The sequence below is a fragment of the Cornus florida genome, unplaced genomic scaffold, assembly GCF_030987335.1.
Source record: "Cornus florida cultivar Cherokee Brave unplaced genomic scaffold, ASM3098733v1 CherokeeBrave_3.0.0_Hap2_Chr01, whole genome shotgun sequence".
Taxonomy (NCBI): domain Eukaryota; kingdom Viridiplantae; phylum Streptophyta; class Magnoliopsida; order Cornales; family Cornaceae; genus Cornus; species Cornus florida.
In genome coordinates, this window is record NW_026775571.1 from 96,904,785 (window position 1) to 97,009,009 (window position 104,225).

The window sequence follows — 104,225 nt, forward strand, 5'->3', positions numbered from 1 at the left end:
GAAGATGTAAATGCTGATGTGGTTGAAGATGTAAATGTTGATGTAGATGAAGATGTGCATGGTGATGTGGATGAAGATGTGAATGATGGCATGGGTTAATACTCAGATATTGAATCCATATATTCACCAAGTGATGAGTTGGAAAGCTTATGCAGATCATCATCTAAAGAAGATGGCAGTGACAGTGAAGTGGATATGGTTCCAAGAAGACATAAATTTAGGAATAATGTCATAGAACTTGGCAACAAATTTACTTCACCCGAAGCATTTACAGTGGCCTTAAGGGATGATGCTATTAAAGAAAAATATGATATTAGGTTTGTGAAGAATGAAGGAAATAGAGTTACTGTTAGATGTTCAAAAAATTGTGGGTGGAGAATTCATGCCTCATTTAACTCAGATGATGACAGCTTCCAAATAAAGACTTTTAACTCCAAACATACTTTCAGTTATAATAAGCTTAATAGTCAAGCATCAACCAGTTATTTGGCAACCAAATACATGGACACAATTAGGAATAAACCCACATGGAAACCATCAGCAATGAAGAAGGCAGTTTTAAGAGAATTGGATGTTATTGTTTCCAAATACAAGGTTTATAAGGCAAGGAAGAAGGCTAGATCACACATTGATGGTGACCATGGACTGTAATTCTCAAAGGCTAGGGTTTTCTGCCACCTCATTCAGACCACCAACCCTAGTAGTATTGCAGTGACTACTGTTGATAGAGCAACACTTGATGACCCTGCTAGATTTGAAGGGCTATCTGTTTGTTTTGAAGCAATGAAGAGAGGTTTTTTGGAAGGATGTAGGCCATTTATTGGACTGGATGGTTGCTTCTCGAAGGGTCCTTACAAAGGGCAGTTGTTAAGTGCAATTGGGAAGGATAGAGACAATGGAATATTCCCTATAACCATAGGTGTGGTTAGGTCCGAAACAAAACAATCCTGTGAATGGTTTTTGAACCAACTAGAAAGTGTTTTAGGTCATTTAAACAGATTTACATTTATGTCCGCAGACAAAAGGTATAACTGTTTAAATAATTTATTTTATGTCATTTATTTTACATTTAGGAACTTTTTATATTAATATTTTCTTTATTGTTGGTTAATAAGGTTTAGTTGAAATCTTTGAAGACAAGTTGCATGGCACTTACCACAGATTTTGTGTGAAGCATATGTATGAGAATTTTAAGAAGAAGTTTAAATGTGCGAAACTAAGGGATAAGACGTGGAATGCAGCCGTGCTTTGACTGAAGATACATTTAAATATCACATGCATCTCATAAGTCAGATTAATAAGGAAGCCCATAAGTAGCTGTCAAATGTGCCAGCTAAGTTATGGTCAAGGTCTAGGTTCAATGATAATTCAAGATGTGATTTGCTTGTTAACAACCTTTGTGAGACTTGGAATGACAACATTGGTGATGCTAGGGATAAATCACTAATTACTGTGTTGGAGTGGATTAGAGGGTACTTGATGTATCGATTTCAGTCGAAAAGGGAATAGATTCTAACCAAGAAGGGGTTGTTGTGCCCTACAATTGTTGACAAATTGACCAAGCTAATGGATGATTCAAGGCATTGCACTACAAAGAAAGCATGTGATGATATATATGAAGTTTGCTATAAAGGGGTTAGTGATGCTGTTAATTTGGTAAGTAGAACATGTAGTTGTAGGGGATGTAAGGGGTATACCATGTATGCATGTCATTGCATATATAATTGACCAAAGGGGTAATCCTGAAGACTTTGTTGATAGTTGTTATCATAGGGAAACATCCTTGAGGACATATACAACTGTTATTTTCCCTACGCCTCTTAGGCAAATGACACGTGAAGTTGGCACTGATCCCATACACCCACCTATAGTTAAGCCCTCATCTGGCAGACTTAAAAAGGTAAGAAAAAAGGCTGTTGGTGAAGTGAACAAGAAAAGTGGTACAATTAGCAGAAAAAAAACAACCACTCAACTACAGAAAGTGTGGGGCAAAAGGACACAATATCAGAACTTGCAAAACTACTAAAATAACACCTCAAGCTGCCAAAAAAGGTACACCGGGTAGACCTAGACTACCAGTTACTTCTGGGCTACCTCGTAGATTACCAGACATTGATGGAGTTGCATCAACAATGGCAAGAGGTATTATAACTGTAAGAAAAACTATAAGAAGAAGAGGCATTGGAAAGGGAAGAGGGGCTGCAAGTGGTATTGGAGAGGTTGACACTACAAGTGGAGGGACTCCAAGTGATATGAGAGAGGTTGGCACTGCAAGTGGAGGGACTACAAGTGGTATGGGAGAGGTTGGCACTGCAAGAGTAAGAGGCATTAGAAGGGAAAGAGGGGCTGGAAGAACAAATATAAGGCAACTGCAAGAGGTTATTGTTTAAACCATCATAATCAATTAATTTAAATGTTTACTGTCATATTACTATTTTTAATATTTTATCATTTTGTTTCATAGGTGATGACAATACAATCAAGATATAGGAATTTGTTGAATAATTTATCTCACCATCATCATCAATAAATTTCAATATCTTGTGGAGCAGTCAAGCATCCTTATTATCTAGGTATGTGAGAGTTTTTTAAAAAAAAAAAAAATTCTGGAACAGTCAAGAATAGTTTATAAATGACTTTGATCATTTTACTTCTTTATTTTTTTTTTTTATTTTTTTTTTAATTTTTTTTTTTCATTCACAAGCCCACTGTAATTGACCTAGGAGTTTAAGGAAATTTGGTGGTTTTGTGCTTTTTGAAGCTCATGGTACAGCTTTTTGTAAGTTTTGGGTGCACAGATATTGGTTTTCATCTTTTGGTATATTGGTGGTGCACAGATATGGTTTAGATTTTTTTGGTATATTGGTGTACAGATATGATTTAGATTTTTTTGGTATGTTGGTGGTGCACAGATGTTTGGTTTTTAAAAATATTGGTGCACATATGTTGTTTGGTTGTTTGGAATGTTGGTGCAAAACTTATGATTTCGTATGGTTGCGGTTATAGTTGTGGCTGATACTACTATAATTTGTATGGCTATGGTTATGGTTATGGCTATGGCTATGTATTTTGGTATGTTGGTGGTGCATAGATATTGTTTTTGTATGGTTATGGTTATGTATTTTCCTATGTTGTGGTGTACAGCTTTTGTTTTTGTATGTTTTTTGTTATGTTTGTGCAACTGGTATGTTAGTGGTGCAAAGATTACCAGTGATTATAACTTTTTGTATTGTCATCACCTATTTTGCTTTGTTGGTGCAACACAATATATTATATAAAAAAATAATACATTAATTAATTATAAAGTCCATTATAGTTATATTCTACTAAATAACCATACAATAACCATTACAATAGCATATGTTATAAATCCCAACATGAAAACAACCAAATTTGTGATTACATGATTCCCAATATTGCTTGGTACAGGTTGTGCACCCACAAAGTTGATACTTCCATCAATAGGCAGTGCTTCATCTTCCAAATGGTTCTTATACCCAGTTCTCATAGCAATTTGGCCTCTTAAAGATGATATGGTTCTCCTAGCCAGTTCTCTTTCCATATTGTTCTAGTTCTCAGGATCCACCCATCTATGGAACCCACAAGACATCATGGGATACCTTCCACATCCATAGAACCTCCGACCTAGATTATTTTGTGTAGTGGCTCTTCTCAAAGGAGATTTTACTTCACAATAGCAATATAATCCTTCATACATTGTATGCCGATTTGATGAATTGCTTGATGGCTCCATATTAGTACTACAATAAATATTGCAAGCACGTAAATTAAAATATATATATATATACTCCTAACTACTAAATACTACTATGCATATGAAGAAAAAAAACTAACACAAAAAAAATAATTATATATATATATATATATATATATATATATATATATATATATATTAGTTTTTAGCTTGGATCCACATTCAGTTTTAGCTTTATATATATATATATATTCAAATCTAATATATATGTATTATAATTAAATTTAATTGGATAAGAAATCTCACATTTGTCCAAAGCCCCTTCCAGTTAGTTGCAGAGAGAGAATGACTACAGAATTTGCAGAATAACATACAAATGGGTTATATAGGCCACAAGGCTATAACGGTCACAAAAGGGCATTTTCAGCATTATGATACTTTGAAAAGGCGCGTGACATTACACACGCCCGGAAAGCTGATCCGGTGACTCCCAGGGGGTATTTGCACACTTTGGTACTTTAGGGAGGTATTTGTAATAAATTGGATAGTTCAGGGGTTTTTTGCACTTTTGCTTTCTTTTTAAGTTATATTTCATAAATATAAAAAAATTAAATATTATTTTAAAAATACAGTATAAGTTTTTTTAATAAACAAGGTGAGTCTAATTTATCTCATCTTCCTCTCCCAACTTGATCTCTGGTATTTTATTTAGGGTTCCAGTGAACACTACAACAGTTTTGGCTTTTACCAGCACTGGTAAAAGTCTTAAAAAAAGCGCTGGTAAATCCAGTGTCAGTAGGCCTTTACCAGTGCTTTTGCAAGAACGCTGGTAAAGTCCTTTTACCAGTGCTTTTCCAGAAAGCGTTGGGATATAGTATTTACCAGCGCTTTCTGGAAAAGCGCTGGTAGAGTGTATTTACCAGCGCTTTTTTGTAAAGCGCTGGTAAAGGGTAATTTTAATTTTTTTTTTTCCTCCCCTCCCTATGCCAGCACTTCTTAAAAGAGCGCTAGTAAGGGATTTTTTTTTTTCCTTATAGTTTTTGGAAAAAACATATCAATAGAACTACCAACAGTAAACATTGATCCAAATTGTTTTTAAGTTAATCCTGCCAATATGAAAATTACCATTAAAATTGGCTACTAATACAACCACAAGTTAACCCTACCAATATGAAAATTACCATCAAAATTGGCTACTAATACAACCACAAGTTAACCCTGGTAAATGTCAACCAAAAAGCAAAAATGTATACTAATACAACCACAAGTTAACCTGCCAATATACCATCCAAATTGTCTAAATAAAGCTACTAAATGTCAGACAAAAAGAATTAACAATATTTGACAAATGTAGTACAAGTTTTTCAAAAAGAACCCATCCAAGGCGAAGGAAATTCAGAAAGCACAGCCACGACCCCATCTTTAACTTCAACTTCAACTTCAACAAGTCTTCTTGCCTATTTGATTTGAATTACCTTACATTTTTTATAAATTCATTACGCACACATTATAATAAATGAAAATTTAACATATATATAAGAGAAATTAAAAGTTCATAACCTTAACTGAATTGGCATCACGACTAGATAATGAATTTGGGGATACTCTAGGAGGAGCATTTAACGAATCCGAACCCTTCAAAATAAGAAAACAAAATACATGAAATCTTGGCATAAGTAAACATATATTTAGTAAAGAATAAAACTAGTAATAAATATACCTGTCCACTACAATTTTGTTGTTGCATCTGCATTAGCATAGCCACCTGACGAGGTCGCTTGTAAACGCCAAACTAAATGTAGTGAATGTGTGGTTCAAGAAAAGCCTTTTATGTCAAATTTAAATTTATAAAAAACCACTACTAACGTAGCAAGAGTGAGTAGGGATCGTCCCAAGGGATTATACGTTTTGGAATTTCAACTTCGACTCTAGCGTACCAAATGATTGCAAAAGAGAATTGGGTTGGTTGATTATACTAAATGAGCTAAACTATAATAAAGCAATGCAATAAGATAAAGAGTAAGTAAGAAGGAAAGGTCTTGGGGTGTAGAGATCACCACCAAACAATACTATTCCAAACCATAATCAAGTAACTAATGAGGGAAATGAATGTGTTGCAACAATGTTGTGTGTATAAAAGACATTCAATTGGTAAGGGTGACTCAACAAGTGCAAATTGTCTCAATCAACATGTGTAAGGCCACAATACATCTATTGGTAGAGGAATATATTGTCTAAACATCATGTGAAGATAACAAAATAACAATTCAAGTCATTGAACCTTTCATTAAGCTCATAGTCCAAGCAATCCATAAGGATGATTTAGTTAAACATGCATTATCTAAACATCATGTGAGAGGTACAAAATATCTATTGGGAGAGGAATAAATTGTCTAAACACATGTGAAAGATACAACATATCATAACTAGTCATTAATCCTTCATTAAGCTCACAATCCACATACAACACAATATTAGAGGAATATGCCATTTGGACTCACAAGCATGGAGCATCAAATATCAAGAGTAGATTGTCCTCCCATTTAACATTACACTACCACTACACTAAATCTACACTACTAGCATGAAAATAAAGCTATCTAGACTAGGGGAGAGGCACAAACCATCAAGAATAGGCATAAACCATCAAATGAACCAAAATAGCATTCATTAAGCATATCATCTTGATAATCTCTAGATCTATAACATCAATACACATAGACATGCATCAAAAATACTAAATCTAGGGATAAGCACATGAATATCCTACTCTAGCATACATAGACATATGGATAGAATAAAATAGTCAATTGAAAGTATTAAACCATACAAACCATGAAATAATCAAGATTTATATATACATGAATATCAAGATGTATCATACAACACCAATCCCTCAATAATACACAAGATTAGAGTATAGAAAACATGCTTGGGGCTAACTCTAGCCCCAAGAGGATGTCTAGCCACTCATGGTAGTGATGATCCAACCCTCAAGGGCTAACTCCATGGCTATTCCTTGTTGGTGAAGATCTCCTCCAAAGGTTGCTCTAGCTTCCTCCTTTCTTCCTCTCCAAGAATAGCCTCCAAGATGATTTTCAATGTGTGACAAGAGACTTACTCAAAAAGTGTGATACCCCTCGGATCTGAGACACGGGTTGATCAGGCCCAGGCCCGAACCCGAGGGAATATCAAACAATTAAAGTATTTTAAAACGAACACAGATGACAAAAAGAACAATAAAGATAGAATAAAACTGAAAGAAACATTAATTATAAAATCCTCCATGTACAACTGAAAATTGAAACTCCAATCCTCCAAAACCTCAAAGTTACAACTTGGGAATCCACTGATGGACCCCTAACTAAAAGTTCAACTGAGAATGAAACTGAAAATAGATAATACTAGAAACATCAAGAGAAGTCCTACGTAATCAGATGAAAGTGAGACTGTCCTTGACAAGCACGATCAAGCTCTAAGGCTGGAACCGTCCTGTACCTGAAAAGAATAATAAAGGAGTGGGTCAGACCCACGAGCAAGTTCTAATCTAACTGCAATTCATACAGTGACCCGATACGCAGATACACCGTAGACACCTCACAATATCTATCTAATCCATACGTATAAATATATCCACACTAAAGGACATTTACTAGTCTATAATAGGGGTCTCAACCTGAATAGAAGGCAACATGCGAATACGCACCCAAAGGTGGGCATGAGTACTTAGACCTAACAGGGTACACCTCAACCTATTATAACCAGCTACGCATCCACTGCATATACGCACCCTAACCAACGAGTCTGAGACTCAAGCTCAACTCGTGGCACCATAAACATATATATAAAGTCCGTCCAAATCCAGGGTAGGCAGTTCAACTATTTATTAAACTGACCTACAATAAACCAACTAGTTAGTCACTCAACTTATTCAGTTGATATGACTTAACTACCATCCGTTAATCCAGGAAGTCATCCAACTTGGTTGCAGCTGATCTGACTTAGCCACAATTAGGATTCGATATCTTTCAATTCATTCCATTAATCCATTAGGTTAGGTTTATGTGTTTTGAGCTAAACCGTCCCTAGTATGTCACCGTCCCATACCGGTACATACAATCCTCCATATCTATGTAAATTACAACATATATAACAGTTCAATAATTTACAGTCCAAAAACCACCATCCAATACTTGCAGAAGGAATCTTAACAATCTAGCAAATAAAATCCAGTAATAATCCATGTAATTGCATCAAAGAATAAACTATTCTAACAATTTACATCCAACACATGCATAGCGCAAATTTAATAAAACAATGACCCTATCATGTATTTAAAATTAGTTCTATAATAATATTATAGTCCAATAAATCGCTAAATTAAACTAAGCGATCTAGTTCCCTCCATCCGGTAACAGAATACTAAGTCATATATTTATACTGTATTGTAACCTTTAGCACAGAGCCCCCACTATGCCACAAGTCCAATATATTACTTTAAAAGACTTCATCGTGCATCAAAAATAAATTTAAAATCATTTTATAGCACCCTAAACCATCAGATTAAAATTAATCGACAAATCTCCTTCCAGCCGTTAACTGTACGCAAAGTTGTCAAATAGCGTACTGTTAATTCCATTTAAACTAAGGGGTAAATTTATGCAATTCAAGACCTTAGTTACAAGTTAAAATTATTATTTTACACCCAACTAAAATTTAAAACTGATTAATAACCCAGATTGCCCAAACAGTGAACATAGTACGTAGAAAAACTTAAAAAAAAATTAAAATAAACCAAAAAGAACAAGGGAGCCTGCTCCAGAATTTGGAGTAGGCTCTTTTCCAGCCTAGAGCCGGCTCTAGGACTTCTTAGAGCCAGCTCTACTTTGTTGTAGGAGCCGGCTCCCACTTCCATGGAGCCGGCTCTTACCTCCTCTGAGAGCCTTCGTCCCCGGTGCGTCGTTTCAGCTCTTGTGCTCCTTCTCCGGCTTATTCCTAACCCTCTGTTAGTTTTTAAAACCAAACTTAGGTGTCATATTAATACCCAGTAGCATCCCAATGGCTTGATAACAACAAATAACAAAACAATTACAGAGATTAAATTTGCTACCGAACTAACTCGCGTTAGGAACAAAACTGAAACTATAATTCTATTCCAACCTCTCTGTTTCTCTTCACAAACTGATCTTAGGAGTCTTATATCAACCTATTAATATCCCCAGGGTTTGTTTACAGAAGATAGAGGCAAGAATCGTAACTAAAATCTCAAAGACTTTAATATGCTTTAATAAACAGAACTGGGAGCAATAATACACGAACTGTAAACAGATTTGAATTCAATGGAAACGAATCATCAACAAACATACATTAAACACATAAGTTTCATTTACTAATTAGTTAATCCCTAGAGACTATCTAGGTGCACAGAACACGAGCCAACGGGAAGGAGAAAGAGAAGAACTTGCCTGTACAGTTTTATAAACAGAACCTTGTCGCCGTTGTTCTAAGCTTTCCGGCAACCACTGACTACCTTCTAGCCTCCTCTGGTTCTGATCTAATCCACCAAACACCTCCCTTGGTCCTCTCTGTTATTCTCCTTGACAGACCGTTACGATGCTCTGTTCTCTCAACTTCTCTCTTTACTGTATACGGGAATATGGTGAATAGGGTTTTAGAAACCCTCGGCAGACGTATACCCATATATTTATAGAGTTATACCAAAACCCTAAATTAATTAAAGCCCTAACTAAATCCTAACCGGCCCATAGAACTTAATTAAATCCTGTGTCGGCTAAAGAAACTAAACCCTCAATTATGAAAAATAGTTAATTAAAATACTTCCTAAATTACTTCCTAAATTAAAACCTTTAATAATCAATTAAATAAAATAAAATGCAATTTAAACAAATAAATAGATACAAATTAAATACACGTCACACAGGTAAACAATTAAATAAAATAATTAAACCAAATAATCATGCAAAAATATAACAAAAATAATAAATAAATGCCGAGACTATCCTTTTAAATTAGGGGTATTACAAAAAGTGTATCATATTCCTTATATAGGTAGGTCAAATACACCCCATGATGAGCTGTGGTCGTGCAAGGCATATTCTCCAATGATTGGATGAAGGACGGAATAAATGAGCCGGACTTTAACTTTTTCTCGCTGGAGGAAGTTCGATCGATTGAACCTTAACTTGGATCGATCGAAAATGGGTTCGATCAATCGAACTGCATCTTGGATCGATCGAAGTGGTCTGACTCCTCCGGATAATGACAAGGCTGGGATATTTTCAAGATATTTATGGGGAAAAAGACAAAAGTGGTTGGTAGGCGTACAGCTGTGGATAAGATCAATCATTTGAATAGGACAAAATAGGGTTCGATCGATCGAAGGTGATGTTCGATCGATCAAACTTGGAATTTCAGCAAAGGCCAAGGTTGGATCTATCGAGAGGTACTGTGATCGATCATAGATGTTCGATCGATCGAACTCTAAGTTGGATTGATCGAACTTTTCAGCTGCACAACTTGATTCCTTTTTACTCCTTTCTTTCTCCACTTTGCTCCCTCCTTTGGTTTATCTCAGGATTGCTTCAATTAAGCTTTTATTTGGCTGAGTTAGCTCAATTTTGGGATTAGTGCCTGAAAATATAAATAACACATAATAAGTCTAAAACGGTAAAGTAAGATAGATAAAGGTACTAAAATGTTTAAGCTTAACGGGTTTAAATGTGCACTTTTCAGTGCTCATCACACCCCCAAACTTAAATATTGCTAGTCCCTAGCAATGAACTTAGAAGTAAAGGAATGAAATAAACAACTATACAAGTATAAACTGGAAAGCAAGTAAAATGATAACACCATTTTCGTAGGGAACACGATTGCATTTAGCATATGCAACAAGCCTTTTAAACCCCTAGGTTACCCTTAGTGGACGAGTAAAGTCTCGTGAGGGTTTCCAGAAATGGTACCCACAAACATTAAGCTCATTCTTTCAAAAGAGGCACCAATATTGCAAACAAGCATTGGGAGAAAACTACCTCAAGTATGCAATTTTTCAACCGTTTCTAAGCAATCTCCCAAAATTTCAATATCAAGCAAGCAAGTATGGTCCTTCACATATCAAGAAAATAATCATGAAAATCGAAACAAGTCTAGAATCCATGTGAGAGGTCCGGCATCAAGTGTGTTGCTATCTTAGCCAACTAGAGAAGTAATCACATCCTTACCCTCAAACTAGCACACAAATATAGTACTGATCATCAAAATAAGAGAGTGGACCTTTTATTAAAGCTTTATTCTTCTAGGTGCGCTTATTCTTTTCACTCTATTTTTTTTTATTTTTTTTTATTTTTTTTTATTGAGGATCAAAGATGGAAATATTGTGCAATGTTTTGATCTCTTAAGCTTTTTAGAAGATTCATGTAGCGCGCGTTAGGTCAATGACTCCCAAACCAGATGGCTTTAGGGCATTAGGTGTTAAGACACCCCAACGGACTTACAAACTCAAATCAACTAGGCTACAAATCAAGACAACAACCATCTAATCATTTCCCACTTCTCGCCTTTTGGGAGAAGTCCTCACTTTTATTACTTTTGCAACTTCTTTTTTTTTTTTTTTTTAATCAATTATTAACCTAGAGTTTGGGCCCTCCACCTTTCGGCGCGAGAAGTTCACTGCTTAATGAGGCAAGAATCCCGGCTACTCAATGAAAAAGGGTTGTTATCCACCTTTATCAAGAATGAAAGCTTTCAATACACTACTAGCCCAATTGGGATATAACCAATTCAATAATCAACAAAGCATGTACCCCACAAATGAATGCTAGTGTGCACCGGTGTTAGTGTAGAATCCTAGAATGAATCTCAAAACAATCACAAATTCAGGATGATGTGGACCACAAATGCAAACAAGATATCAATCTTTTGAAAAATTTACTCCTAAATGGCATCCTCAAGGCATACAAGGAGTATTGAACTCTCAAGTCAAGCAATTTTTAAATTTTAAGCAATATAATCCTCAAAAGATCAAAATCATAGCTAACATCAATCTCAAATCTCAATCATGCATTTAAAGCTCAAATCTTAAGTAGAATGCAACAAGACACCTTACCCCCAAACTTAAACCGCACATTGTCCTCAATGTGTAATGAGAACAATGGAAAAGAAGGAAAGAGTATACCGTGGTGGTATAGACATGAAACCCGGTCATGATCCAATTCGAAAGACGTCTCCCCTAAACTTGGAATCAACAACCTACTTGAATAACCACACTAGCAAACTCACATCAAATATCAAATGGGATAAGAATAATCAAATCATGCATTCTAAAGCAATATAACACAAGATGTAAGAGATATGAGATCAAACCCAAAATAAAGCATAAAGTATGCATGACTACACATAAGGGCACAATGATGAATCTTTTTATATTTTTCATTTAATAAAAGCAAGTATATACAAAATGCAAGAAAAACAAAGAATAAAATGCATGAACAAAATATAAAAAGAAAATTAAATAAGGCAAAATGTAATGAAAGAATATGTTTAATGCAAGAAATGAAAAACAATATGTGCAATGCAAGAAATGAAAAGAAACAATATGTAAGATTTTTTTTTTTTTTTTTTGATAAGTTAGAAGAATTAAAAATTAAAGTTAGACAAAATATTTTTGGATTTTTGGAAATAAGATAAAAGGAAATAAAATAAAATAAAAGAAAAATGTTTTTTTGGGATTTGATTTTTTTTTTTAATTTTAAATATTTGAAATAAAAATAAAAATAAAGCTTGGAAATAAAAGTAAAATGAAAATAAAATAAAAATCTTTTTGGAATTTTTGAAAATAAAATAAAATTAACAAAAATATTTTTGTGTTTTTAACAAATTTCCAAAAACTAGTTTTTTTTTTTTTTTTTTAGTCAAGAGAGAGAGGTAACTAAATGAAATGAAATAAAATAAAAATAAAATAAAATAAAATAAAAATAGAAATAGGAAAAAGTCAAAAAGTGAAAGGGTCAAAGAGGCAAAGTTGTGATTGATCGAAGATGAAGTTCGATCGATCGAACATAGCTGTGATTGATCCGAGATGAAATTTGATCGATCGAACATGTAAAATTTTGGAGATCCCGAGAGTATGCATTTTGGAATTTGGATGCAGGTCCAAAATTTTTCTAAGTGTTGGGACTCATGATCGATCGAGTCCATAGTTGGATCGATCGAAGAACAATTTGATCTATCGAAGGTGCTCTTGTGATCGATCGAACTGGCACCAAATGCCTAATTTTGAACTGAAAGTGCAGAAAATCCTATGCTAAGCCCTAATGATGGTAACAAGAATGAAAATTTGAAAAATAGATGGAAGAATGTACACAAGAATGAAAAATAAAAAGAAATGAGGGAGGAATAGAGTTGTGAAACTCTACGAATACTAGTGTTTAACGTCTCTAGCAAGACGTTAAGTCAACTCACTAATCAAATGAATCAAAAACTGGATATGAAACATCCTTATTGACCCTCTTTTCACTTTTCTCATTTAATGTCTCACTTATGACAATAAAATCATCCTCCAAAAGAATGACTTGAAAAGAAATAAAAGAGATGATATTGTTCCTTTCATCCACGGTCTTGAAAACAAAATCAATCATGGTTAGGCTTGCCTCTTTGTTGTATTCTTGAAACACATTCAAATGATCATCCATATTGATAATTGGTGAGGCATTGTCTTTCAAAGACTCATTTGGATTAATAAGAAACACCCTCTCTTCATCCCTCTTCTCCTCCTCATAAATTACCATTTCCTCACCTTCTAAGTAAGTTAAGTAGTCCATTAGAGAGTTTATTTCATTTTTAGAGCTTTTAAAGTCAAAACCATAATTTTTATACATTTCCAAAAGACATTCCTCAAGAGGGTCATTAGAGATAATAGAAGGAAGGCCCTCTTCAACAAGTTCCTCCTCCTTCTCTCCTACCTCAAGTGTGGTCAACATCTCCTCACTCTCTAGAGTAGCCATCTCCGAGATAAAATCATAATCAAAACAAGGAAAGTCCTCATTAATCATGTTATGTTCTATTGGATTAGCCACTAACTCACTTGCCACTTCCTCCTCTATACAAGATAGAGTGTTAGGCATTAGCTCACTTGTTTCATTCTCCTCACTCTCATCATCCTCATCTATATACATTGAAGTTCTTGCCATTTTTTCATTTGCCTCTTCTTCCTCCTCTTGATGAGAAAGAGTATTTGTAATTTGCTCAACTTGAGCTTCTAAGTTGGCTAAAGTTTGAGAATGAGAATTAATAAGTGAAGTGTGTGAAATATGCACATCAAGTAAAGTTAACACTTTTTCTTCAAATCCGGGTGAGTACTTAGAAGGTGGTGGAATTGATTCATCATAAAATGGTGGTGGAGGGCAATAGTCATAAGAAGGATTAAATGAGTGATCAAGTCCATAATAAGATGATGCATGAAATGAATTGGACTCAATCTCATAAGGATTAAAATGTGATGGAGGAGCATAAGGTGAAGGGATGTAATTCCCCCCCAAACTTGGATCAAACAATTCCTCCATTTACAATTAAAACCCAAATGCAAGAAAAAATTAGCCTCAACAAGGGCCTATGCTTGGATAAAAATTTAGCAATAAAATGAGCCTCAACAAGGGCTATCACAAGCATACAAAGAAGTGAAACAATTAAAATACAAGAGTGCCAAGAATTGCTCACAATGGTCATATAGCACTTCAACTCCAAATTTAGCTTTTAAGCTCCAATGATTGCTTTAAGTTCCAAAGTTCGCCTTCCTTGTAGTCAAGTACCTAATTGAACAAATAATAATGAGAATCAAGAGAAAAGAATATACAATGGAAAATAAAATAAAAATAGAAGCAATCTAATGAACACTATTGTCTAGTTTAATTCCAACAAAACCGTTAATCCCCGGCAACGGTGCCAAAATCTGACGAGGTCGCTTGTAAACGTCAAACTAAATGTAGTGAATGTGTGGTTCAAGAAAAGCCTTTTATGTCAAATTTAAATTTATAAAAACCACTACCAACACCACTACTAACGTAGCAAGAGTGAGTAGGGATCGTCCCAAGGGATTATACGTGTTGGAATTTCAACTTCGACTTTAGCGTACCAAATGATTGCAAAAGAGAATTGGGTTGGTTGATTATACTAAATGAGCTAAACTATAATAAAGCAATGCAATAAGATAAAGAGTAAGTAAGAAGGAAAGGTCTTGGGGTGTAGAGATCACCACCAAACAATACTATTCCAAACCATAATTAAGTGACTAATGAAGGAAATGAATGTGTTGCAACAATGTTGTGTGTGTAAAAGACATTCAATTGGTAAGGGTGACTCAACAAGTGCAAATTGTCTCAATTAACATGTGTGAGGCCACAATACATCTATTGGTAGAGGAATATATTGTCTAAACATCATGTGAAGATAACAAAATAACAATTCAAGTCATTAAACCTTTCATTAAGCTCATAGTCCAAGCAATCCATAAGGATGATTTAGTTAAACATGCATTGTCTAAACACATGTGAAAGATACAACATATCATAACTAGTCATTAATCCTTCATTAAGCTCATAATCCACATACAACACAATATTAGAGGAATATGCCATTTGGACTCACAAGCATGGAACATCAAACATCAAGAGTAGATTATCCTCCCATCTAACATTACACTACCACTACACTAAATCTACACTACTAGCATGAAAATAAAGCTATCTAGACTAGGGGAGAGGCACAAACCATCAAGAATAGGCATAAACCATCAAATGAACCAAAATAGCATTCATTAAGCATATCATCTTGATAATCTCTAAATCTATAGCATCAATACACATAGACATGCATCAAAAACACTAAATCTAGGGATAAGCACATGAATATCCTACTCTAACATACATAGACATATGGATAGAATAGAATAGTCAATTGGAAGCATTAAACCATACAAACCATGAAATAATCAAGATTTATATATACATGAATATCAAAATGTATCATACAACACTAATCCCTCAATAATACACAAGATTAGAGTATAGAAAGCATGCTTGGGGCTAACTCTAGCCCCAAGAGGATGTTTAGCCACTCATGGTAGTGATGATCCAACCCTCAAGGGCTAACTCCATGGCTGCTCCTTGTTAGTGAAGATCTCCTCTAAAGGTTGCTCTAGCTTCCTCCCTTCTTCCTCTCCAAGAATAGCCTCAAAGATGATTTTTAATGTGTGACAAGAGACTTACTCAAAAAGTGTATCATATTCCTTATATAGGTAGGTCAAATACACCCCATGATGAGCTGTGGTCGTGCAAGGCATATTCTCCAATGATTGGATGAAGGATGGAATAAATGAGCTGGACTTTAACTTTTTCTCGCTGGAGGAAGTTCGATCGATCGAACCTTAACTTGGATCGATCAAAAATGGGTTCGATCGATCGAATTGCATCTTGGATCGATCGAAGTGGTCTGACTCCTCTGGATAATGACAAGGCTGGGATATTTTCAAGATATTTATGGGGAAAAAGACAAAAGTGGTTGGTAGGCGTACAGCTGTGGATAAGATCAATCATTTGAATAGGACAAAATAGGGTTCGATCGATCGAAGGTGATGTTCGATCGATCGAACTTGGAATTTCAGCAAAGGCTAAGGTTGGATCTATCGAGAGGTACTGTGATCGATCATAGATGTTCGATCGATCGAACTCTAAGTTGAATCGATCAAACTTTTCAGCTACACAACTTGATTCCTTTTTGCTCCTTTCTTTCTCCACTTTGCTCCCTCCTTTGGTTTATCTCAGGATTGCTTCAATTAAGCTCTTATTTGGCTGAGTTAGCTCAATTTTGGGATTAGTGCCTGAAAATATAAATAACACGTAATAAGTCTAAAACGGCAAAGTAAGATAGATAAATGTACTAGAATGTTTAAACTTAACGGGTTTAAATGCGCACTTTTCAGTGCTCATCACCACTTGTTGTTGTAAATTTTCTAACTTGTCATCATAGTTGACTCGTAAATTTTCCAACTTGTTGTCATAGTCGGCTTACATTTTTTATATGGTCTCCTGCAACTCTACGCGTGCAGCACGTGCCTCCTCATCAGATTTTTTCCCATTGTTAATCAATTCAGCTTTACTAGGAGAGGGCAATAGTTTAGGGCCTAAATCAACGGAGGGAAAAAAGGAAGGTAAGGTAAAATAAAAAATAAAAAATAAAAAAAGGAGGGAAGGGAAAAAGTGGGATGGGGCTACCATATACTAGCGTTCCTAAAATAAGCGCTGGTAATAAAAACCATATACCAGCGTTCTTACAAAGAGCGCTGGTATTACACACCCTATACCAGCGCTCCTAAAACGAGCGCTGGTAATTAAAACCCTATACCAGTGCTCCTACAAAGAGCGCTAGTACCGCTGCAACTTAAGACCATATACCAGCGCTTCTATAAAGAGCGCTGGTAATAGTTACCTATACCAGCGCTCATTATAAAAGCGCTGGTAAAACCCTAATATGGTGTAGTGGAAAGTCATTTGATTATCGTCAAATTTGTTCCATTTGTCTGAAAAATTGTTAGCTCATTCCAAATTCATGTTGATTACGTGTTTTAACTTGAATTACTGTGATAACAAGTGGGTCTGGTTTGTTTCGTCTTTCTCTCTCTACTTGGTCTTTTTTTTTAGGAGGGGGGGTTCTAATGAAATTCATTTGATTATCGTCAAATTTGTTCTCTTGTCTTAACAATTGTTGGCTCATTCCAAATTCACGTTGATTACGTGGTTCAACTTGAATTCATGTGATAAAAATTAATTTTATTCACTTTATCTGAAAATTATTGGTTCATTGATTCATAATTCATGTGTTGGTGTTCCTCTTTATATCTCATTCGTGTTTGTTCATGATTCTTCTCCTACTCAATCACGTACTGCAATTACTCTATTCAATAGGATTTTGTTAGGATTATACTTATAACATAAGTAAGAAACAAACTACATACTACTTGGGATTTTGTTGGGATTTTATGTGTAACATGAAACAAACTACATACTACTTAGGATGTTAAGTAGATTATAATTTGAACTATTATTTCTTCGATTAGAGTCAATAATTATCATCTAGTAGGATTATGTTGAGATGTCATGTATAATTTATATCGACTTAAATTATAAACTCTTTGGGATATTATATACAAACGTATTTGCATAACAAATAAACTTAAAAATATACAAATAATTAAACAAAAAAACTATGCAAATCCAGAATATATTCGAAATTGCTCTGTAAATCTTTGTATCTACTTTAAACCCAAACTATTTATGCAAGAAGCAAACAAATAAACGTAAGATTAAACCAAAACAATTTACTTATGAACCAAACAAATAAACGTAAGATGTTGCTCTATTAATTTGGAATAAAATGACCTAGTATTTGAAGAAAGGGAAGGATAATTTTATGAAAACAAAGGAATGGCGAAATAAAGTTGTGATTCACCCCGAGGACACCCACCCCGTTTAACTTTTTCACCCCGCGGGCACCCGTCCTATTTAGTTCCAGAATATCTCTTACATTTTATTTTTATTTTTTTTCCTTAAATTCAATTACATATCTATTGAAAATATTTATAGAAAATAGGCAATCAATAATTTAACATAAAATTCAAGGGTACAAGCGTTCTTAGTTCATAGGGCTCTGCCGCTCTCTAAAACGAGTGAGAAAGTGAATGAATGTGACCTAGGGTTTCAAGAAGTAACTATATATACTAATAAAATAAGGGTAATTTAGTAATTTACCAACCTAAACGGGCGGGGCGGGGTGACCTACCCCGCCCTTGCCTCGAACCCGCGAGAATTTTCATTAATAAAAATCATCTTCATCCAAATAAGTTAAATGGTCCTGCAAAACAGCTATAAACGGACAGGGGTGGGGCGGGTATCCGTCCCCGTGGGACAGATTGCCATCCTTACACATACACAACAAAGCTAATAAATGGGGGTGAAACATTCCAACCCAATTTACGCTATTTAATAAATTGAACAATTGGAATACATCGAACCATCTGCATTAACCTCATATAGATTAAAAATAAACTATAAACCCATTATGCAAGTTCCGACAACACTAAACCGTTAATTACAAGTTATAGTACCAAATTCTACTACAATAATTACATCTTGTACAAAAAACTTTCTGTTATGCCTTTCCCATTCACACCCAAGACTCTAGATTTGGTAGTGGCAACCAAACCTTGTACCTGAAAAACATATATATGGAAAGAGTAAGCTTAAAGCCCATTGAATGCAATACTACTACATCAAAGTAATATAAACAAACATTGTATGATAACTCAATTAAACTTTGTTAACATATGACTTCCAACTTTACATACATTAAAATATAGTACTCTCCTTCTAGGCCAGAGTATGATCCTTATATGATATAGTACTCTCCTTTTAGGCCAGAGTATGGACCTTATATATATATATATTACTCTCCTTCCTGGCTAGAGTATGGACCTTATATAATATATTACTCTCTTTTCAAACCAGAGTATGAACCTCTTATATATATATATATATATATTACTCTCCTTCTAGGCCAGAATACGGACCTTATATATATATTACTCTCCTTCTAGGCCAAAGTATGAACCTTATATATATATTATTCTCCTTCCAGGTGAGTATGAACCTTATATATATATTTAACTCTCCTTCTAAGCCAGAGTGTGGACCTTATAATATATATATATGTGTGTGCGCGTGTGTGTATATATAAACATCATTAGATCAAATAAACATCTTCGATACCTCAATATACACATTCAAGTATAAATTTCTAGTGAGTACACTCACCTTGACTACTTCTCAAATTATTTATTTGTCATTCTCTATTGCCGTAACTTCCGTATCCTTCTCTTTGCCTATATAATATTATAATCAGGTGATATTTGTTTCTATAGAGCTACAAATAATAATCGTTAATTTAATAATAACTCTCAACTTAATATACAATTGTAATTAAAGTTTTGATCACAAGCTTTTACATCAGTTTCCAACTTAAAAATTCAAATGAAATAACCATGATATCAATTCACCCAAGACAACCTTTGAAATAATTCAGAAATAAGTAAATAAATGATATCTACGCAAAAATAAACAGTTTTTAATTGATTACTCAAAGATTAATTAATGAACTTCTAATATACAATCTGACTTATACACTTCCTTACCTCACTTCCTTACCTCACTGTTATTGTACAAAGAGTGACCAATACTTCTTCTCCTTATCTTGTCCCTTTCTCTCTTTTCTAGTCCGAGCCCTTTAATCTCATTATTCTTGGTTGATTTTGTGTGTAATCAATACAATAGCTAAACAGCTCCTTTTACCCCTCCAGCCAACTCGTAAGGCTTCCAATAGAAGCTTTTCAATTTAATACTGTTGAATTCCTGATTTAGAACCCTATTTTATAGGGAAGATATTTTTATTTTAGTTAAGTTGAATTTGTGAATATAGAAAGTAGGAGATTTGGTTACTTAAATTTTTTTATTTTCAAATTTGTTAGTTATTAGATTTGATCTTCTTTCCTGTAATTAACTGCTAGAATTAAGGTGATTTAATTATAGGTTAGTTGTATTTTTTTTCCAATAAATTCTTTGTACCCAACGGTTTCCAGAATCAATGAAATAAGGGATTACTTTACTATCTTTTCTTCACGGTATCAGAGTACCCTCTAAACCGATAGAAAAAAATAATAATAAAAAAATAAAAAATAAAAATTTGGGTTAAATACGGTATAGCCAGCGAGAAAAATAGTACTATCTCAGATGGTAACTCTCAACCATGGATGGTCCTTCCCAGCAATGAAGGTGGTCAGAAAGTTCTATTGTTTGGCATAAACTGAACGGACTGAACTATTTTCAACGGTCTCAGTCCGTTATGATGTTTATCTATAGAAAAGGGAAAGACGATTATCTCACAAGCGCTGCAAAGGCTCCACCGAAGAAAAATGCAAAGTTCAAGGTGTGGAAATCTAAAAACAATATTGTGATACCCCCTGAATTTTCACGTGTAGGTTGGCCAGGCCCATACCCGAAATGTAATGACCCGGATTTTCACGGGTATTTTTTTTCCGTTGTCTTTCCTTTCTGAGTTCAGTTCCTCTTCGCTTAGTGTCGTCTCGAGTGCTCTGGAGTGATTTCCAAGACTCTTTTATGTGGATTGACAACTTCCTTTGAGGACCGAGTCGTTTCCACATTTTTCGTTTTTCGACACTATTCATTTTTCGTCATTTTCCCTATTTCGTCATTTTTCCTATTTTGTCTTTTCCCCGTTTGACACTTTGTTGGCATAACCACACTTTTTGTGTTCGAAGTTGGTTTTTGACTTCATGTATCTCCATCTTGAATGGTTTCCACGAAATATGTATCTTTACTTTTGCAAGAAAGTACTCTAGTTGCTCCCGATGTCCACAGGGGTATGGATGTAAAGTTCTTTGAAATTATTTTCTTTTCTTGGTGTGTTTTTCGTAAATATCTTTTGAAGATATTTTATTTAAGGGGTTTTTAAGAAAATATTTTTGGAAGATATTTTTATTCTGGACCATAAGTGCAGTTTTCACTTTTTGGAGGGGCCATTGTGCAATTAATGAAAGTTATTACAAAATATCTTGTTTTGAGCCTGGATCCTCGTACGGGATTCATTTTCACATTTCGTTGAGTTGTGTACTCTTGGAATTTCCTCCTGGTCGATGTTTTCTAGTTTTAGGGTTTCTGGCCACAGTTTGCGCTAAACTTGTTTTGGGCATAACTTTCTACTCGGGACTCAATTTTTGACGCCATTTCTTCCGTTATTCATATTTTATCATTTTGAATCTTTTTTGTTCACAAAGTTTTGCCATTTGAGCGTGTCTGCTTAAATTTTACTTTTTCGGACCCGGCGGGGCCCGTTCGGGGCACTTTTTGAGATTTCTATAAAAGGGGGGTGAGATATTTCTTTTTTCATCTTCTCCCCTCTTCATGCACGACCTGGAGCTCCCATGGCAGCCCAAGGGGTGCTGCCATCTTCTCTCTCCTCTTTTGGTTCACTTTTCCTTGACGTTTGTTGTTCCCCTCGCCGTGCTCTGCCTTTCCCCCTTATTAGAATTCAGTTTTGACCATTTCTTGAGTTTGATTTTGAGGTCAAGTTATGATTTTGATGGGGCTTTCATGGGGGTTATGTTCATGGCGTTGTCCCCGATAAAACCTAGTAGTTTCGTCGGATTCGGAGCCATTCCATTTTGATGGCTTTTGAGATTTTCATCTCAAATTGAGGTAGGGAATGTTTTAAGCTTTTGTGTGTGTTGTATTAAGTGTTTAACATGATTATACAACTTATATATATACCTTGTATCAAATCTTGAAAGTTATTAATTTTTATTTCTTTGTATAAGATTTAAAATTCATGATGATATATAACTTTGATTTGAATTGTAGTATGTTAGAAAATCTAGTTTTAATATATTTGTTAACATATATTAAATTGGGATTAATTGAATAAGAATTACTCTTTTTAATTAATATTTATCTTTTGTGAAAGATTAAAGTGCATGGTCGTACCTTGCATGAAATTAAGTTGTAGTATGCTTCTAAACTAGGTTTTGGCATGTTGTTTAACATACTTTAATTTGAGAGCATTTGGACAAGTATGAAAATCTAGAAATTTTAATTTAAATGATTAATTAAAATCTAATTAAGGGTTCCGTTGGCCTAATTGAGTGTTTAGCTTGATATTTGTGATAACTATGACTTATGTACTAGCATATGTTAATTTGGGACCATTTAGAGTTATTTTAGAATTGAGAGATTTAATTATCATGATGTAATTAAATTCTACCTTGTTGCACCGTTGATTGAATCATGTAATTGACATTGATAATATGTTTAAGGCATGATTTTAGGCTTATAATGAAATTATGAGTTTATGTTCCAATATTGAATTATATTGTTATAGCGTGTAACGAATCGCACACTGAAGATTCGACATGTGATGTTATTATAGTGCGTAAAGAATCGCTCTCTGAAGATTCGACATTGTCATCCTATAGTAGTTGTGGATTTAGAGCATGTGTTGTGTGGTTACAACCTACTTGTGCATGAAGGTAGTTTCGTGTACTGTTTAATACGTATATAAGTTGTTAACTTATTTATTTTGGAGTCACTTGGGACATGGTTACTATGATATGGCTAAAGTTCGGCTTTAGTGCGGGAGGTATGAGTTCTCTCCAATTGAGATAGTGCGTACTTAGGGTGGTTTTCCCTACGGGTTAGTACCCGGAACAACCATTGATCTCGGCAGAATTCCGAGTCTAGATGTCCAAGTCTTCCATTATTTATTCTTGCATTCAATTCCAAGTTAACAATCATGTTTATATTGTGACTTATGGTTTTGGCTATCGGCGATTTTGATGTTGTTAAGTACATTTATGCTTTATGATCCTTGTAGATTTTGATGTTGCCAAGTACATCCATGTTTTATGATTTTAATAAATCATTTTAATGTTGTTAAGTACATTCATGTTTATGATTTTCAATAAATCATTGTGAGCTTTTAAATGTTGTTAAGTACATTCTTGTTTTATGATTTTTAATGAATCATTATAAGCTTTTGATGCTGATAAGTACATCCATGCTATATTGTTCAAATGTAATTTAGGAATGATCCTATAGATTCATTTGGAACACAGACATTAGGTGATATGATCACTTTTGTCGTTTTCGTATTTTAGATTTCAAATTGATGGCTTGAGAATCTATATTTTGTTGCTTTGAATAGCATGCTCCTATGTTGTTTGAATTGCATGAATGAGGTGATTGATGCTAGAAATGATCTTAGGTAGCTAGGATATTCCTTGAGTCTCACCTTTGACATAAACGTAGGTGGAATGAACCACAATAATTAATCATGCAAACTTGTAAAACGTAGGTCGATGCATGCTCATTTCCTACGAGTAGCTTTATGTTACTCACCCCTACGATACTGGGGCATATTTCAGGTACAGGATACAAGATTGGAGATTGCAATTGTTTGGGTGATTTGCTGAGTTGAGCTCCTTTAGAAGCATTCTTGTTCACATGCAAGTGTTAGCATGTTCATGATTTGTCCATGAAATGTAATTTTTCTAACTTGGAGGTTAGACATGTCAAATGTTGTAAATGTATTGTAATGAGGCCATAGGCCATTGTAGCACATCTATTTTATCATACTTCATACACTTGCATGCTCACTTTGGCAAACAATACCTTCATTGATGAAACAAAAACCTAAAGTTGCATATTTTTTTGTTTGACCCTATTCTATTACAGGGGCATTTCGGGTATTTCAAAATGAGTTTTTTTCATTTTTCTTCACGAGTTACGTAGAAAACTTGATTTTGAGGGGGGTTTCTTTTTTGTGTTTTTCTAGAAAACATTATCTTCGCCCTCAAAAATCTATATTTTTTCATAAAATCATTGCTGCCAGGTTTTGCAAATTTTTAGTACAAATGTAGTTTGTACTATTCATCGACTTTTTTTTGAAAATTGTCACGACCGATCCGAAACTTCCGAAGGTCTTGTGGGTCCATTTTAAGATTGCATTTTCAATTTAGGCAGTTTAAAAACCTCCCGAAGCCCTATTTCCAAAACTTGGGCAGTAGCTCGGATTAGTTTTTTTTTCCTCTTGACCTGATTTTCTTGGGGGCATTCTGGGTATTTTACAATGCATTTTTTTTGTTTCCATTCTCAATCGGGATAAGAAACTTGATTTTAGGGGGGGTTTCTTTTTTGAGTTTTTCCAAAAAAGTCCGTTTAGATGCCCGTTTTTACTTTCAGTTGCAACAGTGGTGGGTTGTCCTCGTTGGGCCGCCACGACATCATTTTTGTTTTTGACCTTTCTCCCCCGTCCGGACTCCAAATTGAGTAAAAAAATTTTTGAACTTAACTAATTTTTTATTGTATTTCCATCGGTGTGCTCGATAGCACCTGAATCCACTTTTTGCAAAATGACCATTTTGCCCCTAGGTTCTTTTTGTCCGTTTTTGAAACGACACTTCTGAATTTGTTTCCTTTGGGTTTCGTGACCTCATTGAGGGTCACATTGGTGTCTTAGAGATGCATTGTATCTCTAGAGACCGTTGTTTCACCTTTCGCTTCCGCATTTCGGGTCCATTATCGGGTCATCTTTTGGTCATCACTCACGTACTAGGTTTACAAAACTTGGGCCGTCACATGAAAATACAAGAATATCAAAACAATTTAGTATTTAAACGAACATAGAATATAAGAAGAATAAAAAGAATGAATAAATCACTGAATGAAATTCTATTAATAAAAACAAAACCTCCTTTACAAAAATAAATTCTATGAATTTATAATTCTAAAATACAACTCGGGAATCCTATAAGTCAAGGACCCCTAAACCATAAACTATTAATTCACCAGACATCTAATAATAAATAACAATACTAAAAAGTAAACATGCTGAGAAGGTAAATGACAGTCTCCCAACTGCGGATCCTCAACCTCGAGACTGGAACTTCTAATAACCTAAAAAATAAATCGTGGGTTAGACCCACGAGTAAGTTCCTTCTACCAAGCCTTTGAAAACCAATAAATAAAACATCTCTAATCAAAACCATCCTAATTAAAGTTTTAACCTTTAATATAAGATGATACATATATATTATATATATATATATATAAATATATAAAGAATATGTTCATTAATATATTCCTTAAAATCCAAGACCATAAATAATGATAAGACTACCTCCATATTTAAACAACTATCAAGTACATTCACTTTTAAGAGAACCCTTTTAAACCTAAATTCCATATTTAAATAGTTATTTAACCATTTAAATAATAAATAATAATCCAAGAAATATTTTCCTTCAATCCAAATCCCAATATCCACCAATGTATGATTTTATTTATAAATATCACCTAACAAAGATTTATATTTTAGCAACTCATCCATGCCTTCACTAATATTATTTTATCAATACTATAAAATAATATATTATCTTTTAAACATTAGTTTATTATAATATAAGAATATTTATCACTTCCAATTTATAAACACAATATCCATAAATGTATATTTAATCATCTAACTTACCTAACAATTTATTTATAATTTGACAAATCATCTATGCCTCCACAGATATTTATTTATGTTTTGGCAAATCAACCATGCCTCTAAAAGTATATTTATTTATACGATAGCAAGTCAACCATGCCTCTACAAGTAATACATTTATACTTTGACAAATCAACCATGTCTATTAAATGACAATCTGTTTATGTCTTGGCAACTCATCCATGCCTCTAAAACTAGGTTTTTTATTCATACTATTGACTAGCAATTCATTCATGCTTCCCATGTATGTATTTTATTCATACAATTAATAAGACAATTTATTTCCTTTAGCAACTCATCCATACCTCCAATTTAACTATATACCAAACTTTACAATTAACTATGAAATAAATCATATATAAGCACTCCATGCAAGTTATAAGCATATAATTAATTTAAATAAACAACATATTATGATTTTATCAACACAACCATCACATATATAAACATGATAAATATCAATGAATAACTTATTAGTTGATTAGGTTATATTTATTTATTTATGTGTGACAATATAACACGTAGGTTACACAATTTAGCAATGTCCAAATAACATGTTACACGTTAAATATAAATATTAAGAATTATTTGGTCAACACCTAACCAATACAAATTATCCAAATTGGTTAAAACAATTATGGGATAAGATATATATATATATATATATATATATATATATATATATATAATCCGTATTATCTTCCAACCCAGTTTTGATAAGATAAACATCCGTTTCACGAAATTTTCGTGAAATACAAAATTTTAGATAATCGAATTTCCATTCAACCACATAGAAATTGAGCCATTTTGGCACTTGAGAAAAGAGATACAGACAAAATACTAAAACGGGAATTGGAGAAAGTTTCCTAGTTGAAGAAGGATTCTTCATTTTCTTCTAATAAATTTCTTCACATGCATTTATCCTATGTCTAGGTGATTAACATGTCAATTTAATTTATAGATTTTGATACCCAATGTGATAAACTTATGGGTTCTAAGAGGAAAGTTAGAAAAGAACTTGTCTGAAGATTTCGAAACGAACCAACACTTCAACCTTGGTTGTCTCTTTCAAATAAGACGTCCTCTTTCTTTGATCCAGCCTTCTCGTTGTCAACCTTCCCTTCTTCTTTTTCTTTACTTCTCTTATTTTTTTTTAACATGAAAAACATTTTAACAATATAACCTTATGTGTATATTTATACACATTAATATCCTAATCATATTCCTATTATGATTACCCAAATAAAAATAATAATAACCGTAAATAAAATATATACACATATATTATATTATATATATATATATATATATATATATATATATATATATATATATATATATTCCTCACACAATAAAAATAAATAATATATATTACCAATTCAAATCCTCCCCCATGTAGGACTCCAACTATATTAATATACATAAAACATATAAATATAAATATATATATTGTGTAATATATATTTATAAATCATTTTTAACTATACTTACCATATATATGCATATAATACTATACATATATACTTACTATAAATATATAATTCTCTATATAATTATATATATATATATATATATATATATATATTTATATAATTCATTTAATATGCATAATATATATTAATATATATGCTCATGCATAAATCCATAGGCATTTAAACCATCCCAAATTCCTTTAAGACTTCCTTCTCGACCCAAATCCTTTGGTCCAAATAATCCAAACCCAGTCCATTAAATTTAAATAAATAATTAAATAAATAAACACTTAATATTAAAATAACTAAATACATGTAACACATAATCAAACAATAATTAATAATTAAGTCATACCATATAAATAAAAATCAACACACCAACAAATCAATCAACAATCAAGCACATCATTATATCAAAAAATCAAATAAACAAGTAAACAAATAATTAATTTAAAATAAATAAATTCAATAAATTCATTTAAAGGTAATTAATTTAATTAAATAATTTCTCTAAAATATATGGGTATTACAAATATGGTGATGTCATGCTCCACCGAAGAAAGATGCAAAGTTCAAGGTGTGGAAATCTGAAAAAAATATAGTGATGTCATGGTTAATCAATTCCATGAAAAATGAGATTGGTAAGGATTTCTTATTCTACGGGACAACGAAAGAAATATGGGATGCAGCAAGAGAGACCTACTCTGACAATGAAAATACTGCAGAACTCTTTGAGATAAAGAGTCTTCTTCATGATCTTCGACAATGGGAAATGTTGGTCACTTAATACTTCAACACTTTCACTCGTTATTGGCAACAACTGAATATGTTTGAAGCACTATAATGGGACTGCCCTGGAGATAACATCAAATACAAGAAGATTGTTGAGAAATAAAGAATTTTTAAGTTTTTGTTGGTCTTCACAAAAACTTAGATGAAGTGAAAGGAAGAATTCTCGCACTGAAGCCTCTGTCATCCATCCGTGGAGCCTTCTCTAAGGTTCGAAGATAAGAGAGCTGTAAAAGTGATGATGGGAAATCAAAACATCACTGCCCCAACTGAGAGTTCAGCACTTGTTTCTCATGGAGTGAACTCTACTGGTAATGACAACCGGAATAACAAGAACAGACCACGGTGAGACCACTGTTATAAAACAAGATACACCAGAGATTCCTGCTGGTAGATACATGGCAAGCCCGTTGATTAGAAACCAAAGAACAAATGGTAGCCACCTCCTGAACGTGAAGGCCGCAACTTTACAGCCACTACCGACGAGCAATCGCCTACAGAAACAACTTTTTTTAGCAAATAGCAAATGGACTTTCTTCAAAAGATATTCAGCCAATCTCAATCAAATTCTATCATTAGAACTAGTTCTATAGCACGGAAAGATAATTTTTTAAGTGCTTTAAATGTCAAAAGTAAGAAACCACGTTCCTGGATAATGGACTCATGTGCTTTAGACCATATGACTAGCGATGCCTCTTTATTTCTCATTTACAACCCTTATTCTGAGAACCATAAGGTCCATATTGCTGATGGGTCCTTATCCACGGCGGTTGGTACAGGTTCTATTGTTATTTCAAAGAATCTAATGTTAAAATCTATTCTGTTGGTCCCAAATTATACTTGTAACCTGTTGTCTATTAGTGAAATTATTAAGGATCTTAACTATATTACTAAATTTTCCTCTACACACTGAATTTCAGGACTTGGATTCGGGGAAGACGATTGGCAATGCTAAGGAGTGTGCTAGACTCTACCTTCTTAGAATTGATGACTCTTTTGAAGAACAAACTCAAAGTGCAAATTGGGTATCCTCTCTTCCAGGTGTTAGCTCTTGTAATGATAGTGTAATTTGGTTATGGCGCTATCGATTAGGATATCCTAGTTTCTTTTATCTTGAAAAACTATTTCCTTGTCAATTATCTAAACATGTTCGAAATGTTTACCCAACTCAACCTTATAAAACATCTCATCCATTTTCAACCATTCACAGTGATATATGAGGGCCTTCTAGGGTCAATAGTGTTTCAGGGGCTAGATGGTTTATATCCTTTGTTGATGACCGCACTCGAACTACTTGGATATTTCTTATGAAACAAAAATCAGAAGTTGGTCTAATCATCAAAAACTTCAACACCATGATTAAAACACAATTTCAAGCCAATATCCAACTCTTTCGAACAAACAATGGTAGAGAATATTTTCATTATATTCTCGGGGATTACCTAATAAGTAATGTCATTATTAACCAAAGTTTTCATGTGGACACCCCACAACAAAATGGAGTCGCTGAAAGAAAAAATAGACACCTTCTATAAGTTGTCAGGTCCCTCATGTTCAAAACTCATGTTCCAAAACATCTCTAGGAAGAACCAGTTCTTATAGCTGCCTTCTCATCAATAGGATTCCATATAAAGTTCTAAAATTCTGAACACCTTGCCAAACCCCCACCCAAATCTCCTTAAACTAGAACCATTTCTTCTTTACCATTAAAAGTGTTTGGTTGTTCAACATTTGTTCATGTTCACCAACATCACAAAAGCAAGCTTGATCCTAGGGTCATAAAGTGTGTATTTCTAAGTTATTCTCCCAATCAGAAAGGTTATAAATGTTATTCACCTGCCATTAGGAAATTTTATCATTCTATGGATGTAACCTTTTTTGAAAATCTACATTTCTACCCCAAAACTCATTTTTAGGGGGAGAACTCAAACACACAAGAATATCTATCAGTTTTTGTTTTATGAGGATATTGTCAAACCTAATTAACCAGTTACATTGTCCATTTCACCCTTTACTCCTTCACACAATACCCATCCAGAGTCCACTCAAATCCCAGATTCCTAGAATACACAATTTCAACCCACACAAAACACTAACTCTTAAATTGACACACAGTGTGCAAATAATAAAGAGTTACATGTTTATTCAAGGAGACAGAAAATTCAAAAGGAGATAGAGCATCATATACTTCCCGAGTAGAACCAAGATTCCAACCCGAGTTCAGACAATCCTGAGTCACTTTCTGGTAATACAATTAATGATACTTGTCCTGTTACTTCCCCTTGTTCTCCTATTACCCTGAGAAAATGTGTTAGATCATGTACTCAACACCTAATTTCTAATTTTGTGTCTTATGAAGGATTATCCCCAAGTTACCATGCATTTGTTAGTAATCTTTCCAATATAGAAATTCCAATTAGTATCCAAGAAGCTATTAAAAAACCAGAATGTAGAGTAACTATTGGAGATGAAATTCATGCCGTGAAAAAGAATGGTACTTGTGAGCTCTCAGATTTACCAAAAGGGAAACAGCTTGTGGGATGCAAATGGATCTTTAATGTCAAATATAAGGCTAATGGAAGTGTAGATCAGTATAAAGCAAGGCTGGTTACTAAAGGGTTCACTCAGACATATAGGATTTACCATCAGGAGACGTTTGTTCCTGTAGCTAAACTTAATACAGTCCGAGTTCTATTGTCACTGGCAGCCAATTTAGATTGGTCTCTTCACTAATTAGATGTCAAAATGCATTCCTCATTGGTGTGACTTAGAAGATGAAGTCGACATGGAAATTCCTCCGGGGTTTGAAACGAAGAACAATGCCAACAAAGTCTAAAAACAACGAAATTCATTGTATGGTCTCAAGCTATAATATTTCCCATTTTCCTATTTTTCATTTTTTGGTGATTTTTTAATTTTTCGGGATTATTTCCTTTTCGAATCGTTTTACGTGCTGGACACCGTGGGGTGTGCTGGGTGAGTCCCAAAAGGTGATTGGGGCATTTCTTCGAGTTCAAGACTCTTAGAAATGCACGTTGGTCGTTTTGGCTTTTTTTAGTTTTTCGGGCTGAAATGTCCAAGGCAGGACCCACAACCGTTTTTGTTGTGAACGGGGATTATTTTTCTGGGCCGTTACATTTCATACATTATTATTTGATACCTATTTATGTGGTTATGTGTTTAGACATGTGTTGTGGTGTGTTTAGTGTATGTACATGTATATAACGATAAAAGGAGATATTTTTGAGCCGCGGGACCCGCCATTTATTTTTGGTCATTACCTGACCATTCTTTTCCTCCTTTTTTCGCATGTCACTTGCTCTCTCCCTCTATATCATTATTTCTTCTTTTTTTATTATTATTATTTTTCTTTTTTTCCTTTTCAATCTTCAAAGCAAGATATCTACACCATTCTACTTAGAATTTGGCTTTGCCACTGAAGGCAAACTCAACGAGCATGATGAGAGCTTCGATTTGATTGGAGCAAAGTCCCGTTTGAAACACCTTTGGATTTTCAAATTTTGGGGCTTTTTTTCTATTTTGAGGCAGGGGGTATCTAATATTCATTTTCTTTGGCTTTTGTGAATTATTTCTTTTGTAATAGTACATTTACATGTTAAATTGAAAGTAACTCATGTGTTTATGTGTGAGAAGCATGACAAAGTAACTTATGTGTTAAATGTATTAAATTGCATGCTTGAGTGAATTGTTAATGTGAGCTTAGTTGATTAAATTATTTGCACTACTTATTTATGAAGTCATGATTGATAAATTGAAAATTTGGTGTTTGTGTATTAATTTACTTCCGAAATCATGCAAGTATGTTATAATTGAAATGGTGAAATTTTATATATGACTTGGCATTGGAAGGCATGAAGCATTCATGCATGGCATTGGGCAAGAAATGGATAAAATGATTTGAAGAAAAAATGAAATTTGTTTTGGGAAAAAGTTTTGAGAATGTGGTTTGCGAAAACCAGGGCACCTAGAAGTTGCCAGTGGTCTGTGGCGTTAATGTGATCTGGAGGGAATTAAGGAGGAATCCTAGCGTGGTTGAGCTACCTGGCCCCAAATGACACCCTAGAGTAACCTTGTGGTCAGGGATAGTTAATCAATCATTCTTTCGTGGCACCATAGAGCTGCTATGGGCAAGGTTGCAATAACGGTTTAGAATGAAAAAAGGGAAAAGTTTTAGAAATGGGGAGCGGCATTGGCATATCATTGCATCCCATTGACATCCTTTCTAAACTAGCATGTTCTCGTACTCTCATTCTCTATGCTTTGTTTATATTCACGAGGTCATTAAGAGGTGTGTTTTATATACCTCCTACTGAGTCATTATGCTCACCCCTTTATTATTACCATTTCCAGGTCATAAGAAGGAGGTGGTAGACGACGCTCCTCTACAGGCTTAGGCAAGATTAATGGATTATTTTAACATATAAGCTTTGTATATTTTGTGGACTTGTAATTTCAATTAGGTTCCTTCGGCATGTATAAATGTACTTTAAGAAATTTTTATGATATGGCGTAATATTAACCTTGGGATGATGTATATATTATGTATTGACAATGGATATGACTATTATGCCCCTAGATGACCTCGGGTTTGGGTAAGGACCCGGATAGCGATTTGGACCCCCGGGTTCAGGTCGTTACACAAGCAGTTTCCTTGTGTGTGGTTTAATAGATTCACGAAGGCAATCAATAAGCACGGATATTCTCAATGGCAATCAGATCATACTTTGTTTACCAAACATTCACCTTAAGGGAAAACTATCATTCTTATTGTGTATGTGGATGACATCATCCTAACTAGAGATTATGAAGAGGAGATAAACAGGTTAAAGATAATTCTTGCTAAGGAATTCGAAATAAAGGATTGGGAACACTCAAATACTTCATTGGCATAGAAGTAGCTTGATAAGCGCCGAATATTACATATTCAAGCGCCCTTTCTTGCATTAGTTAAGTCCATTATTAGAGGATAATGTACAATTTTAATTCAGTTGTGTATTTCTTTCTGATTTCAGGTATTTTCCCAAGAATGATCAAAGAAGCGGTTTTGACAACTTTTTGTTGAAATACGTGCGCCGTGTTGGGGAGTCATCTTCGGGACCTAACCTTTTTAGTCGCCGTTTTTGTGAAGTTCATGGTTTAGTGTTCATAGTGGAAGCCGCATCAGTGCGCCGGCTCGGAAAGGCTTACGAGAAACCTTGGTTTGAAATGCAAGTGCAAGGCCTCGCGGGCGCCCGCCAAGCCACCGCGGGCGCCCGCCGAACCCCTCATCTCACTGCCCCATTTCGCAAGGCCTTGCGAGCCCCCGCGAGCCACCGCGGGCACCCGTGGCGCCATCGCGGGCCCCCACCAAACACTCCAGTCCCTCGCGCGCCACCGCGGGCGCTGGCCACCGCCTCGCAGGCGCCCGTCGACCTGCTGCAGGCAGCTCAACTGCCCCTGAATTTCAGCATTTTTTGTCTCCTTATTTTCATTTTGTGTGGCTTAGCTTGATGCAGAGGGGGGAGCTCGGGATTTGGGGGGTATGGTGAGTAGGTTTTGGTTGGAATAAAGAGAAGACACACATCTCATATCTCATATCTCAAAATTTTAGAAAAGGTTAAGTGCTAGAGAGGGAAATAAGTGTTATTAAGCTTAAGGTGTGGAAATGGAGAGGGATTCTTCATCTTCTCCTTCATTCTTAGTCTTCATGGGTAACTAACTCCCTATCTAGGGAGGTGATGAAGCCCCATTTTGTAAGCATTGCTTTGTTTTGATTTCTATTTGGGGTATAATATATATATGTGATTTTTCCATGAACTAGAGCCCTTCATTTGATGTAATGAATTTCATTATCTATAAATGGTCATTTTGAGTTAAATATCTTGTCTTGGATTTTTTTCTCTCATGATTATATTGGTACATTTTCATAGTGACAATGGAGATGAGTTCATGGAAGTGATTTTATTGGCATGACATTTAGGAATTTTGATAATCTATTGTTTAGGGCTTTCCTTTGATAGATTCTTCTTGATTTCTAATTCATGTGCTCTTATTATGAGATTAAGGGCTTGATAATCTATGGCTTGGTGATCATGTCTAAGTTGCATCCTAGTTTAGGTAACCAAAACATGTAAGCTTTGATAGATTATTCTTGTATCTTATTTTCATATATTTCTTGAAGATAATGTATCAATACTATGTTGTTGCATTCCGTGGTTATATATATATATTTCTCCAAGTAAATCATGTCCTAGTATGCTTATGGATGGGTAGTGGATTCACTTCCCTAGTTCCCATTTTAATTGTCTTTGCTTCTTTACTTCTTAGTATTAATGTTTTATGAACTTTTCAATTCATAATCTTAGTGACAATCCAACAAATCCTCTATAACCCCCCCTTATCAATCTAAAAATGACTCTAGACACCTAAGTTGCCATAAACTAGTAGTCCCAGTGGTTCGACTTACCCGACCAATAACCCTATTTTACAATGATTTGTGTTATTGCAAAGGTTGATGTATAATTGACAACCGATCATAGCTCGAACCAGAAAGGGTATTTCTATTTCTCAGTGTAAGTATACTCTTGACTTAATAAAGGAAACAGGAATGCTAGGATGCAAACATGTTGATACTCCCTTGGATTCAACTTGTAAAGTGGGAATGAAAGAAATAAGCTCTACAGTGGAAAAAGAAAGGTATCAAAGACTTGTTAGGAAACTCATATATCTTTCTCATATAAGACCTAACACTGGATTCTCGGTTAGTGTGGTAAGTCAATTCACAAATAATCCTACTGATGAACGTCTTAATGCTATATATCGGATCCTCAAGTACCAAAAATTGACATCGAGCAAAGGCTTATACTTTCAAAAAGGAACAAATAAGGCAGTTAAGATTTTCTCAAATGCTGATTGGGTAGGTTCTTTAACTGACCGAAGGTCTACTTCTAGTTATTGCACTTATGTTAGGGGAAATCTTGTTACACGGCGAAGTAAAAAGCAATATTGATCCATATGAAAATCGTTCTTCTCCAATGCCATATAATCCTTTTCATTTGAGACAGCTCAGATTCAAGAACAAGCGAAAATGTGCATTTTGACTTGGTATTAGTGTTTAGGGGGATAACTGAGGTATGCCCAAGTCTATGTAAGCAACCAAGTATTTTGCCATGTGGATTTTGGGGATTGTTGCGACATATGTGGGTGGGTGTGAAACACTAGACAAGTTACCACATTGAGCGAGTTACAAGTTGCACAATCCTACATAAGGTAAAAGTGAAGTGCTCATATGTGTTGGTGCCATCTCCAAATAGCATGAGGCCTTTTGGGCTAAATCTCAATAGCAAAACTGTGCGGGCTCAGGCATAAAATAGATAATATTAAACAAATGGTCAATGCGTTTGCAATTGATGAATAATTGGGGGCGCCATTTGTATTCAATGTCCAGATTACACTCTTCACCATATACACACATAATGAGTGATTCTGGAAGCTCATCCTGTATGTCAACTTGTGATACCCCCGGATTTCCGGATGCGGGTTGGCCAGGCCCACGCCCGATTACCCGAGGATATCAAACCAATTAGCAATAAACGAACACAGAATACAATTAAGGAAACAAGAATAAATAAAAATTTGCTGAAAAGAAACTAGAATGATAATCCAAATACTGAAACCTCAGAATAAAATTAAATTAATAATGAATTATTCTGATACATCCAAATTCTCCATTTCTAATACAACTCGGGAATCCATCTGGTGGATCCTTAAAAACTCCAACACTTAAATCATCAACTGAAAAACTCCACTGCTAAAACATGAAGAAGCTCCTACGTCGTCGGAAGAATGAGAAGCCGCCTCTGCTCAGCACGAACAAGATCTAAGACCTGGAACTGTCCGTTACCTGAAAAATAATAGTGGGTCAGGCCCACGAACAAGTTCTATCCTAACTACAATCCAAACAGAGACCCGATACGCAGATACATCCTAGATGTCTCAACCATATCCATATAGTCCGTAACAGATAAATATATATCCACACTACAGGACTCTCACTAAACTATGCTGAGGGTCTCAACCTGAATAGAAGGTAACATGCAATACGCACCTGAGTGGGCATGACTACCTAAGCCTAACAGGGTATACCTCAACCAACATAGTTAGTTACGCATCCTACTGCATATACGCACCCTAACCGTCGACTATGAGACTCAAGCTCAGATCGCGGTATCATAATTTATTTATATAAATTCCCATCCAAACCAATGTAGTGCCGCTCAACTGTTCGTTGCCATGACACAACATAAAATTAGGATTTAAATGTTTTAATCAAATCCCTATCCCAATTATATATATAAGTTCCCTCCAAGTACAATGTTGTGCCGATCAACAGTTCATTGCTCAAGACACAACATGTAATCAGGATTTAAACGTTTTAGTTAAAACCCTATCCTTCCTAATACAGAAATATAAACAATCATCCAGTATGTCGTTCTACTGTTTTAGTTGACAGGACATGAAACCATGTAGGATTTAACTGTTTCAGTTAATCCATTCCGTATGTATGAATGGGTAGGAATTAGCATTATGACCTAATCCATCCCTCCGTATGACACCGTCCCATACCGGTGCATACATGCAAATAATCCATAAATGATGCAACATTATAAGCAGTACATCAAATAAAGTCCACATTATCCATATAGTTGATAAATACAGAATTTAAACAAGTCATCAACTAAAAATCCAGCATCCATCCATGTAATTAAACAAGACAAAGTTTACTAATTCGTCAAGTTATATTCCATCATCCATCCAGGTAATTGACAGAAAATATATATTTAATTCTTCAATTAATTCCAAGCCAACGTCCAATTAGATTGACAGAACCTAAGTACTAGTTCAGCAATTTAATTCCAAACTCTAATCTAAATAGTTGCAGTGTAGGGCTTAAAATTACTACAACTAAAGTTCCAAGCTTAAATCCATGCATTGCAGAAAAGTATTATATATTTCAACAATTAACATCTAGGATATGCATAGATCACACTTGTTAATTAAATGATACTAGCATGCACCTATAACCAGATTTATAAATATATACATACTCCATTAAATTGCTAAAACTAAATTAAGCAATTAAACCTCTTCCATCCGTTAACAAACCGCACTCTTGTATACCTTCCTACGGTTAAATCCCTGAGTACAAAAACATTAATTTATTAAAAATGGCTCTAGTATAGCATGATATAATGTTTGGAATCCATGTTCTAACTTTTTTTAATTTATAGACCCAGTTTGTACAATTGAATCCTTCCGGTCCGCTAAGTCCGTAAACTGCCTACGACTTGTTTCAGATTTTCCCACGGTTTAAACCATTAGCAAATAAATAAATTAATACACCCTAGGCCTTTAACACTCCATGAATTAATGTTAAAAACCATCACATTAACCCAAACACAGTGGAGCATAACACAGTTTGAAATAACAACGCACAAATAAGCTTCAGTACACACTTAGGATTACAGAGCCTGCTCTTAGAAACCTGGAGCAGGCTCTAAAACTACTTAGAGCCGGATCTCCCACAAGGGGAGCCGTCTCTTCTTGCCTAGAGCCGGCTCTCTCCATGGGAGAACCAGCTCTCTCTCCTTTGAGAGCCTCTGTTTCGTTCCTTTGCCGTTTCCGATGATCTGCTTCATCTACGCCCCTTTCCTACCCTTCTGTTCCTTCTTAAACCTGGTCTTAAGAGTCCTAGAAACACCCAGTAGCTTTCTAGGGGTTTGATTATACCAGTTGGACTCAATTACAGAGGTTAAAAGTCCTACCGATTTAACTTGCTTAATGAACAACTTGAAACCCAGTTATGCACAAACCATTATAAAACGTATTGAACACTTACAGATCATCAATAAAGCATGTAATAAACATGTAAAGTTCAGTTAATAATCATTTTAACCCTAGAGACTATCTAGGTGCACTAAACACATGCCAAAGGGAAAGAGGAAGGAAAGAACTTGCCTTAACCGTCTCTGAATTTTTCGATGAAATCTCCGACGACCGTTCCACCTCTGTTGCTCTTGGTTTTACCCACAAGCCAACCTCTGCTCCTCCTCCTCCTTGGTTCAGCCCTAGCCTAAGGTAAAACCCTAGACTTTCTCCCTTTATCTCTCTCTGTAATTCCCTCTGTAACTCTATCTGTTTTACAACCATTATGCTCACGTCTCTAAAACCCTAAACCACTGAAGTGCTTATATTTATAAGCTTATTACCGTAACCCTAGTTTATATCCAATTAGAGACTAAGCCCTAATTCCAATCCCAGTCGGCCCATAGAAACAAAACCGCAGTTATCATCTACGACACCTACATACATGACTTCCAAAAGACTGTAAATAATTAATGTAATAAAAACACTTATTTAACTTAATTACCCAATTATAAAAAAAAATAAAAATTATAAAAAACACTTAAGGACACACCATCACACAAGTTAAATCCACTAATGTAATAAATGCAACTAATTCAAATAATGACAATTAAGTCCTTAAACACTAAGTCCATAAACACAATTAATGTAACTACAGAAAAGCAAAATCAAATTTAAACAAATTAATTAATTCAAATAAAGACAATAAAAAAAAAAAAAATAATTCATTTAAATAAAACAAAATAAACCACTATTCAATAAACAATTTGACACATAGAATCAAATTTAAATTCCAATCTTATCCTTTTGAAAACTAGGGGTATTACACAACTTCACCCATAACCCTTACAAACTGGCCACAGTCACTTGTTGCTTCATCCAAAAAAATGGTTTACGAGTAAGCCAAGTATATTTTAGAGAGAACTATTCTAATCCTACAATGAATTGGAAGACCATGGACTTTGAGCCATATTGGTGTTGATTGTAACAGGTCCCCTCAAAAGTATGAACTCTTTGCAGCATCTTCTCCATATCTTCAGAAGATTTCAAATCTCACCAGAAAAAAGCCTTCCTTTTGATATGTTAATTGGAAATCATTTGTCCACGTCTTTTGTATGAATCGTTTGAAGAATGGATGGTAGGGCTTGACATACCCAATTATCGAGTTAGACCAATATTCAGCATTGTCTGCAATATCTTCATCTTCTATGTAGATCTTGTGTTGGTTTTTGCTTATAGCATGGAAATTCAAATTGATGAAAGATGTGATTGGTGGTTTTTCCTAAGAGACTCCGCTAAGGCTGTCGTGGAGGAGTTCTCTATTGGGGATTGGAAAAGGAAGGCAAGTGCCTCCATCTGCCTTCCAAAAATTGAGTTTTGTGTAGGCCAAGTCCCATATATAAGAGTGTTTGAGGTTTGGAATGGGATAGAGCGACACACTAAAAATTGCAAGAAATAAAGTGAAAGCTAGAGCTATTGGTTAGATCATGCATGTTATTATTCTTTTACTTTATCTTTGACGTGCTTATTTTCATATTGGGTCTTTCCACTGTATTATCCCTTCTTTAATGTGTGAACCGATTGAGGTTACTTCACAAACAAGCGATTGCAAGCCCACCATTCTTTAATGTGCGGTAATAAAATTATATATATATATATATATATATATATATATATATATATTAAGGAAAAGTGCAAAAAACACCGTCGCTATACATGGGATGTGTAAGAAACCCCCTCTTATTTCAATTTGTGTAAATAAAGACATTATGTCAATTTAGCAATTGAAGTGTCTAAAATACCCCCATAAAAAGAATAATAAATAAATAAAACGTTTTCTCTTCTCTATTTTTCTTCTGTTTCATATTTTTATGATCTAGGGACATTTTTTTCCATTAAATCTTATATAAGCCTCAATTTACTCTCTCTATGACATATATATATATATATACACACATACACCATTAGTCTTCTCTGCGACTCTCTCTCTCTCTCTTGTCCAAGTATTGTTGTAACCTCCCCCATCACTTCCACAACGGCTGCAAACCACCGCCCAACTCTACCCCACTGCCCATTGTTACACATTTGTAACCCAACCACCTCTGTTACACCTTATTGACTCCATATGTTATACAAATACAAGGCTTCCTTTGGATGGGAAGATTTAGGAGGATTTTGAAAGAAAATAAAGGAAAGGATAAGGAGTGCTATGTTTGGATGGGAGGGTTTGAAGATAAAAGAAAGGATTTGGACGGATTTTGAGGGATAGTTATCCCTCCAAATATTAGAAGATTTGGAAAGAAAGGAAAGTAAGTTTAGTGGCATTTTCAATATACCAAAACTAGCCTTCAAAATTAGATATAAAAATTTGTTATTCCTTGTAAGTCCTTATAACATTAGGGTTCATCCAATGGTTTGGTCTCAGCACACAGATATAGAAACTTCCGATTGGTTTGGTTTCAGCACACATAGATATAGAAACTTCCAATCGGTTTGGTCTTTCAAGTTTATGGGAATTGATGGATGCCACTGCTCAAACTTTGGTCACTAAAAATTCACCGGCAAACTTTCATTTGTTGGAGTGAAGATGAAGATATATACAAATATATACATACATATATATGTATATATATTTATATGTGTGCGCGCACTGAGTGTATCATGTTCGGGGATAAGAGATTCGCTAGGAGAGTGAGACTGGAAACCGACAAGATGAGGAAGAGATGGAGAATTGTTATAACGAGAACATCAGAGAAAGAGACTGGGGAAGAGGAAGGGATAAGACCAAAATCTTATCATGTTTCATCCCTGGTTTGGTTATAAGAATAAGGAATCATATTAGGGGGTTGTGTATGTATATGGTATAATTTATATAGAATATTTGTTAATGAAATTTTTAATTAAATAAGCTATAAAAAAACCAAGAAACACAAAGAAAATGGAGTCAAAGAAATCACACAAATATAAAAAGATAGGATGATAATTTTGTTATTATCCTTTCTTTTCTTTTTTCTCCTTCCTATCCAAACAAAAATCCTATAATTTTCTTTCTTTTTTCTCCTTTCTATCCAAACATGAATATAAAGTATTGTTATATTTTCCTTTCTTTTCTTTTTCCTTCTCTTCGCTCATAACTAATATTATTTTTTTTTTTTATTGTGTATCCAAACGAAGTTAAAATATTATAATATATATATATATATATATATATATATATTTATCGCAGATCTCATCTACATGTTCCGTCACCACCGCCACTACCCATCTGTTTCTCTAACATCCAAATACCCATCAATATCAATTAATTAATTAACAGACCAAAAAAATAAGAAGAAAGAAAATAGAAAATGAATCAGAAGCCAAAAAACTCTTTCCCTAGCTTCTGTGTGAACCGAAGCCGATCCGTAGTTCCAATCTTGGCCCCATTATTAATTTTCCATGTCAATTTGCAATGCCAATGGTGTTCACACGGTAAACCCAATTCTTTATAAAACTTCTTATTTAATAATTCTTCTCAAAATTCCTCGTCAAATTCTCAAACTTGGATTGGAGTGCTGTTGTAGAGAGAGAGAGTGTGGAGAGATACAGAGAGAGAAATACAATGTGTGTATATATATAAATATATATATATATAATTGTTGCTTAGAAGGGTATTTTAGGATTTTTATAATAAAAAAATTAGTCAAAATTGATGATTCGGGGAAATTTGTTGGAAAGATGAATAATAGAGGAACTTATATGCACAGGAGTTTCTTGCACATTCTCTATATGGTGAGGGTTTTTTTTTTTTTTTTTGCACTTAATCCTATTTATTATACATAAATTTTTAATTTTTACTTAAATAAGAATTTATAAATTTTTAGTTTAACTCGATTTTTAAAAATTGAGTAAAAAACAGACCCAATTAAATTAGGTCCACCAAAAGCTTGTACTTTTTCCAAAAGCCTAAACGTCCATGTAACACTTTTTCTTTTTTTCCCGGAAAATTTATGAATGTAAGCACATTAATTTGGCAGGAATTCACCTTTGTTTTTAAATTTTATTTTATGAATGCCAAGTGATAGATTTCTGCTGAAACGTACATGTTTCCCTTTAGATTGATACATATGCTTATTCAACAGAACACTATATACATATATATATATATATATATATATATATATATATAGTACATTCCCTCCCTAATTCCATTTTCTGTCACAGCAGATGGAACCTACATCGATTTAGATTTCTTCTCTTCAATATGGATTGGCAGCCCCTTGTTGAAAACTGGCAATGGATCTCTGCTGAAGGAATCATCTTTGCATGAGAGCTTCCATGTGAATTTGGTAACCAAGTGATCAGAGTTTCCATTCTTGCAAACTCATATCCAGGACAGTTCCTGGCGCCTCCTCCAAATGCCACAAAACTGTTAGGACGGGGAGTTCCTTGTTTCTCCGAGCGCATTGGATCGAACTTTTCTGGTTCTGGGAAGATATTTTCATCCGTATGTCATATGAGTCATGCTTCAGACCAAACCACCTAATTATTATAATCCACAAATGCATGTCAGTCAGTCCTATATATATAGATCATATATATATATATATATATATATATATATATATATATATATATGTATGTATGTATAATGGCACATATATTATAGTAGTACTGATGATTAAAAGCTAACTGCAATAATATTGAAGATTTTTCACATACTTGCCACCCTTTTGGAATTATATAACCTCCTTATTCAACATCTTTGAGAGCCCTCCTGAAGATAAAAAATATAAGGAGGGGTCACTCTTAGTGTCTCCGTTGCTGCTCTCCATGTGTACTTCATGTTCGTAAGGTCTTCTCCATATCTTCAGAAGATTTCAAATCTCACCACAAAGAAACCTTCCTTTTGATATGTTAATTGGAAATCATTTGTCCACGTCTTTTGTATGAATCCTTTGAAGAATGGATGGTAGGGCCTAACATACCCAATTATCGAGTTCGACCAATATTCAGCATTGTCTGCAATATCTTCAACTTCTATGTAAATCTTGGGCTGGTTTTTGCTTATAGCGTGGAAATTCAAATTGATGAAAGATGTCTATGGTGGTTTTTTCTAGCTAAGAGACTCCGCCAAGACTGCCGTGGAGGAGTTCTCTATTGGGGATTGGAAAAGGAAGCCAAGAGCCTCCCATCTGCCTCTCAAAGAGTGAGCTTTGTGTGCGCCCAAACCCCACATATAAGGTCGTTTGGATTTGGAATGGAATAGAGCGACACACAAGCAAAAAAGTGATAGTGATAACGAGAGCAAGAGTTATGGGTTGGGTAACTTGGGTCATGCATTTTATTATTCTTTTATTCTCTCTGACGGGCTTATTTTCACTTTGGGTGTTTCCATTGTATTATCCCTTCTTTAATGCGCGAACCGGTTTGAGGTCACTTCACACACAAAGCTATTGCTAGCCCACCATTCTTTAATGTGCCGGAATTAAAATAATAATATATATTTATTATACATAAATTTTTAATTTTTACTTAAATAAGAATTTATAATTTTTTTGTTTAACTCAATTTTTAAAAATTGAGTAAAAAACAGACCCAATTAAATTAGGTCCACCAAAAGCTCATACTTCTTTGAGTTTTATTGACATCTTTTTAAGTTTTGTCAAATATCAATTTTAAATATCTTTCAAAAATAATTATTACTTAGATTCATTACGATTTTCGATAAATAAATAAAAAATGACAACTTTATCTTTAATTTTTTAATCACATTTATTTCAAAATATCAAATAACCTAAATGACTACTGTAGCCCTAATAATACCCACACTATTTCTCTCTCATCAATCTCTATTGGAAGTTTTAATGATAATTTAGCCTTTTTTAGTGAATATGGAACAGGGTGGCCACACTGAGCCCGGGAAGGAATGACGAAGGTGTCAAAACAGATTGGACAGCAGTCATCGGAAGGAGGTTCGTTGAGGTCTCTCGCGCTAGGGTTTGAATCGGAACCTATCTTTCTCTCTTGGTGGTTGTTTCTCTCACTAGATCCCTCCCCCAACTCGCTCTTTCTCTCTCTAACAGCTTCCGAAGCTCTCTCTCTCTCTCTCTCTCTCTCAGTAGCTGTAACGATTATTGTCGTCGTCTTCAACTAATTTCAGAACTCTCTCTATTTATAGGTGTGTTTTTGTCCCAATCCTTTTGAGATTTGGATTTGAATTTGGAATTGAATTTGAAATTAAATTAAATTAGAATACAAATAATATTATACCATATTTACCCTTATTTAAAATTACATTTTTTCCTTTATATAAGCAATTAAATAAATTTTTTATATTATACATCTATATATATATATATATATATATATATATATATATATGATCATTTTGAAAGTAAGAATAGGTATTAATGAATCGTTGATCATTTTGCAAAAGTTTTCTAGGAAAAAGAAATTATAAAAAATAAAGAACATCCTAAGAAAATTTATAATTATAAAATAATTATACTAGATTGGCAACAAAAAAATAAATAAATCTGACAGATTTCAATGTTCTCCTACCTTCGCAGCCCTTTGATCATCTCTTACAAGTCTTGAGGGTTTCTTTGCTCGCTTCATGTATTCCGTTATATATTTGCATTTTTTGGTTTTCAACAGGTTTGATCTGTTTGTAAACACCAGTTTTATTCACACACATTATTATGAACCAGAACGGATTAAAGATATACAACAACTAAAGACAGTTAATTGATTTCAATGGAAAAGTTAGGGTAAACATGTCATTTGAATACTTAGAGAAATAATTTAGTTAATCAAACTAAAGTCAAATGAGAATAAATATGTCATTTGAATCATTAAATAAACAATTTAATAAGTCAAACCAAAGTCAAAATGTAAAAATGCAAAGACACATGTAAAAAATGACCAGAAGATACATTTCCAAGCCTTTTAGATTATAAATAATCTGAGAAAGAATAAATACATAATCACCTAGAGTTGTAACTCTCCATATTAGAAGACATGGGATTAGGATTATTATTATTTTTTTTAATAATTAAAGAATCACAAGTTTAACGGTTGCAGGTAATCTTATTTTCAGCATTTGTTTTTAAATTATTTTAAAAAAATTGTAGGTACCAAAGCATAAAAATAATCTATTCTAATTTATTTCAACAAAATAATAATTATAACAAAAAACGTGAAAGCCGAAGACTTTTCACTTAGGAAAAGTAAATCAGAGGAGGAGAGAGAAGGTGGTAGCTCCATGGGCATCCAAGGCTACTTCAGGTCGTGCAAGTAATCTTATTTTCAGCTGCTTGGCACGCTCTTTAGCAGCTTCCATCTCGGCTTCCCGTGAAAATTCGGAGGGTAACACAAGACGCGTATCAATAATTATCTTCTCCAGTAACGCAGCAATCTCAAGTATGTGCAAAACAAGTTCAACTTCGCTTCCGCTACTCCCATCAAACCCACACAATTCCACCACCTTAAGGCATTGACGATGACATTTAGTCACCTCTTTTACAGCATATAAATATGTTCTTTCATTAACTTCCCTTATTATCTGCCAACACAACAAGAGAAGACATTATTTGCAGACAAAGTTAAGAATATATAGCAAACTCTTAGACCACTACAAATTTGTAATTTCCAGTACCTCTCTATCAACCGGTCCAATATGCATCTGCCATAGAGGAAGATAGTTAGATAAAATTAATAAGAATAAACAGAACAATGAATTAGAAGCTAGAACAACAATTGGTTAACGCAAGAAGATTTAGTAAAAAAGTAAATTGCACTTTCTTCTGCACAGGATGTGAAAGGAGCCAGTTGTATCTAATAAAAATAAGAAATCTTCCTTTTCACGATAATTTTCTAAGAAAATCAACAAGTGACCTTGTATTTACATTCCAATGATGATTCAAGTGCTCATCTGTCCCCCACAATGACACAGGTTCGAGTCCTGAAATCAACCTATTTAGCAATGGAGTAAGGCAGCTAACCATTCACCTTTTTCAGGAGAAGGTATTGGGTGCACACGGCACACCGTGTACAAGGCTCATCCGAACCGTACGTGTTGTGCACACACAGGCACATGTTGTGCATCCGAGCCGGTGCACCGTGCACCCGACGCACCCAATGGTATTACTCTTTCAGACTCTGCTAAATGCAGGGGTCTTGCATACTAGGAAAGACTTTTATTTTTTTCCAATGGTGATTCAAGTAATGCAACCGGGTTATGTAACAACCTATTAGAGCAACTGACTATTAGAGTAACTCAGTTACATAATGGTCATCAATATTAGTTAAACATCAGGAATCATTCACAAGAGAAATCCAAATCACGATTTGGTTATTTTCAGTAAGGCTGCAGAAACTGTCCCCAGTTGCTTTAACTGGCATTGGAGGCTACAAAACACTCAAATAATAGCCACTCACAGAACATAATAGTAGATTAGTAGCATAAGTTGTTTATTAAAAAAAAATTAATAGCAACAATAATGGTAATGAAATCCTTGCTATGTCAGAAGCTCTCTTATCAAATCTTATTCACATTCTAATTCAATCTCTATTCAATGTCAATTATGAAAACGAGATTCACTTAATGCCGGGGAAGGATTCAAGTGAACAGTTATCCATACAAATTTACTTCCAGCAGAACAACGAGATCAAACATGCTTGAGGCTGTCACAAAATTTAAACGATGGAGCTAATTCCTCCATAAATGACCACAAAGTGTATCAGTCATGAATTTTTTGGAAAAAATAAAATAAAAAGCACAAAGAGAATATCTTGATGTCCTTAGATTAACAACTTATTCTATTTTTTTTTTTTGGTTTAAGTAATTTTTCATTAAAAACACTCAAAAGGAGAGCGCACCCAAGCGAACATGTGCCAAACAATAAGCTCCAAGTCAAAATAATCCCCTATACCCTTAAACTATCCACAAATGCTACAAAATCCTCTACAATACCTCCCATTAACCCAACAAACAACAAAACGAAGAATGGAAGATTTTAATACCTCTATAGTAGATTAATTCTAGTCAAAGAGTCCCCTATTTCTTTCATACCACAAGCCCCACAAAATACAAAGTGGAATCACTCTCATGTATCCCAGGCTAGCAACACAACTATACACCCGTTCCAAGCCTCAAGCATGCTCAACATGGACCTTGGCAAGCTTCGAGCATGCTCAATATCCACACATCCCTAGACACCGAAAATGTAAGAGAAGCTGCTCAATCAACTCCTCATCCCTCTTGCACATGCAACACCAATTTACCAAGATTTGAAGCCTCTTTCTTGTCGCTTGTCAAGATCCTCCCCAAAACAACCGTCCATCCAAAAAAAGCAACCTTGAGGGAACCTTGGTTCACCAAACTTCCCTCCTAGGAATTGTAGACTCCCAAATATTTGAAAATCTCTGGTAAAAATAGCATATCTCGAACCTCCCTTGCCTAGAATCGAGCCAAACACATACAAACTGCACAACATCCCAAGTCGTCCTTCTGCTATCAAGGTGATAACAAACAGCTACCAAGACATGACCATATAAAGATATCCTGAACAACCTCAGGAAAATACTTGCTATTGGCCTATCCCCACCCCACATCATGGATCAGACCAAAACTCGCCCACCCCCCCCCCCCCCCTCCCCCCCAAAAAAAAAAAAAAAAAAAATCCCAAGAAAAAAGTTAGAGGCTTATGTTTGCTGTCTTCAACTTCATAGCAAAAATTTAATCTCTTTTAATAACATACAATGATATCCAACCATAAAATGAGTCCATTTATAGATTTTATCACTGTAAAAACTTTACAGGACTACTTATCCCAAAAAAACCAAAGAAGTTACAGAACGGTACAAACCCAACACTAGAAGTAATACAATGGCATACAGTAGCTCATCACCGTTATCCTTTGTGCAACGGTAAAAGGCCAAGCTGTTAGCATGTGCCCACTGTTTTAAGGCTAAGAATAACAACTTTTTTTATTAATGTGAATGGTTAGATTTGCATCCAATCTGCCTTTCCATCTCCTTACATTGATGGCTAAGCAATAGCCTTTAACATTCTAAAACCATTGCGACTTTACAAGCAAGACAATAAAACAATGTCTATTTACATAGACCCTAAACTTGTATAAGTTCCATTTTATTTAAGTGCAAATAGTTCATGCATATAGAGATTTTTGCTTCTTGCGTGGTCCAATTTGTCAAAATCCAATGACCATCCAAATGTTACATTTGTGTATAGACGATAAAGAAAGAGTAAGGCGGGAATCCACGTTCATTTTGTCATTAAATTCGTATTGAAAGCTAGCTCACTATAACTTATGAATCCAATCACATTATACCTTTAAGCATTAGGTATAACATAATTTTATTTAGGCTGGTAACAATGTATTGATACTATTCACATTCTAGCAGCATATATATATATATATATATATATATACACACATTTGGCAAGGCACATTCTATTAGCATGTTGTAAGACTCCAACTTATATTCATTTATAATCGCATATTAATAACATGAAAACACATAGCAGCTAACATTAAACAAGAAAAGAGTGGCTAGGATCAATGGATCTCTTTATAAGATAATGTTTGCATCTTGATGATATATATTCTCTCTTTTCTTTTCCTTAATTTCCTTTGCATAATTGAGGACAATTTACGATGTTTGCCTCTTTCTTTCCAATTCCTATATTTCTCAGCCTCTTATATCCCATTCCACTCTCTCTGTCTACTTTACCCTAACGCTTAACACACAGCTGTGGTAAATTCAGAAGGCCTCCATTAAAGATTTTACTTAGGTTACTCAAATTGTATAAGCACAAAGCTACAATGCCACAAACCCACAAAGTTCTCAAAATTTAGGGTGTGATTGGAATGGCATTTTTTATGAAAGCATTATTCAATTGTTATCTACGTCATCTTCAACTCGTTCTTTAAATTTAATTTGGGTCAAAAGAAATTCAGTAAGTTATCAAGTTCAATATGTTTCCTCTTTTAAGTTGAAGATGGGAATTTATTTGCAGAAGCGAAAGTGGCAGGCTAATGGTTCCTTTCACCTCCTCAGCCACTTCAATAAAAATCTTTTATTCTATCATATATGTCTTTCTCTGCTTACACCTCTCCCAATCTTCTTGTCTCTTTGCATTTGAAGTCTATTCAAATCATACATGTACCTTTTATAAATAAAATAATAATAATCAATACTAATACAAATTATGAAAAAAAAATTAAAAAATCAATACTAATACTTCCATCAGCAAACATAACTTAAATTACAAAGAAAGGATACTTACCCGAACAAAAAACTAAGACAAATTAGGAGATGCCTCAATCACAGAAGTGAAACTAAGAAGGCAGTCACCAACATCTCCTAGAAAGAAAAATTCCACTTGCTTGAGATTACCAAGATCACGGCAATACTTGGGGAACCGCTGTATTTCCTAACAAAAAGAAAGCACAAGTTGATAATGATGTTACAACAACCATAACCAAAAAAGAAAAGAAAAGCATACAATCACGCAATGATTGTGTATTCTAACCTTTAAATATTTTAACTCGAGCTTTTCTATTTGAGGAAGAGAGCTGGAATGCTTGCAACATCTAGAAACAAAGGGGGGACAAAATTCTCCCCCAATTGATAGCTCAGAGAGTAGAGGAACATTCTTAAAATGCACACCTGTTTCTCGTCCCTTATAGGCGAATGAAACAAAATTTATTGCAGAAATTTCCAGATTTTCCAAAGACAAGCATTGAGATATCTCTAAGCATTTCAATTTGAGTGACGGGCCAGCAATTTATAGATTCACTAGACATTTTGTACCCACAATGCCTAATTGTTCAAGAAACTGACAGTTGAATAGGAAATTCTCAAGTATATCCTCCGTGATATCAACACCAACCAATCGAAGAGCTGTCAGGGAACAAAAGCCAGCTGCAAAACCAATACTCCGTGACACATGATGACTGTGTGAAGTCCTAAATAAGATTTTGAAGTTTTCCATGCTTGAAAATTTGTAAAATGTACGCCACTAGCCGGGAATAGTGTAACCCAACACATTCAATTCAAACCTTTGAGCACCCTTTTCCATAGCAAACTTAATCCAATCATTGATATCGCGAGGGTATTGGTCACAGAAATCAAAAGAAATCCTCATTTCATCTATACAGGTGCCAAGATGCAATTTCAAGATTTCATTAACCCAATTTGTATATGTAGTACGCTTTTCTTCATGTTCAGAACATGAAAAAGCTCTCTCTGTAGGAGCTCCTAGTAACGTCTTTAAATCGAAGTTGAAACTACCAGTTGTATGTCTCCATAAATATCTCCATCTGCGTGAGAGAATACTAGAGCATGCAGCTTCCTTAAGCATCAAAAGAGACAGGATGGCAATAAGGATCTCGTCTGGCAATCCACTAATTCCATCCTTCCTATGCTGCTCTTTTGTCTGAAGTGAAAATCCAAATAATCATAAACACAAGAAAAAGAAACATATTCAACAAAAGTAATGAAAACCACTACTCTACTAAAGTATTTAAGGACCACCATACATACATTCGGAGAACAATGAGTATTTATTCATGAACATTAATGTATTTGATGAATCAAATTTTGGTTTGTCAAATGCACCCAGAACCTTTATGCGTTTGACGAGTCAAATTTTGAAGCCATTATTGGAAAGTTTGTTGTGGTTTACTTTGATGCCATTTTGATTTACAGTCTATCCAAAGATTCTCACTTGCAGCACTTAGGGAAGTATTAGAGGTTCTACGACAAGAGAAACTCAATGCTAACCTGAAAAAGTGCCATTTTATGAATAATTCCTTGGTGTTTTTGGGATACATCATCAGCGCAGAAGGAATAAAAGTAGATGACAGCAAAGTGTCAGCCATTAGAAGTGGGCAAACACCAACTACAGTTGCAGAATTTCATGGTCTTGCTACCTCTTACAGACGTTTCATCAAGAATTTCAGCACTATAATTGCAACAGTGACTGATTGTTTGAAGAAAGGCTAGTTTGAATGGACCAACAAAGCTGAAGAGAGCTTCCAGCAGATCAAAGAAAAGATATGATCAACCCCCGTCCTTGCATTACAAGATTTCGAAAATATATTTGAAGTAGAATGTGATGCTTCTGGAATTGGGATTGGAGCTGTTCTAAGTGAAAGGAGCATTCGACAGCGAGAAATTGAATGATACAAGGCGAAGATATAGCACCTATGATCAAGAGTTTTATGCCATTGTTCAAGGTTTAAGGCACTGGCAGCATTATTTGCTTCGCCGTGTCTTTTGTTCTCAGATCATGAAGCTTTGAATAAATAGCCAAAAGAAGTTGACTAAGAAGCATGCAAAGTGGGCTTCTTTCCTCCAACAGTTCACTTTTGTGTTAAGGCATAAATCTGGAGTTAGCAATGCGCTCAGCAGAGGATTATGTCTACAACCATTGAAGGATTTGAATCTTTCAAAGATTTATATCCTACTAATCCTTATTTTGGTACAGTTTGGAGTAATGACACTAATGAGCAAGATGGAACATATAAAAAATGAAAAAAACCCTATTGATGATTGAGACCAAATAATGAGTCACCGAATGCTGATGTAATTATTAAGTTTAGAGGTTAATCTGAACTCACCATCTGTTGCTGGAAAGAAGAGGTAAACCGTGCAATCTTCCTCATCTTAATCACACAGTTGTCTATACCGGCCTAGCTTATAATAATTTATGTTGCAACAAACACTGCAATCACAAAACGACAGAAGTCATGCATCAGTGTAAAAGATTGGGGAGACTTTCCGAACAACAAATCGAAACCCCGTTCTTAAGCACCCAATTCCCGTCTATACCTGATTAAAACACTAACTTGCTTCATAGATCTCCCATTACTTGCTTTCGCCTACAAATAAATACTGTGATCGACCGGCGACTGGAAAAAAACGGAGAATCTAACTCAATACAGGGACTGGGACTGCGACTGGGACTGGGACTCGGAAATTTATAATGCGCCTAGGTTAGGTTGGTAAAATAAACCGGGAGAAATTATGCAGTAGGGCCCAGGTACCATCTCATCGCCCGTAAAATATCGCTTACGTGGTACAACTATCCAATTAAAATGCGCCATTAATTCTTATTATAAAATAAAGTATAAAAGAAAGATAAATATAAGGTAAATTTATTTATTTATTTAATAAAAAAATTATTAAAATACAAAAAATCTATGTACTTTCAATAAATAGTCTATAGATATAAATTTTTAATTTTTACTCAATATATATATATATATATAAAATTTTAATTTAACTCAATTTTTTAAAGTTGAGTAAAAAGCAAACCCAATTAAATACTTCTCTTGAAAAGCCTAAACGTCCATGTAACACTTATTTTTCCCGGGAAATTTATGAATGTAAAGCACATTAATTTGGCAGGAATTCACCTTTGTTTCTAATTTTTTTTTTAATTTTATTTTATGAATGCCAAATAATAGATTTCTGCTGAAACGTACATGTTTCCCATTAGATTGATACAAATGCTTATTCAACAGAACACTAAACACACACACACACACACATATATATATAGTACATGCCCTCCCTAATTCCATTTTCTGTCAGAGCAGATGGAAACTACATGGATTTAGATTTCTTCTCTTCAATATGGATTGGTAGCCCCTTGTTGAAAACTGGCAATGGATCTCTGCTAAAGGAATCATCTTTGCATGATAGCTTCCATGTGAATTTGGTAACCAAGTGATGAACCATAGCCAGAGTTTCCATTCTTGCAAACTCATATCCAGGACAGTTCCTGGCGCCTCCTCCAAATGCCACAAAACTGTAAGGAGGGGGAGTTCCTTGTTTCTCCGAGCGCATTGGATCGAACTTTTCTGGTTCTGGGAAGATTGTTTCATCCATATGAGTCATGCTTGCAGACCAAACCACCTAATTATAATCCACAAATGCATGTCAGTCAGTCCTATGTATATAGATCATATATATATAATGGCACATATATTATAGTAGTACTGATGATTAAAAGCTAGCTGCAATAATATTGAAGATTTTTCTCATACTTGCCACCCTTTTGGAATTATATAATCTCCATATTCAACATCTTTGAGAGTCCTCCTGAAGGATAAAAATATAGGAGGGGTCACCCTTAGTGTCTCCATTGCTACTCTCCATGTGTACTTCATCTTCATAAGGTCTTCCCATCTGAGAAGCTCCCCAGAGCCTTTGCTCTTGGCAATCTCTTCTTGCTCTACAATCACAATTAGTAACATAATATATCAATTTTTTTATTTTTTATTTTTTTCTCTGCGGTGATTGAGAAAAAAATAAAGGTCAGTTTGGTTTGTAACTCTAAGACTGAAAATATAAAACTGTACAAAAAAAACTCTATTTGGTTCAGTTTTCTAAAAACTATTTAATGAAAACTCATTTGTAAAATGGTCTGTTTTCATATAATTGTCTTTTATAGTTATCTGAAAATAGTTTTCTGCTCTCTCAATTATTAAGAATTATTTTCAGAATTAAAAACCAAGTAGACCCAGATGAATTTGGATCCTCTTTTGTGCATTGGACAGTCCAGTGACCCTGTAAGGGGTATGGACCCTACAGATAGAGTAAATCGGTAATAGACAGTCCGCGGTGCATGGGAGAGGATCCGGATGGTGTTTGGATATACCTTGAAGAACAGAAGAGTAGACGGACGGGTTGTTGGCGAAAAGTCTGACCAAGAAGGTAAGTAAAATGGAGGAAGTTTCATGTCCTGCAAGCATTACAATGACGGCATTGTCCAAAATCTCCTCGTCAGACAATGCAGCTGAACCGTCTTTGTTGCGGATGCTTAGCAAGCAACTGACGAGATCTTGATGAGGGGAAGCCCCATGTTTCTCCAATTGCACCCTCTTCTCAGATATAAGATCCATAACTATGGTTTTGATTTTTGCCCTTGCCCGGAGGCTATGGTTGAAGCGTGTAAATGGCAAATTAATTGGCACAGACAGTATTCCTTCCATCATATCCTGAAACAGCCCTATAAGTGTATCTCTTCTTGCTCCTCTTTCTATACCGAATATAAGTGTGCAAATTATGTTGAAGGTCAGGGTTTTCATCAGTGGCATCACCTGTGTATTTCAATAAATGTAGTTTTGTTAATTGGAGGAAGACACATATTCAGACCAGTATTTCTACAAGATTCACTGCTAATTAAGTAGCACTTCCTTTAGTTTTCTAAAACTACTATTAAGAACTCAGAAACATACCACAATATATATATATATATATATATATATATATAACTAACATAACACTGTTTTTAAAAACTATATAAAACATCATTTTTAACTGAATTTTCATAAAATAAACAATTTTGTCAACCAAATAATTTTTTTGTGTAGTTTTCTCATCACTTCATTTCAAAACAGAAAACTGAATCAAGCTAGCTGTCCCTAAATATCACTTAGCTGATTGTGTTTTGGTTGATCTTTGGAATTCTATATAGGTATTAAATTCTAAAAACATATATAGGAAGGGCTCTTTCATATCTCAAATTAATTCCATATATATGTCATGTTATAATTTAAGTCACATAAAGCGGGAATGAGAGCCAGAGCAAATCGGAAAGCGGGAGCGTAAGAGCGGCAGAATTAAGTCATAAAAAGTGAAAATTTGAGTCAGAGTGCACTCGGATCGTAAGAGCGACACCAATTAAGAATAATTGTGTGACTTAGGTCAAAATGGTCATTGATCACCATCTTAATTAACCGTAAATTATTGCAAATTTATGTTTTTGTTGTAATTAAGTTGGGTAGTTGTTAGATGTCAATGTGGTTTTAATGTTTATAAATCTAAAGTCGCACATCATTTGCTGATTTAATTACGTGTTTATTTAGTAAACATGACATAGAGATGCGTAAACAACCATCTAATATGATGTATCCCATATTTCTAAATTATTAGAAATGTTGTAATTTTAACCATACATACCGTGACCTCCTGTTTGCCATGCCAATGCATCTCAAGGTGCTGTCCAACTTCCTCATCCATCCTCCCAACATACTGCTTCAACACTTCCGGCTTCAAAAACGACACAAGAGCTCCTCTGACTCGCCGGTGATCGTCACCGTCCAACTCCATTAAATTCTTATCACCTATGAGCCTCCTGATTGAAGTTGGCTGATGGGTGGCAAATGTGTTGCCATCACAAGTGTATATGAACTTGTTTGCAGCCTGTCCATGGAGGAAAACTGTTGGGGTCCCAAAGAGGCTGAGTTTCGAAATCGGACCGTACTTTCTTATCCTTTCTTGGAGCCATTCCTCTCCCCAATTGGCTCTCAGGGCTCGTAGGAGGCTAAGGCTCTGGCCTACTATGGGTAACCCCATAGAGCCTGGTGGGAGCTTTTTGGAAGATCTGTTATTGAGGAAGAGAAGGAGAGGGAGTAGTAGAAGTAGCAAAGTTAAATAGATTACAGATTCCATGGTTCTGTGTGTGTGTGTGTGTGTGTGACAGTGTGTGTAGAGAGAGGGAGAGGGTGTGAAGCTATATTTATAAAGAGATTTTGAGGTGGTAACTGGTAATGATTATAATTTTGTTGTCCTGTATTGTTAGCAATTATATTCACTTTGTGCACTTAGCATCTGATTGTTGATGTTGATATATAGAATTATATACTGCATGTGCAGAATTATATATGAGAAGTGCTTGGAACTTTCCATGGCTACAGAAGTTCTCCAAGATACGGCCGGCAATGGGTGGAATCTTCAATGACCTATAACAATAACGACAGACCTAGTCTTGATTTTATTAAAAAAAAAAATTGTAAATTATTATTTTAATACTGTATTTGTTATCGCAGTACTTTATTTATATATATTATTTGTTATATATGATTTAAAAAAAAATCAACACTTACAATCTCAGTTATTAAAAGAAAAAATTGTTCAAATTGTTTAATCTTTAAAATTTATTTAATTTTATATTAATAAAATTAATTAAACGAACTTGGTTTTAAACCTGGTCAAATCAGAATAGAATAATTTTATCATTACGTTAAAGTTAATTTTATTTTTAGTATTACTATCAAAATAATAATAATAATAAACAATTAAATTGATAATTTACAACTTTTTACAATTTATAATCTGATTAGCAATTTTATTGAGAAAATGATAAAGTAAAAAAATTCAAACCCTTTAACTTATGGAGTGTGTCACCATCACCCTCTCTAGTTTTAAGTATTCTAAAATAGCATCTTTGCCTTACGGCAAATTTACAAAACAAATTAGTTACATTTTTTTTTCTAATGTTAATTATTTGTACTACTAACCCGGTTTATAGTGTACCTACTTTTCAACATTTTTACTACTATCAATCCCTGTAGGGAAATAGTACTACTATTAAACTAAAATTTTAAAAATCAATTAAATAAATATAATTATTATTTTTTAAAATACAATTTTAAATATATATTCTTAAAATCATAAGAGATACTCTCACAGTATTGCATTCCAATAATTATATAACTTTAAAAATTATTAAATAAATATAATATTATTTTACAATACAATTTTTATTATATATATATTTATTAATCTTATTGTGAAGATACTATCATTCAGTCTGCATTCTTATAACAGTTATCTTGTGATAGTTTTTTTTTTTTATTCTTTATATATATATATAAAGAATATTCAACAAGAAAAATAGAGAATATAACTTCATGGGGAAGAAAGTAATTCTAGGGTTGACCAACCGCCATTCCTCTCCAATTTTAGGATATAAAGAAATTGATATTCAACTGACAATCTCTAATATCGCAACCAACTTCATCACCTCAATAGAGATCCGTTACTGATTATAAGGAAGATCTCACTCATTGAATACATTATTATTACTAACTTGATCATCGAAGGGTCCTCGCCCGGCACCCCACTGGTGCCATTCAAGGTGACGTCCATTTGTTTTGCAGGTAAACAACGTCGTTTCGGGTCGCGAGAATTTTTGCATCAACATAAGTAAAATAAATAGAGATTAGAATTTGATATGAGAAGAAAAAAAATAGAGTGGAGAGAACAATTGATAAATAAAATTATCTGTGTCAACATTCTTCTTCCTAAATAGATATTGGATGCCCCAAATAATTGATAATGCATGACAATTGACAATTGATAAACGTGCCATGTCATTAGTGTACCAATGACAATGTATTATTTTAAAAAACAAATTAGTCTACCTACTTATAAAATTATCGATAACCAGATAATATGTTATGGAGTATGTTTCATTGGATTGGTACACTTAAAACATTGGTGTACCCAATATCCACCCCTTCATCCTTATCAATTCATATTTTTGTTATGGAGGACACATCGGTAATTTCACGAAAAGGAACCATAATAATGAGATATCATGATATGTGCACACATACGCTCGTGAGCGCATCGGACCTTTGGGAAATTACCGCCACTCTCCACATTCAAATTTAAAACCACTCCCTTCCTTTCGTCTACCTTTTGGGAATTCAAATCAATCTCTCAAAACACACAATCATTTTGCTTTCAGACACCTCTGAGAACGTTGCAAGAAAACACTTTCGAAGAACACAAAATTCAGAAAAATGAGAAGAAATCGATCAGAAATGGAAGCAAAACAACAACATCAACAATGTCCTTCACCGTTGCCAAACCCTTCATCGTCACTCCTCAAAGACATCTCGAATTTCAAAACCCCCAAACGCTCCTCTCAAAACCCTAATTTCCACTCTCCATGCCCCCAATTCTTCACCGCTTCAAAGGAAACCCCAGCCCCAGCCCCACCTTCCTCCTTCCGACGCCGCCGCCCCTCCCTCGCTCCGTCGTCGTCCGTGGCACGGTCCAAGGTGGCTCGAAGACTCAAAGCGTTCGAGCTCGAACAGTCCAAGTCTGCGAGAAAGGCGCAAATTGACAAAGAAAAGTCGCTCAGATCGCTATCCAGGTCCCTCACTGTTTGGCTCAATTTCTTGTTTCAAAACCCTAGGTCTTGCGGTTGTGATTTTTCGAAATTCACTGAAGACCGGTTTAAAGAGTTGGGGAGTAGTGTTTCTGCAAATGGGAAGAGGGACAGCTGGTCTGGCGGTGGGGTTGGGGTTGATTGGGTCTGGCGGAGTCCGAAGCGTAGGAGGGATTTATGGTGGCGGAGTGTGGAGGATGAGGATGCATCGGCCTTTCCCAATTCGATGTTTTCTGCTTTGCAGTACTCATTGCGGGAAGTTTGTAGTTTTGATGATTTGAAGCAGCGAATGAGTGTTTATTTGAGCTTGGGTACTTGCAAGGAAATATTCAAAGTGATGACTCAAGTAACAAAGGTAAATTTGGTGTTTTCATTCTCATGATAGTTTTGGTCTTTTTATTATAATCAGTAATCAGTAACGTAGTCCACGTTTTTAACAACTCTATATTATAGTTGATATTATATAGTTTTTAGCATATCATTCAAATTTATGCTGCCTTATGCTTGAAAGAATGCAACTATTTTATCATCATTTCATGCTTCTTGAGATCCTCAAATCTGTGTAGAACTTGTTTTTTTTCATACTTTATACCCTTTAGACAAATAATTTATTTTTTAGAATTTGGATTTTGGGGTTGAATTTTTATTTCTCAGTGTTAGAATACTGTTACTGATCTTTAAACATCATATCTAAGAGTGTCAGTATTCTTATTTCATTTTTCGTTGAAATTGTTGATAGTGTATAGTTGCAAGTAATGCTCGAAAACATGCTTTTGTAGGAACTAAGTCATGCTTCTTGAGAGTTCCAATTTGTGTGGGATGGAAAATAATTTATCTTTCTAGTATATTTTCATGCAGAATACATGAAATTTTAATGTGGATTTGAATTAATTCCTTGTCAGTCCCAGTTTCATTCTAACGATTTTGAAAATTCTCACGTTTGTATCTTTCTGAATTTTGTTGAAATTGTTGTTCTTTTATTCTCAGAATATCGATGAAGGGCGAGTAAAAATGAAGGCACATTGTCCCATAGTAACTGATGTTGGAATGAAGGAGATGGCCATGAGAATCCTGATGTGTTATAACCCTGTTTGGCTAAGGATAGGATTACACATTATTTTAGGTGGTGACTCCTTGTTGCCTGATGGAGATGTCAATTCCGAACAAGAAATTGCATTCTTGAGAGTGGTTATTGAGAAACAGTTTTTCTCGCACTCTGCTCTAGCTAAAGCTTATGCTTACAACAAGTTGGTAGAGGGATTATATAGACCGGGTTACTTTGAGGAACTAGGGAATATTATATTGAAGAGATTTTTGTTGCTTGTTCTTATACTTGATAGAGCTAAATCTCAGAACAGTCTTCCTATTAAGTATGGTATTGATGGACTAGATGGTGGTTCTCCCCTACTGTTCACTTTGCAATCTAATTTTAAATCAACCCGTCAAGTGGTTCAGGGTAATTAGTAAAAACATTATTCTTTCTAACATTCTTGCAATGGTTTGTTTAGAATTTTATTAGTTGTGGTTTAACTTATCTCTCTTGTGGATTTAAAATAGAATTCTTATCATCGGATGTGATGCATGGCGAGGGTAATCTTCTTGCACATCTAGTGATTGTAGGGTACAAAGTATCTTACCAACAGGTTAGCAGCTCCAATCTATGTTTTTTTTTCTTTGCATGAGTGAATGCTTGTGTGTTTCAGGGTGGAGTCCTCAGTGGTGTGTCTTATTTCTGTTTTTGAATATTTGGGTTTAAACTTCAGGCTCGTATGCATTATTTTAGCTCATATAAGCCAACTCAATGAATATATCCGAGAAACTATTGTTTCCATAAACAGCTCATTTAAAAAAAATACAGTTTCCATAATCGGTTAATTTGCAACAAGTTGTTGTGGTGCAGAATCCTCTCATTGAGTATGACTTCAGGGTGACAGATTTATTTGAAGATCTCAGAGATGGGGTGCGGCTCTGTAGAGCCATCCAGCTCTTGCAAAATGATTCCTCTATCCTCATGGTTGGTTTTCTTTTAGATGAAATTATAAGGGGTCAGATTCCTTTAAGCTGATTTTTAATTGTTACTGTTGATCTTGATGATTTATATTATGGGCAGAAAATGATAGTTCCATCGGATACTCGTAAGAAGAATTTGGTTAATTGTGGGATTGCTCTGCAACATCTAAAGCTGGCTGATGTGCCACTGTATGATGAAGATGGATTGGTAATTGTAGGAGAAGATGTTGTCAATGGAGATAAGGAACTTACGCTTTCCTTGCTCTGGAAAATGTTTGTTCACTTGCAGGTGCTTTGATTTTTTTCTTCCTCTCAATATTAAAGAATCTTCAATATCTCAACCAATAAGTAGTGCTTGTTGGTATGACCTGAATTTATTATTGGCTTTTTTTGAATTGGCATCTTATATAATACAGTAGGGTTTTTCCCCTGAAGATTTTGCAACTTTATTCCATCATTTCTTCCTGCATCTAGGTTGCTAGTTGCAGGATTCAGGCACATTAATTTAGGAATGATCGCGGCTGTATTTGTTAACAATCAACTAACCTCTCATCTGTCCTGCAGTTGCCACTTCTAATAAACAAAACACTTCTAGTGGAGGAAATTTCCAAAATCCGTGGAGTTCCTGTGGTATGCTTTAGTTTGGATTGTTGATATTAATTCTTTGTTAGTAGACAAAAGAAATATATTCATCTAGGAGGTACTTGGTGGAAGTTACTTTTAGCCTTTGAAGACCAACTTAGCCTTTTAATCTAAAGAAAGGTGGCTACAACAATATTTGCACTGTTATATTTTTTTATTTTTTACACATATTTTCCACACTGCTCTATCTAAGGCTATATCCTCAGGCATTCCGAATATATAAGAATTTTTGCCACCAAGCTGTCCGCTTGAGTGTTATATAATGTTACCAGAGGGTTTCAAGTCCCAATTGAGACGCATGTGTTCTACTTTATTTAGAAGGGATTTTATATTTGGGCTCTAATTATTCTCTGCCTTTTAACAGGAATGTTCACACACCACCACTCTTTTGGACATGCTTTTGAATTGGATCCAGGTATTACTACTATCCAATAAATTGTAGTCGGATATAATTGGTCAATATGTTAAGTTCTATTTGTGACTCTATTTATTTAACATTTGTTTGATCCCTATCTAAATTTATAGCTTATTCCTCCCTTTCTTTCTTTCTTCCTTTCCTTTTTATTTTGGAAACTTGAAGATTGAGACATGTTTTCCTTGACAAAACTGATTCATTAAAGAGTGTGTCTGTGTTCATGCGGCAAGAAAAATATTGCCTCCTCTCCTTCCTTTTAAACAATAAAAGGAAGAGGGATATATTTTACAAAGAGGGATGTGTGGGATAACTCAATGGAAAGTCTGTACATCAATGGCTAACATTGATGCAGGCTGTGCCCGTTTTTCATAATATTTTTTCTTTTTCTGTTTTCCTTTTTATGTGTGTGTTTGAGTGAGAGTTGGTCAGTCAAGGGACACATTTTACTTCCCTGTGCTGGGTTTTCTAAGTTGCTCTCTGTTTCTATCTGGTAGCATTACTTTGTAGCACGTTATTTTACTTGGTTTCAGTGCTTTGTCCTCTCTCTCTCAATAATAGTCTGAAGTCCTCTATAGCATCATTTGTTTGGCATTAGACCTCCTTCACTTGGGCTTGTTGCAAGATTACTCCTATATCCTGCACTCCTGTCTTTTTCCTACCCAACCCAACCAGCTAATGCTGGTTGCATTTCTAAGATTATTTAAACCTGTCTGTCTTCAGGGACTTTAGATACTTCATTTAAGTATATCCTCCTTGTTGTGTTTTCAGGCAATTTGTGGAAGTTATGATTTCAAAGTTGACAATTTTGCTTCATTGGTTGATGGAAAAGCCATGTGGTGCTTGCTTGATTATTACTTTCGCAAGGAACTTTCTTGCTCTTGCTCTTTTAAGGTACTTTTATATTCTTTGTCATCCTTATTTTTGAATTCTATATATTTTCTGTTTTATGTTCTTCTCATTTTATTATGAGCTCACAGGATCTTGATGAACGCAACGGAACAGCGTCAATTATGTCAGCTTCTGATTACACAGATGCGGTGCACAACTTTATATTATCACAGAAATTGACGACGCTATTGGGAAATTTTCCGGAGGTATCAAATACTTGAATCACTCTGTATTCTATGATGGAACATACCATGGTGATTTCAAAGAAAATTTAATCTAGAAACAAAGAAGTAATGTTGCCACAATATTAATTTAATTTGCATATGATTTTTTATTTTTATTTTTATTTTTGAACTCACACACCCAATTTCTATATGATTGACATGAATGCTAAAACCATATTCATGTGCAGCAAACTCTCTCAACTGTAAATCTGTAAGTAGCATTGAACACATTTAAAGCCAAAATTAAAGGCATTCTAAACAAACTAAGCCAAAAGGAGGAATAAAGTGTGTTGTTTGTGTGCATTTATATTTGGATGCATACATGTGTATTAAAAATTGTGGATGTCTAAGCCATAGAAACAACACTGAAAACCATATATGCATCGAGTTATGATATTAACGTAGACACAAGCCTATGCACAAAACTGCTATGAAATGTAATAAGTGGAAAGCTCTGAAAACAATTACGTATTTTGAATAACGTGCTAGAAGCTGATATCTGATATCGCATTTTACATGTTGGTTACTTAATAGGATGAATGAATTGCTTTCAGGCCAATGAGACTCCTGGTTATACAAGTTTGGCAGCCATACAAATAATAGTTACTCTTTCATATTTTGGTTTATATTTTTTATTGCGTATCTATTTTGATTACATAACTATCTTAATCATTTTAATTGGTTACTTGGGAGACAAATGAGATGGCTGCCTATATTTGTTTCCTGCTTCATATATGTTTTTAAGGGTTTTAATTAATTTTAATATTCCAAAAGAAAAATAACATTTGCTGAATTCTTATTCATTGTCCGTACGTTTGTAGGGTCATCTGCAAGCTAATCATGTATTGTCATTTTTCAGTTTATTTCTGTTCTTAATAGCTTGAACTTTTACCCTTTGTAAAAGGTTTAATTGTTTATAGCAATGAAAAATTACCGTTCATTTCAATTTTGGATTCCATAATTAAGCATATGCTCTTTCCATATGAGACTTCCTACTTTTATTGTTTAGGTTCTATTTTTTTTTTCCCTATAGAAGTAAGCATAGTTATGAGATATATAACTTTAATTGATTAAATAACTTATGCCTTCCCTTCCCCGCTCTACTCTCTTAAACCTCAAGGAGTTTGGGAAGTAATCCAGTGTGATACCCCTCGATTCTAGAGCCACGGGTGATCAAGTCCGAGCACAGATCCGAGGGATACCAAACAATTAAGTATATAAACAAGCATTTGAATACAAAAAAGAATAATAAAGAAATAAATAAATAATAAGCTGAAGGAAACTAAATAATAAATCCTTATTTTAAAATCCTCAAATAAATAATAATTAAAAATCCAATAATAAAATCTTCCAATCCTCGGATACTAGTAATTAATTAAACTACAACTCGGAAATCCATATTGTGGACCCATAATAATATCCTAACTGAAATAACTGAACTGAAATAAAACTAATAATTAAACCATGAAGAAGAGTCCTACGTAGAGTCGGAAGAGTGAATGACTGTCTCTCCTCGGCACGAACAATCTCTAAGACTGGAACTGACGAACACCTGAAAAATAATGGTAGGTCAGGCCCACATACAAGTTCTAATCTACCACATCCCAAACAAAGACCCGATACACGTACACATCCTAATTAATTCAATAATAACTAAATAGTCCATAAGTAGATATATACACACTAAAGGAATCTCACTAGACTATAGAGTTGTCTCAACCTGAATAGTAGGCAACATGCAAAATGCACATATAGTGGGCATGAGTACCTAGACCTACCAGGGTACACAACTACACTATATCTAGCTACACATCCCTGGCAATATACGCACCTTAACCACTGATCCTGTCATCCTGAGACTCAAGCTCATATCATGGCGTATAATTATATATGTAAAATCCTTCCTATCCAACCATCAAAATAACCTATCCAAATATTATGTTAATAATATGTCATCCAACTATTCCGTTGACCTGACAGAAAAATAAGTAGGACTTAACTTCATTAGTTAATCCATTCTCTTATATGCCCCCATCCCATAATGGTGCATTAATCCACAATATAACCACATAAACGTTTTCATATCCATATAAAGATGCAAACCACATCTACATCTAAATATCCACACAACTATGATATAAATCATATGTACATCATTTACATTTAATTGAGTAAAAATAACAATTCTAAATATCATGCATTTAATTTACCTCATAAGAAATTAGCATGCTTCTCAATTAATTGCACTCTTCTAGAATCTGATTAAATTCATTTAAACCCCAAATAATTGATTTAAATAATTTAACTCAATTCTATTTAATTATTTTAATCTTTTAAATTACATTTCATACTTAGCATGAGTACTTTAAATCATGCAACCCAATTCTTAATGAATCTATTTAAATTAAATAAATATTTAATACAAATCCATCAATAAAATATAAAAAAAAAAACAAATATTAATTTAATTTAATTTAATCATTACTATCAATCATTACTTACTTTATGGAAATCATTATATCAATCATTACTTACTTTATAGCAATCATTATATTAATCATTACTTATTTTATAGCAATCATTATATTAATCATTTCTCAATCATTCCCTCACTTTATAACCAAAACCACAATCTGATTACAGACTTCACAATGGAAACAAAAATTCACGCCAAAGACTATTGCGCCTCGTTCGGCGTGCTCCTCTAAGAAAAACAATTCTGTCACAGTGAAGGAAAAAAAAACTAATTCACGCCACAAACAAATTTCGTCTCGTTCGGCGTGCTTCTTTCAGGAAAGACTAAACTACTCTGATTTCATAAAATTGATTTATTAAATATAAAAATTCATTACAAAAACATTACTAAAACACATGACTTAAAATTCTCAAATCAATTCATGTAATTAGATCCAATTAATTTATTTTTTTTTTAAAAAAACCTAGAATTAATCTAGCGTGCATAGGGTATGAATCAAAGGAGAAGAGAAGAATTAAAACTTGCCTTTAGGGATTTGATAAAAAAAACCCTAACCTCCTTCCTTTTTCTCTTACTTCGTCTTCCTTCTTTCTCTCTCTAAAATATAGTACGTGTTATATTTTCTAACCTCTTTTTTCTAACCTACAGCTATATATTTATAGGCTAAATAAAATAACCTAATCCTTTTCCCAATCCAAGTCAACTTAACAGAGAATATTATAAATATTAAAATATTAAAAAGGTAACTGAAATATATGTTACATATAATCTATATATATTCCTTTTTATATATAATATATAAATATACACCAGATTATTACTAAAGGATTTTCCTTATATATATATATATTTATTTATTTATTAAATATACATATACAACTTTTCATGGGTAATTATCCATACCCATTAAACCCCTTATCCAAGTAGTCCATGGAGCCCAATTGGTTGGTCCATTACTACTATCTATATCCAATTCCTTAAAAATATAAAAATAAAAATAAAAAAAATAAAACAATTAAATTCCTAAACAAATACACATCATCACACACAATTTAATTTAAACCAATAAATCTAAAACACGTTTCAGCGCACAATTTAATTTAAAACGAATAATTCAATTAACACCTAAATAATTAAATCAATTAAACAACTAAACAATTAGCCAAGAAATCAAATAAATAATTAAAATGCAATTAAAATAATTTTTTTTAAAAATACCGAGACTATCCTTTTAAAATCAGGGGTATTACATCCAGGCATGGTAATCTTTAGTTTTGATGGAGATAGTACTTTTTTCTGCAGATAAGTTTTCGATGGTTTCTCGTTGTAAGGCAGTGCACGTAGATATTTTATTTAATGCAGTATGGTCATGTGTCACAGTATTGATGCACTACATTGCCTCCTGCAGGTTCTGCAAGTGGGTGACATTCTTGAACATAATGGTGCATGTAATGAAAGGAGTGTGATTATTTTGTTGGTCTTCCTATCATTTCAATTAATTGTCAAAAGAAATACGGTAATGCTTAAACTATATTATCGAATAATGCCTGAATTATGTTAGTGCCATAGTGGAGAAATTTTAAATATTTTATCTTTTTAATAGGACAAGCTGAATTTTCATAAACTCTTGGGTTTTACCTGCCAAAGCCCAGAGAGGAGACGCCTAAGTATGGAACAGTTTTTTCTTCATTCAGAAGCAGTGTTAAATCGAGAAGAAACACATAGGACCAGCATTGAAGGTTAAAGAAGAATTGGAAGAGTGATACTTACAGTATTTTGTGTGTTCTATGAAAAATTCCATGTCATATTTATTCAATGATGGAAGATAATTTATCTACTTTCTAACCTGTAAATTTATTTTCAATATACTCATATAAGTATACAGTATCATGGCCTATGGAGACTATAGTATATGCTAGGCTTTGTAGCTGATGCAAAAATAATAATAACAGTAATAATTTGTGAGTGATGAATGGCTATACTTTTTAGAACAGAGAACACTGATCCAACTTTCTTACACATTTTCTGTTCCATGCCTTTGTATCTACTGGTCTAATACTTCTCTTTTCCCTTTCACTTCTCATGCACAGATGCTGCGAGAAATTTTAGGGTTGTCATGGCATGGTGGCAAGACATGGCCCAGCGAAACGGCAAACATGAATTCAAACCAGCTACTCCTACTTTGCACTGCTTCTCAATTAGCAGACAAAGCACTATCATTCAAAGAGGGAACTATTATGATCTTTCACTAGGTATATTCGAAGGGTATTCATGTTGATATATTCTTTTCCTATTATGATCCTTTTCTTGGTATTTTCAAAGGGTAACATTCAATCGCTTGTAAAGGTGACTTCATTTCATGTTTTCATAGCATTTTGTATTCTCTATTGTAACGTCTGAAATTGTTGTATTCATCTGGTTTTAATTATTATTTGAATAGACATAAGGATTCATTCTAATGGACCAATTAGAAATTTAAATATCTTAACCCTTCTTACTCAATTTCTGTCCTTCGAACCGATGTTCAATAAATTGTGTAATAGTATCTTTTGTCTCTTCCCCCCCCCCCCCCCCCTCCCTCACCCCGCCGAAAATAATAGTATACCTAACAACTTTTGATTTGCTTGTTCTACTGCTGAAGTTTGTTTTCACTTCCATTCTGACTGACAGAGTTATCCTTGTGTGATGACTCCAGAGAATGCTGCAAAAATTATGCAGTCTCATTTTAGACGAATAATTGAACGTCGCAGCTATTTGCGGATAAAGAATGCAGTTTCCTTCTTGCAATCTGTTATTCGGGCTTGGTTGACAGCGAAGAAGAAATCAGCCATTAATGGATTCAGCACCAGCAAAGTTCAAGTCTCATCATTTGGTATTTGTTATTCTTGTAATTCATTTACATGTTTTTCTGACAGTTAATCAGTCTCACTTGTTTTTTTGGTCTAATATCATACAGAGAGGTTGAAGCAGTCTGAAAATTTTGGCAGACTTATGACCTTCATGGTAGACAGGCATGATTTTGTGAAGTTGAGACAGTCTGTGGTAATCATTCAGCGTGCCACAAGGGCTTGGATTTCTCGAAGGCACCACCATGGAAGTATGTTAACTTGTAATATATTCACTCCTGATCTCATCAATGCTGTTATTGTTGTTCAGAAATGCATTCGTGGATGGAGGACAAGGTCTATATACAGTCACAGTGTTGCTCAAGTAGAGAAAGCTTCACTTGCATGCAAAGAAGCTGAAGTGAATTATCTGCAAATAAAAGCAGCATCCAAAATTCAGCTTGCTTGGAAAAAATTTGTTGTTTGCAAGTCCCTCCGTTATCAGCACTTAGCTGCAACTAAGATCCAGTGTCACTGTCGAGGTTGGCTGTTGAGGAAGAGTTTTGTGAAGCAAAAGCAAGCAATCATAAAAATTCAAAGTGTTCTGAGATGTCTAAGATGTTGGAGGGATTTTCATCAATACAAAATTGCAGCTAAGTCAGTTATTGTTATTCAATCTCATGTACGTGGATGGATTGCTCAGAGTGGAGCTTATAGACGTAGACGTCTCATCGTTGTCATTCAAGTAAGTTTTCCTTTAATATCTTTAATATTTCTATTGGTGTGTACACTTCCATCATTTTGGTGTGATTTTGGACCATCCCAAGTATGTTACCGTCCATTTTTTTCTCTTTTTCTTTTTCCCCTTTTGGGTCTTCTTGTTCTTTCTTTATGCCAGTTTTCTGTTTCCTACGTATTTATTTTGTTACAACAAATTGTATACGAGAAAGATCATGTCAATTAATGACCTCATTTTTTTTTTAGCTTACGCTTTGTTATGATTTTTTGGTTATAATAACTATAAATATTCATCTAATTTGCAATTAATGGTGTAGAAAAAAAGTTAATAATAAGTTCAAAGTAAAAGAGGGTACTTTTAGATTGATTTTATTGCCATATCTGAGCCCTGCATACATGAAATTTTATCATTAATCTCAGTCCGCCATTGTAACATCTAGTTTCAGTAAATTTAATATTGTCAATTTATCACCAAAAGTTGATGCTAAGTTGCAACTGAAATGACTGACTAGAAATGGTCATGTGTTGTTTGCTTGTGCTGGTCTATTGTGTCTCTCACATGTCCAATTAACTAATGTTTTCATACGAATTACTAAGCAAATATACTGTATTCACAATTGGATTTTACTTTTAATTCTTGGAAAGAACATTACTCATTCTAAATGATACATGGAACATTTACAAAGTGGAAGTTTGCTTTAATGAATCCAGTGTCATTGCCGTGGCTGGCTAGCAAGGAGGGAGCTTTTATTCCAAAAGGAGGCTGTAATAAGGATCCAAAGTGCTTTTCGATGCACAAAATACCGGGAACTGTTCCATAGTTACAGAACTGCTGCTATTGAAATCCAACGGTTTGTCAGGGGGCATATGTTTCGAAGAAGTCTTTTAGGTATCTTTATTCTGCACTGTCTATTATTTGATTATCGATCTCTTATTTGCTTCCTTTTCTATGCATATCTGATGTGTTATTAATGCAGGGTTTTCTTGCCTTCACAAAACTGTTCCTATAGGTTGCAGCTTCAATCCTGCAAGTGGTTGTTTCCATAGTATTGAATTGAAGATGTTTTTACAATCAGTCTTGAAATTGCAAAGGTGGTGGAGGGGTGTTTTATTGTTTAAATCAAGATTAAACTCAGCAATAATTATTCAGTCTCATATTCGAGAATGGATAGCAAGACGAAGTGCTACTAGAGCGAGGCGTCGTATTATTGCAATCCAAGTAAGATATATGTAATTTTTGCTATCCGAATCCTTCTTTAGATGCTCTTTTGTAGTGTTGTTAAATGAGATGATCATATGGTTATTCTTTCCATTATTGTAATTTTACGAAGTTATATGTTTGAAACAATATGTTATCAACCTAACCCCCTGTTTATCTCTTTAGTTTCCTGGTTGTTATTTATTTGAATCAATATGTTATCAACCTAATTTGCAACTGAAATGACTAACTAGAAATGGTCATGCATTGTTTGCTTGTGCTGGTCTAGTCTGTCCCTCACATGTCCAATTAACTAATGTTTTGATACAAATTACTAAACAAATCTACTGTATTCGCAATTGGATTTAATAAAACCTTTTAATTCATGGAAAAAATATTACTAATTCTAAATGATACATGAAACATTTATAAAGTGGTAGTTTGCTGTAATGAATCCAGAGTCATTGCCGTGGCTGGCTAGCAAGGAGGGAACTTTTGTTCCAAAAGGAAGCTGTAATAAGGATCCAAAGTGCTTTTCGATGCACAAAACACCAGAAACTGTTCCATAGTTACAGACATGCTGCTATAGAAATCCAACGGTTTGTCAGGGGCCATATGTTTCGAAGAAGTCTTTTAGGTATGTTTATTCTGCACTGTCTATTATTTGATTAGCGATCTCTTATTTGCTTCCTTTTCTATGCATATATGACGTGTTATTAATGCAGGGTCGTCTTGCCTTCACAAAACTGTGCTTATAGGTTGCACCTTCATTCCTGCAAGTGGCTGTATCCAAAGTCTTGAATTGACGATGTTTTTACAATCAGTATTGAAATTACAAAGGTGGTGGAGGAGTGTTATACTGCTTAAATCAAGAATAAATTCAGTAATAATTATTCAGTCTCATATTCGAGGATGGATCGCCAGACGAAGTGCTACTAGAGCTAGGAATCGTATCATTGTGATCCAAGTAAGATATATGTAATTTTTGTTATCCGAATCCTTCTTGAGATGCTCTTTGTAGTGTTACTGAATGAGATGATCATATGGTTAGAATATTCTTTCCATTACCGTAATTTTAAGAAGTTAAATGTTTGAATCAATATGTTACCAACCTGACCCACTGTTCATCTCTTTAGTTTCCTGGTTGTTATATATGATTGAGATGAATTTAGATCACTTAAATCAACAAAGCTTTGTCCCAAATCTTGCCTGCTCCTTTTACAATTCTTCTTGTCCTTTTTTGGTCTATTTGGGATGCTAAAGTGTGCCTCTAAAGTCTCCTTTGCCTATTTACTTGAATTTTGGCTGATATTATGTCCTTAAAACCTCTGCATATGTTCTCTGCAGCCTTTTTATATAATTTTTTTTCACATTGGATTGTTTAACCTAAGTTGGGTGAAATTCCATTATGTGGATGAAGTAGATTTTTGAACAGTTCATTTTAATAGCTTATATTATTAGTTTCCTATTGTTCATTAATTCTTGTCAAACTCGATTGATCCATACACATCAAAAGCTTATATTATTAGTTTGAAATGACACATATCAAAAGCTTATTTTATTAGTTTGAAATGACAGACATCATTTAAAGAATGGTTATGATAAATAGATGATTTATAATTGAGAAGCATTGAGATAAGGCATAGAGATTTTAGAACTTAGTTGTACAAGTATTCTCATAGATTTTATGCCTGTTTATGAGATGATCTGTGTTCCTTGGGGTTCATTTGGGCAGGAAAACTTTATGAATCTTTCTTGGTTAAAGCTATATTAACATATTACATACATTGTCTTTTCCACGTGAATTCATGTATAAATATGATCATTTTTTGTTCCATTTTTTTTAGGGAAATGATATTCACACTCCACTTTTCTGAACTTGCTCTTTTAAAAAAGGAAATGGCAAATTTGCCTCTAAAAAAAATCAATTATTAAAAAAGTGCTCACGCAATCCACGTTTGAGGTGTAAATTTGTCAAGTTATTAATTAGAATTTTAAATGGTGTGCAAGCAGAGAAAAGTGGAGAATGCATATCGTCTTTCTTGTTTTTATGCTTTTTTCTCTTATAAAAAATTATCAATGTTGTTTTACATATAATATATATATATCGTGGAGTAATATTGGCATCCTTTTTTACTTTTATTATTTTCTGGTGTGGCCTTCTCTGTATAAAAGTCATACTGGAAAGGTTTCCTTGCACGGAAGGATTTAAGAGGACAGCTACTGGATTTACGTTTGAGAGTGCAAAAGACTGCTGCAAACGTGGATGATGGCATGCGAATAATAAACCGACTTGTTGCTGCACTTTCAGAACTATTGAGTATGAAAAGTGTCAGTGGCATTCTTCATATTTGTGCAACCTTGGGTAAGTATTTTGTATTGCTTTTCAAGTAACTTAGCTACTTAGGGTTGTAAATGTTTCATTAGAATGCTATCATTTACACACCAGAAGACATACTTCAGTGCTTTATATATATATATATTTGCCATCTTTTGTATTTTATGGTTCATCCGTTATATCTACCTTTTTAATTATTTTGATATTAATACTAGCAATTTCAAATTTACCTTGTATTTTTGGAATGATGAGGTGATAGTGCATTATGGTTTCCAAGACAAATACATGGATATCAATATATCATATACTCATATGGACATTTCTATGAAGTCCCTGGTTATGAAATATATGTTTCTAAATTATTTGCAAGTTCAATCGGCTCTATTCTTTTATTGTTGGAAAGAGCTATGGGTATTGTTTCAATCCCCTTCTCTAATAGTCTTTATATTGTTTCCTTTTGAATTTTTCTTCTGAATGCTACGTTGTTAAGCTTTTGCATGGTCTGGTTCCTTAGAACACCTGGGTGCCTTAAATCTTTTTAAAATCTGAACAGCTGGGTATAAAACTTGTTTATTAAAGCTCAGGTTTTCCATAGTTTTCTCCCATGTTCATGTAAGCCTTTTTTTATACTCAACAATGACAAATAATTTGTAAGGTAACATGGCTACATTTATCTAGGATTAATGGAATAACATTACATATTGGTGAGATTTTTGCATGACATTTATTGTGGGGAATCCCTCCTGAAAACCTAACCCAGGGCCCTTTTTAGCATTCATTGCCTTTAGTAGAGAGGCACCTGTGTCTGATTATGTTAGTTTTTCCATCGGTGGAGTTGTACGGAGCTTTACTTTTTTGGAGTATTGCACAATTCTGAGTTGGATTTGATATGTGCTTTCTTGAGGCATATTATGAACCTTCTGTTTGTAAAGAAAGAGAGGATGTTTTCTGATGCAAACAACAACTAGGGTCAGCTTGGTTTGAGATCTTTCTGTAGGTGGTGGGCAGGCCTGGGTTCCTTTGGAATGCATTTGGCAAGTTGCTCTCCGTAAGTTACAATACCTAACATCTAACCTTTAATCTTGAATTTAGTGTTTGAGACATTTCATTCAATCAATTAACTTCAAGTAGTGAAGGGTGCATTGTTTGATCAGAAATAAATTAAATTATTTTTATATGTGTTTATTATTAATTTTTTGAAAGTATATGTTTATGTTTATGTGCATTTGTGGTCACAAAATTATAAAAGTAGTGAAGTGTAAAAACTAGTTAGTTTCTATTTGTAACATCATTAAAAAATTCAATGTAAAATTCATTACCCATACTAAATCAATTCATCTTTATAAATTCAACGAAATTCATTTAAAATCATTTTTTAAAATAATTTATAGGATTTTTGGGCTAAATTGTGTATGTCAATTCATCTAGGGGAGTTGTGCCTGCAAAAAGTCCATGGCAATTGTTATGAGAGGCTTAAGGTGCTAAGGAAGCATGATTGCTTGGAGCCTAACAGAAGCCATGCACTTGAGCAAATTAATGTGCATTTGTTTGAAAGGCATATTGAATATACTTACAATGAAGAAATTCTTAACATGTATAACAACCTAGTCAAAATCAAAATGAGAGAATTTTTCAACATGTCAATCAGAGGGTCATCTTAATCACTGTACAATTGCATCATTTCAAGTTTCATATTTATTCAATTACATCAATGTCTAATTGAAACAACTAAAATTATGCAACACAAAAACAGTGAAATACCACTATAAATGTGCAATAGGAAGAGGTTACAATCATATAGGTGGGGGAGTTTCCTTTTTTTGTATGAGGGGCTGGGCGGTGGGGGAGTTTCCTTACAATTGTACTGTGATTTTAGATTAGGGATGTTTAACTGAGAGTAGTCTTCTAATCAAATGTTAGGAAATGAAAAAGAAAATGCTGATTGATTGGATGGGAATTGTTCTTCTTTGGATCACTTATGTGGGTGATATTCCCCTCTTTTATTTATTTATTTATAATTGTTGATCATCCCTTCCACACTTTAATATTTAACTGCTAGGATTCCCATTGCAGTCACCAATCTACAAGGTTTGCAAAAGTAGAAGATTTTCAATATTCCTAGAGATCTTGATCTCTCTTAAATATTCATAGAATCTTTAGTTTGAATTATAAAAGATGTCAATCAATTTAATACTTTGCAAACCTATATTAGCAAAATACAACTATCTGTGAAACTGTATGATCGTTCCTGGTTAAGTTAATCTTTCCCGTCAAAGGTTGAATGTCTAGAACGTTAAGCAAGGGTGCAAGTCGTCACAACTGCTAGGCTTATGTTGGCTTGCCATGTTCAATATTTTACAAGTATTGGAATTTTTTTTGGAAACTGTCCACATCTGGTTTCGTGTAAGGTGTAAATGTGTTCAAACTAGATTTTGCCAAAAGCAGCAAAGCAAAGAACAAAGACCAATACATTATATTAGGCAAGCAAAATGTTGTCATATTTAGAAACTGATTAGCAGTTTCTGCTAATCAGTTTCTAAATATGACAACATTTTGCTTGCCTAATATAATGTATTGGTCTTTGTTCTTTGCTTTGCTGCTTTTGGCAAACATATACTTCGAATGAGCTGCTTTTGTTTTTTTAAAAGACTTGAACACAACTATTATCAACTGCATGTGTATTTAACACTAATTATATATTATTATGTAATTGGAGATAACTGTTAAGATCGTGACCTACACAAAAATTTTATTTGATCCAGCTAGTTGAAATCAGCGTCAAACTTTTTTTACAGATATGGCTACAGAACATTCACAGATATGTTGCGAGGAACTTGTGGCTGTGGGCGCTGTTGACACTCTGCTGAAGTTGATCCGCTCGGTTAGCCGAAGCATACCTGATCAGGAAGTTCTAAAACATGCACTCTCTACTCTCAGAAACCTTGCCCGCTATCCACATTTGACTGAAGTACTGATTGATCGCCGTGGATCTTTGGAAACAATTTTTTGGGAGTTCCTAAGGTTCGTTAACAAAGTCATTTTACAATGTAATATTGGTCTCTTTCAATTCATTTGTCTTCTTATACTTTTTGTTTCAGAAACAAGGAGGGCTATTTTATTGCCTCTGAGCTTTTGAAGAAGATATGCTCGAATCAGAAAGGTGTTGAAGCTGTACGCAACTTACCTGCTCTCTTAAAGAGGTTGCACAACCTTGTTGAGGATCTCACTAGGAAGGCAGGCATTAAGAGGTTCGATTTTGCACGAACAACTCTAGTCCTTTATTTTACTTGAGTTGGGAGTAAAACTAATGATCCAGTGTCAATGCGTCTCCATGTTTTGTCTATATTTGTTTTCAGGAATGCCCGTGCCGTGGTTGCAAGAGAGCACACTGAGAGAAGATTAAGAGAAGCCACTGAGCTCTTGAAATTGATTACAACTGGTTAAACAAAGTTCAACTATATAATTGGCTTGCAATGTGTATCTTTGTTTTTTTTTGTTTTTGTGTGAAAGTTGAATACCATTTTTTCCATTTGAAATCAGTTCTGTATATGTTTTTGTAGTACCATGGAAATTACATCGTATTGTAATGTGAAAATGTGTTGTTTTCTCAGTTTGTTTCGCAACCCAAGTGATCTTCTAACTATGCTTTGTGGTTACGAGAAAATGAAGTATCGCCTAGCAATTTGAAATATGTATATTGTGGACCACGACATTTTCTAGGAATGTGAACAGAATTGGCAGAAGGGTGGTAATGGTTGCAAAATGTGCCATAACTCTGGCTCGAATGAACAGGTCGAATTAGAAACTTTGTTTTAAAAGAACCTTTCCAGACCTCATAGCTGTGAAATAATCTATGATTGGTTTGAACTACTGGTCTAAAATGACAGAGAGCAAGAAGCTCGTGCCTAAAAGAAATTGTATGATAGAAATTGAATAAAAGATAGACATTTAGATAGCAAATTGTGCAAAAATGTATGATGTTGGGAATTTAATTTTGTTATAGACTATAGTTAGTCATTTGGGGTTATGAGGGGTCAAATCATTCACCCTTTTGAAACAGAATTAGAATTCTATCCTGTGCACAGTGGATTGGATTCACTAAAATAACATAAAACTGATATTATCATATTTTACATTCATTTTTTACTTTATTGAAATTGTGAGGGAGTAGAAAATTAGAAACAAAAATTTAATACAGTCACCCACCAGAACGGAACAATAATGTAGTAAGCCAAAAATGCATAATTGACCAAAAAAAATTATAATTAAGCTGACATTTAGATTGTATGTTTGTTGATGAAGTTAGGGTTTTAGGTTTAATGTAGAAATTCCAGTTAATTGAAGCTTTAAGAACAATGGGAGACCAACATCACCAACTCGAAGCAAAATAAGTTAAGACCAACCCGAAGCAAATAAGTTAAGACCAATGCGATGCAATCTTGAGCTTCATCTCGGACATATCAAGTTGGATGTTGGATTGGATTGAAACTTGAATTGAGGATTTATCACATGGTTCAATTTTGAAAGGTGTCAAAACCAACTCAATTATAATAATTTCTCAAAAACTGAATCATGTGAGAATGGTTTTTTTTTTTTCATTGACAAGAAATTCGCCTTCCATCTTTACCTCGCATTTTATTTCATAAATATATTTCATAGGCGTCGGGAGATTAATTGTTGAGATAAGTTCTAAGAAATTAAATATATATATATATATATATATTTGGAATTAAGATTCAGATCTCGACTTTTGACTTATGTAAATTGTTAATTAATAAAATTCAATGATTTATTAGTATTTGTAAAATTGAATAAATCTATTAAGTCGCTTAATCGAACCAAATCAAATCGAATTGGTTCGGATCGGGTCAACGATTGAATCGGATATTGGGTGTGCCCGTACAATACACCCCACACCCCTCTCGATCTTAAGCCTATCCCGTTCCTCCTCATTATCTCTCTCTAGGGTTGCAATTTTCCACATCCCAAGCCCCTTCTCAAAGTTTATTTTTCGAAGATGATGCAACCTGCAAACCAGGCAACGATGGAGGCTCAACAAAACCACCAATACCAACAACAGCAGCAACAACAACAACATCAACAATGGATGATGATGAATCAACAGCTTCAGCAGCAGCAGCAGCAACAACATCACCAACAAGCACCACCGCAACCAATGCAGCCTCAGCCACAACCGCCGATGTATTACCACCAGCAACCACCGCAGCAGCATCAGCATCAGCTTCAGCAACCGCAAGCGCAGTACACGGCCGCCGCGCAGCCTGCTAGCGCCGACGAGATCCGCACCCTCTGGATCGGCGATCTCCAGTACTGGATGGATGAGCAGTATCTCCTCAGCTGTTTTGCTCATACTGGCGAGGTAATTATCTCTATCTCCGATAGATATGCGTGTGTATGTGCAATATTCGTATATAAAATTGCTTTTTTTCACTCTGTATGATATGTTGGAAGCCTGACGAATTTGAGTAGAGAGCTGTGGGATATATATATTTGTGTTATATTCGTATATTATGATATATATACGTATATGTAATTGCTTTGCGAGAAACATTAAATGAAACAAAAGCTTTCTTAATTGATTGTTGATTGGTGCAGTGGAGGTGTCAATTTGGGTGGATTGTTGTTGTAATTGGTGTTCTTGGCATGATGTTTGTTCTTGTATGTGCATTTATATATGTATGTCTATATTCATGTATGTTGGTTATGCTGGTTTTCATGTATATTGATTATGCTGCTCTTCTGTTCTTGTATTTAATACATGTTTCTTCAAATTTATTATAAAAATTGGATATTTTATGTAATTTTTACAAAGGGACTAACTATTTTTATCTGAAATAGAGATTATGTAATTTGAAGCCTGCTTGACTCGCAGGGGGTAACATTTTAGAAGGTTGGCCTTTATGCTTGCATGAATGATACAGTGCCTGTATGGCATGGGGGTAGAGGCTAAGGGTTTTGAATTCAGGTTGAGAGCATAGGACTGTGAAAGGCACGGAGGGCAGTATCATAGGGCTAGGCTTTCGTATCAGTATGCAAAATATGATTTGCAAAAATAGGGGAAAAAAAGAAGGTGGTTTTGAGTTCAAAGCAGCTTGCATTTTTATATTCTTGAAAATTAAGAAGTTAGAATAAGGTATAATACTAAGTTGCAGTTTGCAGATGCTTTCAGTAATCATCTTTGAATAGAGAGATGAATTTGATACATATACCGAGTCAATGTTTTGCGTCCACTGCAACGGTTAAAATTTTGTTTTGGAATGTCATTTTGGTTGGATTGGGAACATAAATGTTTCAGAAACATATCGAGAATGCAATGAGAGGGTGAAAAAATTTGGAATTCACATGGCTACTTTTGTAAACATAGAATAAAATAAATAAACGAGTTAGGATGAGACTAATGACTGATGAATTGAATATATTTTTGGACTGCAGACAGTTGGACACTGTTGGAACTGAGGAAAAACATAATTGTGGATGTGTTATCAAATAGTGCCAGTCAATACTAATTTTTTTTTACTAGTAGAAACAACTATACAAGATTATGAGGCTAATTTTCTCATGTAATATTGAAGTTTTGATACAATCATGGTTATCAATATCTCGATTCGGATCATATGAAAAAATTGCATAGAGATAGGATCGTAGTAGGATCACCATATCATAGGATCTTACCATAGGATCATAAGATTGTGTCATAGGATTGTTCAACAGTTCAAGTATACCAAAATCTGGTAATTGGTTTCTTTTTTATATTACTTAAAAAATATTTGTAAAATGTTGGTTGTTATAGCATATATAGTTGATATAAGTTGTGACTGTGATACAAAAATTTCTTGGTTTGTTTCATTAAATAGTAATTTTTGTATAATAGACCAGACAATTCATTATTCATTAGGAAAATGAGAATAGAAGATCTAAACCTTGTTTTTCCCATATAAAACCTTGTAATTTGTCAATTTTGTGTCGTTAGAGTTCCATCCTCTGAACTACCTAATCAAATTCATTGTGTATGAATGCATGTTCTACTTGTTTTTAATATTATTTATTTATATATTTCTCTAGTGTTTTCAACTTTTATCTATCTATTCTAAGAATTCTTTATTTATATATTGTTTAGTGTTTTTTGCACTCGTTTTGTAGGATTGAAAGACCTTTCAATCCTACAATCCTATTCTGTGGACCCCCTATCCTGATTCTAACAGCCTTGGACACAATAGACATCAACTATACCATACATGAAATAGACATTTTGACACAAAGTCAACACATTGACAGCGGACACATATTAAATGTAGCATAACAACTGAACAAAAAATCAGCAAGCTAAGCAATACTATTTAGCAACTATGTACAACGATAAGTTATTCACCTATCCCTTCTTTTCTTCTACTCCTACTCCTTTGCTTCTATTTTTTAGAGACATTGGAGACATCATCTTACATTTTTGGTACTCAATCCTTTACTATGCTCCTTTTTGATAAAGAAAATGGTTTTTCCTTTTGTTACTCTCTGGGATTGTTATCTTTTTAAGAAAGGAAAAAAAAAAATTAACCATATCGATATGTTTCGACCATTTTCTGTTTGTTTTGGCGAAACTTCATCTCCATTAAACATGTTTTGTATGTTTTGTTTTGGTTCACAAGGAGAAATAGAAGAAATTTAAATCATTGACTAAAAATTTCTTGAACATCCTTTGCATTGCCCTGTGGCTCATGATTGTTGGAGCCTTATTTTTGGTTTGATTGGTGTTCATTGGGTTATGCCTCGGTCTTCAAGGGTTTGATTGAAGTCTGGAGAGGCTATTATGTGGGGGCCCACACCGTGATTTATGGAGGAAGACACCCTTTGTGTTTGGTGGTGCATTTGGAACGAACAGAACAACAGATCTTTTGAAGGGGAGGAATCTTCCATTGGGGCACTGAAATTTACTATTGTTAGTTCTCTTTTCAGTTGGGTGATGGGGAGAAATTGTATATCTTTAGATGAAATTGTGGATTTTTTGGGTTCATTGGGTCCCTGGGACCCTCTCTTTGGCTTCAGCCCTTGTATAGCTTTCAGGATGCGTTCCCCCTTTTGAACGCATTCTAATATACCTTTATTTATCAAAAAAAAAACTTGAACAACTTAAAGGAAGCTGTTAAAGGACCAGAGTCACCGCTATTTAGTTTGTGAACATCTTGCATATTTATTATGTAGGTTACAAAAGAGGTTTGCATGTATGTATTTGTATATTCCCATATGGATAAAGCAGTTGGTGTTTGTATATGTGTATTTCCATTATTATTTTTTGCGTGTCATTTTTTTTTTACCATCTACTGAGTTTTTTTATTCTTGCAGGTGGCCTCTGCAAAAATAATCCGTAACAAGCAAACTGCTCAATCAGAAGGCTATGGCTTTATTGATTTTGTAAGTCGTGCTGCTGCGGAAAGAAATTTACAGTCATATAGTGGTACCCTGATGCCAAATTCTGAACAGAATTTCAGACTGAACTGGGCATCTTTTGGTGTGGGCGAAAAGCGCCCAGATGATACCCCCGACTTCTCAATTTTTGTTGGGGATTTGGCAGCTGATGTCACAGATTACATGCTACAAGAGACATTCAGGGCTCACTTTCCTTCAGTTAAGGGTGCAAAAGTTGTAACTGATAAGACCACTGGACGGATGAAGGGTTATGGTTTTGTTATGTTTGGAGATGAAAACGAACAATTACGAGCTATGAGTGAGATGAATGGAAGGTTCTGTTCAACCAGGCCAATGCGTATTGGGCCGGCTGCTAACAAGAAGAGCGTGGGTAGTCAGCAATACCCCAAAGGTATATTTATAGATGGCTAAGTATTTCTACCAGCCTTTAACGATTGCTGTCGGTACATTTCCTGTACTTTATATTAGATGACATTATTACTTGCATGCAATTTATTCACAGTGGTGTTCATTTTGCATCATGTTGTTTGGTTCATGAATTTGCTAGTTTGGATGTTAAGATGAATTTATATCTTTTGCCATGCAGTCTGCTAAATACTAAGCAATGTTGTTATTCTTCTCCTCCTCCTCCTCCTCCTCCTCCTCCTCCTTCTTCTTCTTCTTCTTCTTATTCGTCTTCTTTTTTTTCCCCAGTTATACTTTATTCTTGAAAATGAGCTCCAGCTTACGAAATCATTTCCTTCCAATACATGGAAACATTGGGCCTAATGCTGTTTAAATATAATTTTAAAATAAAAATGCTGTTTAAATATTAAAATTGCAAAATCTTGTGAACTCCTGTTGTTTCTGAGCAGGGTGTCAAGAGGCTCTATCATTTCGGGGTCTGGAACTGATTTCAACTTAAATGATTAGCCCTTTAGTGCATAGCCTCATTTAGGTCAGTTTTCCTTTTTGTTTAATTAACTTGCCCTTCTTTTTGTTCCTTGTGGCATTAATCATGCTACTTTTTTCAATTTTTTCCGGTTCCTATCACTAACTGATGTCGGTCAAGTCTTCAGAAATAATTCAAGTTTCTTTTTGTTTTTTTTTCTTGTTTATCAGCCACAAGAATCACTTCTTAATTTCTTAATCACCCCCCTCCTCGTTGGGAAAAAGGCTTTGCTAATTGCTGACCATCATTATATGCTGTATTTCTATTATTTTTTTGTCGAGAAATTTGTTTAATTTATCTGTTACATGACAGTTGCCAAGTTGCTGACAGTTAATATATCTTTTTGTAAATTTATTTTTTGCTGGACCTATATGTGGATTGTAATGTAGAAATTGGTAGTGTCTTTATGAATTAATCCCGTGTTTGATAGTAACTATATGTGCATGTTGCTTTCATGTCATTCTTTCACTCACACAGGCACACACAAAACACACTCTCGTTCTCTCACATACTCACACGTGTATGTGTGGTATACATGTTCAGGTACGTGCATGTTGGGGCACACACTTGTGTGTTTGCAGTCGTTAAATTTACCCAGCTAAACTTGTTTGGGATTGTTGCTAGATTGAATCTGTAACTTGATAATTTTTGTGGATGAAAAATCCTTCTGTCATTATCTTGACAAAGTGATTATAGATTGCTTAGTTTGGTAATTAGCACAACTTCTGTCATCTTATTCTGTGCGTGGATTCATATGGTACTCCTTTAGCTTGAACTGGAAGCATCATTTATTGGATATTTCTCCCCCTTTTTCTTTACCTACATTTCTCTATTTGCAGCTATGTATCAAGGGACTCAGAATGAGGATGATCCAAATAATACAACTGTTAGTATTTTTTTTCCAATTGTAAATGTCGAAGTTGTGCTTTTTTAATCCAAATATACTTGTGACATCAAGTTTCATTGCAGATATTTGTTGGTGGCTTGGATTCAAGTGTTACGGATGACAGTCTGAAGCAAGTTTTTAGCCAATATGGGCAGTTAATTCATGTGAAAATACCAGTAGGCAAGCGATGTGGGTTTGTTCAATTTGCTGACAGGTATGATAAACTGCTAAAGATTTTTCTCAAGTGGAAATACTATCACATCTAATATTTGTGGCCATTTCGTTCTGTTCATGATTGATCGCAGAAGTTGTGCTGAGGAAGCGTTACGGATGTTAAATGGAACTCAGTTGGGTGGACAAAACATCAGGCTTTCGTGGGGACGTAGTCCTTTAAGCAAACAGGTTCTTTAGATTATTTATTATCCTGGAACTCATGTTCTTTTACATTTTCAGTTTACGTTTTCCAATTCCCCATTAAGCTGAAATATAAGCAGGATCAATCTGCTGGAGTTGTTCAGCCCCAGGTGGATCCAAACCAGTGGAATGGTGGAGTTTATGGATATGCACCTGGTTATGAAACCTATGGATATGCCTCAGCTGCCCAAGATCCAAACTTGTACTATGGAGTGTACCCTGGATATGGTAATTACCCACCACCCATGCAACAGCAGCAGCAGCTTCAGGTAGGATAAAAGAAAAAATTCTTTTTTTATTTATTTTCTTTTGTAATATTCCATTTTATGAGCGTAGTAAAGTTATGTTTATGGTTTCTGGGAGTTTATCATGGGTCATGTTCAACCTGGTGTAGTTAAATGATTAAGTATTGAAGTGTCCCTTAAAGTGCTTAACTTGGTGAGGCTTACTGCTTTCTTGTACATCATGTATATATATTCTATATAGTGTATATTTCCCAATCCCACTCTCAACCTGTCTTAAAGAACAAAATTGCCTTATGCTTATGCAGAGTTGGTTTCTCTCATCTCAACTAAGTCTTTTCCAACTCCTTGGGTTGTCTACATCAATCGTTTTTTTTTCCATTCCGCTCTGAGACTATGGTCTCAGTCAAACATGTTATCGTATCTTTCCTTACTAACTCTACCCTTGTTTCTTTCCCTTATTCTAGCATTACCCTAAATGTGGACCACATACTATTGGTAACTGGTTTTTTTATTTTTTTATTATTAATTTTCAAGATTGCTTTTTGAGTGTTACAAAATTGATTTACATGTGTCACTTTGTCTCTTCCCCACCTTTTTTTTTTTTGGTTGCGTGTGGGTGGGTGGGATTTTTTTGTGTGTTTGGGTTGGGGGGGGGGGGGGGGGTGTAAATTTACATGTCTTAGGGATAAAAAAGAATAAGTAAAAAGGAAATAAGTTTTTTGGTTTTTGTTAGGTTGAGTGGCATAGAAGTGAAGTAATTAACCAGGGGGAATGCCCAGGCTGGGGTGCCTTCTAGGTTATTAGCCATTTGCTTGTCCACACTGACTATGCTCACGTAGCTGGGCAAGGTATTCAAAGTGCGCTGTTGGAGGATGGGAAAATCTAGGTTGTTCAACTCTCTTAATTGGAGTTTGACATAGGCTTGGTATCACGCTTGTTGTAGTTTCATCATTATCATTCTTACCTTTATCCCATATGGATGGGTTGGCTGCATGAATATTCTTTTTCAATTAGGGTAAATTACTCTGACCTCTCCTGAGGTTTGTCTTTATTACTCTTAGATTAAACTTGTTAAAAATGTTTGGTCAACCTCCCCTTAAGTTTGTTTGACATAACTATCACCTCCCCTCCTGATAGTTGACTGCTAGTCAAGTTAAATAGATAAAGTGTAATGCCAAAACTACCCATTTTTGTAATACTCAATCAAATTTCTATTTTAAAGTATATGGACCAAAATACCCTCACCATGGTCATCCTTGTATACCTATTTTTTCTTACAGTCCCAAACAAATCCCATATTCCATCACTAGTTTCTTTCAAGGAAAGCACACCCAGATTAAGTTTTAATGGACTTGATTGGGTTTATGGAAAAAAGGTGAGACCAAGCTTGGCATCTGGTATTGGGTTATGGGTAGAGGTTGTAGGGAGCTACGCTTCCTAAATATTATTTCAGCACTGATTTCTTTTCTGGCCAGTGTTCTTTACATCTATAAGACTATATCTATATATGTAATTATATATACAAACTTTCTGACCAGTGCTCTCTATATCTACATCTATATATCTATATATATACACACACACAAACTGAGGGAGAGGTGTGTTAGAAGTGAATGCAAGCTTCTTATTTTGGATGGAGTCGTTAGAGATGGATTATTGGCTGTTTGAATTTAAAACTTTTTGTGGGTAATGGAATTTAGCTACCAGTCATCTTTAGTAAAATATTGTCAATTATATATTTGTGTAGATGTAGATTAGGAGATGGATTTTGGCTTTCAGACATTGCAGTTAGTCTAATGTTGAGGGCCATGGCCTAATGGTTTAGGAATGAGTCAACACTTATCACAAACTGAGCTATTAGATATGAGATCCAAATGTTTTAGAGAGAGAGAAAGTCTAGAGTTATTAGACATGAGATTCAAAAGTTTTAGAGAGTTTAAGTTGGGAGGATGATTTATAGAAACGAGAAGAATGGTATAGTATAGAAAATAAGGAGTTTATGTTAGGGTATATTTGTGTTTTTCTTTCTTTCACATTTACTGCTATTAAAGTAATTTCGGGGCAAATAGGTCAATTAGATACTTATTTTAACATTGTTTGCCTGACAAACCCTGACCAGGGGTGTTAGTTATTTTTGCAAAACTTTCATCTGAGAGTAATAAGCCCAAACCTCAGGGGATGTCAGGGTAAATTGTAATTTACCCTTTCACTTATTAGCCATGTCTAACATTTTGAATTATTTAAGATCATGCGAGTTCTGGTCAGTCCATTGGTCTTTTACCTTCTATGCAAACAAAATTTCCCCACTAATGGAAGCATATATAAGTCGACTTTGTATTTGACCATAACCACCTAAGCGTTCTCCCCCCACCCCCCGCTGATGGGCGCTACTCTTAGTTTCTACCTAACCTGTTGATTATTAGTCTTATCTTTTCTAGTTGCTTCTATCATTCATCTTAGCATTCTCATTTCAACTATATAAATGCGTTGTTCTTATTCCCTTTCTAACGCCCAACATTCTTCTCCGAATAATATAGCTAGCCCAATATCTGTCTTGCAAAAATATTCTTTTAATTTGTTTGATATTTATTTGGCATATAAGAAACTTGTCTCCATTTTCTCCAGCCTACTCCAATCTAACTGTTTACATTGCTATCTATGTCTCCATTTTTTTGTATTGCTGACCCTTAACATAATGGTTATTTCAAGAGATCCTTGGGTCTTGAATTGTTATAGTTAGTAGTCATCTTTTGCTACTTTATTAAACTTGAATTCCATGCATCTAGTTTTAGTTTTACATACTTTAAGTTTTTTGCTTCTAAAGCACTTCTCCATGTTTCTAATTTTTTGGCTAATGCCTTCTAAGAATTATCCAATATAACTATATCATCAGCAGACAACATGCGCCAAGCAATGTCTTCTTAGATGTCCTTCGTTATTTCATCCAAAACTATTATAGATGGATATGCACTTAACATTGATCCTTGGTGTAATTATACTTTTATTGAAAAATAACTAGTCTCTCTGAACGTAGTACGGACTTTAGTTTGTCCTTGTCTCACTATACATACTTTGAATAAGATTTCGAATTTTTTTAGGCACTTGTTTTCTTTGTAAATCTCACCAAATTATTATCGTATGCCTTCTCTAGGTCTATGAAAACCATGTGAAGGTTATTTGTATTTATTTCTACATTCTTCTATTAAATTTCTTATTAAGTATATAGCCTCTATAGTGGATCTGTCTTCTAATTTACATATTAAAGTTTCTTTTCTTAAAATTGGTTCGATTATCTTTTACTATGGTTTCTTTATATGGCTCTTTAATTCAATTCCTTTATAATTTTTACAATTTTGTATTATCCCTTCTATTTTTATAAGTTGGTACTATACTGCTATTCCTCCATTTATATGACATTCCTTCTTCATTATGGGTGTATTTGACTGCATGGAATTGGAGCCTTGGAATTGGAATTTGTGGAATTGGAGGAAAGCAACTCACAAAAATGAACCAAATTTTTTTCCAACTCCACAAATTCCAATTCCCATGCAGCCGAACACACCCTATATGTTTTTTCCATTCAATTCGCATCTTTCCTATAGTTCTCCGCGCCTACTACATCTTTATTATTACCCATCTTTTTTAAGTATGCCCTTTACTTCCTTGTTATTAATTTCATTTATCATTCCTGCTTAGGGCTCGTTACTTAATAGTTTCTTCTTTAGTACATTACTCATTTAGTAATTGTTGAAATTAATTTTTTTATTTTTCTAATGTCATCTCTTTAACTAATATTGTTTGATCTATATCCTTAATTAAACCTGTCAATTGATCGGATTTTGATCCAAATCCCCGACCTGATAACTCAGATATGGATTGAATATTTAATTCGTTAATCCGTTAGCAATCCGAATATGATAATCCATTATTAATCCGAATCTGATAATCCATTATTAATCCGAATCTGATAATCCGTTAGATTAATAAATCGGATATGGATTATGGTTATTTTGACTTGTTAATAATCGAACCCGACTAAATATAATATAAAATATGCTATACATATATTATTTATCGTTCAATTGGTATGCAGTTGATGAAAAAATTAATCAAAAACATTGTTTACTTTGTTATCTCGTGTACAGTATTGGAACACTCAATTATATTAGTTCGTCATCTTTTACTCCTGATTTTTTTTACACTTTTTGTGTTTGTTTTCTTTAATTAAGAATCAAATATCTAATTTCTTCTCCCTTTTTGTTCATATTTTGGGCCTTTTTCTCTCTCTCTCTCTCTGTTTATATATATATAAATATTTTTTTGATAATTATGTTTATATAATTTATTTTGGAAATTTTAACAAAAAATAAATTTCTTAACGGATCAGATTATTAGATTGGATATCCGATAACTGACAAAATCGGATATGGATTCAATAGCAAATAATCCGTCAGGTTATCGGATCGGATCGAGTCGGATATATATATATTTTAATCAGATTTGGATCTGCTCAGTCCATATCCAATCCGATTTGGATCCATTAACAGGTTTGTCCTTAATACACCTAACTCGATCCATATCTCTAATCAAACTTTCTCTATATTTTGCGAACTTGTAAATAGTTGTTTCACCCTCGTTCATACTCAAATTTTCATATAAATCATTTTATGAATTTTGTTTAGCTTTAGCTACCATCTTTTTAGCTTCAGTTTAAAAATTTTTGTATTTCTCTAAATCCTCTTGTTTCTTACATTTTTTGCATTCTTTGAAACTCGAGTTTTATTTTTATTCCTTGTTGTATTTCATCCATCCGCACCATTTTCTTTATAATAAATTGCTTTCCTTAATGCTTTGTTTGGTAGAAGGGATGGGAAAATAAAGGGAAGAGTTAAGAGAAAGGATGGAAGGGACATCTGAGAGGGTTCCCATCCATCCTTTAGTTTGGTTGAGTGGAAGGGTATGAAAGGAGGTTACCTATTTTTCTGTTTGGTAAGAATGATGGAAAGAGATTGCTTTGAACATAAAAAATACCAATTCGTCATTGTATGGCATTTCAACAAAGTAATTTGGTAGATAATTGAAGAGTAAAAATATTATTTCATATTTTTGTAACAGTTGCTCCTCCCTCTTCTATTTGCCCATTTTTTGAGGGATGAAAAAAGATGATGAGCCTAGAGGGATGCCCTCATCCCTACTTTCTTCCCCTCTCTTCCCTTCCTCCCAACCAACCAATGCAAGCATCCTTGTTCCTTTCTTTCATCCTTGCTACTTCCTTCCTTACAACCAAACAAAGCATTAGTTTCTCCCAAAGTTCCTTTGCCACGTTTCTAATACAGTCTGCTGTTTTTAGCATAAATTTATATTGTCATTCCAATTCCATCACTTTTCTTGTAATAATTTTTTCTCTAAATGGTATCCCTATATTACTTTTATTGTATATTTTAATTTATTACTTTTAAATTTTTTTGATTCAATAATAATTAAACCGTGCTACAACGGCTTTGATTACTGTATTCATTTTTTTAGTCTTTATAGCACATTTAGTATCATAAATCAATGCATGGAGAATTGCAATTTTATCTCTGTACCTGTGGTTTCACTTGAAATATTTCACCTAATTTATGATGAAGGGTTGATTAAAAGTTTTATTTTGATTTAAATTGGATTCTATTATTACGCAATTTTGCTGGATATATGATGATTTAACAAAATGATGGTGTTGTGCAGTGATTTACTGGTCTGTTGCATTGCAATTGAGGGTTGATGGTGATTGACATCTTTTAAACATGAAGGTGCATCCTTATCGATAGGAATGCACTCCTGAAGTTTGTCTTGCAATGTATTATATATCTAGCTATTATTGGTTCTTTAGGGCCTCCCGGGGCTAGTGTTTCTACAATACTGCCTGAGATCTGTTGGTAGAATCACAATTTTTGGCTTGCATGCGTGCTCATTTTCTGTTTTTCCTTTTTCCTACTCTTGTTTTATTGAGACATTTATGGGGCCGAGGTACTAATTTATGTATCCGTGTACCTCCGGCCGGTCTATCCAGGATTAACCCCACTAATATTTAATCTTTTTCTTCGCTTGATTCTTGTATGTTTTTTAATGCAAGTAAAATGCCCAAATCTAAATTGCTAAAATGATGGCTTGGTCCACTGTCATGCCTGAGTTCTTTCTAGTTTGAATTGGAGGGTTCTGATGGTGTAATTCATTATGGCAACTGTTAGTGTTTTGATTTGAAATTTAGTTGGGTAAACTGTTTGTGGATGGCTGTTTTTCATTACCATCTGTTGCAGCTATCAGTGAGTCTGATGAGAACCGTCGGTGAATGAGCCCTACACAACAAACCAGAATATACGAAAATTGTTGGCTTAAAAGTCTTGCAAGCATTTCAAGAATTAGAAGAGGGATGGAAGTGGTAGAGAGAGTGTTGGATCTACCTTTGTCCTTTTCCCTATTAAGCTTGGGTCTAGATTTGCCCCTTGTGACTGATAAGTACCATTTCAGACTTTTCACTCCTCTAGGGAGGACTGGAAATCTTAGTTAGTTATAGGACAGTTATAATATTTTCTAATAGGAGCATGGTTGAACCCAAATGCAAATTAACCATTTATACATCAAGCTCGTCCGTCTTCTCTCGTCTCTCTATGCCAATTCTCGAACTCTTGATAACACAAGCCAACCCGAGCTTGACTGGCTTGTTTTATCATTGTTAGTACCCATTTTGCCTGCAATAATGTGTATGGATGTTTTAGTGTTATATGCAAAGGATTCAAATTCTGAATGACGCATGCTTTAAGTATATCTACAAAATTACTTTTTAAGCAACCTATGTTCTTGCGGTGAATCATTTGTTTTCATGGAAAGAAATGGTGGGAGAGCCTGTGGATGCTAAACCTGATGCCCACATGGCACCAAGAGATCCTTGTTGAGGTTACTTACTACGCAACCGTGGAAGGATAAAACTAATTGTGAAACCAACTTTTGCTACACGATGCCTTTAATTCATACAATCACATTGAATTGCAACTTGCAACACCATAACAACCAATTTTTGCGACACAATGCCTTAAATTCATACGATCACACTGAGTTGCAACTTGCAACACCATAGTCAATTTAATTACTGATGTAAGTTTAAAGAGTCGTTAGATTCTATTTATTGAAATCGTAACAAAGACTTGACATGCCTACGTACCCAAGTTGTATATCTAATTGACATACAAGGTAGTATATGTGCGAGATAAACAGATTAGAGGCAGCAGGCCTACATGACATATTCCAGTGTGTAACGAGGATGAATTGTGGCCGCCGCGCGATGAGTTTGGTAACACATTCTTAGGTGGCGCGGTACGGCAGCCTAATTTTATTAAAACATATTTTCTATATCACTCTCTTAATTAAACCATTTAATTACCTAATTAATTTCTCATATAGGTTTATCCAACTTGAGTTATACGTACAAATATATAATATTTTTTTATTTTTAAGAAAGAGATAAGAAAAAAAGAACTATTATTAATCCTAGTGTAGTTCAGCTCAGCACCATTGTTCCCGGTACGCTCAAGAAAACTCGCAAAGTGCAATACTACATTTGACTGGTGAGAGTCCTAGTTTTACTTCTGTCAAAAACGGTTCAACCTTTAACAAAGAGAGGAGTGAAATATTTCAGCTTGGCACCATTGTTCCCTGTTAATTGCATTATAAAACGAGCAGAGTGCAATACTACATTTGACTGGTGAGCGTCTTGGTGATAATGTTGGTTGATGCTCAAATTGTCGTGACTTCTGTCAAAAAACAGTTCTTTTCCACCAAAAATTGTGAAGCAACACCAAACCAAGAACACGCAAGGATTGGGAAACTATCGTTAAAACTAAATGTGGTCATCAAATTGATACTAAATGTGGTCATCAAATTGATACTAAATTGCATATGATAAATTCTTTGGTACTGTCTAAATCCATCCCTTTGTTTCCAAGTGAAAATGTAAACAATTCCTCAAACAACATTAATTGTAACAATAATCAGTGAAGCCGTTTGGTACTAAACACCCGGTTTCTCAATAAATCGCAGGACGACAGCTTGCAGAACTATGATCAATTGATGAGTAAAATTTTCACTAAAGGATGGCCGACTGGCGAAACTGAGTAGCAAATGAGCATTGGAAACCAGCAAAAGTTGTTCGGTGTTCAAGGCTTTTGACCAAATTTAGCAGCTTTATGAGATATAGTATATATGATACCAATCTTGCCTTTTTCTTATTTGACATTCAGAAATCTGGATGTGAAAACTTTTTTTTTTTTTTCCCTTCATATTGATAGGCTTATAAAATAGACGGAAAAAACTTCAGGAAGATTCCACCGTCCTTTGTCCTGAGGTACTGTCTACAATTAAACAGGGAATAAAAAGATACCAATTAGTGCCGTGTATCCTAGTATTCAATCTGGTTTCTTTAAGTTCAAGCTGTTATCTGCAGCTTGGCTAAACAACTCCTGGACCTGCTTTAACTCCTTCTCTGATACCACCAATAACATAGAAATGGTTAGTTCCAGCAAATGGCAATCACAACTTAAAACTAAAAGAGAATTTTTTTTAAAAAAAAAATTAAAAAAAAAAAAAAAGGGAAAGAAAAGACAGTAGTATCATCTCCGTGGATCATCCATAGTAGTTGATTAACTTTCGGTTTAGACTGTTTTTGAGTTCATGGACTGCTTCTAATTTTCAAAGGTGAGTACTGCTTGTTAAAGCATGCAGATCCCAAAATGACCAAGTTAAGGCAGCCAAATTTATGTATGGTTAACTCCAAGGTCCACAAACATGGCCTATATGATATATCATCCAACAAGTGGATGCAGCAAGTGTTCATAATGCATTTTATCCATTTATAGGATGTGAAGAACTAGCACTGGTCCGTGTTTGGTGACATTCTAAAAGTATGATTCTCTTTATTTCCTTTTATTTTTATTCTTTTTACTCCTAAAAGAAACACAGCCCATATGTTAAATTATTTTTGTTTACAACAAAAAACAGGAAATTAATCTCTAAATGTTAACCTCACCTGCAGCTTCCAGCTGCTTCTGAAGTTCTTGGCCTACGGCATCATTTTCACCCTACAATAAGTTCAGAAGTAAGAAGATTAGGGCACAATAGGCAACTACGATGATTTTGGATAGAAGACAGTGAATCAGTCATCTCATACCTGAAGCACTTCCCAAAAACTTAGAAAAGAAAAGGAACTCATACCTGAAGTTCTGCAATCCTTTTCAGTTGGGCTTCTTCGCCTCCCTCAGACAATGGAAGTGCAGCAACCAATGCATCAAACTGTAAAGGAACACAAATCGAGGTATGTAAAATGATCTTCTCAACCACAGGATAAGTATATAGTCCAGATGTTATTACATTATGCAGTGGATGGACAGGAAACCATAAGTCGGTGCAGAAGCCAACCTATAGACTATGGATAACTTGCTGTTAATTGTTTATTTTTTATTTTATTTTATTTTTCTGATGTTTTGCTGATAGAAAATAAAATAATTTATTAAAGTAAGAGAACTGTACAAAAATGAGGAAGAGAATTTCTCCAATGAAATAAAATGAAAATTGACAAACAAAAAAAACATCCTATATAAAAGCACAAACAAGAAGAAGATCAATTGAATAAGGTAGCCTAGGGTCCTAAAAAATATCCTCAATTATAGTGGCACTTTTTGCAGGATAGCTGGTCTCTGGGCAGCCAGGTAAGAACTTAAAGACAAGTACCTAGCCACAGAATTGAAGAGGTTGACCATCCCTTCACTGGCTGGAGGATTAAAATAAGTCCAGCGACCAGGGGTCACGGATAGCTGTCCGCTCTAAGGTTGGACAGTAAGGTTCAGAGAAGGGCAATCACTCATTCTTAAAACCAGCGTTCTTAAGACCAAAGAGTCAGAGGGCAAAAGAAGGGAAAGCTTTCCGTTCGTGGTTCTCCTGTAGTTGGAGCACCTGGAACCACAAGAATCCTTGCTTAGAATGGGATTCCAACTCAGTGCCATTTATTTGAGATTTAGAGAAGAGTTGCTCTTTAGAGAGCACAGTACAATGAAAGTTGTAAGCTGTGTTTGGAGGAAGTTATTGTCTGATCCAATTAGTCACTAACTTTCTTTTACTTCCACAAATCTGATTTTAAAAATCGATATGCTAGGCACAAGCCTTTGTCGTATGCTAAGCAACAGTAAATAAGCAGATAAACAAATGATTTGTTGAATTGCTAGAACACATAGCATGCAACTAATAAAAATAAAAGAAAGTACACAGAGTTTATATGCTATTTTCATATCAATCACAAATATCAAGTGGTCATTAAATTCTTCATAGAATATTGTGACATGGAATGTTTATATATATATTAAGATTGACTCTTGCAAAGTATTTTTAACAAAATTAAAGAAATTTAACAAAAGATGTCATGGACAATTATTTTTAATCCTAATGAGTATGCAAAACTTCATATTATGCTACAAATTTTGTTCTATGTTCTATATATTTTGACATCAGCTAACTAGACTATAAAAGTAGGGAGATTCATTGATAGGTCACTATAGTTGTTCAGAAAACTTAAAGATTGGAACTATGAAGTTCATTTCGCCAATTGCTATCCCACCCACAGGAACTTAGAGTTTCCAAACCAGTATTGAACGATCTTGGCACAAAGAAAGCACTTAGACCTTAAACAAACCTTGAGGTAAATTCTTTCAGCAGCCCGTCACATTCTCTAGCCAAAATGGGTCTGACCAAGAAGTAAAAGGGCAATCTGTTTTCCTTGGAAGACTTCCAGGTAAGTTGTGGGTCACCAAGTAGTGCATCAGAAACACATCTATTCAATTTGTAAGGTAGTTTGGGTTTCCAAGGCATCTATATAAATGAATGAATGATATGCAAAATTCTCAAGTGCAAAAAACTTTTCACACCTGCTTCGCAGCCTTGACCAATGCAGCACTCATGAGCTTGGGTTGCTCTACAACATTTGCAGCCTCTTCTGTAGGATTAGCAGGAGGTTCTGGATAATTTGGAGAAAGTCTAACAGGAGGCGCATCCCTTTGTAGTGTCCCAAATGTATTGAATGCAAGTGCAGCAATAGTGTTGGCCTGCTCTTGTAGTTGGGAGATTATGTCCATCTTGCAATCTGAGATGAACAGTTGCTGCTTATACCTATGATGTGAGCTCATAAAATCAATACTAATCAGAAAAGTTTTTGGCAAATACTTTCAACATCCCTATCATGTATCCTAAGCTGTAAAAAAAGCTAGAGGGGCTATACATTTCAAGATTCCCTTCTAAAATTGCACACACACACACACACACACACACATTTTCTGGTAAGTAATCGATCCAAAATTGTTACAGTTTTGAGAAGGAAATTTTCAGTTGTAGTTATTTACAAAAAAATATATATATATATATGTTAAGGGTTGGCAATTCATTTGAGTAAGCCTTGCAAAATGGACTTTTAAAACACAGACACACATACATGTATAACAAAAACAGAAGAAAACCCTAACCGAACTTCTCATCTTCTGCATTCTTCCCAACAAATAAAAAAGAGATCCAAGAAAAAAAAGAGATCAATTTCAGATTGGAAAAACCCAAAAAAGAACCCATTACCAACGGTGATAACTGAATCAACTGATAAATCATAAATCTTTGGATCACTTCTGTGGGTGATGGTCCCCTCTTTTTTTATTTATTTATAATTGTTAATCATCCCTTCCACACTTTAATAATTCTTCATTTATTAAATCTCCATGTTCATTAAGATTTTCTTCATTCCTATGTTCTCCATTCACCAAATCTTCAACTAAACTCTCTATTTGTGTATTTTTCCTAAAAAAAACTTATGAATAACACCTCTTTGAGATTGAATCAATTCTTCTTCTTCTCTCTTCTTCTTTTTTTTTCCCTTTTTTCATGCCCAGATTCAAATTTTCTTGTAGACATAATTGACAAAAAAAGCAGAAACAGAAGTTATAGAAATAAAAAAGTATTTGTTTTGCCGAAATAAAATATAGATTACCTCAATGCAATGCAATGAATTGATTCAGGTTGCTGAAATAAAATATAGATATCACCTCAATGCAAAGCAAAAAAAGGGGTTCATAATTGTTTGACAAAAATCAACAATGTTTGATTCTTCTCATATTTTCCTTAACCTATATAATCAGAAAAAAGAATGGAGGTTTTAGTCTGATTCTCCATTTTGATTCTCTTTAATTTTTTAGTTCTTATTTTTTTTATCACATAAGCAATAATTGACCACAAATATTTAAAAAAAAAAACTTTGTAATTTTCCTTATTGTTAATCAGTACTGTTTTTATGATTTTATCATACTATATATAATATCTATATACTTGGAACACAACCATTTATACTTGGACATATAATTATATAAATAGCAATCCTAGCAAGACTGAGATCTTCATAATCAGAAAAAGAATGGAGGTTTTAGTCTGTACGGAAGATTGAATTCTAAATTATCCAATTTATCCTGCCTTTTTTGTTCTAAGCCTCTAAGGTAAGGGGAAAATCTCCTATTTCAAGCGTCCCATGAATTTTCAACCAGACCAATGAAATTACATTCAAATTGATCAAAAAGGTGATAAAGGATTCCATAAACACACGAAAAAAAAAAAAAACAAAAAAAAAAAAAAACAATTTCAGATTGGAAAATGCCAAAAAGGTACCATAAATTGGATGAGTTACTTACTTGTAATCTTTTCGGCGCTGCTCCTGATGAAACTGAAGCTAATCTCCCAAACACAAACCCAGATCTTATCCTTCGACTTCGAGGAGCGACAGCACAGGAGCCCTAGAACACAGATCGTTTTTTCTTTTTTTCTTTTTTGATTCGAAAAACATAAAAATAAGGCAGCCAAACTAAACAAAATTGGGCCCATTAACCCAAAAATAAGACAGGCAAACTAAACAAAATTGGGCCCATAAACCCAAACGTCTTATTTCTATAAATTGTATAATGATTTCTGTGAATGTATCCTACTTTATATGTATAATTTGGCAAGTGAATGTGTATCACACGTCTCATTTGGTAATTAAGGAAAGCGTATCATTTTTTTTTATTTTTTTTTGAAGGTAAGAAAGCACGTCAATCTGATATTGTTCAAATAAGAATTCATTTTGATTAAAGAAGACATGTAATTAATGTATTGTTTTTTTTTAAAATTATTAAATTATTTTTTAAAATTTAAAATTATGTATAATTATTTGATTTTTTTTTAAACACCTTAAAAAGATGTGAATTTCTTATTCAAACTTACTCGTGTTGATGTAAATATCGCAACATGCATATTTTATTATATATTTTGCGAAATTCATTTTCCAGAAAGAAAAATCCATCTAGATGTTTTTTAAGTCCTTAGATAAAATTTCAAGATTCTCACCCATTTGAAGAAGTAAGTTTCAAGAGCTCACCAGAGGGTAATATATGAAACCAAACGTTGATCAATTTCAGATTCTCAATGCGCATCTCTACATTTCTCAATCCCAACTCCTAAAGCCTAATTTTAAATAAAAGCTGGTGTGTGTGTATATATATATATATATATATATATACATGCAAAATGTGGTAGCTACCAAATACACCAAAGGTTACTCTCTGTCTTACATTTATACAATACCATAAGATGAGTATACTGCGTATGGCACGTTGCTTGGTATCTTGAATAAGTGTCTACTAAAACCATTCCTGCTTGACAGAACAACATTGTTGCAGCTCTGTTTGGGTCTAAAATTTTGCAAATGCTATAAACATGCGTCTGCGTGATTCACGCTAAAGTATTAGGATGGGACCAATGGAACATGGACACAACTACGACATAATACGGACACTGTGATACATCAATAAAATAACAATGTATTATAATGTTGATATAAAATTGATTTTTGTTCATTTTACCAACATTATCACAATTTTAATCACTAATTTAGAACTTAAAGCTAAATAATTGTTTTGTTTTCTAAAACCTTATATTGATTTTTCTCCTAACGCCCATACTATGTTTTACAATTGCATTAGAACACCTTTTTTATAAAATGATAATAATAAGAATAATTGCAACAACAAAAAAAACAAACCTCAATGTGTCACAAAAGTGTTCTCGACATGTCTCCACTGTGTCCCAGCCATGTTCAATCTGGAAAATATATATATATATATATATAAGCTCCAGGGCATCCCCACGTGTCCACGTCCAATGCCCCACAACACCCCTTAGAGGAGTGCCTGTGATCCTTAAAATAAATACAAGTGTGGTTCATGAGTCTTGGAAAACTCTGGGAGTCATTGCCTAGTGCAGTGGTAAAATGCTCGGGCTATCAAACGTGTAAACAGGGGTTCGAATCCGAAGAGTCAAAAATATGCTTTCTGAATATTATATGTATATATATTCTACATCCTTAGTTCAACAGGTTCTTAGATGTGTCTTCTGTTCTAAATTCCTTAATAAGTATGCCTAATTGCTTTTTACAAACTCTTGTTAGCTATCTTGTATCCGGCTATTCACTGTTGACTATTCTTTCGTATTTTTTCCTTTTGTTTTAAAACAAAAGGAAAAAATAAAATAAATTTTGTGTCCACTCGCATCATCAGTTTATTGACCATATAACAAATTTACTGCTAGGATTGTGTCAATATCTGGTTTGCTCAACTATGACACTTTAGTCCCTTATCCAAATGTTATTTATTATAGGTAAACTATAAAATGAATTGTTATTTAAGAAACGCTTCCTCCAACATATGTCCTTTTCTTTTTTCCATTTTTTGTGGTAATGGAGGGCGTCCCCACAATCCCTCCAGATATGACCATTACCAAAAATAAATCACTTTGCATAAGATGTTTTCTAGTTAACGGAGATGAAAACCCAGCAAAGAGCCAAATTCCTCAAATCAAAAGAAACGAAATTGATGAACAAATTAAACGGAACCAAATTTTTAGGAAAAATAAGTAACTGCCACCAATTCCATTAAAATTTCTTTGTTTCTCTCAATTTCTTTCATGATTGATGACATAAACATGACATAGAAGGTATAGAAGAGAAATGTATAAAAGCTTGAATGAGAATAATAATATGTAAAGACTTGAATGGGGCTTAATAATATATAAATCCATGAACAGACTCATAAGCAGCGTATATGCATGTGTAGACAACATGTCGATTAATTAACATTTGTCGAAACACACACAAACGTATGTTTGCATGCTTCTCTGAAAAGTAAATGTGACACATGGCTATTTATGTCCATCTATATAGAGAAGAATGGCCTTAGAGTTGGTAAGGAAGAATATGGTATAAAAAACACTAAAACTCCAGTTTGAAGTCCTCACAATTTTTTTTTTCTCCTAACACTGGGCAGGTCAATGACCCACTGAAGCACCTGTGATGCAGAACATGTGCGCATCTATTGAAGTCAAATCAAATTTTGACTGACACGTAAGCGAACCAAACAGATGCTACATCTTGTCTGGTTATATGAAGGTGTATAGGCCAGGTAGTGGGTAGCAAGAACTGGAGCTGCATTTTCTGGCAGCTGCAGTTCTTGAGCTGCTTCTGCCAGAAAATGCAGCTCCAGTTCCAGGTAGTGGGTAGCAAGAACTGGAGCTGCATTTTCTGGCAGCTGCAGTTCTTGAGCTGCTTCTGCCAGAAAATGCAGCTCCAGTTCTTGCTGCTCGGCACCTTCATATAACCAGACAAGATGCAGCATCTGTTTGGGTCGCTTAAGTGTCAGTCAAAATTTGATTGACTTCCATAGATGCGCACATGTTCTCCATCACAGGTGCTTCAGTGGGTCATTGACCTGCCCAGTGTGCAGAGGAGAGTCTTTGATGGTGATTCCAAGAATTCTGCCGGTGGACTTCCAGGAGGAGCCACCCTCACCAGTACCACCATCGGATCTTGTCTACTGCGCTAAGTGCATTGTAGATTTTGAAGATGGTTCTCTGAGGGTAAGATCACAGTGTCTCCTCCTCCCTTTTTGCAACACCATAAGATGAGTACACTGAATACGGAACCCTGTTATAAGACGAGTATACTGCTTTCGGAGTGCCACCATAAGACGAGTATACTGCTTTTAGAGTGCCACCATAAGACGAGTATGCTGAATACGAAGTGCCACCATAAGATGAGTATACTGAATTCGGAGTGCTGCCATAAGATGGGTATACTACATTTGAAGTGCCACCATAAGATTGGAATACTAAACGCGGAGTGATACTTGAAATCTGCATCTAGTCTCCGCTTCTGCTATCAGGTGAGACTTCTGAGAAACTGCTTCTGTTATCAGGTGAGCTATCAGCTGAGAGTTGCAAGACACTGCTTCTGCTATCAGGTGAGAGTTGAAACAATGCAAACTCCATGCTTAACCTATCAATAAACTAATGGCAGAAGTAAAAATCATTCATACAATCAAAAATGGCACAGGAAAAGAAAAATAATTAAAAGATTGAAGATACGACGCACAACACAAATCCTTACTGAATCATCGAATTTTGCAAACAGATCAGAGAGTGCCGATTGATATAATCCCTCTTCTAGACGACTTCCAGCCCTCAATGATAAACTGAAACTTTTTCCCAGCTGCTCCTGAGAAAATGGATTAAATATGACAATCTCATCTATCCGATTCATCAACTCAAATCTCACATGCTCTCCTTCCTGCCATATTACCACATAAAAGCAATAACAATCTTTTGAAAAGTGCAACTAACCTTAGAATATTGAGTATATATTATACCTTAGAATGTTGAGCATATACAATTAAATTTATTAACAAGAATAGACATACACATGAAAGCATCTAGTAGTTATATGCAGGTACCATTTTTTTCAAGTATACATGGACAACTGGACACATACTTGTAAAGGGACATACAGGCAGATGTACTGATCGTGCTTTAGCACAAACAGATAGATGTACGTCAATTCTAGTGTATCATCACAAATAGATATATATGTGTGTGTGTAGATGTATTTATCGTCACAAATAGATATGTGTGTGTGTGTGTGTGTGTGTGTGTGTGTGTGTGTGTGTGTGTGAGTTTTAGAAAATGAATTTATAGGATCATGTCTAGGTTAGGTAGTAGTACACGCACATTTATGAGTGCATACGTTGGATATAGGTACCAATGCAGCTATATAAGCGCAGATGAACTATATCCATAGGAACATATATGTAAGTAGATCCACATATATACATGCGTATATCATATATAGTATGGTAGTAGGGATGACGATCTTTATACTTTGTGCCTTGTGTACATTGTAGCCAAGAAAGAAAAATAGTATAGTATTACACTATTACCATTGCATCATATATAGTATGGTAGTTGGGTCAAACCAGGATAAATTAAGTAAAGGGGGTCAAACCAAGGAAATGAATTTTTTGCTTAGGAAAAATAATAAAATAATAAAAAAAGGAACTGTATTTTTGAGCATATGGAACATATATGCATACATGGGGTCACATATAGTATATGCATACATGAGATATATACAGACAACCACATGCGCAAATACATATAGAAGTATTCATAGGATCACACATGTACATATAAACCTACATAAACATGTATATATCATATATAGTACTTTACTTAAGTAAAGCATTCTTACACCAGAAGTACCAGAACACAGATTCATCAACTAAAAAGAAAAAAAAAAAAAAACAAAGACTAACTTCATCCAGTAGTCTAATTTTACCTGTCCAACCCCACCACCATCAACAGTATCTTGAGAAGCATGGCCGACAAGGTTGCTCTTCAGAAAATTACAAAATCAAACTCAGATTCAATCAATTCAACCCAAAAGAAAAGAAAAGAAAAGAAATAATAAGATAAAATAAAATTAAAAAAAAAAAAGAAGGGGCAATTCACTTTATCCGGTACAACTTTGTTTTTTCTAATTTTACCTGTTCAACCCCACCTTCTGCAACAGTATCTTGAGAATCACATCGGACAAATTTGGCTAGTATTTGCTTGTTTCCTGAATCCGACATAAAAATGACAACAGTGTGACATAAATCTATAACGCTTCCATCCCTACATCTCCATGTACCATGATCAAGCATTGAAAGTAGAGTGCTGAAAACAAAAATTTAGGCCTTTTCAACCTGATCAACAAGAAGAATACGATATGGCTTCATCTCGATGGCTTCAGAGAGCCACAAATCATGATGCTCATGGCTACCATGCCTAAAAATACCCAGAAAGTACTAGTTATGTCATACAAAAGGAAAATTAATATAAGATGTGGACATCAAGTAAAAAGAATGGACAAAAAGTTTGCATACAAGTGCCAATTTCACGCACGATGGAAGGTCAAAAAATCCATCAATCAGCTGACAAAATGAATCAGGATCGCTGGATTCTTGTATATTGATTTGAGTCACGATCTGTGCACTGTCATCTGTACCAAAGAGCCCCGCAAGACCATTCACAAGATCTGCCATACCAACACACATGTGAGACCCAAGAACATAAGAGACGTGACAAGATAATGCGGTAAACCATGAGGTGCATCAATAGACCTCCTTAAAGCCTCTGATACAACATCAATTGCCAGATATTTTCCGTCCAAATTACCATTCAATATTGTTAGAAGACCCTCCAACCAACCAGTCCTTTCACAAAGCCGCACACTATGACTAGATTCTGCTGCTTCATTCAAGGAATTCACAGGTGCCTAAAAAATATATTGGCAAAAGATACATGAGAAATAAATTTAAACTGAATTCAGTAAAGTCATTCACTAAAGAAGAAGATACCAACCAACTTATAATCATTGTGCATTAAGTTGGTTTTAACTGTATTTATGAGATCATCCATCATATTACCCAAACTACAAATCACCATCATAATATCAACTGGATTTGCCATATTTTGTGAATCCAATGCAGTTATCAGTTTTAAAAATGTTCTCCATAAAGCGTAAATATTGTTCACATATTCATTCTCTTTCAACTACACGAGTCTCAATTCTTTCAAAGATTCTTTGAACTGGCTGGAAACATCATCACCCATTGGACCACTACTGTTCTCCTTTCTGTAAGACAACTCATCCGTTCCCATATAGGCATCAATATAAATGGTTGACACAACATTTTTTTTGTTCTCACATACCATCTCAGACAGCACAGGATCAACATTCTTCTCAAGCCAAATCACCAAACCTTGAATTAGAAGCTAATAAAATCTAACCATTAGGTTAAACAATTACATGGCAAGAGACGTCAGAAATGATGGTGATGAGTTTAACTCAAACATGCTTGTATTGCAATACTGCGAATGGCAGACAATTTTGATGGATAAAGCCAGTGCAAGTGGAAAAAACAATCAAATATATATGTTAACAAAAATAAATAAATAAATAAAGGCAAGAAATTATTTTTATTTTTATTTTTTGGAAGTTAAAGCAAATGCACCCAGCCACAACTTGCCCCTTGTGGGGTTGAACACTCAACCTCCCCTTTCAGAAGGAGAGATCATACCATCCAGGCTAATGGCCTAGTGGTAAGAATGGAATTCGGTGAGTGACCTAAAATTGAGAAAATGGGTCATTTAATAACGGATTAGATAATTAGCGGGTTGATTATGGTTACCCATATTCCACATGCCTAAACCGCTCTAAATATAAACACAAACCCCCCTAAATAAGTGTAGCCCTAGTCACCTCTCTTTTTTATGCAAAATCACGGCACCTGTGTGTGTGTGTGTGTGTACACACGCACACTCATATATACAAAAGCACGCACATATAAAATAACATATTTACAAACACATCATGTATACACATACATTGACTTATATATACACTCCCATATAATGACACACACATATATACACATGTACACAAACATATGCACATGCATATACACATTCACAAACCCACACACACCTATACACAAATATAGACCTACACCAATATACACCTGAATACATAAATATATACCTATACACACACATATGTACACAAGTAAACATACACATTCATCTATATGCAACTAGATACACACACTAACATGTATACACACACCTATATGTAACTATATTACACACATATACACCTGTACACTTGTGCACACATACAATTGTAAACAACACCATAGATGTATATATGCGTATATAGGTGTATATTTGTATAAATAGGTGTATATATGTGTGCATATAGGTTTATGTGTGTATTTATATGTGTGTATATCATTGCATATAGGTGTAAATAAGAGTTCACATTTGTATATGCCAGGTGTGTATTGTTGTATATGTGGGTTTATGTATGTGTGTAGGTATATAAAAGTATTTATATTTGTTTATATAGGTGGTAGATGTATATGTACAGTGTAACTATATATATATATAGGTGTAATTATATGTGTATATACAGTGTATATGTATATGTATGTAAGTGAATTATATATATATTGTGTGTGTGTGTGTGTGTATTTATGTCCATAGAATCTTATATACACATTCACGTGCAGTAGTAAATTAAGAAATGCTATATGTGTATCTTGAAATAAACACGGTTACTTGTTTTTTGCTATCAAAATTGTAGCAGTAGTAAGTGTTAATAAATGACACTTCTATTTTTCGCTTCCACTCAGAAATGCAAAATCACCGTGATTCTGCTTTCTGGAGACTGCAAAGCGAAATCGTTACTAAAGGTTCCCCTAAGCCTTTCTACTATCAAAGACATAAAATACACTGCCAGTGTAGCTTTGAACTGTCACCCTGCAGAACAATTGATTCAGGATGCACCTGAACTCTAAATCTGAAAGCTACAAAAAACTTAACCAAAAAGAAATAGAGCAGGGACGACCCTGTCAGAATTACCAAGGCAGGACTTGCAAGAGATGGCTCATCTTTGTTAGCATGAAAATTAAAATAATGGACAAAAGTTATTTTAACCAAAAAGATCAAGATCCAATAGAAATTGGAAGGACCAGGGCAGGCAGGATTACTAAGTCTAAGCTTGCTAGAAGTAGCTCATTTTTAGCTCAAATCAAAGGATTGCAAAACTATATATCTCCACTTTAACCAAAAGATCAACATTCACGAGAATAGGATTAAATAGAAAGATACTTACTGATGCAAAAGAAAACTTAAAAATGATATTTCTTAAAGCGGTATCAGATGGGTAAACAATGAGATCATATCCCCTTATGTGATATGCTCTTTCCCTAATCTTTATCCTAGCAATAACATTGAGATGTGGCAGGGAAAGGCCATTCAAAATGATAACATCGTCCAAAAGTTCAAGCAACTTATGTCTGAACCTCTTTTTTGCCTGCGAAAGATGCAGCACAAAGTTAGTCAACCTGTGTAATTTGGGCTACAGATTTGAAAAACAAAACAAAAAAAAAAACATGCAAAAATAAGTAGGAAGCTCGTAATACTAAGTATATACACATTACAGTAAAGCTGATCAATCTACCTATAACAT

At 34.4% G+C, this 104,225-nt stretch overlaps 5 protein-coding genes across 7 annotated transcripts; 2 read left to right on the forward strand and 3 right to left on the reverse strand.

The window, feature by feature from the left end:
- Positions 1 to 44,641: 44,641 nt before the first annotated feature.
- LOC132278331 (F-box/FBD/LRR-repeat protein At4g00160-like) lies at positions 44,642 to 51,761 on the reverse strand. Its single transcript, XM_059780126.1, has 7 exons — positions 51,717 to 51,761; positions 50,154 to 50,530; positions 49,910 to 50,048; positions 49,412 to 49,525; positions 45,722 to 45,748; positions 45,347 to 45,628; positions 44,642 to 44,728 (listed from the first exon to the last, which is right to left on the reverse strand). Exons 1-7 carry the CDS (start codon positions 51,759 to 51,761, stop codon positions 44,642 to 44,644), a joined length of 1,071 nt encoding a protein of 356 aa, XP_059636109.1.
- A 943-nt stretch (positions 51,762 to 52,704) lies between these two features.
- LOC132278342 (taxane 10-beta-hydroxylase-like) lies at positions 52,705 to 55,557 on the reverse strand. Its single transcript, XM_059780135.1, has 4 exons — positions 55,066 to 55,557; positions 53,762 to 54,203; positions 53,148 to 53,335; positions 52,705 to 53,016 (listed from the first exon to the last, which is right to left on the reverse strand). Exons 1-4 carry the CDS (start codon positions 55,555 to 55,557, stop codon positions 52,705 to 52,707), a joined length of 1,434 nt encoding a protein of 477 aa, XP_059636118.1.
- A 1,971-nt stretch (positions 55,558 to 57,528) lies between these two features.
- LOC132308145 (uncharacterized) lies at positions 57,529 to 75,430 on the forward strand. The gene is made up of 22 exons (XM_059806152.1): positions 57,529 to 58,421; positions 59,054 to 59,522; positions 59,624 to 59,709; positions 59,967 to 60,080; positions 60,177 to 60,365; positions 60,641 to 60,706; positions 61,083 to 61,133; positions 61,902 to 62,024; positions 62,111 to 62,227; positions 66,130 to 66,237; positions 66,325 to 66,460; positions 66,812 to 66,973; positions 67,417 to 67,593; positions 67,678 to 68,291; positions 68,996 to 69,173; positions 69,262 to 69,503; positions 69,942 to 70,119; positions 70,208 to 70,449; positions 71,658 to 71,847; positions 74,616 to 74,841; positions 74,919 to 75,068; positions 75,177 to 75,430. Exons 1-22 carry the CDS (start codon positions 57,696 to 57,698, stop codon positions 75,262 to 75,264), a joined length of 4,632 nt encoding a protein of 1,543 aa, XP_059662135.1. The 5' UTR covers positions 57,529 to 57,695; the 3' UTR covers positions 75,265 to 75,430.
- Positions 75,431 to 76,751: 1,321 nt separating this feature from the next.
- On the forward strand, positions 76,752 to 88,829 carry LOC132308154 (polyadenylate-binding protein RBP45-like). 2 transcript variants are annotated; one of them, XM_059806174.1, is made up of 7 exons: positions 76,752 to 77,200; positions 80,179 to 80,653; positions 82,033 to 82,079; positions 82,163 to 82,293; positions 82,385 to 82,481; positions 82,598 to 82,762; positions 88,466 to 88,829. In XM_059806174.1, exons 1-7 carry the CDS (start codon positions 76,838 to 76,840, stop codon positions 88,466 to 88,468), a joined length of 1,281 nt encoding a protein of 426 aa, XP_059662157.1. In that variant the 5' UTR covers positions 76,752 to 76,837; the 3' UTR covers positions 88,469 to 88,829. The 2 variants fall into 2 exon arrangements, with proteins under 2 accessions (XP_059662157.1, XP_059662147.1); XM_059806164.1 differs by having other exon boundaries at positions 76,753 to 77,200; positions 82,574 to 82,762.
- A 2,198-nt stretch (positions 88,830 to 91,027) lies between these two features.
- On the reverse strand, positions 91,028 to 95,635 carry LOC132308166 (mediator of RNA polymerase II transcription subunit 21). Of its 2 annotated transcripts, none has more exons than XM_059806184.1 (5): positions 95,482 to 95,635; positions 93,688 to 93,902; positions 91,985 to 92,062; positions 91,800 to 91,851; positions 91,028 to 91,256 (listed from the first exon to the last, which is right to left on the reverse strand). In XM_059806184.1, exons 2-5 carry the CDS (start codon positions 93,892 to 93,894, stop codon positions 91,180 to 91,182), a joined length of 414 nt encoding a protein of 137 aa, XP_059662167.1. In that variant the 5' UTR covers positions 93,895 to 93,902; positions 95,482 to 95,635; the 3' UTR covers positions 91,028 to 91,179. The 2 variants fall into 2 exon arrangements, with proteins under 2 accessions (XP_059662167.1, XP_059662176.1); XM_059806193.1 differs by having other exon boundaries at positions 93,688 to 93,928; positions 95,482 to 95,617.
- Between the last annotated feature and the right edge of the window lie 8,590 nt (positions 95,636 to 104,225).

What these genes read in the sequence shown, in the direction of transcription:
- LOC132278331 (XM_059780126.1), bottom strand. Translation starts at nt 51,761, where the DNA reads ATGAGGAAGATTGCACGGTTTACCTCTTCTTTCCAGCAACAGATG. An exon ending in TTCTTGAACAATTAGGCATT is followed by an intron (nt 49,526 to 49,909) that starts GTGGGTACAAAA and finishes TCTTTTTGTTAG; the next exon opens with GAAATACAGCGGTTCCCCAA. An exon ending in GTTTCACTTCTGTGATTGAG is followed by an intron (nt 45,749 to 49,411) that starts GCATCTCCTAAT and finishes CCTCTATGGCAG; the next exon opens with ATGCATATTGGACCGGTTGA.
- LOC132278342 (XM_059780135.1), bottom strand. Translation starts at nt 55,557, where the DNA reads ATGGAATCTGTAATCTATTTAACTTTGCTACTTCTACTACTCCCTCTC. An exon ending in ATGGCAAACAGGAGGTCACG is followed by an intron (nt 54,204 to 55,065) that starts GTATGTATGGTT and finishes TGAAATACACAG; the next exon opens with GTGATGCCACTGATGAAAAC. An exon ending in TAATTCCAAAAGGGTGGCAA is followed by an intron (nt 53,017 to 53,147) that starts GTATGAGAAAAA and finishes GATTATAATTAG; the next exon opens with GTGGTTTGGTCTGCAAGCAT.
- LOC132308145 (XM_059806152.1), top strand. Translation starts at nt 57,696, where the DNA reads ATGAGAAGAAATCGATCAGAAATGGAAGCAAAACAACAACATCAACAA. An exon ending in AAATCCGTGGAGTTCCTGTG is followed by an intron (nt 60,707 to 61,082) that starts GTATGCTTTAGT and finishes GCCTTTTAACAG; the next exon opens with GAATGTTCACACACCACCAC. An exon ending in TAATTGTCAAAAGAAATACG is followed by an intron (nt 66,238 to 66,324) that starts GTAATGCTTAAA and finishes TCTTTTTAATAG; the next exon opens with GACAAGCTGAATTTTCATAA.
- LOC132308154 (XM_059806164.1), top strand. Translation starts at nt 76,838, where the DNA reads ATGATGCAACCTGCAAACCAGGCAACGATGGAGGCTCAACAAAACCAC. An exon ending in GTTTTGCTCATACTGGCGAG is followed by an intron (nt 77,201 to 80,178) that starts GTAATTATCTCT and finishes TTATTCTTGCAG; the next exon opens with GTGGCCTCTGCAAAAATAAT. An exon ending in TAGTCAGCAATACCCCAAAG is followed by an intron (nt 80,654 to 82,032) that starts GTATATTTATAG and finishes CTCTATTTGCAG; the next exon opens with CTATGTATCAAGGGACTCAG.
- LOC132308166 (XM_059806184.1), bottom strand. Translation starts at nt 93,894, where the DNA reads ATGGACATAATCTCCCAACTACAAGAGCAGGCCAACACTATTGCTGCA. An exon ending in TGGTCAAGGCTGCGAAGCAG is followed by an intron (nt 92,063 to 93,687) that starts GTGTGAAAAGTT and finishes GTTCCTTTACAG; the next exon opens with TTTGATGCATTGGTTGCTGC. An exon ending in GAAGCAGCTGGAAGCTGCAG is followed by an intron (nt 91,257 to 91,799) that starts GTGAGGTTAACA and finishes TGGTGGTATCAG; the next exon opens with AGAAGGAGTTAAAGCAGGTC.